Source organism: Pseudophryne corroboree, chromosome 9 (assembly GCF_028390025.1).
Source record: "Pseudophryne corroboree isolate aPseCor3 chromosome 9, aPseCor3.hap2, whole genome shotgun sequence".
In the NCBI taxonomy this organism is placed as follows: Eukaryota; Metazoa; Chordata; class Amphibia; order Anura; family Myobatrachidae; genus Pseudophryne; species Pseudophryne corroboree.
The window spans coordinates 130,406,826-130,551,004 of NC_086452.1; positions in this window are offsets into that span (position 1 = coordinate 130,406,826).

Genomic DNA, 144,179 nt, shown 5'->3' on the forward strand with positions numbered 1-144,179 from the left:
CACGTATTTTACACGGGTCCGAGGCAGCCTTGGATCTTCCCGCCTTGCACGGTTAACCCGAACGAGGCCGAACGTCATCATCCCATTGTCGGATTCTTGCGAGATTCGCATTCCATATAAAGAGCCGCGCGTCGCCGTAATTTTCACTCGTGCATTGGAAATTGAACAGAGAGGACATGGTTATGTTCTCTCCCTGAAAAGCTCCATATCTGTGCTCAGTGTGCTGCATTGTGGGGACCGCCAGTATATTATATTAGTACAGTACAGTAGGCCATTGCTGTATCTTGCAGCTCCGTGTCAGACTCAGTTCTAGACAGTATCCTGATCATCAGTGCTCAATATCTGCTGCATTGTTGTTTGACCAGTATATACTATATATATATATATATATATATATATAGTAGTACAGTGCAGCATTTTGGTGACCAACAGTATATAGTTGTACAGTACAGTAGGCCATTGCTGTATCTTGCAGCTCCGCGGTGTCACTTCAAGTATGTATATCTGTGCTGCATTGTTGAGAGCAGTATATAGTAGTACAGTGCAGCATTTTGGTGACCAACAGTATATAGTTGTACAGTACAGTAGGCCATTGCTGTATCTTTCTGCTCTGTGTCACTTCAAGTATCCATATCTGTGCTGCATTGTTGTGAGCAGTATTTATATATATATAGTAGTACAGTGCAGCATTTTGGTGACCAACAGTATATAGTTGTACAGTACAGTAGGCCATTGCTGTATCTTGCAGCTCCGTGTCACTTCAAGTATCCATATCTGTGCTGCATTGTTGTGAGCAATATATAGTAGCACAGTGCAGCATTGTGGTGACCAGTATACTACAGTACAATAGTCCAGTGCTGTTCTCGCTGCTCAGTGTCAGTTCTCTGTAGTATCATCAGTGCTCAGTAAAATCAGTGCTCGGCACAAACACCTGGCCCATCTAGGAGTGGCACTGCAGTGTCAGACAGGATGGCACTTAGAAAAATTGGCCTCAATCACATGATGCAAAGATAAATAAAAAAAGAGGTGCAAGATGGAATTGTCCTTGGGCCCTCCCACCCACCCTTATGTTGTATAAACAGGACATGCACACTTTAACAAAGCAATCATTTTAGCGACAGGGTCTGCCACACGACTGTGGCTGAAATGACTGGTTGGTTTGGGACCCCACCAAAAAAGAAGCAATCAATCTCTCCTTAAACAAACTGGCTCTACAGAGGCAGAATGTTCACCTCCTCCTCATCGTCCGATTCCTAACCCCTTTCACTGTGTACATCCCCCTCCTCAAAGAGTATTAATTCGTCCCCACTGGAATCCACCATCACAGGTCCCTGCGTACTTTCTGGGGGCAATTGCTGGTGAATGTCTCCACGGAGGAATTGATTATAATTCATTTTGATGACCATAATCTTCCCCACATTTTTTGGAAGTAACCTCCTACGCTGATCGCTGACAAGGTGACCTGCTGCACTAAACACTCTTTTGGAGTACACACTGGAGGGGGGGCAACTTAGGTAAAATAAAGCCAGTTTATGCAAGGGCCTCCAAATTGCCTCTTTTTCCTGCAGTATATGTACGGACTGTCTGACATGCCTACTTGGATGCTGTCACTCATATAATCCTCCACCATTCATTCAATGGTGACAGAATCATATGCAGTGACAGTAGATGACATGTCAGTAATCGTTGGCAGGTCCTTCAGTCCGGACCAGATGTCTGCTATACTCCTGAATGCCCTGCATCACCGCCAGCGGGTGGTTTTGGAAATTTTATCCTTTTCCTGGCAGCTCCAGTGGCGGGACAAAATGAAGGAGGAGCTGTTGGTGGGTCACGTTCCACTTGACTTAACAATTGTCTCACCAGCAATAGCAACTTTATAGTTACACAAGTTGTGTTTCTTTTGTTTTCAGCATGTTGCTGTAAATGGTTCATGCCTGTCGGGGTGTGTCATGTTGAATGCCATGTTGTACGGCATGGTTGAGGTGTGAGCTGGTATGAATCTCACTATTAGTATAAAAGTAAATCCTTTCCTCGAAATGTCGGTCTCCCTGAACACAGTTCCTATAACTGAGGTCTGGAGGAGGGGAATAGAGGGAGGAGCCAGTTCACACCCTTGAAAAGACTTAAAGTGCCCATGGCTCCTGCGGAACCATCTATACCCCATGGTACTGAAGTGGTCCTCAGCATCCTCTACGGACTAGGAGAAAAGGATTTACCGGTAGGTATTAAAATCCTATTATTATTAACAAGGATTAGAAAATTTGTGTCATTACATCAGCACACAACATTGGTACATATTTACAAATACATTTCAGTTCAACAGAAAAAAAAAATACCATTGCTAAATGAATTTCCAATTACATTAATTTGATTCAGAAATATTTAAAAAGAAACAAACAATATTTATCAAAATATTCATAAAAATTTAGGTTCACTGCATTTAATTATGAATTCTCTAGACCTTTGAGAATCATAACCAAAGAAGTTTGTCCTGGCTCACCATTGAAAAGGAGATGTTTATTTTCCCTCCACTTATTAACCTCATATTCCTAAAGCAAATGTATTATTCTTATACCATTTTGTGACTTTTAATAATAATCACTAATTATATAACTTTTATTAATGTATTTGCAAGGTTACCTCTAAAATCATCAGGATAATTATATTCAATAAAGATTTGCACACATGATTTAGAAAGAATGTATTTTAATTACAACTGATGCTCAATATGGTTCACATACAGTATATCATAAAACAGTATTTGCACATTGAAAATCACCATACAATATTTGCACAAGTTTAAACTATATAAGAAATAAATAGTATGAAAGAGTATGAAAGAAGTGTGTGTGTGTGTGTGTGTGTGTGTGTGTGTGTGTGTGTGTGTGTGTGTGTGTGTGAGAGAGAGAGAGAGAGAGAGGGAGTGAGGTAAGGTACATATTGTATGCATTACATAACTACTACAGTAGGGAAAATACTAGAGATGAGCGCCGGAAATTTTTCGGGTTTTGTGTTTTGGTTTTGGGTTCGGTTCCGCGGCCGTGTTTTGGGTTCGACCGCGTTTTGGCAAAACCTCACCGAATTTTTTTTGTCGGATTCGGGTGTGTTTTGGATTCGGGTGTTTTTTTCAAAAAACCCTAAAAAACAGCTTAAATCATAGAATTTGGGGGTAATTTTGATCCCAAAGTATTATTAACCTCAAAAAACATAATTTACACTCATTTTCAGCCTATTCTGAACACATCACACCTCACAATATTATTTTTAGTCCTAAAATTTGCACCGAGGTCGCTGTGTGAGTAAGATAAGCGACCCTAGTGGCCGACACAAACACCGGGCCCATCTAGGAGTGGCACTGCAGTGTCACGCAGGATGGCCCTTCCAAAAAACCCTCCCCAAACAGCACATGACGCAAAGAAAAAAAGAGGCGCAATGAGGTAGCTGACTGTGTGAGTAAGATTAGCGACCCTAGTGGCCGACACAAACACCGGGCACATCTAGGAGTGGCACTGCAGTGTCACGCAGGATGTCCCTTCCAAAAAACCCTCCCCAAACAGCACATGACGCAAAGAAAAAAAGAGGCGCAATGAGGTAGCTGACTGTGTGAGTAAGATTAGCGACCCTAGTGGCCGACACAAACACCGGGCCCATCTAGGAGTGGCACTGCAGTGTCACGCAGGATGTCCCTTCCAAAAAACCCTCCCCAATCAGCACATGATGCAAAGAAAAAGAAAAGAAAAAAGAGGTGCAAGATGGAATTATCCTTGGGCCCTCCCACCCACCCTTATGTTGTATAAACAAAACAGGACATGCACACTTTAACCAACCCATCATTTCAGTGACAGGGTCTGCCACACGACTGTGACTGATATGACGGGTTGGTTTGGACCCCCCCCAAAAAAGAAGCAATTAATCTCTCCTTGCACAAACTGGCTCTACAGAGGCAAGATGTCCACCTCATCTTCACCCTCCGATATATCACCGTGTACATCCCCCTCCTCACAGATTATCAATTCGTCCCCACTGGAATCCACCATCTCAGCTCCCTGTGTACTTTGTGGAGGCAATTGCTGCTGGTCAATGTCTCCGCGGAGGAATTGATTATAATTCATTTTAATGAACATCATCTTCTCCACATTTTCTGGATGTAACCTCGTACGCCGATTGCTGACAAGGTGAGCGGCGGCACTAAACACTCTTTCGGAGTACACACTTGTGGGAGGGCAACTTAGGTAGAATAAAGCCAGTTTGTGCAAGGGCCTCCAAATTGCCTCTTTTTCCTGCCAGTATAAGTACGGACTGTGTGACGTGCCTACTTGGATGCGGTCACTCATATAATCCTCCACCATTCTATCAATGTTGAGAGAATCATATGCAGTGACAGTAGACGACATGTCCGTAATCGTTGTCAGGTCCTTCAGTCCGGACCAGATGTCAGCATCAGCAGTCGCTCCAGACTGCCCTGCATCACCGCCAGCGGGTGGGCTCGGAATTCTGAGCCTTTTCCTCGCACCCCCAGTTGCGGGAGAATGTGAAGGAGGAGATGTTGACAGGTCGCGTTCCGCTTGACTTGACAATTTTGTCACCAGCAGGTCTTTCAACCCCAGCAGACCTGTGTCTGCCGGAAAGAGAGATCCAAGGTAGGCTTTAAATCTAGGATCGAGCACGGTGGCCAAAATGTAGTGCTCTGATTTCAACAGATTGACCACCCGTGAATCCTTGTTAAGCGAATTAAGGGCTGCATCCACAAGTCCCACATGCCTAGCGGAATCGCTCCGTGTTAGCTCCTCCTTCAATGCCTCCAGCTTCTTCTGCAAAAGCCTGATGAGGGGAATGACCTGACTCAGGCTGGCAGTGTCTGAACTGACTTCACGTGTGGCAAGTTCAAAGGGCATCAGAACCTTGCACAACGTTGAAATCATTCTCCACTGCACTTGAGACAGGTGCATTCCACCTACTATATCGTGCTCAATTGTATAGGCTTGAATGGCCTTTTGCTGCTCCTCCAACCTCTGAAGCATATAGAGGGTTGAATTCCACCTCGTTACCACTTCTTGCTTCAGATGATGGCAGGGCAGGTTCAGTAGTTTTTGGTGGTGCTCCAGTTTTCTGTACGTGGTGCCTGTACGCCGAAAGTGTCCCGCAATTCTTCTGGCCACCGACAGCATCTCTTGCACGCCCCTGTCGTTTTTTAAAAAATTCTGCACCACCAAATTCAAGGTATGTGCAAAACATGGGACGTGCTGGAATTGGCCCAGATTTAATGCACACACAATATTGCTGGCGTTGTCCGATGCCACAAATCCACAGGAGAGTCCAATTGGGGTAAGCCATTCCGCGATGATCTTCCTCAGTTGCCGTAAGAGGTTTTCAGCTGTGTGCGTATTCTGGAAAGCGGTGATACAAAGCGTAGCCTGCCTAGGAAAGAGTTGGCGTTTGCGAGATGCTGCTACTGGTGCCGCCGCTGCTGTTCTTGCGGCGGGAGTCCATACATCTACCCAGTGGGCTGTCACAGTCATATAGTCCTGACCCTGCCCTGCTCCACTTGTCCACATGTCCGTGGTTAAGTGGACATTGGGTACAGCTGCATTTTTTAGGACACTGGTGACTCTTTTTCTGAGGTCTGTGTACATTTTCGGTATCGCCTGCCTAGAGAAATGGAACCTAGATGGTATTTGGTACCGGGGACACAGTACCTCCAACAAGTCTCTAGTTGGCTCTGCAGTAATGATGGATACCGGAACCACGTTTCTCACCACCCAGGATGCCAAGGCCTCAGTTATCCGCTTTGCAGTAGGATGACTGCTGTGATATTTCATCTTCCTCGCAAAGGACTGTTGAACAGTCAATTGCTTACTGGAAGTAGTACAAGTGGGCTTACGACTTCCCCTCTGGGATGACCATCGACTCCCAGCGGCAACAACAGCAGCGCCAGCAGCAGTAGGCGTTACACGCAAGGATGCATCGGAGGAATCCCAGGCAGGAGAGGACTCGTCAGACTTGCCAGTGACATGGCCTGCAGGACTATTGGCATTCCTGGGGAAGGAGGAAATTGACACTGAGGGAGTTGGTGGGGTGGTTTGCGTGAGCTTGGTTACAAGAGGAAGGGATTTACTGGTCAGTGGACTGCTTCCGCTGTCACCCAAAGTTTTTGAACTTGTCACTGACTTATTATGAATGCGCTGCAGGTGACGTATAAGGGAGGATGTTCCGAGGTGGTTAACGTCCTTACCCCTACTTATTACAGCTTGACAAAGGGAACACACGGCTTGACACCTGTTGTCCGCATTTCTGGTGAAATACCTCCACACCGAAGAGCTGATTTTTTTGGTATTTTCACCTGGCATGTCAACGGCCATATTCCTCCCACGGACAACAGGTGTCTCCCCGGGTGCCTGACTTAAACAAACCACCTCACCATCAGAATCCTCCTGGTCAATTTCCTCCCCAGCGCCAGCAACACCCATATCCTCCTCATCCTGGTGTACTTCAACACTGACATCTTCAATCTGACTATCAGGAACTGGACTGCGGGTGCTCCTTCCAGCACTTGCAGGGGGCATGCAAATAGTGGAAGGCGCATGCTCTTCACGTCCAGTGTTGGGAAGGTCAGGCATCGCAAACGACACAATTGGACTCTCCTTGTGGATTTGGGATTTCAAAGAACGCACAGTTCTTTGCGGTGCTTTTGCCAGCTTGAGTCTTTTCAGTTTTCTAGCGAGAGGCTGAGTGCTTCCATCCTCATGTGAAGCTGAACCACTAGCCATGAACATAGGCCAGGGCCTCAGCCGTTCCTTGCCACTCCGTGTGGTAAATGGCATATTGGCAAGTTTACGCTTCTCCTCCGACAATTTTATTTTAGGTTTTGGAGTCCTTTTTTTTCTGATATTTGGTGTTTTGGATTTGACATGCTCTGTACTATGACATTGGGCATCGGCCTTGGCAGACGACGTTGCTGGCATTTCATCGTCTCGGCCATGACTAGTGGCAGCAGCTTCAGCACGAGGTGGAAGTGGATCTTGATCTTTCCCTAATTTTGGAACCTCAACTTTTTTGTTCTCCATATTTTATAGGCAGAACTAAAAGGCACCTCAGGTAAACAATGGAGATGGATGGATTGGATACTAGTATACAATTATGGACGGACTGCCACGGTTAGGTGGTATAAAAAAACCACGGTTAGGTGGTATATATTATAATAATAATACAATTATGGATGGACGGACTGCCTGCCGACTGCCGACACAGAGGTAGCCACAGCCGTGAACTACCGCACTGTACACTGGTTGATAAAGAGATAGTAGTATACTCGTAACAATTAGGATGACACTATGACGGTATAAAGAATGAAAAAAAAACCACGGTTAGGTGGTAGGTATATAATAATAAATAATACAATTCTGGTCGGACGGACTGCCTGCCGTGTGCCGACACAGAGGTAGCCACAGCCGTGAACTACCGCACTGTACACTGGTTGATAAAGAGATAGTAGTATACTCGTAACAATTAGGATGACACTATGACGGTATAAAGAATGAAAAAAAAACCACGGTTAGGTGGTAGGTATATAATAATAAATAATACAATTCTGGTCGGACGGACTGCCTGCCGTGTGCCGACACAGAGGTAGCCACAGCCGTGAACTACCGCACTGTACACTGGTTGATAAAGAGATAGTAGTATACTCGTAACAATTAGGATGACACTATGACGGTATAAAGAATGAAAAAAAAACCACGGTTAGGTGGTAGGTATATAATAATAAATAATACAATTCTGGTCGGACGGACTGCCTGCCGTGTGCCGACACAGAGGTAGCCACAGCCGTGAACTACCGCACTGTACACTGGTTGATAAAGAGATAGTAGTATACTCGTAACAATTAGGATGACACTATGACGGTATAAAGAATGAAAAAAAAACCACGGTTAGGTGGTAGGTATATAATAATAAATAATACAATTCTGGTCGGACGGACTGCCTGCCGTGTGCCGACACAGAGGTAGCCACAGCCGTGAACTACCGCACTGTACACTGGTTGATAAAGAGATAGTAGTATACTCGTAACAATTAGGATGACACTGTGACGGTATAAAGAATGAAAAAAAAACCACGGTTAGGTGGTAGGTATATAATAATAAATAATACAATTCTGGTCGGACGGACTGCCTGCCGTGTGCCGACACAGAGGTAGCCACAGCCGTGAACTACCGCACTGTACACTGGTTGATAAAGAGATAGTAGTATACTCGTAACAATTAGGATGACACTATGACGGTATAAAGAATGAAAAAAAAACCACGGTTAGGTGGTAGGTATATAATAATAAATAATACAATTCTGGTCGGACGGACTGCCTGCCGTGTGCCGACACAGAGGTAGCCACAGCCGTGAACTACCGCACTGTACACTGGTTGATAAAGAGATAGTAGTATACTCGTAACAATTAGGATGACACTATGACGGTATAAAGAATGAAAAAAAAACCACGGTTAGGTGGTAGGTATATAATAATAAATAATACAATTCTGGTCGGACGGACTGCCTGCCGTGTGCCGACACAGAGGTAGCCACAGCCGTGAACTACCGCACTGTACTGTGTCTGCTGCTAATATAGACTGGTTGATATTTAAAGAGATATTAGTAGTATACAACAATACTATACTGGTGGTCAGGCACTGGTCACCACTCCTGCAGCAAAAGTGTGCACTGTTAATTAATATAATTGTACTCCTGGCTCCTGCTAACAACCTGCAGTGCTCCCCAGTCTCCCCCACAATTAATTATAAGCTTTTAATTTATACATTGATGACTGTGCAGCACACTGGGCTGAGCTGAGTGCACACAGACTGAGTCACACTGTGTGACTGACTGTGCTGTGTATCGTTTTTTTTTTCAGGCAGAGAACGGATATAGCAGAGAGAAGTGAACGGATATATTATATTAAATAAAAGTTAACTAGCAACTGCACTGGTCACTGACTGTGGTAAACTAACTCTGTCTGCGACTCTGCACAATCTCTCTCTATCTAATCTATCTATCTCTATTCTAATGGAGAGGACGCCAGACACGTCCTCTCCCTATCAATCTCAATGCACGAGTGAAAATGGCGGCGACGCGCGGCTCCTTATATAGAATCCGAGTCTCGCGATAGAATCCGAGCCTCGCGAGAATCCGACAGCGTCATGATGACGTTCGGGCGCGCTCGGGTTAACCGAGCAAGGCGGGAAGATCCGAGTCGCTCGGACCCGTGAAAAAAAACATGAAGTTCGGGCGGGTTCGGATTCCGAGGAACCGAACCCGCTCATCTCTAGAAAATACACCATATTGTTGAAACATATGATACATATCTACCACCAAAACAGGGTTTGACGTTGAATAGAGAAGAGTTATCTGTAACAATTAGTCTTTTCTTGATAGATAATTGCTTTTGGGCAGTGGTATCTCAAATGGCTGGGAAAGAAAACCCCACAGTACCACTCCATGTCCCTCCCCCACTGAAAATATCACCAGAGTTAGGTCTCATTCCTATATACTGTCTTTATACCTTGAACTGAAATAACCCTATACCAATTTAATCCCATATAAAAGTTTTCTCTATTTAAAGTACAAAGTGGCTTATATGGCAACATCCTAAAATAATGACTATATATATATATATATATATATATATATACATACATATAGTGTGAAGATATGGCGGCGGCACTCAACCGGACTTAGCAACTGCAGTTAATAGATATATTATGGCATAATAAATCTATTAACATCTATCAACTGCAGTTGCTAAGTCTGGTTGAGTGCCGCCGCCATATCTTCACACTACATAGTGGAAAGGAGCTTCCACCAGGAGGGCACCGCAGCAAATACATTACCTATAAGGGGAGTGCCGGGACTATTTGCAATTTATATATACATATATATATATATACATGCTCCAAACAGAAACTAAATATCTTTTAGGAAAGGTACACAATATATGTAGCCTAACTTAGCATTATGCAATGTGCATATATTTACCCCTTTTGAGCTACCTTTACTCCTTTTAGACTTATTGCAGTCTGTAGTAAGAGGATAATTTCACCCAATTAATACATTTGTCCCATTTTGTTAAAACGGTTATACCATCCTTTATCAGATATTTAATTCTGTTTGAGGTATCCAGGGCCAAGATCCCAGGAGGAATTCTTAAAGGCACAGATACAGACTCAAACTTTTGTTTGTCAACTTCAGAGAGTGCTACCAGCTCTGTACCGCTCCAAGATGGATCGTCTGAACATACGGATTCTGTCTATAAAGACTCAAGTATCAATGGACATTACCCGGTTCCAGCCGTCGGTCCAAAGACTCCACTTGTTCCAGCCAGCCCGAGTAGCTCCATTTCCAACAAGGAGCTACCTCCTTCGGTTCCAGCCAATTCCAGCATCTTCGGATCAAATCCGGTCATATCCGTCAGTCCAAAGACTCCTCTGGTTTCAGCTGGTTCAAGCTTTTCTGGACCCAATCCGGTCCCATCCATCTGTCCAGATCAGCCTTCTTCAGTTCAAGACAATTCAAGTAGTCCTGGACAAATCCCGGTTCCATCCGTTTGTCCAAAGTCGCCATCGGTTCCTGCCGATTCCAGTTCCTCTGAACCTGGTGTGGTTCTCTCCAGTATTTCAAGTATGGAACTCCAGTCAATATGTCCAGAGTCCACAGTTCTTGCAGATATTGCATTTGACTCAACCCAGATGGAGGCTCTAAGCATCTCACCCCAAGATAAAGCTTCTAGTGTTCAGTCAACCTCAGCTGAGAATTCCCGTCAGTCAATCCTGGAGATGACATCCTCTCTCCACCACCTTAGAGCATTTCAAGTTGATTCTACTCCTGCTTCTGAATGCTTATTCCAGTCCTCTACTCTCAAGTGTCCTACATTGTCTTCTGAGACTTCAATTGACATTCAGCCTTTCAAGTGTCCACTTGATACACAAGCTCCAATCTAATTTGATGGTGACTATGCTCAGTTCCGTGCATTAGCGAGCCAATATCTCGCTTTTACTAACTCGGGATCTTCAGTGAGTATTACTCCAGTCAATGCAATCAAATATTTCCTCCTGTTCTTCAAAGGTAAAGCACTGGTTTGGGCGAATAATCTCATAGAATCTAAAGATCCGCTACTGAATTATCTTCCCGCTTTCCTTGAAGCAGTAAAACAGGAGTTTGCTCCAAAGTTAGGCCATTCGAAGCCATCTGGGCATTCTGCCCAATTTGTCAACAGTTTTCCTACTGCTAAATCCGCCCCAGAATCACTTTCTGTGCAAAAGCAGGTTTTCTTGAATCAATGTACCAGAGATTTTAAGAATTACAGGAATTGGAGAACTTCAAAACCAGTTCAAAGTCTACCATCTGATGGTGAAAGAGTTGGCTACGCTTCCGTTAACTCAATTCCTGGTGTCTCACATAGTTTCAAACTCATTGGACAACAGGTTGACTCAGATATTGTTCCTAAACAAAAGACTCCCGTGACTACACTAGACCTGGACTCTGACTCTGAAAGTGAGTTTGTTAATGACGACTCAAGTTACGTTATGGGAGGTTCTATCCTTCCTAGCTATGTCTTCTCCCAGGAAGTAAATTCTGTCTCAAATGACCATGAATGGTCTACTTGTTCTGATGACAAAAGTCTTTCTTCTGAAGATTAAAGTTGGGAAGACTTTTGAGGTCCTCTGCTTTCCTAAGTTCTTTTTCAAGGATCCTCCAAGTTCCAGCGTGGGTGTTCGGTGCCCACACATAAAAGGGGGGGAGGGTAATATCAGGAATATGCATTCTCCATTGCATCACTTCCTGTGAACAGGCATCTCCTGGCTTCAGTCCTCTGTCTTCAGAGTATCCCCTGTGAATTGGACCTGTGGAACTACAGGTCCCAGCAGTTCCAGTTCCGTTCCAGTTCCAGTCTTCAGTCTCCTGCAGCCTAGAATACACAGTGCTTCTAGTTAACAGCATTTACTTCCGGTGCACTACTGAGCCCAGCCAGCAATCAGCAGTGCATTGCAGAATTACTCTCCTGATGAATCATTAGCTTCAGCTAACTCACAGCTGATCTGAACACCCAATCCAGCAGGGTGTGTTCTCACAGAAATGCCACATCTAATCATCACAGACCAAGGGGTATAAACCCCAGTTCCTGGCTCAGTCTCATCACCTTGGACAACAAGTCACACTCTGTGTACTAGTGCTCCTGGTTCCCATGTTCCTGTCTCCAAGTGGATCCCATGTTGTACCTTTCATCGTTCAAGTTTTCAGTCTTCATTCCTTCAGCCTGCTTCAGATTCCAGCCTGCTTAAGACTCCAGCCGCAGATCACTACTTCCATCTGCAGTAAAAGACTTTCCTCAGGTGTTTACTCTCTGCTAAACCTGTGCACCTAATTTACAGCATTTCATCCTGTGCATGATATCCAGCATTTAACACTCTTGCTGAGTAGGACTGTCTCCTGCCAGGGCTGTTCAAGGCCAAAGTATTTTTATGTTATAAAGACTGTGTGCTTTTACAAAATACCAGAGTTCTGCTTTTCTTCAATTATTACTACTGTACTGTTTTACATCTAGCTATTCAAGTTATTATTATTACCTATTTCTGTTACCAGTGACTTTTGAATATACATTTCCTTTGGACTCAGTTACTGTTCATTATTGTTATTATTCATGCTTCAGTTTCTGTTATTATTGGCTTCCAAGTAACTATCCATTGTATATCATCCCATCTGTTTCCAACTACTCTGTGACCTCTGTGACACAATAAACACCAGTGCTTATGCGCAGGACTTTTATCAAGCCTTCTTGTTTTATACACCGCACCAGCCCTGACCCCCTAGTGACCCCTCTTGGAACAGATAAAACTAGAAACCTGACACATCCCTAAAAAAGGACAATTTTGTCCTCTGTTCCAACTGCGACTTTGGAAAATTCATGATCCAGCCATGTTGTTGGAGTATTGACAGGGAAAGTGCGATGTTCTGCACCAACTGTTCCCTGGATCTCGATTTTATCAGGAGATCGACCAGATAAGGAATTATATTGACTCCTTTTTGACGAAGGAGGACCATCATCTCTGGCATCACCTTGGTGAATACCCTCGGTGCCGTGGAGAGTCCGAACGGCAACGTCTGGAACTGGTAATGGTAATCCTGTACTGCGAATCTCAGATAAGCTTGGTGAGGAGGATAAATAGGAATATGCAAGTAAGCATCCTTTATGTCTACTGACACCATGAAGCCCCCCTCCTCCAGACTGGAAATCACTACCCTCAGGGATTCCATTTTGAACTTGAACCTTTTAAGGTAGAGATTCAGATTTTTCAGGTTTAAAATCGGTCTGACCAAGCTGTCCAGCTTCGGAACTATGAAGAGACTTGAATAAAAACCTTCTCCTTGCTGTGACAAGGGTACCAGGACAATGACCTGATCCTGACAATTTTTTAATTGCTGTTCTTACTGCGTCTCTTTCTGGAAGAGACGCTGGCAAGGTCGATTTGAAAAATCGGCATGGGGCTTGTCTTGAAACTCTAGTTTGTACCCATGGGACACTATTTGTAAGACCCATGGGTCCAGGGCAGATTGAATCCAGATTTAACTGAAAAGTTTTAGACGTTCTCCCACCCGAACTCCCACAAGGGAACCCCAGCGTCATGCTGCAGATTTGGCAGAAGCAGGTGTGGACTTTTGCTTCTGCGATCCAGGAGATGCTGTGGATTTCTTTCCTTTTCCCCTACCTGCAAAAAAGGGGGAACCTTTGGCCTTTTTGTATTTGTTGGGCCGAAAGGACTGCATGTGAGAGTTATGTGTCTTTTTCGCCGGTGTAGGAGCATAAGGCTAGAATGTCGACTTACCTGAGGTAGCCGCCGAGACTAACACATCCAGCCCATCACCAAACAAGGCCTCACCTTTATACGGGAGAGCCTCCATATTTCTTTTGGAATCTGCATCAGCATTCCACTGGCGAATCCACAATGCCCTCCGAGCCTATACTGCCATGGTAGCGGTTCTTGATCCGAAGAGACCAATCTATTTCATGGTTTCTAGTACGTACGCAGCAGCAGCAATTCCATCTTGCACCTCTTTTTTTTATTTACCTTTGCATCATGTGCTGTTTGGTGACTGTTTTTTGAAGTGCCATCCTGTCTGACACTGCAGTGCCACTCCTAAATGGGCCAGGTGTTTGTGCCGCTCACTTGGATAGCTTAGCTTAGTCATCCAGCGACCTCGGTGCAAATTTTAGGACTAAAAATAATATTGTGAGGTGTGAGGTGTTCAGAATAGACTGGAAATGAGTGGAAATTATGGTTATTGAAGTTAATAATACTTTAGGATCAAAATTAGCCCCAAATTCTATGATCTAAGCTGTTTTTGAGGGGTTTTTGAACAAAAAAACACCCAAATCCAAAATGCACCCGAATCCGACAAAAATTCTTATGGGAGGTTTTGCCAAAACGCGTCCGAATCCAAAACGAAAACACAAAACCCGAAAAATGCCCGAAGCACATCTCTACTTTAAACACATATACGCATCTACTACAGTGTACATTGTATCACCACAACTATAGAGAATTGTTTTTGTATGTACCTTTATGCACATACCTTTACATATTGCATATTGTAAAAATATACCTTGTAAACATGTTACACGTATGCTTCCTTTGTAAGGGCTTCAAACAGAATTAAATATCTGATAAAAGATGGTATAACCGTTTTAACAAAATGGGACAAATTTATTAATTGGGTGAAACTATCCTATTACTGCAGACTGCAACAAGTCTAAAAGAAGGTAGCTCAAAAAGGGTAAATATATGCACATTGCATAATGCTAAGTTAGGCTACATATATTGTATACCTTTTATTCAAGATATTTAGTATCTGTTTGGAGCATATATATATATATATATATATATATAAAAATTATTTTTTTGATAGGATGTTGCCATATAAGCCACTTTGTACTTTACATAGAGAAAACTTTAATATATGGGTGATATCAGTTCAAGGTATAAAGACAGTATATACGAATGAGACCTAACTGTGGTGATATATTCAGTGGGGGGAGGGACATGGAGTGGTACTTTTGGGGTTTTCTTTCCCAGACATTTGAGATACCACTGCCCAAAAGCAATTATCTGTCAAGAAAAGACTAATTGTTACAGATAACTCTTCTCTATTCAACGTCAAACCCTGTTTTTGGACTAAACAGAAAGATGGATTTAAAGAAATGGACACTTGTCATGACAGTTACGTTGGATAAATGTCAAGGATTCACAGTGCACAACTGCAAAAGACTGTATAACTGAGGTTGATAACAGAGGTACCAAGATCTAGCATTGATGAAAAAATAACAATGAAATGCAGAAATAAATGCGACTCATTCCTCTTCTAACCCGCCTCTCTTTTGGCAAACGGCCAAATCAGTCCTTCGAGGTGAACTGATAGCCTTTGTTTCAAATACCAAACGACAACATAAACAAGAGTATTTACAGTTGCAAGAGAAACTCTCTACTGCCTTCCAAATGTTTAAGACACACCCTTCACCTGCACCTGCACACAAAACTGCTTACCTAGAAACTAAATTAATTTATAACGAGTTTCTCCAAAATTCAGGAGACAAATACCTTTTTAATGTGCCCTCCAAATTTTATAAATTTGGGAATAAAGTTGGGAGGCTCCTAACGAATCTGCTACAATGGTCTAGACCACGTACGGTTTTCCACCCTTTGCTACGTCCAGATGGCTCCAAGACTGACTCTGATTCACAGATAGTCGAGACTATGAAATGTTTCTACCAATCTCTGTACTCAGCCCCGGGATTGGTTCCAGAGGACTCATTAGGGAACTCTACCTCCTTAACCCCCTCTCCTCCTTCTCCCTCTTCTTCACCCCCTTCCTCTTCCCTTTCTTCTTCCTATTGGGATTCCCTGACTTTACCGCAAGTACCAGAAACGTTAATGGTAAACCTGTTAAACCCCATTACCCCTGAGGAGATCTCTTGGGCTATCGGAAAGTTGAAACTAGCCTCAGCGCCCGGCCCTGATGGATTCTCAAATGAATTTTATAAAATATTGTCTCCACAGATAGCACGGCCGCTGGCGGACACTTTCAACTTTATAATTGACCAACAATCTCTCCCACTGTACTTTTCTGACGCTATTATAAAAGTCATCCCCAAATCTGGGCGTGACCTCAGCCTCCCTGGTTCATATAGGCCAATCTCTCTGCTAAATGTTGATTACAAAATATTGACAAAGATATTGGCAGAGAGATTGAAGCCTATATTGCCTCTATTGATCAAATCAGACCAGACAGGATTTATCACCGGCAGACATTCTGTAGTGAATGTGCGGAGAGTGTTAGCGGCCATTCAACAAACTTCTTTGTTGTCTGTTACTTCCTCTCCTAACATGGTGATTACTTTAGACGCAAAAAAAGCTTTTGATTTAGTTTTATGGCCCCACTCTACACAATTTTGGTTTCCCCCCTCATTTTATACAGATAATTCGTACATTATATGCCTCCCCCAAATCGCTGGTATCATGCAATGGCCTTTTATCTTCCCCCTTTCTACTTCACAGAGGTACACGCCAAGGATGTCCTCTATCCCCTCTCCTCTTCGCTCTAGCTGTTGAACCTCTTGCTGTTGCTATACGCAGCTCCCCTCTTATACATGGAATTCGCATACATTCACTCGAATTGAAGATAGCTCTATTTGCTGACGATACACTTATCTTCCTCTCCAAACCCTCGCACTCTCTACCGGCCCTGCTTCACCTTCTTGACTCCTTTGGAACTCTCTCAGGGTTCAAAGTCAATTTGACAAAATCTGAAATAATGTTGCTTGGGGGAGCCAGGCCGGACTCCATTGGCAAACATTATATCCCTTTTAAATTGGCTTCCTCTCATTTCCCCTATCTGGGTGTCCAAATTTCTTCGGACCTAACCAAACTATACTCCCTAAATTTTTCCCCCATTATATCTAAAATAGCAACTAAACTGGAATCATGGAAAAACTTGCCGGTCTCTTTGCTAGGCAAACTTGCCATAATCCAGTCGATCATCTTCCCGAAGCTTTACTACTGTATGCAGATGATTCCATTGGCATTACACAAGTCAGATATTGCTAGGGTAGAAAGTTTATTTTCGAAATTTATATGGCAAGGTAAAAGGCCCAGGATTGCTAAGATTAAACTCATCACTCCTCGGGGGAATGGGATACCCGGATTTACATAATTATTCTCTAGCTACCTTTTTTAGATATATTAGTGACTGGATCCTGAACAATTCCACCTATACAGATTCTACCCTGGACCAAGCTATTTTTTACCCATATTCCCCTGGAGCCCTGATTCAGACCAAATTGTCTAATATCCCTACCCACATAAAATCCCATATTTTATTTAGAGACACATACGCTGCCTGGGTCACTTTGAACAAAATTTGTCGTAGAAATCCCTACATTTCTCATTTCCTCCCCTTATGGGGTAATCCTTCCTTTCCCCCGTCCTTGACTAACTCTCTATTCCATTACTGGAAATCTAGAGGGCTGGATACCTCCTACAAGGTTTTTGATCCCGGAGGATCTATTTTCCCATTCTTAGATCTTTCCTAACGCTTTGAACCTGCCTTGCACTCACAGATTTATGTATTTTCAAGTCAGACATTATCTAAATAGTGTTAGAATAGACTGGGCTACTGGGCATCCCACGCCAATTTTCCCCTCACAACTTGAAGCATTGATATTCTACTAGAATTTCTGCTAAATAAAACCTACAAGGTAAAATACATGTATACAATACTTTTGAAAGCCTGTTACAGCACTCACCCTCAATGGCTGACTTTGGTACACAAATGGGCATCAGATATCCCATCTGTTACTCAGATTAGTGATGTTTTATCCCTGCATACTCTTTCACTAAAAACTTTACAGTTTAGTTATCTCCAAGAGGTATATATCCGAACTCTTCATACGGCTTATATAACACCAAATCAAAGGCGCCACATGGTAATCAAGGAAAAAGGCTATTGTCTGAAATGCGGGACTATGATAGCAGATTACTCCCACTGCATGTGGAATTGTTATAAATTGAAACGCTTTTGGTCCAAGTTAATTGTTTATGTCAACTCACTTTTTCACACCAAGTTAACTTTTGATCCGCTTGCATGCATGTGGCTCAACTTTTCTGTTTGGACGGCACAGAAATTGGAGAGATTTGCCTTTCCCCTACTTATTATGATTATAACAGTGACCAGAAAATGTATTTTGGCCCACTGGACTAAAAAATCGGCTCCCCAATTGGGTGCAGTGAAACAGAAACTTCTCCAAATATTGCACTTTGAGCGTAAATATGCTAGATTGGAAGCACAATCCGGTGTTCGTACATTTTATCAAAAATGGTTGCCTTTTATTACTACCCTAGACGTGCACATGAAAAACCATATTATGATGTGTTTTGAACATGTACACCCTATAACTACTGCTTAATGATGCCTTTTTGAACGACAGATTCAACGTCCTATTGTGGTCTTAATACTGTTTGCTCTTTACTGAAAACCAGGGTTTGCCAGTTTGCCAGATTGCTTTCTCTCCTTTCTTCCTTCTCTTTTCTTTCTATTCTTTCTACTCTTTCCCTACATTCCCTTATTGTCTTTTGTGTGCCTAGGTATAGTTCCTTTTTGGGTATTTTATTTTGTAGGTGGCTTTATTGATATGTGTATAACTATTGTACTCTTTAATCTTGATTCCGATACACTAAAATATTGCTGGGACATACTTAGTCCGACCTAGCTCATTTTCTCCTATCGGATAATATTGAAAATATGAAGATTATTGTTTGACTAATATGTTTCCTATCTGATGATGTACACCGCACAGACTGCTAAGTTTATGTCACCTTTATATTAATTTTTGCCTTTTGTCTTTGTCTTTATATTTCTTGAAAATCTTTAATAAAAATTATATTTAAAAAAAAAAAGTATGGTGTTTTGGTTTTTTAAGCATACTATATGTTTGAGTGATTGTATTAGTGGCGCGTCTACTGGGGGCATGCTGCAAGGGACAAACTACTGGGGGCAAATTACTGGAGGCAAGCTACAGTGGGCTAACCACTGGGGCAATCTACTGGGGGCAAACTACAAGGGGGCAAGCTACAAGGGGACAAACTACAAGGGTGGAAGCTACTGGGGGAAAACTACAAGTGGGAAGATACTGGGGGCAAACTACAAGGGGGCTAACTACTGGGGGCAAACTACAAGTGGAGCAAGCTACTGGGGCAAACTACAAGGGGGCTAACTACTGGGGGCAAACCACAGGGTGCATTACTACTGGGGGCATAACTACAGGGGTGCATTATTACTGGGGGCATAATTATAGAGGAGCATTACTAATGGGGGCATTACTACTTGGGGGCAAACTACTGGGGGCATAACTACAGGGGCTAAACTACTGGAGGCATTACTACTTGTGGACTAAACTACAGGCAAGCTAAACTACAGGGGGGCTAAACTACTAGGGAGCAACTACAGGGGGTATTTCTACTGGGGGCTAAACTACAAGGGGGCAAACTACATGGGGGCTAAACTACGGGGGCTAAACAACTGGGGCATTATTACTTGGGGCAAACAACTTGGGGCAAACTACATGGGGCTAACTACTGGGGCTAACTACTGGGGCTAAATACAAGGGGGCAAGCTACTGGGGAGAGCGAAAGTGGCACATTACTACTGGAGGCATAACTACAAGGGCGCATTACTACTGGGGGCATAACTATGGGGGCATTACTACTGGGAGCATAACTACATGGTCATTACAATAAGGGGGCATAACTGCAGGGGCTAAACTACTGGGGGCATTACTACTTGAGGGCATTACTACTTAGGGGATAAACTACAGGGGGGCTAAACTATAAGGGTTAAACTACAAGGGGTATTACTACTGGGGGCTAAACTACTTGGGGATAAACTACTCGGGCATTACTACTAGGGGGAAACTACTTTGGGCAAACTACATGTGGCTAAACTACAGGGGCTAAACTACTGGGGGCATTACTACTGGGGGGCTAAGCTACTGGGGTCATAACTGCAGGGGCATTACCACTGGGGGTATAACTACTGGGGCTAAACTACAGGTGGAAAAACGACTGAGGGCATTACTTCAGGCAACATTACTACTGGGGGCAATACTACACAAGGGCATTACCATTAAGGGCATTATTAATGAGGGCATTGTAAAGGGGGCGCTTCATAAGGGGCATCACTCCTGGGGACATAAGGGGAATTACTACTGGGGCATTGCGTAAGGGGCACCACTACTATGGCCTCTATGTAAGGGGCACTACTACTGTGGGCACTACCAGTACAGTACCATTGCATAAGGAGCACTACTACTGTGGGCATTGTAAAAGTGGTGCTACTGCTGTGGGTATTGTGTATTATGGGGTGCTACTACTGTGGGCATTATGTGTATTAGGGGTGCTACGAATGTGTGCATTATTACTATTGTGTGACCACTCCCCTTTCTTTTTGAGACTATGCCCTTTTTTTGGGGTGCGCGCAATAACTTTATTGAATGGGCACCAGGGGAGGGGGCGTGAGTTCCACCACTTCTCTACTACCACTTTAAGCAATGCTCACAAGGTTCCCAGCCCTCTGCACAACAAATTGGCCGCTTCTACAAGGAATCCAACTGCCTCCATATTGCAAATGTAACGTGTCTCCAACAGCAAAGCACACAGATGACAGTCATACCACAGCAAATTACTGCTAGCACAGTACACAAGATGGACACAGATAAACAACAGTATCACTATAATTTAGCTGTGGTATGGTGTTTCAGATGTCTGGGTGGGGAAGGTCTGTCCTGTTGCTTGGTGCCACTTTTCTCATGAATACAGAACCATAAGTAATGGTCATAATAAATTAACAAAAACATATGCTAAAATGGACAAATATCTATACATATCAGTTAATCTGTCAAATGCCAGATCACGGACAAAGGGGCATTTGTAAGAGGATATTTAATATTGACCATTTTAGGGTCTATGCAATAGCCCTTTTTCCAGGAGGCTGCAGCCCAGTTTTAGCTATACGTTTGTCAGTGGTAATTTGATCAGGCGCCAAGTATATTGTGTTTTTATTTTAGATATAAGACTAAAATATGAAGACTATAATCATAGAGCCTTGATCTAATCTAAATTAGGGTTCCCTGTAGTGACAGGAAACAATAGGGTGATTCAAAAGTTGCAGTACACCCTTTGTTTCAAAAGCTGTGCAGAAAATGGGAAAACTGACTTAGAATCAAGATGGCGCCCATGTTCGGTACATACCCTAAAAGATAGCCCACCTCACCCATACCTTACTAAAGTATTCAGTTTTCCCATTTCCTGCACAGTTTTGGAAACAGAAGGGTGTACTGCGACTTTGAATCACCCTGTCGTTTGGGGTATTTTACAAGGCTGTCAATAGCCAGAGAATACTGGTAATTTCTAGATCTCAACACACTGAGAAAAAGGCAGTTAGATATATACGGTATAGAGCATAAATATTAGGCTGTTCTCTGCAGTTTAGTTACGTGAGTACTGAATGTAGGGTGAAGATGGAGGAGACACACAAGGCTGTGGAGATGAAAGTCAGATGGACTCGCAGGGTAGTAGATATGTATCATATGTTTCCCCTATATGGTATATTTTCCTTACTGTAGTAGTTATGTAATGCATATAATATGTATCTTACCTCTCTCTTTCTAATCTCTCTCCCACTCTCTCTCTCTCACACACACACACACACACACACACGTGATCCAAAATCAATATTTCCAATAGATGTTCCATCAGATAGGTGCTGTCCAACTTTTATTAATAAGTCTAGGGTTTAAAAAAGTCTGTGGATTGCCGAGCGCATGAAGTGATATTTCCCCAGTAATATATATATATATATATATATATATATATATATATAATTCACACACACGCACAAGCACACACACGCGCACACACACACACTTCTTTCATACTCTCTTGTATTTATTTCTTATTTAGTTTAAACTTTTGCAAATATTGTATGGTGATTCACAATGTGCAAATACTGTTTTATGATATATGTGAACTTTTTGAGGTTCAGTTGTAATGAAAAAACATTCTTTCTAAATCATGTGTGCAAATCTTTCTAGAATATAATTATCCTGAAGATTTTAGAAGTAACCTTGCAAATACATTAAAAGTCACAAAATGGTATAAGAATAACACATTTGCTTTAGGAATATGAGGTTAATAAGATGAGTACGAGCCAGGACAAACTGCTGTGGTTATGGTTTTCAAAGACCTAGAGTATTAATAATTAAATGCAGCAAACCTAAATATGAATTAATTTTTAGATAATTTATTTTTCATATTTCTGAAGCAAATTAATGTAATTGAAAATTTATTTAGGTATTTTTTTGAACTGTACTGTATTGTAAATATGTTCCAATGTTGTGTGCTGATGTATGTAACAAATTTTCTAATGCTTGTTAGTAAAATAATGCTTTATATAGGAACTGGTATTTAACACCAATGTGAAACATGCATTGAATTTTTCACCTTCTGTTTTTGTGCTCAATGTTTGAGTACCAACGTAAAGGAGTGGCACTGCAGTGGCAGACAGGATGGCAGATTTAAAAAATAGGCCCCAAACAGCATATGATGCAAAGAAAAAAAAAAAAAAAGGTGCAATGAGGTAGCTGGATGACTAAGCTAAGCGACACAAGTGTGCGGCACAAACACCTGGCCCATCTAGGAGTGGCACTGCAGTTACAGACAGGATGGCACTTAAAAAAAACTAGTCCCCAAACAGCACATGATGCAAAGAAGAAAAAGAGGTGCAAGATGGAATTGTCCTTGAGCCCGCCCTCCCACCCACCCTTACGTTGTATAAACAAGACATGCACACTTTAACAAACCAATCATTTCAGCGACAAGGTCTGCCACACGACTGTGGCTGCAATGACTGGTTTGTTTGGGCCCCCACCAAAAAAGAAGCAATCAATCTCTCCTTGCACAAACTGGCTCTACAGAGGCAAGATGTCAACCTCATCCTCGGATTCCTCACCCCTTTCACTGTGTACATCCTCCTCCTCACAAAGTATTAATTTGTCCCCACTGGAATCCACCATCACAGGTCCCTGTATACTTTCTGGAGGCAATTGCTGGTAAAGGTCTTCCAGGAGGAATTTATAATTCATTTTGATGAACATCATCTTCTCCACATTTAGTGGAAGTAACCTCCTACGCCGTTCGCTGACATGGTTACCAGCTGCACTAAACACTCTTTCGGAGTACACACTGGAGGGGGGCAACTTAGGTAAAATAAAGCCAGTTTGTGCAAGGGCCTCCAAATTGCCTCTTTTTCCTGCAAGTATACGTACGGACTGTCTGACATGCCTACTTGGATGCTGTCACTCATATAATCCTCCACCATTCTTTCAATGGTGACAGAATCATATACAGTGACAGTAGATGACATGTCAGTAATCGGTGGCAGGTCCTTCAGTCCGGACCAAATGTCAGCACTTGCTACTGACTGCCCTGCATCACCGCCAGCGGGTGGTTTTGGAAATTTTATCCTTTTCCTGGCAGCTCCAGTGGCGGGAGAAAATGAAGGAGGAGCTGTTGGTGGGTCACGTTCTGCTTGAGTTGACAATTTTCTCACTAGCAGGTATTTGCACCTCTGCACACTTGTGTCTGCTGGAAAGAGACATACAACGTAGGCTTTAAACATAGGATTGAGCACGGTGGCCAAAATATAGTGCTCTGATTTCAACAGATTGACCATTCTTGAATCTTGGCAAAGCGATTGAAGGGCTCAATCCACAAGTCCCACGTACTTTGCGGAATCGCTCCATCTTAGTGTCACACCAGAGGCGGCGTTCGCCGCGCTTACCCCTGCGTGTCTGCTGGTCGGTGTTGCGGCCTCTGCCTTCGGTGGGTCACGGGCTCCGGCGTCTGGTTGGCGCGGCTACCGGCGGTTCTCCGGGGCATGGGCGCCACCATGACACCCTGGACGGGGGGCAGGTGACGTCATCAGACTGCTCCGCCAATCCAGCGATGGCGGGAGATTTAAAGTCAGACGCCGGACAGAGCTTCAGTGCCTGAGTATCGTCTTTCCCTGACGTAGATGCCAGTGCTCTCGTTCCCGGCAAGGATCCCTGCAGTCGTACTCCAGTGTCCCCGGCATTTCCAGCTGCCAGTTCACTGCTCCAGCTTCAGTGTATTCAGCGGCTGGTAATCTCTCTATGTTCCAGTCATCCGTGCTCCTAGTAATCAGCGTCTCAAGTCTCCGTTCTCAAGTTCTACAATTCAACAGCGTCTCAGTCTCCGTTCACAAGGTCAACAGATCCACAGCATCTAAAACCCCTGCACTTAAATTTGCTCACATCATCAGCGTCTCAGTCTCTTTTCACAAGGTCTACAGATCCACAGCGTATAAAACCCCTGCACTTCAATTCCTCACATCATCAGCGTCTCAGTCTCCGTTCACAAGTTCTACAAATCCACAGTGTCAGAAACCCCTGCACTTCAATTCCTCACATCATCAGCGTCTCAGTCTCCGTTCTCAAGTTCTACAATTCAACAGCGTCTCAGTCTCCGTTCACAAGTTCTACAAGTCTACAGCGTCAGAAACCCCTGCACTTCAAATCCTCACATCATCAGCGTCTCAGTCTCCGTTCTCAAGTTCTACAATTCAACAGCGTCTCAGTCTCCGTTCACAAGTTCTACAAGTCCACAGCGTCTAAAACCCCTGCACTTCAGTTTCTCACATCATTAGCGTCTCTGTCACCATTCACAAGTTCTTCAACCATCTGTGCTAATTATCATCATTCATAAGTTCCACAAGTTATCAGTGACTTTTAAACATCACCCACAGATTCTTCAATTACCAGCATTCCACATACTGCTCACTTAACCCTTCAGTGGGCCTGGACATTCCCTTCAGTTATCCCTTTGCATTTGACTTTAAGTTGTTTTCCTTTGCAATAAAGCTCTTTCATATTTCAACAAACTCCACTGTCAGCATCCAGTATGAGGAGATCCTATATCAAGCCCTCCCTTTTCCAGCTCAGTTGTGGTTCCTCTTCCCAACCATCGGAAGAATCCCCGAGTTCACAACACCCTCAGTCTAGGCCAGTGACAGTATACTCAGGCCCCATGGACCCGGGGAATCGGAACCCAGAGGCAAGCACCATGCAGGACCTAGTTTCCCGAGTACAGAGTCAGGAAGCAGCACAGAATCAGGTGATGCATTATCTACAGGAGTTATCTGGTCGGCTGGATCAAATTCAGACTTCGCTGGCTTCAGTGGTTCCAGATCCAGTACCAGTATCCGCTCCAGTGGTTTTCTCTGGCAATGTTTCCTCCTTGTCAGGAACCAGGTCACGCCTTCAGCTTCCCACTCCTCCTCGTTATAACGGGAATCCAAATAATTGCCGTGGATTCCTCAATCAGTGTGAGGTACATTTCGAACTCCTCTCACACAACTTCCCTACTGATCGGTCTAAAGTGGCATACATTATCTCATTACTTGAAGGTTCAGCGTGGGAGTGGGTCTCACCGTTGTGGGAGCGTTCTGATTCGTTATTTTCCAGTTATACCAACTTCTTGGCCTCATTCCGAAGGATCTTTGATGAGCCTGGTAGGACGACTGCTGCCTCAGCTGACTTGCTCCGAGTTCGACAAGGCTCTCGTACTGTGGGACAGTATGTAATTCACTTTCAAACTATAGCTTCTGAACTGAGCTGGAATAATGATGCCCTTCGGGCTGCTTTTTGGAACGGGCTCTCGGATCGTTTAAAAGACGAATTGATTACTAGAGATTTGCCAGATTCCTTGGAACAGTTGATCTCACTCTGTGTAAAGGTGGATCTTCGTATGCAGGAATGAGCTGGTGAACGTAGTCGGTCTGACCGGTCGAGGCTCCGATCTCTTCCTTCTAAGCAGACAGTCAATTCCGGTCCAGACGAACCCATGCAGATTAATCGGTCTCGGCTGTCTCCAGAAGAGCGTCAGCGTCGGCATGAGGGTAGACTTTGCCTCTACTGTGGAGCCGCAGATCATTTCCTCAAGTTTTGCAAGTCTCTCCCGGGAAACGGGCAGTCCTAGCTTGTTCCGGAGAAGTCAAGCTATAGGCTGTTTCTCAATCTTCTCCGGCAGTGGACTGTCTACTTTCAGTGTCTTTGTTTTCTGAGTCAGAAGTCAAAACCGTTAAGGCTCTGTTGGACTCAGAAGCCGCAGAGAATTTTATTTCCCTTTCCTGCGCCCAGAGTTTGGGCTTGATGTTATAGTCGGTCGAACGACCTATTACGATAACTGCTATTAATGGTATCCAAATTCCTAATGCTTTGATTACAAGTCATACTATGCCAATTAAGCTGCAAGTGGGAGCTTTGCACCAAGAACATCTGGAATTCCTTGTGATTCAGGAGATGTCTCACGATCTCGTCCTTGGTATTCCCTGGCTCAAGCTTCATAACCCTCATGTCGACTGGAGGTCAACACAGATAATTTCTTGGAGTCCTTTCTGTCACTCGAATTGTCTTACTCCTGTTTTCCCACTTCGTGCATCGGCTAAGTCGGACGTAGAGTCTATTCCAGAGGCTTATCGGGAGTTTACAGATGTCTTCTCGGAACAGGTGGCCGATAAATTACTTCCGCATAGACCCTGGGATTGTCCTATCGAGCTTATTCCGGGGGAAATGCCACCTCGAGGCCGTACCTATCCTTTGTCAGTTCCCGAGACTCAAGCCATGTCAGAATATATCAAGTCTAATCTGCAAAAGGGATTCATCCGTCCCTTCACTTCCCCAGTGGGAGCAGGCTTCTTCTTTGTGAAGAAAAAAGATGGAGGCCTGAGGCCATGTATCAATTATCGTGGTCTAAATGAAGTCACCATTAAGAACAAGTATCCTCTGGCGATCATCACAGAGCTTTTCGATAGAGTTCGTGGAGCTCGAGTCTTTACTAAACTCGATTTAAGGGGAGCATATAACCTAATTCATATCCGACAAGGGGACGAATGGAAGACGGCCTTCAATACTAGGGACGGGCATTATGAGTACCTGGTAATGCCGTTTGGCCTCAGCAATGCCCCCGCCGTCTTCCAGGGATTCATTAATGAAGTTTTCCGGGACATGTTGTACCTAAATGTGGTTGTATATTTGGACAACATCCTGATATTTTCGAAGAATCTCTCGGAGCACAGAATTCAAGTTAAGGAAGTACTCCTTCGGTTGCGAGAGAACCATCTTTATGGCAAAATTTCCAAGTGCACCTTTGAGGTCCCATCTATTCCATTTCTGGGCTACATTATTTCAGGAACAGAGTTGCGTATGGATCCGGAGAAACTTTCTGCCATTCGGGACTGGACTCAGCCTCTTTCCCTTAAAGCAGTACAACGATTTCTAGGATTCGCAAATTACTACCGGAAATTTATAAGGGGTTTCTCTACTATTGTGGTGCCTATTACTGCCCTAACCAAGAAAGGGGCTGACCCAAGCCTTTGGTCCTCTGAAGCAGTAGCAGCGTTTGCGCAGTTGAAGGCAGCCTTTATGAACGCTCCGGTACTTCAGCAGCCAGATTTCCTAAAACCATTCTTTCTGGAGGTTGATGCTTCTACGGTAGGCATAGGTGCCGTACTTTCGCAGTACGCTCCAGATGGGAAGTTACATCCGTGTGGTTTCCATTCTCGCAAGTTCTCCCCTGCTGAATTAAATTACACCATTGGAGACAAAGAGCTGCTGGCAATTAAATCTGCCTTAGAAGAATGGAGATATCTTTTGGAGGGTGCTAAACATTTAATTACGATTTTTACTGATCACAAGAATTTACTGTATCTCAAGACGGCCCAGTGCTTGAATCCCCGTCAAGCAAGATGGGCACTCTTCTTTGCTCGATTTTCGTTTATCATTAAGTACCGGGCTGGAACTTTTAACACCAAGGCGGATGCCCTATCCCGTTGCGTAATGGCTTCGGATGAGGAGAATACCGGTGAAAAGGCATTGATCCTTAGTCCCGTCTCTATCTCTGCAGCTCCCACTGCGTTGGGTCCTCCTCCTGCTAGAATGTCTGTGCCAGTTAAATTTCGACCAAGATTGTTGCAGTGGGCTCACATTTCCAAGTTTTCTGGCCATCCGGGAGTTCAAAAGATGTGGGAGTTTCTGCGAAGATCTTACTGGTGGGACACTATGTAGAAGGACGTCCAAGAGTATGTCAACTCGTGTCATCAATGTGCTCAGCACAAAACTCTACGTCTGCCTCCTGCGGGACTGTTGCACCCACTGTCCATTCCTAAGAGGCCTTGGACTCATATCTCTATGGACTTTGTTACTGAACTACCTCTCTCTAAGGGTCATAACACCGTCTGGGTGATTATCGACCGATTCTCTAAGATGGCACATTTTGTTCCGTTGACCGGATTACCATCAGCTTCTAAGTTGGCTTTGTTATTCATTCGGGAACACTTCCGCCTGCACGGGTTACCTCTGGAAATAGTCTCGGATCAAGGGGTACAGTTTACGGCAAGATTCTGGAGAGCCCTCTGCTCGGCTCTACAAATTAAACTCAAGTTTTCATCTGCTTATCATCCACAGACCAATGGGCAAACTGAACGTGTCAATCAAGATTTAGAGACTTTTCTCCGTGTTTACCTCTCTCCCTCACAGGATAATTGGGTGGAGTTGTTGCCTTGGGCCGAATTCGCCCATAACCATCTATATCACTCCTCGACTGGTGAGTCTCCATTTTTTATTAATTACGGATTTCATCCCCAAGTTCCGGAATTACCCATTTGTCCTCCAGAAGAAGTTCCTGCTGCAGCCTCTACCCTCCGACATTTCAGTGAAATCTAAAGTTGAGTTCATGCCAATCTCAAGAGGGTTTCCGGTCGTTATAAGTTCTTTGCGGATAGGAAGCGACGGGCAGCTCCTCAGTACAAGGTTGGTGACAGGGTATGGCTCTCTATCCGCAATCTCCGTTTAAAGGTGCCCACTATGAAGTTCGCTCCAAGGTTCATCGGTCCTTATCCCGTGTTACAAGTCTTGAATCCGGTTGCCTGCAAATTGGGGTTGCCTTCCCATCTCCGGTTACCAAATGCCTTCCATGTCTCTCTTCTTCGCCCTCTTGTTTTGAACCGGTTTCTTTCCAGGTCCCCAAGGTCAACCTCTGCAGAGGCTGAAGAGGGTACGGACTTCGAGATCAAAGCTATTCTTGATTCCCGCTATCTTCACAAGAATCTACAGTATTTGGTGGAATGGAAAGGTTTTGGCCCTGAGGAAAGGAGCTGGGTCAAAGCAACTGAAGTTTCGGCTCCCCGACATCCAACAAAACCTGGAAAGTGTCCAGGGGCCACTCCTGGAGGAGGGGGTACTGTCACACCAGAGGCGGCCGCGCTTACCCCTGCGTGTCTGCTGGTCGGTGTTGCGGCCTCTGCCTTCGGTGGGTCACGGGCTCCGGCATCTGGTTGGCGCGGCTACCGGCGGTTCTCCGGGGCATGGGCGCCACCATGACACCCGGCATCACGTGGACGGTGAATCTCCTGCGATGGCGGGAGATTCAAAGTCAGACCCCGGACAGAGCTTCAGTGCCTGAGTATCGTCTTTCCCTGACATAGATGCCAGTGCTCTCGTTCCCGGCAAGGATCCCTGCAGTCGTACTACAGTGTCCCCGGCATTTCCAGCTGCCAGTTCACTGCTCCAGCTTCAGTGTATTCAGCGGCTGGTAATCTCTCTACGTTCCAGTCATCCGTGCTCCTAGTAATCAGTGTCTCAAGTCTCCGTTCTCAAGTTCTACAATTCAACAGCGTTTCAGTCTCCGTTCACAAGGTCTACAGATCCACAGCGTCTAAAACCCCTGCACTTCAATTCCTCACATCATCAGCGTCTCAGTCTCCGTTCACAAGGTCTACAGATCCACAGCGTCTAAAACCCCTGCACTATAATTCCTCACATCATCAGCGTCTCAGTCTCCGTTCACAAGTTCTACAAATCCACAGCGTCAGAAACCCCTGCACTTCAAATCCTCACGTCATCAGCGTCTCAGTCTCCGTTCTCAAGTTCTACAATTCAACAGCGTCTCAGTCTCCGTTCACAAGTTCTACAAGTCCACAGCGTCTAAAACCCCTGCACTTCAGTTTCTCACATAATTAGCGTCTCTGTCACCATTCACAAGTTCTTTAACCATCTGTGCTAATTATCATCATTCATAAGTTCCACAAGTTATCAGTGACTTAAACATCACCCACAGTTTCTTCAATTACCAGCATTCCCCATACTGCTCACTTAACCCTTCAGTGGGTCTGGACATTCCCTTCAGTTATCCCTTTGCATTTGACTTTAAGTTGTTTTCCTTTGCAATAAAGCTCTTTCATATTTCAACAAACTCCACTGTCAGTGTCCAGTATGAGGAGATCCTATATCAAGCCCTCCCTTTTCCAGCTCAGTTGTGGTTCCTCTTCCCAACCATCGGAAGAATCCCCGAGTACATAACACCCTCAGTCTAGGCCAGTGACACTTAGCTCCTCCTTCAATTTCTCCACCTGCTTTTGCAAAAGCCTGATGAGGGGAATGACCTAACTCAAGCTGGCAGTGTCTGAACTGACTTCACGTGTGGCAAGTTCGAAGGGTTGGAGAACTTTGCACAAGACGGAAATTATTCTCCACTGCGCTTGAGTCAGGTGCATTACCCCTCCTTTGCCTATATCGTAGTTGGATGTATAGGCTTGAATGGCCTTTTGCTGCTCCTCCACCCTCTGAAGCATATAGAGTGTTGAAGTCCGCCTTGTTACCACCTCTTGCTTCAGTTGATGGCAGGGCAGGTTCAGGAGTGTTTGCTGTGGTCCAGTCTTCGGAACGCGGTGGCTGAATGCCGAAAGTGGGCCGCAATTTATTGGGCCACAGACAGCATCTCCTGCACACCCCTGCCATTTTTAAAAAATTTCTGCACCACCAAATTAATTGTATGTGCAAAACTTTGGACGTGCTGGAATTTGCCCAGATGTAATGCACGCACAATATTGGTGGCGTTGTCCGAAATCAGAAAACCCCAGGAGAGTCCTATTGTGGTAAGCCATTCTGCAATAATGTTCCTCAGTTTCCGTAAGAGGTTGTCAGCTGTGTGCCTCTTACAGAAAGCGGTGATACATAGCGTAGCCTGCCTAGGAATGAGTTGGTGTTTGCGAGATGCTGCTACTGGTGCCGCTGCTGTTGTTGGTGCGGGAGGCCATACATCTACCCAATGGGCTGTTACAGTCATATAGTTCTTAGTCTGCCCTGATCCACTTGTGCACATGTCTGTGGTTTAGTGGACACTGGATACAACTGCATTTTATAGGACACTGGTGACTCTTTTTCTGACGTTTGTGTACATTCTTGGTATCACCTGCCTAGAGAAGTGGAACCTAGATGGGATTTGATACTGGGGACACAGTACCCCAAACAATTCTTTAAGTCCCACTGAACTAATGGCGGATACCGGAAGCACGTCTAACACCAACATAGCTGTCAAGGCCTCAGTTATCTGATTTGCAACAGGATGACTGCTGTCATATTTCATCTTCATCACAAAGAACCATTGGACAGTCAATTGCCTACTGGAAGTAGTACAAATGGTCTTCTGACTTCCCCTCTGGGATAACGATCGACTCCCAGCAGCAACAACATCAGCAGCAGCAGCAACGGCAGGCGTACCACTCATGGATCCTCTGGAGGAATCCCGATTAGGAAAGGACTCCTCAGTCTTGATAGTGACATGGCCTGCAGGACTACTGACGATCCTGACAGAGGACGAAGTTGACGTTGAGGGAGTTGGTGGTGTGGCTTGCAGGAGCTTGGGTACAGGAGGAAGAAGGGATTTAGGTGTCAGTGGACTGCTTATGTTCTTACCCAAACTTTCTGAACTTGACAGTGACTTCCGATGAATGCGCAGCAGGTGACGTATAAGGTAGGATGCTCCTAGGTGGTTAACATCCTTACCTCTACTTATTACAGATTGACAGAGGCAACAGATGGCTTGACACCTGTTGTCCAGATTTGTGGAGAAATAATTCCACACCGAAGAGGTGGCTTTTTTGGTAGTTTGCCCAGGCATCACAATGGGCTTCTTCATCCCACGGACAACAGGTGTCTCCCCCGGTGCCTGAATTAAACAAACCACATCACCATCAGAATCCTCATCGTGAACTTCCTCCTCAGTGCCAGCAGCACCCATATCCTCATCCTGGTGTACTTTAACAGTGACATCTTCAATTTCAATATCGGGAACTGGACTGTGGGTGCTCCTTCCAGCACTTGCAGGAAGGAGCACTCACGTGCAAACGGTGGAAGGAGCCACCTCTTCCCATCCAGTGTTGGGAAGGTCAGGCATCACAACCGCCGACACACTTGGACTCTCCTTGGGGATTTGTGATACCATCTCAGAATGCACAGTTCTTTTCTGTGCTTTTTCCAGCATAGGTCTTTTTTAATTTTTCTAGCAGGAGGATGAGGGTTCCCATCGTCATGTAAAGCTGAACCACTAGCCATGAACATAGGCCAGGGCCTCAGCCATTCCTTGACACTTCGTGTCATAAATGGCATATTGGCAAGTTTACGTTTCTCCTCAAACCATTTAAATTTCTTTTTTTGGTGGTCTTTTTACTGAACTTTGTCTTTTTTTTATTTTACATGCCTTCTACTATCACATTGGGCATCGGCATTGGCAGATGACATTGATGGCATTTCATCCTCTATGTCATGGCTAGTGGCAGCATCTTCAGCAGTAGTAGGAAGTGGTTCTTGATCTGTCCCTATTTTATCCTCCAAATTTTTGTTCTCTATTATGTTTCTGGAGCTATATAACACAATATGCAGCACAAGAATGACTGATGGCTGATGGCAAAGACACTACCACTGGTCTGATACAGCACAGCAACACTGTGAGGGACTTTCTGTTGTTGTTATTATTATTATACGGCAGCAGTGGACATATAGCAGCAGCGTATACTAGAGATGTGCACTTGAAATTTTTCGGGTTTTGTGTTTTGGTTTTGGGTTCGGTTCCGCGGCCGTGTTTTGGGTTCGATCGTGTTTTGGCAAAACCTCACCGAATTTTTTTTGTCGGATTCGGGTGTGTTTTGGATTCGGGTGTTTTTTTCAAAAAACACTAAAAAACAGCTTAAATCATAGAATTTGGGGGTCATTTTGATCCCAAAGTATTATTAACCTCAAAAACCATAATTTCCACTCATTTTCAGTCTATTCTGAACACCTCACACCTCACAATATTATTTTTAGTCCTAAAATTTGCACCAAGGTCGCTGGATGACTAAGCTAAGCGACCCTAGTGGCCGACACAAACACCTGGCCCATCTAGGAGTGGCACTGCAGTGTCACGCAGGATGGCCCTTCCAAAAAACACTCCCCAAACAGCACATGACGCAAAGAAGAAAAAAAGAGGCGCAATGAGGTAGCTGTGTGAGTAAGATAAGCGACCCTAGTGGCCGACACAAACACCTGGCCCATCTAGGAGTGGCACTGCAGTGTCACGCAGGATGGCCCTTCCAAAAAACACTCCCCAAACAGCACATGACGCAAAGAAGAAAAAAAGAGGCGCAATGAGGTAGCTGTGTGAGTAAGATAAGCGACCCTAGTGGCCGACACAAACACCTGGCCCATCTAGGAGTGGCACTGCAGTGTCACGCAGGATGGCCCTTCCAAAAAACACTCCCCAAACAGCACATGACGCAAAGAAGAAAAAAAGAGGCGCAATGAGGTAGCTGTGTGAGTAAGATAAGCGACCCTAGTGGCCGACACAAACACCTGGCCCATCTAGGAGTGGCACTGCAGTGTTACGCAGGATGGCCCTTCCAAAAAACACTCCCCAAACAGCACATGACGCAAATAAAAATGAAAGAAAAAAGAGGTGCAAGATGGAATTGTCCTTGGGCCCTCCCACCCACCCTTATGTTGTATAAACAGGACATGCACACTTTAACCAACCCATCATTTCAGTGACAGGGTCTGCCACACGACTGTGACTGAAATGACGGGTTGGTTTGGACCCCCACCGAAAAAGAAGCAATTAATCTCTCCTTGCACAAACTGGCTCTACAGAGGCAAGATGTCCACCTCATCATCATCCTCCGATATATCACCGTGTACATCCCGCTCCTCACAGATTATCAATTCGTCCCCACTGGAATCCACCATCTCAGCTCCCTGTGTACTTTGTGGTGGCAATTGCTGCTGGTCAATGTCTCCACGGAGGAATTGATTATAATTCATTTTAATGAACATCATCTTCTCCACATTTTCTGGAAGTAACCTCGTACGCCGATTGCTGACAAGGTGAGCGGCGGCACTAAACACTCTTTCTGAGTACACACTTGTGGGAGGGCAACTTAGGTAGAATAAAGCCAGTTTGTGCAAGGGCCTCCAAATTGCCTCTTTTTCCTGCCAGTATAAGTACGGACTGTCTGACGTGCCTACTTGGATGCGGTCACTCATATAATCCTCCACCATTCTTTCAATGGGGAGAGAATCATATGCAGTGACAGTAGACGACATGTCCATAATCGTTGTCAGGTCCTTCAGTCCGGACCAGATGTCAGCATCAGCAGTCGCTCCAGACTGCCCTGCATCACCGCCAGCGGGTGGGCTCGGAATTCTGAGCCTTTTCCTCGCACCCCCAGTTGCGGGAGAATGTGAAGGAGGAGATGTTGACAGGTCGCGTTCCGCTTGACTTGACAATTTTCTCACCAGCAGTTCTTTGAATCCCTGCAGACTTGTGTCTGCCGGAAAGAGAGATCCAACGTAGGTTTTAAATCTAGGATCGAGCACGGTGGCCAAAATGTAGTGCTCTGATTTCAACAGATTGACCACCCGTGAATCCTTGTTAAGCGAATTAAGGGCTCCATCCACAAGTCCCACATGCCTAGCGGAATCGCTCCCTTTTAGCTCCTCCTTCAATGCCTCCAGCTTCTTCTGCAAAAGCCTGATGAGGGGAATGACCTGACTCAGGCTGGCAGTGTCTGAACTGACTTCACGTGTGGCAAGTTCAAAAGGTTGCAGAACCTTGCACAACGTTGAAATCATTCTCCACTGCGCTTGAGACAGGTACATTCCACCTCCTATATCGTGCTCAATTGTATAGGCTTGAATGGCCTTTTGCTGCTCCTCCAACCTCTGAAGCATATATAGGGTTGAATTCCACCTCGTTACCACTTCTTGCTTCAGATGATGGCAGGGCAGATTCAGGCGTTTTTGGTGGTGCTCCAGTCTTCTGTACGTGGTGCCTGTACGCCGAAAGTGTCCCGCAATTCTTCTGGCCACCGACAGCATCTCTTGCACGCCCCTGTCGTTTTTTAAAAAATTCTGCACCACCAAATTCAAGGTATGTGCAAAACATGGGACGTGCTGGAATTTGCCCATATTTAATGCACACACAATATTGCTGGCGTTGTCCGATGCCACAAATCCACAGGAGAGTCCAATTGGGGTAAGCCATTCCGCGATTATCTTCCTCAGTTGCCGTAAGAGGTTTTCAGCTGTGTGCGTATTCTGGAAACCGGTGATACAAAGCGTAGCCTGCCTAGGAAAGAGTTGGCGTTTGCGAGATGCTGCTACTGGTGCCGCCGCTGCTGTTCTTGCGGCGGGAGTCCATACATCTACCCAGTGGGCTGTCACAGTCATATAGTCCTGACCCTGCCCTGCTCCACTTGTCCACATGTCCGTGGTTAAGTGGACATTGGGTACAACTGCATTTTTTAGGACACTGGTGAGTCTTTTTCTGACGTCCGTGTACATTCTCGGTATCGCCTGCCTAGAGAAGTGGAACCTAGATGGTATTTGGTAACGGGGGCACACTACCTCAAGAAATTGTCTAGTTCCCTGTGAACTAACGGCGGATACCAGACGCACGTCTAACACCAACATAGTTGTCAAGGCCTCAGTTATCCGCTTTGCAACAGGATGACTGCTGTGATATTTCATCTTCCTCGCAAAGGACTGTTGGACAGTCAATTGCTTGGTGGAAGTAGTAAAAGTGGGCTTACGACTTCCCCTCTGGGATGACCATCGACTCCCAGCAGCAACAACAGCAGCGCCAGCAGCAGTAGGCGTTACACGCAAGGATGCATCGGAGGAATCCCAGGCAGGAGAGGACTCGTCAGAATCTACAAGACCCATTTCTGATTTTATGTCAAACATAACCAAAAAGACATACATTATTAAAGAAAGAATAACATGTGATTCAGAAGGGGTCATTTATCTCCTCTATTGTCCCTGTGGATTCCAATACATCGGACAAACTAAGAGAAAGCTTCGCATACGTATTTCTGAACATATATACAATATAAGTAAAGGACTGGAAACACATAGTGTCTCTAAACATTACAAAGACTGCCATAATAGTGATCCTTCAAGTCTAAAATTTATAGGAATACAAAAAATATTTAAAAACTGGAGAGGAGGAGACATATCCCTCGAATTAAGAAAAAAAGAAACCAAGTGGATTTATCTCATGAAGACTTTACAACCAGAAGGACGAAATGTGGAAATAGACATAAATGCTTTTTTATTAGACGATTAATTCATTATAATTTATTCACACTTATTATTTGAACGCCATACCTGTAATTTTAAGGTAAAAATTATTTTTACCCTATTGATAACATAGGGGCACATGGTTACCGCTTTTTATCAACAACTTCCTTTTGGGACATTTCCTGTTTTTAATCAAATCCTAATAAAGTTTTTATAGTATATAAAGGAAGTTAAATCAACAAATGACATCCTAGTTAAAGGGTTCTTTGACCCGAAACGCGTTGGACATTGAGGTGCAGGAACAGAGGACATCAATCAGTGAACGCAAACACTGATATGCTGAGACGCTTGTCACGCCGCAAGAGGACTACGGAGGTGAAGTAGCCGATACAGCGGGAGAGACGGGACAAAAGCTACCCACGGCGTATGCCGATGCACGCCGTAGCAACAAGCTACAAGCCACAAAAAAGGTATTAGGGATAGCAGGGATAGCATTACCCGTTGAAAGAACTGTCCGGCAATTTTGACTGATTGAGAAACAATATCAATCACCTCTGCCCCACCACCTTTTCAAAAAAGAGCTTAAACATTTATTATTAACCATTTTATTTGCAGGTATGTGCGTTCATTACACATATTAATTAAGCGCTCCATTTTTCTTGTTTTAGACTCGTCAGAATTGCCAGTGACATGGCCTGCAGGACTATTGGCATTCCTGGGGAAGGAGGAAATTGACACTGAGGGAGTTGGTGGGGTGGTTTGCGTGAGCTTGGTTACAAGAGGAAGGGATTTACTGGTCAGTGGACTGCTTCCGCTGTCGCCCAAAGTTTTTGAACTTGTCACTGACTTATTATGAATGCGCTGCAGGTGTCGTATAAGGGAGGATGTTCCGAGGTGGTTAACGTCCTTACCCCTACTTATTACAGCTTGTCAAAGGCAACACACGGCTTGACAAATGTTGTCCGCATTTCTGGTGAAATACTTCCACACCGAAGAGCTGATTTTTTTGGTATTTTCACCAGGCATGTCAACGGCCCTATTCCTCCCACGGACAACAGGTGTCTCCCCGGGTGCCTGACTTAAACAAACCACCTCACCATCAGAATCCTCCTTGTCAATTTCCTCCCCAGCGCCAGCAACACCCATATCCTCCTCATCCTGGTGTACTTCAACACTGACATCTTCAATCTGACTATCAGGAACTGGACTGCGGGTGCTCCTTCCAGCACTTGCAGGGGGCGTGCAAATGGTGGAAGGCGCATGCTCTTCACGTCCAGTGTTGGGAAGGTCAGGCATCGCAACCGACACAATTGGACTCTCCTTGTGGATTTGGGATTTGGAAGAACGCACAGTTCTTTGCGGTGCTTTTGCCAGCTTGAGTCTTTTCATTTTTCTAGCGAGAGGCTGAGTGCTTCCATCCTCATGTGAAGCTGAACCACTAGCCATGAACATAGGCCAGGGCCTCAGCCGTTCCTTGCCACTCCGTGTGGTAAATGGCATATTGGCAAGTTTACGCTTCTCCTCCGACAATTTTATTTTAGATTTTGGAGTCCTTTTTTTACTGATATTTGGTGTTTTGGATTTTACATGCTCTGTACTATGACATTGGGCATCGGCCTTGGTAGACGACGTTGCTGGCATTTCATCGTCTCGGCCATGACTAGTGGCAGCAGCTTCAGCACGAGGTGGAAGTGGATCTTGATCTTTCCCTAATTTTGGAACCTCAACATTTTTGTTCTCCATATTTTAATAGGCACAACTAAAAGGCACCTCAGGTAAACAATGGAGATGGATGGATACTAGTATACTTATGGATGGACCAGCGACTGCCGACACAGAGGTAGCTACAGCCGTGGACTACCGTACTGTGTCTGCTGCTAATATAGACTGGATGATAATGAGATGAAATTAATATATATATATAATATCACTAGTACTGCATCCGCACAGGTATATATATTTATTATGTAATGACTGATGACGGACCTGCTGGACACTGTCAGCTCAGCAGCACCGCAGACTGCTACAGTAAGCTACTATAGTAGTATGTATCAAGAAGAAAGAGAAAAAAAAAACCACGGGTAGGTGGTATACAATTATGGATGGACCAGTGACTGCCGACACAGAGGTAGCTACAGCCGTGGACTACCGTACTGTGTCTGCTGCTAATACAGACTGGATGATAATGAGATGAAATTAATATATAAATATATATAATATCACTAGTACTGCAGCCGGACAGGTATATATATTTATTATGTAATGACTGATGACGGACCTGCTGGACACTGTCAGCTCAGCAGCACCGCAGACTGCTACAGTAAGCTACTATAGTAGTATGTATCAAGAAGAAAGAGAAAAAAAAAACCACGGGTAGGTGGTATACAATTATGGATGGACCAGCGACTGCCGACACAGAGGTAGCTACAGCCGTGGACTACCGTACTGTGACTGCTGCTAATATAGACTGGATAATAATGAGATGAAATTAATATATATATATATATATAATATCACTAGTACTGCAGCCGGACAGGTATATATATTTATTATATAATGACTGATGACGGACCTGCTGGACACTGTCAGCTCAGCAGCACCGCAGACTGCTACAGTAAGCTACTATAGTAGTATGTATCAAGAAGAAAGAGAAAAAAAAACCACGGGTAGGTGGTATACAATTATGGATGGACCAGCGACTGCCGACACAGAGGTAGCTACAGCCGTGGACTACCGTACTGTGTCTGCTGCTAATATAGACTGGATGATAATGAGATTAAATTAATATATATATATATATATATATATAATATCACTAGTACTGCAGCCGGACAGGTATATATATTTATTATGTAATGACTGATGACGGACCTGCTGGACACTGTCAGCTCAGCAGCACCGCAGACTGCTACAGTAAGCTACTATAGTAGTATGTATCAAGAAGAAAGAGAAAAAAAAACCCACGGGTAGGTGGTATACAATTATGGATGGACCAGCGACTGCCGACACAGAGGTAGCAACAGCCGTGGACTACCGTACTGTGTCTGCTGCTAATATAGACTGGATGATAATGAGATAAAATTAATATATATATATATATATAATATCACTAGTACTGCAGCCGCACAGGTATATATATTTATTATGTAATGACTGATGACGGACCTGCTGGACACTGTCAGCTCAGCAGCACCGCAGACTGCTACAGGAAGCTACTATAGTAGTATGTATCAAGAAGAAAGAGAAAAAAAAAACCACGGGTAGGTGGTATACAATTATGGATGGACCAGCGACTGCCGACACAGAGGTAGCTACAGCCGTGGACTACCGTACTGTGTCTGCTGCTAATATAGACTGGATGATAATGAGATGAAATTAATATATATATATATATATATATAATATCACTAGTACTGCAGCCGGACAGGTATATATATTTATGATGTAATGACTGATGACGGACCTGCTGGACACTGTCAGCTCCGCAGCACCGCAGACTGCTACAGTAAGCTACTATAGTAGTATGTATCAAGAAGAAAGAGAAAAAAAAAACACGGGTAGGTGGTATACAATTATGGATGGACCAGCGACTGCCGACACAGAGGTAGCTACAGCCGTGGACTACCGTACTGTGTCTGCTGCTAATATAGACTGGATGATAATGAGATGAAATTAATATATATATATATATATATATAATATCACTAGTACTGCAGCCGGACAGGTATATATATTTATTATGTAATGACTGATGACGGACCTGCTGGACACTGTCAGCTCAGCAGCACCGCAGACTGCTACAGTAAGCTACTATAGTAGTATGTATCAAGAAGAAAGAGAAAAAAAAAACCACGGGTAGGTGGTATACAATTATGGATGGACCAGCGACTGCCGACACAGAGGTAGCTACAGCCGTGGACTACCGTACTGTGTCTGCTGCTAATATAGACTGGATGATAATGAGATGAAATTAATATATATATATATATAATATCACTAGTACTGCAGCCGCACAGGTATATATATTTATTATGTAATGACTGATGACGGACCTGCTGGACACTGTCAGCTCAGCAGCACCGCAGACTGCTACAGTAAGCTACTATAGTAGTATGTATCAAGAAGAAAGAGAAAAAAAAACTACGGGTAGGTGGTATACAATTATGGATGGACCAGCGACTGCCGACACAGAGGTAGCTACAGCCGTGGACTACCGTACTGTGTCTGCTGCTAATATAGACTGGATGATAATGAGATGAAATTAATATATATATATATATATATATATAATATCACTAGTACTGCAGCCGGACAGGTATATATATTTATTATGTAATGACTGATGACGGACCTGCTGGACACTGTCAGCTCAGCAGCACCGCAGACTGCTACAGTAAGCTACTATAGTAGTATGTATCAAGAAGAAAGAGAAAAAAAAAACCACGGGTAGGTGGTATACAATTATGGATGGACCAGCGACTGCCGACACAGAGGTAGCTACAGCCGTGGACTACCGTACTGTGTCTGCTGCTAATATAGACTGGATGATAATGAGATGAAATTAATATATATATATATATATATATATATATAATATCACTAGTACTGCAGCCGGACAGGTATATATATTTATTATGTAATGACTGATGACAGACCTGCTGGACACTGTCAGCTCAGCAGCACCGCAGACTGCTACAGTAAGCTACTATAGTAGTATGTATCAAGAAGAAAGAGAAAAAAAAACCACGGGTAGGTGGTATACAATTATGGATGGACCAGCGACTGCCGACACAGAGGTAGCTACAGCCGTGGACTACCGTACTGTGTCTGCTGCTAATATAGACTGGATGATAATGAGATGAAATTAATATATATATATATATATATATATAATATCACTAGTACTGCAGCCGGACAGGTATATATATTTATTATGTAATGACTGATGACGGACCTGCTGGACACTGTCAGCTCAGCAGCACCGCAGACTGCTACAGTAAGCTACTATAGTAGTATGTATCAAGAAGAAAGAGAAAAAAAAAACCACGGGTAGGTGGTATACAATTATGGATGGACCAGCGACTGCCGACACAGAGGTAGCTACAGCCGTGGACTACCGTACTGTGTCTGCTGCTAATATAGACTGGATGATAATGAGATGAAATTAATATATATATATATATATAATATCACTAGTACTGCAGCCGGACAGGTATATATATTTATTATGTAATGACTGATGACGGACCTGCTGGACACTGTCAGCTCAGCAGCACCGCAGACTGCTACAGTAAGCTACTATAGTAGTATGTATCAAGAAGAAAGAAAAAAAAAACCACGGGTAGGTGGTATACAATTATGGATGAACCAGCGACTGCCGACACAGAGGTAGCTACAGCCGTGGACTACCGTACTGTGTCTGCTGCTAATATAGACTGGATGATAATGAGATGAAATTAATATATATATATAATATCACTAGTACTGCAGCCAGACAGGTATATATATTTATTATGTAATGACTGATGACGGACCTGCTGGACACTGTCAGCTCAGCAGCACCGCAGACTGCTACAGTAAGCTACTATAGTAGTATGTATCAAGAAGAAAGAGAAAGAAAAAAAACACGTGTAGGTGGTATACATATACAATTATATATATATTATATACAATTTTATATATATATATATATATATATATATATATATTAAACTGGTGGTGATTAATTAAACTGGTGGTCAAGTCACTGGTCACACTATCAGCAACTTGCAAGTAGTACTCCTAAGCAGACAATCACAATATATACTGGTGGTCAGTGTGGTCACAATGGCAGTGTGGCACTCTGGCAGCAGAGTGCCAGCAAAAGTGTGCACTGTACGTTAAAATATGTACTCCTGCTCTCAGACTCTAACTACTCCCCACTGTCTCCCCCACAAGTCAGATATACAGTCACACTATCACTTCAGCAAGTAGTAGTACTCCTCCTAATGCTCCCCAAAATTACTAAAGTAAATAATACTGTGTCTCTCTCTACTCTAGTAGTCTCACTCTCTATAAACGGAGAGGACGCCAGCCACGTCCTCTTCCTATCAATCTCAATGCACGTGTGAAAATGGCGGCGACGCGCGGCTCCTTATATAGAATCCGAGTCTCGCGATAGAATCCGAGCCTCGCGAGAATCCGACAGCGGGATGATGACGTTCGGGCGCGCTCGGGTTAACCGAGCAAGGCCGGAAGATCCGAGTCGCTCGGACCCGTGTAAAAAAACCTGAAGTTCGGGCGGGTTCGGATTCCGAGGAACCGAACCCGCTCATCTCTAGCGTATACCACCGTGACTTCCTGGTTACTGGAATGACTGATGGCCAGGACTTGTTGTTGTTGTTGTTGTTGTTATTATTATTATATGGTAGCAGTGGATATATAACAGCAGCTTATAGCACTGTGACTGCCTGGTCACTGGAATGACTGATGGCCAGGATACTACCACTGGTCTGATGCAGAACAACACAGCAACACTGTGAGTGACTTGTGGTTGTTGTTATTTTTATTATTATTATTATTATTATTATTACTATACGGCAGCAGTGCATATATAGCAGCAGCATATACCACTGTGACTGCCTGGTCACTGCAATGACTGATGGCCAGGACACTACCACTGGTCTGATGCAGCACAACACAGCAACACTGTGAGGGACGTGTTGTTGTTATTATTATATGGCAGCAGTGGACAAATAGCAGCAGCGTATACCACTGTGACTGCCTGGTCACTGGAATGACTGATGGCCAGGACACTACCACTGGTCTGATGCAGCACAACACAACAACACTGTGAGGGACTTGTTGTTGTTATTGTTATGATTATTATACAGCAGCAGTGGACATATAGCAGCAGCGTATACTACTGTGACTGCCTGGTCACTGGAATGACTGATGGCCAGGACACTACTACTGGTCTGGTGCAGCACAACACAGCAATACTGTGGGCACTTGTTTTTGTTATTATTATACGGCAGCAGTCGACATATAGCAGCAGCATATACCACTGTGACTGCCTGGTCACTGGAATGATATATGGCCAGGACACTACCACTGGTCTGATGCAGCACAACACAGCTACACTGTGAGGGACTTGTTGTTGTTGTTGTTGTTGTTATTATTATTATATGGTAGCAGTGGACATATAGCAGCAGCGTATACCACTGTGACTGCCTGGTCACTGGAATGACTGATGGCCAGGACACTACCACTGGTCTGATACAGCACAACAAAGCATACTTACCGACTTTTTTGCTGCTCTCTCTGGGAGAGAGCAGCCGGTCAGCTCAGCAGGGCAGGCGGGCAGTGTGGTGACGTGCTGAGGGGGATGGGCCAGAGGCGGAATGGGGGTGGGCCAGAGGCGGAACAGGGGCATGGCTGCTGGACACTTCATGTAAGCCACGCCCCTCCCCCTCGCTGTGTAATGCCGCTTTTACTGGCATTATACAGCAGGAGGCGTGGCTATGATGAAGCGATTTAACAAGAATCGCGTCATCACCTGCCCAGACTGCCCACTTTACTTGCTAAGTGGACAGCCGGGCAGGGGGTGACCTCTGAAATCGGGAGACTTGCCTGCTCTTCCGGGGGGCTGGGATGGTCACCCGAATTTCGGGAGCCTCCCGCCCACTCCGGGAGGGTAGGCAAGTATGCAACACAGCAAGACTGTGAGGGACTTGTGGTTGTTGTTATTATTACAATACTGTAGCAGTGGACATATAGCAGCAGCGTATACCACTGTGACTGTCTGGTCACTGGAATGACTGATGGCCAGGACACTACCACTGGTCTGATGCAGGATAACTCCATGCAGGACAACACAGCACCACTGAAAGGGACTTATACAGCTACACCGGATATATGGCAGCAGAGGACACCACCACTGTGACTGGTCACTGGACTGATGCTGCACAAAACACTTTCCCTGGTCTAATGCAGGACAACACAGCACCACTAAAAGGGACTTATACAGCTACACTGGATGTATGGCAGCAGAGAACACCACCACTGTGACTGGTCACTGGACTGATGCTGCACAAAACACTACCCCTGGTCTGATGCAAGACAACACAGCAAAAATGCAAGGGACTAATACAGCAGCCAGCAGCACTGGGGACATATAGCAGCAGAGGACTCCAACACTGTGACTGGCTGGACTGATGCAGCACAATATACTGACTACACTGGACTGGACAGGACAACACAGCACAAGACTCGCCACCCCACTTTCCCACCCCCACACAGACACTGAGGACGGAGACACGTCCTCTCACTATACTCTCTAAGACTGGAGTGAAAATGGCAGCGATGCGCGGCTCCTTATATGGAATCCAAATACGGCGAGAATCCGACAGCGGGATGATGACGTTTTGCCTTGTTCGGGTTTCGGAGTCAAGCGGGGAAAACCTGAGCCGGGCTCAGAACCAGACTCGAATGGTGAAGCTCAGTATGTTTCGGTCCTCTGAGATCTGAACCCGCTCATCTCTAATTTACACATGTATAAATGTATAATACTTGGACAGTATATAACCTGATCGAACAAAGGAATTGCATAAGTTCAGTAGCTCTTATGAAATTCTAGTTGTGATGCATTAGCACTGCAACTGAGATTCCTTGTTTATGGTTGTGGGGTACAGGATGAATTTCATGCCTCTTAAGTACATCTGAGATGTCACAGGTGCATTTTTTTTTTCATTGACAGAAGTAGTGAAATGTCACAAATTGCATTGTTTCCCAACATTTAATAATTATGTACCTCTTCTGGGAATAAGGTTCAGGTGGTTACCATGGAATAGTGGATACTTGATGGTTTTTGTCAAGGGTGTGTGATATGTAAGAATATCACAAAGGCTACTAACACAATCAGTTAACACCGTACTTTCACACCATAAAAAAAATGAATTTAAGCTTATAATCAGGTGATGTTTTGATGCGCAGAGTCTGATTGAGTTGACCATATAGCAAGTTTTGCTGTAATAATCATATTATACAGTATACTGGAAAGCAGAATGTATTTGAAAAAGACTAAAAAGGACATTTACTAAGCAGTGATAAGAGCGGAGAAGTAAGCCAGTGGAGAAGTTGCCCATGGCAACCAATCAGCACTGACGTGACATATATAATTTGCATACTATAAAGTAATACAGAGCTGCTGATTGGTTGATGGGGCAACTTCTCCACTGGCTCACTTCTCCACTCTTATCACTGCTTAGTAAATGTACCACTAAATCACAGAAAAGCGAAGTCTGGGCCTAATACAGATCTGATCACAGCAGCAAGTTTGTTAGCTAATGGACAAAACCATGTGCACTGCAGGTGTGGCAGATATAACATGTGCAGAAAGAGTTAGATTTGGGTATGTTATTTTGATTCTGTGCAGGGTAAATACTGGTTGCTTTATATTTATACTGCAATTTAGATTTCAGTTTGAACACACCACACCCAAATTTAACTCTCTCTGCACATGTTATATCTGCCCCTCCTGCAGTGCACATGGCTTTGTCCATTAGCTAACAAATTTGCTGCTGTGATCAGATCTGAATTAGGCCCAAAGTCAAGAAAGGTTGAAATAGATATTCGTATCATTTAAGATGCAGCAGATGTCAAGATGTCTAAATCTTTCTTTCCTTTGGTAAATAGGTCATATGGTAGCTATATATATATATATATAAATGTCTGCAGGAAACACAAATTTTAAGAAAGCTATATACATGAAACAGGGCTGAAACTAGGATTTTCACCACCTGGGGCAAGGCAGTAATTTGGCGCTCCCCCAACAAAACAAAAAAATAAAACAAACAAACAAAAAATCAAAAACAGCAAAACAAACTCTGTCAGACTAAAATAATAAAAAAAATTGGAAAAAAGGAGATACTTTTGGACAATATTACCCTATGTGCCTCAAATGCCCTAAGCGTCACATGACCCACCACCGTGTTCAACTACATGCTCCTCTGTGTATCCCCATACATTGCATTATATCATAACACTTCATCATTGCACTACATTCCACTATCAACTGCACTACATCACTATACTACATCCCCTACACGCTGAACTACATCACTATACTACATTCCCCTATGCACTGCACTACATACCCTATATGCTACACTACATCCCTTATATACTACACCACATCAGTGCACTACATGCCCCTATATACTGCAATACATTACTATACTACATACACTATATGGTACAGTACATCACTACACTACACCCCCTATAAGCTACATCAAATCCCCCCACCTGGCAGGCAAAGCGGAGGTTGATACTGCTAACTAGGAGCACAGTGTGTTTCTATAGTTTGTACAGTGCACCGCACGCTAGTCCCAGCACTGTATGGCAAAGAAGAGAGTTTAAGACAGTAGCTGACATAGGAGAGATCCCAGGTACTGGAGCTCACCTGCACAGCATGAGAGCCAGCTGTGGGAAGACAGGTGGGTCAGAGACACTGCCCCGGGAGCTGCCTGCTGTCTCACTGGAGCAGCACAGCACTGCCGGAAATAAAAAAAACCCTGCTCCTCTGTAACTCTTTTGCACACACACACAGACACATACACACACACATCCTGCACCCAGGGCGCATGTCCCCTTAGGCCGCCCTAGTTATTGCCCTGCATTAAACAGTGTTTAAAATATACTATATGTACTGTAATTGTTCTTAAAACTGAGTGGTTCCGGTATGAATGGTCGACCATGTTATGGTCGACAGTCATTAGGTCGACCACTATTGGTCGACATTGACATGGTCGACATGGACACATGGTCGACACATGAAAATGGTCGACACATGAAAAGGTCAACATGAGTTTTTTTACTTTTTTTGGTGTCGTTTTTTGCGTAAAGTGACTGGGAACCCCAATTAGTGCACCGCGTCCCCTCGCATGGCTCGCTTCGCTCGCCATGCTGTGGACATGGTGCCTTCGCTCCGCTACCGCTTCGCCCGACACAGATTACTGTTCCAATCGTAGTCCACGCGGATCGTAAAGTATGGAAAAGTTCCCCAAAAGAAAAAAAAAGTTAAAAAACTCATGTCGACATGTTCATGTGTCGACCTTTCCTTTGTCGACAATTCTCATGTGTCGACAATGTGTCCATGTCGACCATGTCAATGTCGACCAATAGTGGTCGACCTAATGACTGTCGACCATAACATGGTCGACCATGTGAACGGATACCAACTGAGTATAGCAATATAAGGTAAAACAAATAGGGAGATGTTATTCAAATCCTGCTTACTATAAAATCCCAGCTATATACAAGTAATTATAAGGGTATATGTATGTATATTGGAGTAGAATAATCTATAACCCTGATGTTTGAGGTTTCATTCACCAGAACAGGGGGATGACCATAGGTTATAGAAATGTGAGCATTCTGATGATTGAAACAACAAGAATGTACATTTTTCTAAAAAACACCTATGGTCATTTTTACAGTAGGGGCTCTCACATGCCTTAGTGGTGGATATACACATCCACTACCCAGCAGAGGTAGTAATGCCTGCAATTTCTAAGGGTTTAAATGAAAAAATAAACAGCTGGAAATGTTTTCTGATGCCCTAACCATTCTCAGACAGACCTACAAAAGCTATTTTGCCTAGTTTAACATGTTTCTCTCCCCACAAGAATATTTAGCAGGTTCTCAAGATTCTTCAAGGCTAAGGAATAGCACTAAACGTCAAGCTCCACAGCTGAAGTAACCCACCGACCTAAACATTTTACCACGGAGTATAATCACACAAATTAAGGCAAACAGTAGTAATGTTCCCTTTACTTGTTAAGATCAGACTATGCAGATATCATTAATGGGGATTGAAACCGGATTGCACCATAGACCACCCACGTGATCCTGATATTGGGGCATTTCTACAGAGGAGGGTACCCCTGTGCACCTCTGCAGGGGCCCTCTCCTCTGCACGGCACTGTAGAATCCGGCATTTTGCCAGAGTCTACTGCTCAGGCCTCCAGAAACATGGCACCCGCCATGATTTTGAGACCAATTTTGGTACCACGTATGTGCATATCCATTTTGGCAATGATTTCCGCTGCGACCACAGTGCCCAACCACACATTGAACCCAATTTAGAAATGCCAGTGCCTGATATCTAAAACTTGCTTTGTATCTGCAGTACACCTTGGCCCTCATTCCAAGTTGTTCGCTCGCAAGCTGCTTTTAGCAGCATTGCACACGCTAAGCCGCCGCCTACTGGGAGTGAATCTTAGCTTAGCAAAATTGCGAACGAAAGATTCGCAATATTGCGAAAAGACTTCTCTGTGCAGTTTATGAGTAGCTCGAGACTTACTCTTCCAGTGCGATCAGTTCAGTGCTTGTCGTTCCTGGTTTGACGTCACAAACACACCCAGCGTTCGCCCAGACACTCCTACGTTTCTCCAGCCACAACCGCGTTTTTCCCAGAAACGGTAGCGTTTTTTCACACACACCCATAAAACGGATAGTTTCCGCACAGAAACACCCACTTCCTGTCAATCACACTACGATCAGCAGAACGAAGAAAAAACCTCGTAATGCCGTGAGTAAAATACCTAACTGCATAGCAAATTTACTTGGCGCAGTCGCAGTGCGAACATTGCGCATGCACAGTTAGAGGAAAATCGCTGCGATGCGAAGAAAATTACCGAGCGAACAACTCGGAATGACCACCCTTGTGTAGACAGTGGGACACAAGATTACAATTAAAGAATAGTCTGGCATAGACCAGAGTTTTTGATCTTTAAAGATAAATAACCAAAAATGTATACCTTGCACAGCATGCTAAAGTCAGGACAAAATGGATAGCAAGCAATGTTTGTAAATGGCTTTGATATTCAGTGTATTTCTTTTTGTTTGAATTTCAGGTTAGAAGTACAGCTTGCACCACATAGTACATTATGCAAGTGATTGTCAACATAGCAAAATCCACAGCATCTTAAATACTGACACATGGACATTTAAAAAGAAGTTTCCAGTTCACAAGAAAGGGAAACGCTTCTATTAACCTTTTAATCACTACAATTATGAGATATATGTTTGTCTTTGTGAAGATACTTTAAACACATATACTTACATGCATCTTCTACAGTGTACAGTACATTGTATCACCACAACTATAGAGAATTGTTTTTGTATGTACCGTTATACACATACCTTTACATATTGCATATTATGAAAATATACCTTGTAAACATTTTACATGTATGCTTCCTTTGTAGGGGCTTCAAACAGAATTAAATATCTGATAAATGATGGTATAACCCATTTTATTAAAATGGGACAAAATTATTAATTGGGTGAAATGACCCTCTTACTACAGACTGCAACAAGTCTAAGAGGAGTAATTGTAGCACAAAAGGGATAATTATATGCACATTGCATAATGCTAAGTTAGGCTACATATATTTTATACCATTCCTAAACTATATTTAGTATCTGTATGGAGCATATACATATTCATTATTTTATATTTAGGCTTTTTTATTGAGAATGATCAATAACCAAAACAATTTTGTACAGAGACATGTACAGGTAGAAAAGTTGAACGAGCAGATAAAAATAAAATGAAAAATTGTCCGCATAGTGTCATGGAGTTACAACATAAGAAAATTTTCGGACAAAATGGGTTTTCCTTCCAGGCAATTTGAGATACCACTGCCCAAAAGCAATTATCTATCAAGAAAAGACTAATTGTTACAGATAACTCTTCTCTGTTCAACTCAAACCCTGTTTTGAGACTAAACAAAGAAAGGGATTTAAAGATATGGACACTTGTCATGACAGTAGCATTGGATAAATGTCAAGGATGCCCACTGCACAACTGCGAAATACTATATAACTAAGGGTGATAATAGAGGTACCAAGATCCAGCATTGATGGAAAAATGGATGATAACCAAAGCACTCACAAGTTTCCCAGCCCTCTGCACAGCAAATTGGCAACTTCTACAAGGAATCCAACTGCCTCCATATTGCAAATGTAACTTGTATCTAACAGGGGAGCATGCAGATGACAGTCCTACTGCAGCAAATTACTGCTGGCACAGTACAGAAGATGGACACAGATAAAGGACAGTATAACTATAATACAGCTGTGGTATAGTGTTTCGGATGGCTGGATGGGGAAGGTCTGTGGTGTTGCTCGGTGACACTTTTCTCATGAATAGAAAACAATAAGTAATGGTCATAATAAAGTAACATAAACATAAGCTACAATGGACAAATACATATACATGTCAGTTAACCTGTCAAATGCTAGACCACGGTTTGTGGATATTTATCATATGTTTCCCCTATATGATATAGTTTGCTTACTGTAGTAGTTATGTAATGCATGTGGTATATATCTATCCTCTCTCTCTCTCTCACACACACACACACACACACACACACACACTCACACACACACACACACACACACACACACACACACACACAAATACATAATCCAAAATCTGTATTTCACATAGATGTTCCATCAGATAGGTGCTGTCAGGCATTTATTACTAAGTCTACGGTTTGAAAAAGTCTGTGTTTGCCAAGCACATAAAGTGATATTTCCCCAGTAATATATGTATTATACACACAGACAGACACACACAGACACACACAGACACACACACACACACACACATACACTTCTTTCATACCCACTTGTATTTATTTCTTATTTAGTTTAAACTTGTGGAAATATTGTAAGGTGATTTACAATGTGCAAATACTGTTTTATGATATATGTGAACTTTTTGAGCATCAGTTGTAATGAAAATACATTCTTTCTAAATCGTGTGTGCAAATCTTTCTTGAATATAATTATCCTGATGATTTTAGAGGTAACCTTGTATAATTAGAGATTATTATAAAAAGCCTCAAAATGGTATAAGAATAATACATTTGCTTTAGGAATATGAGGTTAATAAGAGGAAGGAAAATAAACTCCCCTTAATCATAGATAAACAATAAAAAATGAATAATAAACTTGCAGTTACAAATCATGTGTTATTCCTATTACATACTTACCTGCCCCCTGAGAGAGGGTTACACCAACCAGCATAAACACTGTGATGAGCATCATGTTGTACACCTGAGATCAGCACACAGTGTATGTGGCAGCCAGTATAAGGCTCCTGCTTTATACTATTAAAAGCCGGTAACATCTAAAACATGAGCATGTCATCATCTGCTGGAATGTGTCCAACCAATGGTGTACGTAATGTACAGAAATACTGTTCTAAACCTTGCTGGCAGTAAATAAACTGTCTTTGTGGGCCCACATTTCTCCATTCAGGGATAAATATAAACATTAATAAGATAAGGCTTTTTTTTTTTTTTAAATCCCTTACATACACATTACCCTTACTCGTGTTACTTGTTTAACCAAAAGTGCCAGCATGCCTGGACATCGTGCACTCGACCTGTAAAAAAAATGAAAGAAAAGACACTACACATCCACTGAATGTTTAAGTATATTACTAAATATAAGCACCACAAAATGTCAACATACAGTATTGCTCAGTGAGTCCCCATACATTCCTATGGAGATTGTCCCCTTGTGTACTGTACATTTGCTATGGAGAACAGAAATGTAATTTTTATGTTATACCAGGATTCTGGGATGCTACAGGGAGAGAAGAGAATGTCATCTCTGATATTTTGTAACTAATAAATGTCATGGGTTGTGTGTGTATGGGGGAGGTGAGACTTAATAAAATACTAAAATACTTCATGTGTGTGTACTGCATTTGCTTACTTTCTTTTATAGGTGGAGTACTGGTTCCAGTGGGCTCCTAATATCTGGTCAGTCTTGCTTGGACCCAGTAGCGGATCTTGCCATGGGCAAGCAGGACTTTTGCCCGTGCTGCCACCTTCCGGAGGGCGCCGCACCATGGCAAGATCCCTTACTGTGCCCCACGCCGCTGTGCCCCATGCTGGTTCCCCACTGTGAAGGGAAACAGACGCTACGCATCTAGTTTCCCTTCGTGGAGGTGTCCTTTGCCATGCGGTGCGCAATGACATCATCGCGCACCACACAGCATTGTGGCACATACACTAGGGGTCATAATTGACCTCTAGTGTGTATTCTGATCCGAGGAGAGGAGCAGCGCTGGTGGAGGTCTGCAGCGGTCTGGAATCAGGAGCAGGGATAGTTAGGATACATTTTTTTTTCTCTTTTAGCAGCACTACAGGGGGCACAAATGGGGGCGTAACTGACCGTGCCCTCCGTATGCAGCCACACCCCTATTGTTTTGCCCGGGGCGCCACAAGGGCAAGAACCGACCCTGCTTGGACCTGTAGTCCACCTGTAAAGAACAATATTATTTATCCATCTAATTTTAATATTTCCTCTGCATTTAAAGCCCAGGGGGTGTGGAAAAGAGCACGGCTGATTGTCCTTGAGGTGGGGGGACCCCATTTTTAGGGGTTTCTACTTCCCTAGGTATTCCACCCCTGGATTAACCTTTGGGGTTGGTCGTCATTATGGCAGGCGGGCCCCATGCTGTGATGTCCTCTGCTAGAGCATCAGCTGTCCCAGCTCACTCTACCTAGTGCTGGATATTAGAATGTAGTTGGTACTCTATGACAATTTTCACCCTATGTTCCAATACCAGCCTGGTCTTAGATGCCCAGTGACTGGTTATTGATTTATATGCCGCCATACAGACTTTATTTTTTTATTTTACAAATTGTAAACTTTATTAATAAAACAAAAGCCTGCTTAGGTCATTGTAGTCTGTGCAGTGCTTTAAATCTGATGCAGATAGATGGCGGATTCCATCAGAAATGTTTAATCCAACTGGTTTTTTTTAACAGAAAATAGACAATGGACATCGCCATCAGACTTCTATTGATTCTCAAATCAAATGGTTAGTAAATACAGGATTTTTAGATAGTGATTCAATCGCAGTATCCAATAGACAGCAAAACAGATCTCTAGTAAATTTATGCATAAAAGTGTTTAAAATGTCCTCCAATATATCAAATGAGACCCCAACATCAGGTACAAAAATTAAATTAATGTGTCATAGTTCATAAAAGTAGTAAAGTATATTCCAATGCTGCCTACTTAAAAACTATTAACCCACTTCAGATAAAAAAAAAAAAAATCCTACAAAGGGCAAACCAAACTGTGTAACTTAATTAAAAAGAACTTTGTAATGAAAAAAAAGTAACAGAAAAAAATGTATTTTCAGGTATAGATACTGTATTATGCAATCTTCTTTCTGTTTGTTGCAGAATATATATTTTTTTCAATGTAATATTACACCTATCCTGATATCCAGTACATTATATATATTCACACCTTTTATTTTAACAAATATTGCATTAGACTGAATTTAGGCGTTATTCATTGCTGATTAATTTCTGCACTTCTAAATTTTAATGGACAGACATTTCCATTAATGTTTCGTGCCATGCGGCATTGTTGAGGGTTTTTTTTAAACACATTTTATTGATAGGATCACAGAAATAGGATAATAGACAAAACATGCAAAGAAACCTTGCCAGTTAAGATTACAGAAAATGTTTCAATAAATCATAACAGCAGCAAGTCAGATTCAATTTTTTAAAATAAAATGTCAAGAAAGAATTCTCTTGGCAATCGTGTGTCAATCCGTTGTTAATGTCATGCTCCCCATTTCTGGAGTGTATGGAAAAGCAGGTTTCCGCGACTTCATTTTGTGATGATATTCAGCATAAAGAATTTATTATCAAAGAGGGAACCACGCCCAATATTCTTGCAGAGGAGCGTGGACCAAGACAGAGTTCATCAATGAGCCCCGTGCCTTCAGAGCATGGAACATACATATTTATACCTTCACAATATACAATTATTCATAACTGATTTACAAACAAGGTGTACATAAAGATAAAATAATAGAGATACATTGGTTGATGAATAAAAAGGGGAAATGCCAAATATGTTTAGATTAGCTAGTTGTAGAGAGTTGTTTTATCCAAAAGATTGCAGACTTGTCCACGAATCTAAACTCTCCTATACATAACAATTAGGTACTCCAATAGGCTTCTTTGTGATAAAGGTTATTCTTGTTCATAATAACGTCTTGCTGTCCAAAGTAGAGGTACATCAGATATTCCATAATATGTCCTTCTTGTTCTGCCACAAAGTCTCGTACAATATCATTGAGCCATAGTTATCTACATAAAGGCCTTGCTACACAAAGCATAAACACCTAATAGAAATGATATTCAAGGGTTGAGGGAGAATACTACCCTGTGCATATTAACTCTATACTAGAATATAATAATGGTTAAGGGAACATAGAATATCACTAATCATCGCACAATTAATACAGGATATTTGATTATACTTCAACACCGTCAAAAAGAGCTAATAATAGAGAATGGAAGAAAGAAGAAGAGTTGGAAAAAGGAAAGAGAAAAGCAAAGAGAAGATGGAGAGAATAAGTCAGACAGAAGGAATATAATAAGGGAGAGAAAAGCAAAGGGGTGGCTTCTAGGCTCAAATATTTGAAAGACATTATCTTTAGTTTATCAGACAACAAATGGTGAGAACGCATTTTGGGATGCTAGCCAGGGAGACCAAACTTTATCAAATCATTTAGAGGAGTTACAAATAACAGCAGTCATATATTCCATTTTGTACACATACCATATTTGGTAGATTATAACTGGCATAGGGGAAGGAATTAAGGTTTTCCAGTCCACTGTTATTTGACATGTCATGGCAGAAAATACATGCTAAATTAGTTTATTTTGGTGTCGGGTGAGGTTAGGGAGAGTCAAGGGGAGCAGAAAATACTTGGGGTCAGGAGACATGGAGGTCTCAAATAGATGCGAGAGTAAAGTAACGATCTCCCACCAAATATGAGAAATTTGTAGACAGGACCAGCAGATGTCCAAAAAGATCCTTTATCTGCACACCCCCTCTAGCACCTATCCGAAGTATCAGGGAACATGTTCTTTAAATGGGTAGGAACATAGTACCAGTGGTATAGCAATTTATAAACATTTTCTTTGATCTTAACAAAGATTGAACTGGAAGCAGCATTATCCCAAATGTCAGCCCAATCTTAAGTATCTATAGTGTCCTAGATCATTTTGTGAGGATCCTGGGCCATTCTAGAGTATTCACTTAGCAGGGCATAGATGTTGGAGATTAAGCCCTTAGTGTTGGAGTGTTTCCAGCAAATATATTCAAAAGAAGATACATTCCCATTAAAGAGAGTTGAGGTGATTGTGGAGTGGAAGCATCTAATTTGAAGATAGCAAAATAATTCCGTGGTTGGAATTGCTGTTCCATCAAGAATATCTGCAAACTAGGGAAAGGTAGCCTCAGTAGTAATGTCATTAATGTACTGCATGATATGTTTCCCAAGTGCAAGTTGGCAAAAGAGGACCTACACATACCAGGGGGGAAGGCCGGATTACGAAATAATGAAATCATTGGTGATGGATGTAAAGACAAATTAAACTATCTGTTTTCCAAGTCATAAGTAGCTAGCGAGCGATACACTACAGGATGAGAGAGGACCTCTCAAGGGCACAGGTTCCTATAAAGCCACATTATAGAGGACATTGTAGCTAGACCCACCTTTTTAGTCTCAATCTCCACTCGTACTTTCCCTGCTCCAACCTCATTACACCATTGTATACTTTGAGAGACTTGCACAGCATAGAAGTATTTTCTAAAGTATAGGATACCCAGACCACCCCCTCTAGAGGGACACCGGAGTAACTTAAGTCTAATACGAGGGCATTTACGATTCCAGATAAAGTGAGACTTTTGGCATTGCAAGGTTTTAAAACATAGGAAGGGATACATATCAGAAGGCTTTGAAACAGACATAAAGGTCAAGGAATCACACTCATTTTAACAGAAATTATTCTGCCTATCCCACAGATATAATAATTAGACCACTCCAATAAATCACCTTTGATATTTTCTAATAAACGAGGATAAATTGCCTTAAACAGTTGATGGTGATGGTGAGTCAGGTAGATACCAAGGTATTTGATTTTATTTTTATGCCAGTTACAGGGATGCATAATTTCTAAATCATGTTTAAGCACTGTTGAAATATTAAAATCAAAAACCTCCATTTTTTCAACATTAATTTTATAGCCTGAATTCTGAGACAACAAGTGGATCTCGGATAAAAGAGATGGGAGAGATCGGGCTGGATCTGTAAGGGAAATCAGGACTTCATCAGCATATAACGCAATTTGGTGCACAGATGAGCCCACATTTACTCCACTAATAGCTGTAATACTAGAAATCTTTGCTGCCAGAGGCTCCAGTACTAATGCAAATATTAGAGGTGAGAGTGGACAACCTTGCCTGGTACCATTGAAAATCCCAAAACTAGTCATTGTAACACCGTTGACCAAAACCTGGGCTAACAGGGAGAAGTAAAGTGCTTTTACTTCATCTAAAATTCCATTTTATCAAGAACAGCAAAAGGAAATGACCATGAGAGCCAAAATAAAGGCAGGAAGCTTCCGCTTTAGAATGGAATAAATTAAATCAATGCTCTTCTAGTATTATCTGACACCTGGCATCCCAGAATGAATCCAACCTGATCCGGGTGGATCAAGCCAGGCAACACGGCGGTCAGTCGATTAGCTAAGATTTTCACATAGACAATTAGGTGCACATTCAGTAACGAAATTGGCCTATAATTGGAGCATCTAGTGGGGTTTCTATCAGGTTTTGGGATTACCACTATATCAGCCTAGGGTCATCTCTGGCAGAAAATAAGCTCCTTCCAGGATATTATTGAATAATGAGGAAAGATGTGGGGCCAGCTCCTTTACAAACAATTTATAGTATTGGTCAGTAAATCCTTTGGGACCTGGGGCAGCAGATGGGTGCATAGAATGATTAGCAGCTATTGTCTCTTCATCTGAGATCCGACTGTTAAGTGCATCTAACTGGATGTTTGAAAGAGTAGGTAGGGGGATATTGGACAAGTATAAATATACAGATAGAGCCACGCTAGACGTGGTTCTGTCTGTGCCTAGGTGCACCCGCCCAGGTGCACCTCTGGACTAGCGTGCCTCTTTCTGGGTGGGCATGCGTTCCTGTTATGGAGACATGCCCCATTCACTATGGGAGAGCATCTCTGTCCGGGCGGGTGCATGCGTCTGGACAGAGACGCTCTCCCATTCATAGAATGGGGACTGTTTCTGTGCACTCCTGTCATGACTAGGCGGACAGATCTCCTAGTCACGCCAGGAGTGCACGGCTGCGATGGAGCCACCTCAGTTGAGCATGGCTCCATCTGTATGCCCTCGACCCCAGCAGAAGACAGAGAGGGAAGATCCAGTAGATTATAAAGAAAACTGTAAAAAGACCTGACTTATTCGGTCACCACTTTGGGGTCATACGTATAAGAACTAGCACCTGTTTAAGGCACAATTTTTTGACCAGCAAGGCGTCAATTTCATCTATCATAAAAGCGTTTCCGAATTTTCTATAGAATTATCACTGCACAATAAGAAAGGAGGGTATTAAGTTGATCTCGTAAGGATTCTATTTGAGAGAGCAGTGAAGCGCTGGGGGATGTTTAATGTAAAGATACTGTAATAAGGTGGCAATTTGAGATTCAAGCAACTGGAGCTGTAGTGCGGCTTTTTTCCTGATTGCTGATGATTTGGCTAGAAGGGCACCTCGTATGTTGGCCTTATGCACCTCCCAGAGAACAGTAAAGGAGATGCCGGGAGATGAATTTTTTTTGTGAAGTAGCGGGTTATTGCCAAACTTATTTTAGCTAATGCAGAAGGATGTGCAAGAGAGAGTCGTTCAGACACCGTTTATACCTTCTAGGGGGTGAGCGGTATAATTATCTAAAGATATAGACACCTGCATGATCTGTCCATGTCAATGGAGTAATGCCTGTATCAGTAATCAGTGGAATAAGAGTAGAGGAAACATGAATCATATCGATCCTGGAAAAGTGTTGGTGTGGGGTAAAAAAGTAGGTAAAGTCTTTAGTGTGAGGATGTTGAAACCACCAGGTATAATAAAGGCCATCTTCCCTCTCTCTTGGCACCAATGGGCATTTCAAGGAAGCAACAAGAGTACAAGAGGCTCTAGGGAGGGACATCGTAGAAGCATGAGGAGGAGGACTGGTTCTGTCTAACAATGGGTCGATGATTGTATTAAAATTGCCACCCCTTTAAAATATGACCTTTCACCTCTTTCTCCAAGCGCTTAGACAGGGAATCAAAGAAAAGGGATTGGTCTTGGTTGGGAGCATAAATTGAGACTAAAGTGAGGTTTAATGAGTGTAGGGTGCATATTACCATAAGAAACCGCCCATCAGGTTCTATCACAGTTTTGGTGTAGACAAACGGAAAGTTACGGTTTATTAAAATGGCTATGCCATATTTTTTACAAGCCGCTGAGGCAAAGAAAGACTTAGAAAACCACTTACCCCTAAGTTGGGTATGTAGACCAGTGAGGTGCATTTCTTTGAGAAAGGCAATGTCAGCTTTTTCTCTCCTACAGGCTCCTAAGGACACAGTATGCTTCCTAGGGGAGTTCAAACCATTAACATTGACAGATAATAAAATAAGAGGCATGACAGTGTGTGCTACATATTATATATAATGACCTGATGAGTTACAATTAGAGCCTGGAGGAGGCCACCCCAAAAGAAGGAAGAGAAAAAGGAGTGAAGAGATCAAGAAACAGACGCAATAAAAAAAAGGGGTAGAGAAGAGAGCAGGAAAAGAAAGAACCCATATGGCAAAAATCCATGAAGTCGTGGGTCCCAATCAAGGACCTCTACAAGAAAAAGCAACATAATAAACAATTTCAACATTGAAATGGGAATGCTGGGTGGTAACTGTCATGAACCACTGCTGTGGCTCATTCCTGTTTATGTTTTTATGTTGTGAGTTTGTTGTATTCTGTTAGCATTCCAGGTTTTCCTATGTACTTTTTTGGGGTACTGTTGCCGGCTGCCTTTGGTGATTATGTGTAACTGCAGCCTATCTCTTGTATGTGTGGTCTGTGCAGTCTCACCTGTCAGATAATTAGGCCATTACCTTGTGTCCGGCTTCCAGCCATCCTGATTGGGGCTTGATTCCTTTATTACCCAGCCTGCCCCTCATCTGAGGCCAGTTATAGCTTCAAGCTCCCAGTTCCTGTTTGTACCTGTGTCCGGTCCCTGTCCTATGGTGGTTTCTAGTACCTGTGCAGTTGGTGCTATTACACTGCTTGTCATACCCAGTCCAGTTAGAATCCTGTGTACTCTGTCCTGTCAGAATCCTGAGTTCATTAACTGTCACCTGAGTTCCTACTTGTGCATATGAGATCCAGCCTGGAAGTACTTTCAGACAGCTACAGCCCAACCTTGCTTTATCTTGCTTTGTCATGCCTTGCCTGGAATCCAGGGGTCTCCTGCAGCTAAGTAATCTTGTTATCTGTATCTTGCCTTGCATTGCCAAGCTCCTTTAGGAACTCACTGCTAATTATTTATTATTCATATCATCCTGTGCATTGTTGCATGTACTGTATATATGGTCTTGTTGCTAATAACACCCTGTGCATTATTACATGTATATACGGTCTTGTTGCTAATAGCATCCAGTGCATTTTAACATATACATATTGATTGTGTTAAGTTTATACTCCAACCTGTGCATTTTTGCACTCATGTGCATTCGGTTATTTCTCTCTGCATGTGTGTAGCACAATGCTTACTGATTATGTAAACTTTGTATTCCAACCTGTGCACAGTCACACTCATGTGCATTCGGTTATTTCTCTCTGTCCATGCATAGTACAGCGGTATCTAGTCAGGGTTCAGTTTACGTCTCACCGTACTGCAACTTCTGTTGCCCAGCCTCCAATAGCCACCTTGTCTATACATAAAACCTGAGGGCATCTGAGTATGGGGTAGACCTAATTTGCCCTGAAAAGGCAGCTGCTATAGGCAAAGTCTTTGGCTGCAGAAGGCTAAAAGACTGCAGGGCAATGGTAATTGCGTGAGCATCACAAAGAACCATCAGATAGCCCATAGCACACTGTAGTCCGCATAACACAGCATCTGGCCAGATGGATTAGAATGGTGACTGCACAAGCATATATCCAAACTGACTTGTCGGTACCAGCTTTGATTTCAGACTATTCTACTCTGTCTGTTGGACCTTCATAGGTGGCACTCAATGGTGCGTCCCCAAAACAATTGTGCAAGGCAGCTATGTGGTATTCCATTCACATGTTTACAAGGTTGTATGCCTTTGATACTTCCACCTCCCAGGCTGCTTCCTTTGGATGCTGGATTCTCATACCCTCTCAAGCACACCCCCTCCCTTTGAATACTGCTTTGGGAGATCCCAAGATTTCCCTGTGAAACCCTATGAACTCTGATGAAGAAAGTAAGAGTTATGGTAGACTTACCATTGTTAACTCTTTTTCTTCAAAGTTCATAGGGTACACAGCGCACCCATCCTGATGCACCTGGCCTTGATGGGTTTGTATGGCATTAGCTGCTGGTTCTCTCTTCCTGTCAGTGAGAGAGTGTTTCTAGTGTGCTTAACCTGTTTGTGCTTCTCTCTTTCTGTGCTTCCTGGTATGGGCTTGTTAACAAACAGAAGTGCTATAGCTTGGAGGCAGGGTTATATGGAGAGGAGTCAAGCATCCTGGGATACTGCAAAGCTTTGCTGTTTGTGACCAGACTCCACCTATTACCTATAATCCAAGGTTTCCCTGTGGACACTATGAACTTCAAAGAAAGAGAGTTAACAATGGTAAGTCTACCATAACTCTTACTATTGTCAATTGGTTTTATATTATTTCTTTTTACAAAACAATATTTATTTCATAGTGATGCCAAAGGAAATGGCTACACAGAGTACCTCAACAAGTATACAGACGGAAAGTGATTAACTAATGTGGCAACGGAGCTTGGAAGCATGAATAGACAAGATAGTCTAGAATCAGTAAAGCAAGTATTGCAAGAAAGCAAATATCAAGTGTTGGCTCGCGCAATGAGTGAAATTGGAGACATCCAAAGGCTGCAATCCCAGTCTATGAGACGTTTGTTATCATGCCACCAAGAAATACTGTAGCTACAACTTTGGAGAAGATATGGATAACTTTGCACCAATCTTCTGCAGACAACTTGACCACAGGGACAGCTCTTCAACTGATACATGATGAGCTTAGAAGAGGAAGAGTCTCTGCACAGGCCGAGCCAAAGTCAGTACCTCTGGAGGAAGAGACACTGAGTTGCAGTAGCTCCATTTTCACAAAAAATAGGATTTTAATACCTACCGGTAAATCCTTTTCTCCTAGTCCGTAGAGGATGCTGGGGTCCACTTCAGTACCATGGGGTATAGACGGTTCCGCAGGAGTCAAGGGCACTTTAAGACTTTTCAAGGGTGTAAACTGGCTCCTCCCTCTATGCCCCTCCTCCGGACCTCAGTTATAAGAACTGTGCCCAGGGAGACGGACACACATTGGTGGAGGCTCCACTCTCCTGGATGGAGATCGTGTCTGCTGAGGAAGTCTGCTTCCCAGTTGTCTACTACCGGAATGAAATTGCTGACAGAGTTCTAACATATCTTTCTGCCCAGAGGAGAATCCTTGTCACCTCTGCCATTGCCGCTCTGCTTTTCATTCCGCCTTGCCTGTTTAGGTACGCGACTGCTGTTACATTGTCCGACTGGATCTGCACGGGATCTTGAAGAAGATGTACCGCTTGTAGAAGGCCGTTGTAAATGGCTCTCAATTCCAGAACATTTATGTGAAGACAGGCTTCCTGACTTGACCATTTTCCTTGGAAGCTTTCCCCCTGTGTGACAGCTCCCCAGCCTTGGAGACTTGCATCCGTGGTTATTAGGACCCAGTCGTGAATCCCAAACCTGCATCCCTATAGTAGGTGAGAACTGTGTAGCCACCACAGGAGCGAAATCCTGGCTTTGGGGGACAGGATTATTTTCCGGTGCATGTGTAGGTGGGATCCGGACCACTTGTCCAACAGGTCCCACTGGAATACTCTGGCATGAAATCAGCCAAACCGTATGGCCTCGTAGGCCGCTACCATTTTCCCCAACAACCGAATGCATTGATGGATCGACACGCTTGTTAGTTTGAATATTTGTTTGACCATTTTCTGGATTTCCAGAGCCTTTTCCACTGGAAGAAATACTCTCCGTACTTCTGTGTCCAGAATCATCCCTAAAAAGGACAATCTTGTCTCAGTTCCAACTGCGACTTTGGAAAATTCATGATCCAACCGTGTTGTTGGAGTATTGACAGGGAGAGTGCGTTGTTCTGCACCAACTGTTCCCTGGATCTTGCTTTTATCAGGAGATCGTCCAGATAAGGAATTATATTGACTCCTTTTTAACGAAGGAGGTCCATCATCTCTGCCATCACCTTGGTGAATACCCTTGGTGCCGTGGAGTCTGAACGGCAACGTCTGGAACTGGTAATGGCAATCCTGTACTGCGAATCTCAGATAAGTTTGGTGAGGAGGATAAATGGGAACATGCAAGTAAGCCTCTTTTATGTCTACTGACACCATGAAGTCTCCCTCTTCCAGACTGGAAATAACTACCCTCAGGGATTCCATCTTGAACTTGAACCTTTTCAGGTAGAGATTCAGATTTTTCAGGTTTAAAATCGGTCTGACCGAGCCGTCCGGCTTCGGAACTACGAAGATGCTTGAACACCTTCTCTATACTGTGCAAAGGGTACCAGGACAATGACCTGATCCTGACATAATTTTTGAATTGCCGTTGTTACTGCCTATCTTCCCGGAAGAGAAGCTGGCAAGGTCAATTTGAAAAATCGGCATGGGGGACATCTTGAAACTCTAGTTTGTACCCATGGGACACTATTTGTAAGACCCATTGGTCCAGGCCAGATTGAATCCAGATTTGGCTGAAAAGTTTCAGACGTGCTCCCACCCGAGTGGACTCCCGCAAGGGAGCCCCAACGTTATGCTGCAGATTGGCAGAAGCAGGGGTGGAATTCTGCTCCTGCAAGCCGGGAGACGCTGCAGATTTCTTTCCTTTTCCCTTTCCCCTACCTGAAAAGAAGTTTGGCCTTTTTGTATTTGTTGGGCCGAATGGACTGTATGTGAGAGTGATGTGTCTTTTTCGCTGGTGTAGGAGCATAAGGCAATAATGTCGACTTACCTGCACTAGCCGCCGAGACTAACGCATCCAGCCCATCACCAAACAAGGCCTCACCTTTATACCGGAGAGCCTCCATATTTCTTTTGGAATCTGCATCAGCATTCCACTGGCGAATTCACAACGCCCTCCGAGCCGATACTGCCATGGTAGCGGTTCTTGATCCCAAGAGACCAATATATTTTATGGTTTCTAGTACGTACGCAGCAGCGTCTTTGATATGATCTAACATTAGGAGTATCTCGTCTCCATCTATTGTGTCAATGTCTAATGACAAGTTTTCTGACCACTTTTCAATAGCACTACTCACCCACGCACACACAATGGTAGGCCTGAGTAGTGTCCCATTGGCCACATCAATAGATCACCTCACTCACTTGCGGTCTGTCGGCTCCTTAAGTGAAGACATTCCAGGTGCAGGGAGAAACACCTTTTCTCTTTTATGACAGGGCCCTGTCTAAAATGTGGGGTGACTCCCACCTTTTGGAAAAAGGTAAGCTGCCTGAATTCCTTTTGAGAATCTGAAATTTCTTTTCAGGTTAAATCAGACTCCCTCCAAGAGACTGTTCAACTACTGAGGTGGAGGGAAAATTACATTACTTCTTTACTAAAGTAAACCCTCTCCTTGTGGTAAAAGAGGGGGCTTCGTGACTTCTAACACCACCTTTATAGCTAAAACATGTTTTGAATGCTTTTTGCTAACTTAGGACCTATTCCCCTGGAATCACTAGTGTCGACACAGGAATCAGAGTCCGTGACAGTATCAGTTTGTACTACTTGTGCAAATTTGTATGTGATCCAGAGGTGTCCCTGTGGATGAAAGGCAGGACTATTAAAAATCACATCTTCAACAGATTATATTCAGTTTTCTGTATGATATTCAGTCCAACCTCTTACTGAAATGATTCACACTATCATGGTTCCTTTCACGCAGTCAGGCTCTTGGTGTCATATTACACCTCTGTGTCTCCTTCATGTCTCTTACAGAGGAAGAATTCCCTGCCACAGACATGTCACACACGTGCACAACCACACCACAGACACTCTGGGACTTATAGGGGACAGACCCACAGTAAAATCTGTCAGAGGGACACAGATAGGATTTGCCAGTTCACAACCCAGCACCAGTAACACAATGTCTGTGAACACAAAATGCCCACTGACATGCAGCGCTTTTACAATGCTAATCACACAATTATATAGCACCAAATTCACTGTGGCTCCCCCTGTTTTGCACCCTGATACTTGTTCAGTAGTGGAGGAGGACCAGCGTTGTCTCTGCAGCCTGAGGAGAGAGAGAAAATGGCGCTGATCAGTGTGCTGGCTGACTGAGGAGGAAGCTCCACTTCAATGGTGTGTTTCTCCTCAGCTTTTATGAGGTAATTTTTTATACTGGCGGGGGTAGTACTGTGCCTCAGCAACTTATGCCCCTTATTTATGCCAGTTTCCAATAGGTTTCATGCTGCCCAGGGCGACCCCCCGTGCCCTGCCCCCTGCAGTGCCTGTGTATGTGTGGGCAACATGGCGCGCTGCGCTCCCACCAGCCGTGCGGTATCTTTAGCCGTCACTTTCTTAATTGAAGTTCTGTCTTCTAACACTCACCTGTCTTCTGACTTCTAGCTCTGTGAGGGGGGTGACGGCGTGCTGTGGGAGTGAGCATCTAGGCCCGGCTAGCGTTCAGTTCCCTTCAGGAGCTAATGGTGTCCTGTAGCCAGAAGCAGAGCCATGAAACTCTTTAGGAAGTTGGTTTCTACTTCTGCCCACTCAGTCCCACGAAGCAGGGAGTCTGTTGCCAGCAGTTCTCCCTGGAAATAAAAAACCTAACATAAGTCTTTTCAGAAAAATTCAGTAGAGCTCCTCTGGAGTACATCCATTCTGCCTGGGCACATTTCTAAAACTGAGGTCTGGAGGAGGGACATAGAGGGAGGAGCCAGTTCACACCCTTGAATAGTCTTAAAGTGCCCATGGGTCCTGCGGAAGCGTCTATACCCCATGGTACTGAAGTGGAACCCAGCATCCTCTAGGATGTATGAGAAAAGGTGAATACCACACACTCAGTGACACTGACTGTCCCCAATGCAGACACAAGCACACCTATGTCACATGCAGTACAGTGCTTAATGTTATCTTTCACTCTGTTTCAGCTACTGTAGCAAGTTGCCATAAACTTTCCTGTTTCCAGGACACATTTACTGTACCAAGTTGCCATAAACATTCATGTTTCTAGAACACAGTTACTGTACCAAGTTACCATAAACATTCCTGTTTCTAGAACACAGTTAGTGTACCAAGTTGCAATAAACATTCCTGTTTCTAGAACACAGTTACTGTACCAAGTTGCCATAGACTTTCCTGTTTCCAGAATACAGTTACTGTACCAAGTTGCCATAGACTTTCCTGTTTCCAAAACACACTTACTGTACCAAGTTGCCATAAACTTTCTTGTGTACAGAACACAGGTGAGTACCACACACCCTCAGTGACACTTCCTGACACTGACTTTCCCTAATGCCTGACTGGTCTTTTCCAAAAGCCCAGAGGCAGGACAAGTATGCAGTACAGTAAGTGTCTCTCTGCTGCTTTCACCACCTCTGACATGGACTGCAGACACAAGCACACTGATGTCACTTGCAGCAAAGTGCTTAATGTTTTCTTTCACTCTGTTTCAGCTACAGTATAGTATAAAGTTGGTTAGTCAACTGAAGCTAAGTGGATTGATTGTCCAGCCCCATTGTCATAAAATACTGTATTTTACTACTGTATGCTATAGTTATTCCTGATACAGAACTATTATAATATTTGCATACTACAGTATATATTGTATAAATAGAATGTTCTCTTCATGCAATAAACACTCTGATCTTGATTTATTGTACAGTATGTATTGTATTTAATAATTATAGTACTTTACATTATAACATTTTACATGAGTAGACTATATACAGTAGTTTACTATACATCCAGACTGAGGTGATCCTGACGGCCAGAATATTGGTGCTAGGATCTTGATAGAATACTGACAAATTCTCTGATTCAGGGTGCAGGAGGGTATGGTTAGGGTTCTGGTGAAAATATTAGGATGCAGGGGGAGAGTTGTGGTGTGGGAAGGGAGATATTTGTATATTATAACACAAGACATTTCAATTACATGCAACTGGCATTTCCATTTCTTTCTATTATCAATCACAGCACAGAAAATAAATGGGCAATATAATTATTACAGGTCTCCAATGTAACAACATTCTGCCAAACTTGTGAAGCCATCAATCAATTGCTCTTTTGTCTTTGGCTTACTTTGAGAATGAATATACCTTTTCATTTGAGACCATACTAGCTTAAAAGGATTTATGTCCGGTGATCTGTGAAAGATGTAAATAAAGGAAAAATAAAATTGAAAATAGAACATTTGACATTTCAACCTTTACAGCAGTCATTCCCAACCTCTGTCCTCAAGGTACACTAACAGTGCAGGTATTAGTGATATCCAAGCTTCAGCACAGATGGCTAAATCAAAAAAAATGTAGGTATTAATTAAGTCACCTGTGCTTAAAAATGGCTATCACTAAAACCTGGACTGTATACAAGATTGCTTAGAAATTAAGCACACATCGCTCCATGTGTAGGGGTGCTGGCAACATTGATGTGTGCGTTGCTACTACCAGCTCTAGATTTGGCAGCATGTGTGCCAGATCTAGTCAGATCACTCACATCACTGCTGGACGAAGTGAACATTTCCCCCCTGCTAATCTATAGGACAATATTTTATTGTACTTACTCTGGTGGTGTGCATTGCCAATTGATACCTTTTTCCTCTATGAATTTGACTGAAGCTGCATGTTTCGGATTATTGTCCTGGTACATTCGATGTCCAGATGATCAATACTCTGGGCCTTCTTTTCGTATGAACTCAATGGGCACTTGCACAAGGGCCACAGGAGTAGAAAGGTCTTTGGATGATAGCTGAGAGTCCCCTCTTTCCAGGGATACCAGATTTTTGAAAATCGGCCTTGGGGAAGTGGAGATATCCAATGTCAAAGCAGTGGTCCCCATCCAAGCCTGTTACTTGCTATTCCCAGCCAGACAACTCAGGTTCTGTCTGACTTAGAGTTTTTCTGAGGGGATACTCCAAAAGTTGGGACTCTCCCCTTTCGGTGGACAATGGTAGCTTGTCTCTACTATGCCCAGACCCAGAGATATCCACCTTCCAGCAGCTGCTCCCTGCTCCAGCTCCATACGCATGGTATACAGTTTAATACTTTCGTCGGTGGATTGCTCTGGCTCCTGAAATCTGATCCCCAAGTCCTCAGTACCTCCTGAAAGGTGTGACTCTCTAATTGTTTATTCCATTGGAAGCTAGGAAATCTATTTCCAGGAACTGTAGATATTTGCAGTCAAGCATGTTGCCCTCCCACCGGAAAATGATGAATATTAAGCATACTTCACTATCCACCCCTCCCCTGCATAATAAACATCCCCTACCACCCCGGAAGTCATGTATCGGGGACCCTTCTTTCAGCACAATGCCTCTTCTACAGTTTAGTGTTCTCCCTCGTGCCCCATCTGTGCAGTAAATGAACAATTAGCAAAAATTACATGCTGAGCGAAAGATAGAACACCCCCTACTGCCCGTGGGACTTTAAAGCTGCCACTGAGAGCACCCCCCCACCCTTACTGTTGGGGGAAGGGTAGGGGCCCCAGTGCATTGCTGTGCCCAGGGGCCTACACTGCTGTTAAGACAGCCCTGCCAATACTTTCTTACATACAGTATGACAGGAAGTGACCAAGCCCGGACGCGGGTGAAACGCGTCTTCCGTCCCGTACTCGCAGCTGTCTGGATCACGGATCCGCCTGCCTCGTCGTGTGGAGCTTCGCACCCTCACCTGCCTCCTGACACCATTCCAGCCGTCAGCGGCTTTTCAGCGCAGCATTACCAGGAGCCTCATTGCGCTTGTCATAGCAGCACACTGATCACGGGTAATATCTGTTTTATTACCCACTACCTAAAAGACTTATTATTTAGGTATATCTGACAACAGTCCACATTTATCCCACTACCTCCATGGTATGTGGCACTTATTAGCTGTGCATATGTGATTAATCACTATTCAGCATTTTTCTGATACTTATCTTTGTGGCATTTATCTGTTTGATCTTTGTGACATTCATTGTTTATCTTATCAGTTTTCTTCTGGATTATTACTAAATTGTTTGCTCTCTCTGGGGTTTCTACTCTCAAGTTAGTTTATAATAACAAAGTACTTATTGAGCAACCACTTTGTTTCCTTATTTCTACATGCATTTATACATTTAGGATATATTGTAACCTTTTGGTTGAACTCTATTAAAAGAACCATCACTGGGATATTATCCTATATTCTTTCTGTTCTTTTCTATTTTACCATGATTATCTGATTATTTAAGTCCCTATATTACATGTAGAATTATATATAAAAATAGTTTTTCCTAAAGTCTCAATACTTTACTATCATTCTGGACTCTCACCAGCGATTCAGAGTATTTCTCTGTCTAACGCTGGCAGCAGATCCACTCAGTTATTTTCTTCCCTATCTCACTATCGTTACTCCTATTTCTTTTCTGTGAGTTCGTGAACTATCATCAGTGATCCCAGAGCAACAAAAGATCATACATCCCTAACTCTACGTTCATACCGCACTGGAAACGCCCAAACCCATTCGATCTTGGAAGCTAATCAGTGTTGGGCAGAGCCAGTACTCAGGTGGGAAACTCCTGAGGAAGACCCAGTTTAGTGGAGTATCTTTTTGATCACCATGCTCAGTGCCTAACACTGAAAGCAGATTCACCTTTTCTATATTTCTTCCATTTCTTCACTTAACTAATATCAGTGGCAGCTGCTATTTTCATGCTTTGACAAACGTATATATATAATTGTATGATTAGGCACAGAGGCGAACTCCAAAGAACTGATCCAAGTTATATCCACGCATATGGCAGTGACAAATCTGTGAATTCATTGTATCCCTGATAGTCAGGAAAATCTTTATCTCTATCCTAGACAGCCGATATCAGACCATTAATGCCAATTATTGATACTATTGTTTTCAGCTTACACCAAACTACTTATATTTTATTGTGATGTTAATAAAATGTAATTGATTTTATATTGCCTCCATTATTTAATATTAACTTTATTTACTTTTCTACATACTAAGAGTGCACCCACACAAGAGTCTTCTTTTCTCTCCCCCTTTTTTTGATACAGTATGACACTAAAGTATCATTAATGATCATAGACTGGAAAAATGTTTTATCCATGATACCTGACATAGAACAAAAAAACAATGCATTTTGGTAAATAGAGTACAGTGAAATATAATACCTTACAGCATGATTATTGTGATGTACAGTACAGTAAACAACAGTACAGCTGGAGCCAATATGCAGATCCAAGTCTTTCATTGAGCCATTGTAGAGCAGTCCTAAACAGAAAAATAAAAAAGCACAGTAATGTACTGTAGGTACTATACATACCTTCAAAAATTAGAATTTGTCCTGGGACCCTGCTGGAGATACTACCCAAGGCCCACGCATGTACTTATAATGGGTGCTTTGGACAGGCTTTCAATGATGAAATGCCCACGTTTGCGGAAGGATCTCCTTGCAAATCTCTTTTAAAGGCTACAGAAGTTTCATCTGTAAATATGACATTGGCAAACTTTTTTCCAATAGCAATCCATTGACGAGCCTGTTGAACTTTTTTTTCCTTGTTGACATCCCTAATCATGGGAGTCATCCTGTGAAAGAAATAAGATAATGTTAAAAAAATCAAATCATGCAGATTTGAGAACTATACAGTAAATACAATAGTCTATCACACGATGCGGTTATGTTACCGCTTGTTGGGATGTCGGGAGACAAAATACTGGGTCATAAATCCAGACACTCTATGGAACCCTGACAATGGAATCCCATCAGGCATCAGGATATGGATGTTGTTATCCCGACACCAGGAATCTCGATAGTTCACCCTCTGGGGAAGGTATTATGCTGGGGATGAAGGGTGGTAGGTTTATGCCCTGGAGAAGTTACCACAGAGGGGGGATTATGGTTAGGAATTTACAGGGGAGGGTCAGGTTTAGGCACCACCGGAAGGGGGGTTAGGGTTATGCTGTTACGTGGAGGGTTATGGTTAGGAACCTACAAGGGGGGTTAGGGTAGGGAGAGGGGAGGGTTATCATACTTATCACTCCACTGCTGGGATTCTCACTGTCAGGGCTATGGTGTCAGTGTACTGAATGCCAGCTTCCCAACTGCCGTCCAAACATAGTGATTCCATTTATCTATAGTACTGTATACAAATTGTATTATAATATTGTGCAATGTACTGTACAAATGTAGCCATGCTCATCTTTGCTGCCATGCAGAATACTGTAACACATGTTACTGCAAGGTGCACCAGGCTGTGACTATCCAAAGACTGTGATCAGTCCATTGATTCCTAATGGAAGTAAAGGAGCTAAAGTTGTGATTGTAGCAGCAAATAGTCACAGCCTGGTGCACCATGCATTAAGATGGGATATAGTTGGGATCCCGGTGCTCTGAACATCGATGCTGGGATCCTGACCACCAAAATGCTGCCACATATTCTCCCTCTGTGGGTGTCCACTACACCCCTAGAGGGAAAATAAAAGCATTGCGTGTACAGTGAGCCACCGAGCCCGTAGTGTGGAGAGCACAGCAAACCTACAAGGGGCTTGTTAGTGCTTGCCACACTGCCAGTATTCTGGCAGCTGGCATCCCACAGTCGCTATTCTGACCATCAGGATGCTGGCCACTAGGATCCCGTACTCAACCCAGTAAGATGTGTTGCAGCATTCTGCAATGCAGCAAAGATGAGCATAGCTACATCAGTATTTTAAAATACTATTGTAATTTCAATTGTAATTGCATATTACAGTACCTAGCAGCAGAATAGGTGCAACCAAGTTGTCTACGTATTCTTTTTATGCTACTGCAGGAGATGTCAAGTCCATACTCAGCTTGAAGAATATACCGTAGTTCTGTAGCAGTACGCTCATTATTCTCAGGAGTCAGCTTATCCACTATATTCTTGACTCTCCTACAGTAAACTGAATTAAAATTGAGATTATAATATCAGTGTATGGTAGTGTTAGTGCTATAATATAGGTCACTCTAGGGTCAGTTGACAAATAAGATTGTGTTGTTTTGGGGCTAAGGGAGGGGCAAAAATGACAAGTGTCTGAATACACAGAAGACAACATTGAGGAGAGGGTCAGAGTGTGCTGCAAGGGGGACAGTGGGCTACTGTATGAGGGGGTATAGTGAGCTACAGTATAAGGTGGAAGTGAGCTACAGTAAGGATTCTGGAGATAACAAAGTGTATGTGAAGTAGGCCTGGCAGCTCACTGAGCTCGTCACATGATGGGCTCCTTTCAGAGCCCATGTCCCCTTAGGTAATTATAACTAGGAATTTAATACCTACTGGTAATTCCTTTTCTCATAGTCCATAGTGGATACTGGGGAACTGTACTTTAGTACAATGGGGTATAGATCGGGTCCACTAGAGCCTGGCAATTTAAAAACCTTTAGTGTGTGTATGTGTGTGCTGGCTCCTCTCCTCTATGCCCCTCCTACCAGACTCAGTCTAGGAAACTATGCCAGAGGAGACAGACATACCACAAGAGAAGAAAACAGGTACAACAGCGGTGAGGCACTAAGCCAACACACAACCAGAACAAAAAATAGCAACACCGACCTAACCAGGATAGCAAAGCTATCCAAACAACATAAGGGGACCGCAACGGCGAGCAAACTAAACACTTACTCAGGTAAGCTGGAATCGAAGCACTAAGGCGTGCACCCAGTATCCACTATGGACTATGAGAAAATTAATTACCGTTAGGTATTAAATTCCTATTTTCTCTTACATCCTAGTGGATACTGGGGAGCTGTACTTTAGTATCATGGGGAAGTCTCAAAGCTCCAAAATGGGTGGGAGAGTGCTGAGACCCCTATAACACTGCCTGACCAAACTGAAGGTCATCCTTGACCAAGGTGTCGAACCGATAGAACTTAACAAAAGTGTTCAAACCAGACCAAGTAGCAGCTCAGCACAACTGTAAGGCTGAGATACCCCGGGCAGCCACCCAGGAAGAGCCCACAGATCTCGTTGAGTGGGCATGAATAGATGTCAGCAAAGGCAGAGCCCCTGAAGCATAGGCTTGTTGAATGGTCAACCTGAGCCAACGAGCAATTGATTGCTTATAAGCTGGACTACCAATCTTGGTGGCATCATAAAGGACAAACAGTGAATCAGATTTCCGATGACGAGCAGTCCGTTTGGCATAAACCTTCAGAGACCTCACCATATCCAAGGACTCTGGATCAATGGAAGTGTAAGACAACACCGGAACCACAATAGGTTGATTCAAACGAAAAAATTAAACCACCTTTGGCAAAAACTGAGGTTGGGTCCTAAGTTCCACCCTGTCTACATGAAAAATCAAATAAGGGCTCTTATAGAATAAGGCCCCCAATCTAGAGACACGTCTGGCAGACGCCAATGCTTATAATATCACCGTCTTTCAGGTAAGAAATTTCAACTCCACCCTATGTAAGGGTTCAAACCAGTGAAATTGAAGAAAGGATAGAACCACGTTGAGATCCCATGGAGCTGTGGGAGGTATGAAGGGTGGATGCATATGAAGAACTTCTTTTAGGAAAGTTTATACTTCCAGCAACATAGCAAGTTGTTTCTGGAAGAAAATAGAGAGTTCCAAAATCTGCACTATTATTGAGCATAAACGTAGGCCCATATCCATTTCTGCTTGCAGTAAAAGTAGAAAACAAACAATTCCAAATTCCACGGGAGAAACCTTTCTACTTTCACACCAGGAAACATACTTTTTCCAGATACAATGAAAATGTTTAGACGTAACCATCTTCCTGGCCTTGACCATGGTGAAAATAACCCTGGAGGGAAGACTTTTTCTTGCTAGAATCTCCCACTCAACTTCTAAGCCATCAAACGTAGCCACTGTAAGTCTGGATAGACGAATGGACCTTGCTAAAGAAGAACCTTTTGAAGCGGCAAAGGCTAGTGATCCTCCAGAGCAGAGCCGGCCCTTACCAATATGATGCCCTAGGCAAGATTTTGGCAGGTGCCCCCTTGCACAGACGCTAGTTCCGCCTCTGACCCTCCATATTCAATGTGTACACCCGCAGATACGGGTTTAGAGACTTCAGGCTTAAGATGGGTCGCACCGAACCGTCTGGTTTTGGAATAACAAAAAGACTGGAGTAAAAACCCCTGTTGTGTAACAGAGGTGGTACCGGAACCACCACCCCTGTCTGCAAAAGTTTTTGAATAGGCTCTTGCAAAGTAACTCTTGCTGCAGGCAAATCTGGTAAGCCCAATTTGAAAAATCTGGGAGGATGAAGTGCTTGACATTCCAGCCAGTATCCCTGGGAAATGAGGTCCCTCACCCAAGGATCCTGACAGGACTTCACCCACACGTGGGTGAAGTGTTGAAGGTGAGCACTTACCTGAAAGTCACCTTGCTACTTGGGCCAACCGTCACGCAGAAGGCTTAGCAGCAGGGGATCCGGTGGTCTGGTCCAGGGATACAGCAGTTGCAGGTTTATGGGACTTACCATGAAATCCTCTCGGAGTGGTGGAGACCCCTCGGCCACTGCCTCTGAACCTTGCCACACGAAAGGACTGCAAGGAGGGTCCTGTGTAAGAATGTCTAGCAGGTGGCGCAGCCGACGGCAGATAGGTATACTTACCCGCCGTTGCCTGGGAAATCCCAAACAAGGAATCATCTGTTTAGGGAAGATTTTCTACACCCATTTTGGAATCAGCATCCGTTGACCATTGACGTAAACCACAGAGTTCTGCCATAGCAGTAGTGCGGCAATTAATCTTACACAATTCCTTTATAGCCTCGCTCATAAAATTTGCAGCATCCTGTATGTGTTTCAGCAGTGTAATGAACTCATCCTGGAACAGAGTGTCTAATCCATTAATAATACTATCGGACCACTTGACTACTGCCCTATAAATCCACCTATGCCCACTGCTGTATATATTGCCTTGAAAGTGGTCTCAATTTTATGGTCAGCAGGGTCATTAAGGGATATAGCCCCTGGCACCGGCAGTACCAATTTCTAAAACAGTCTGGACACAGACATATCCACTGACAGAGGGGGGTGGGGGTGGGGTTTTCCCATACCTTCTTGTCCTCAGCTAGGAGGGGAAAAGTAGATAAAAACCTCTGAGGAGTTTTAAATTTCTTGTCAGGGTTTACCCTTGCCTCCCTGGCCAGGGAGTTTAATTCTTTAGACACAGGAAAGGTTCATGAAGTCTTGTGTCTAACATTAAAGTACAACTCCTCATCTGGTTCTGCTTCCTGATCTGGTATGTGAAGAACCTCTCTTACATCATAAATGAGGGCCTCCACCCTGGGGGAAAGAGATGCTGTCCTCATTTATATCATCATCATCATCATCATCCACATCAGGCTGATCAGAATCAGACTGGAACACCTGTGGCAGTGAGCATTTATGTGAAACCAGCAGAGGGGGCTGAGAAGCCTTTCTGGTATCTGTTGCTTTGGCCATACAATCAATAGACTGTTTTAGCACCTGTCTCTCCTTTTTAGCTGCAGATAATTCTGAATTCACATTCTGAATCATGCTTTTAAAATTATATAGCCAGTCAGGTGCCTGTGAACTTTGTCCATGTGGAGATAAGGAGCACTGTTCACACATGAAGGACCCCACTGAAGAAGGGGTAGAGTTTCAAGCAGCACATATAACCATGTCAACAGACATACTGCACACAACTGTAATTCAGTGCAACTCACTGATAAAACACCTCCACACAGACCCTAGAGAGCCCTTGGAGTGACACAGAGAAACAGAGACCAGCACACAGAACACAGCAGCGCAGTGTGTGAACATTTGTGTATCACCTTATAGATGTGCAGCAGCGCTACAGCTGATGTGCTCCCTCCCTGCTATGACCCGCTGGTACCAGTACAGAGTCTGCAACAGTCTGTGTCCATGGAGGAGCAGCGTGCATGCAGCCTTGATGATCCACAGTAACAGGAAATGGCACCTTCCTGCCTCTGGTCCAGCTCTCCGGGATGCCCAGCCCCTGTAGTGGTGCATGGTCCCACAAATGCTTAAACTAGCTGAATTAGTAGAAACAGTACTAACAAAGCCTAATGACAGTGAGCACTGAGGAGCATAAGCCCGCTGAGCCAGTGTAGTCCACGGTGGGCACCGCAGCTCGTGGCCCATGACTGCCACGTGACATGCCGCCAAACCGCATTGTGGATCCACTAACCAGGACCCCGGTGTTAACACTCACGACACCTTATGATCTTCGGCATCTGTTAGAGGGTTGCGACTAGCTGCTGGCATGGACACACACAGTATGGTGTGTGACACAGCACCGCAGGAGCTCAGTGTCCTGTCAGCTGGGATTACGAACCATTAATCCTCAGGAGGTTGGTTTGGTCCCCCCTCTAAGTCCCACAAAGCAGGTAGACTGGTTGACAACCAGTACTACCTGAAAATACAGATCTAAAATAAAAAATAAAGGAAACTCTCTGGAGCTCCAGGGAAATGTACCCGGCACCTTGGGCACATTTTTCTAAACTAAGTCTGGTAGGAGAGGCATAGAGGTGAGGAGCCAACACACACATACACACACTAAAGGTTTTTAAAGTGCCAGGCTCCAGTGGACCTGATCTATACCCCATGGTTCTAAAGTACAGTTCCACAGTATCCACTAGGACGTAAGAGAAAATACATTTATCTGATGTGATTTCATATTGCAATGTGATCCAGGGCACTAATATTGTGAACAGATTGCATTGAGGCCCTCATTTAGCTTGGTTCACATATAAGCTCATACCTCCCAACTTTAAGAGCTCCATTCTGGACCCCTCACGTGACTTTGTCGCAAGCACCCAAAAAGGATGTGTGGCCTCGGGCAAAGGGGTGTGGCTTTGCATGGGTGATGCTGATGCAAGCCAACCTACCTGTTTTTGCCACTGTGGAGGCATGCCCAGTGCTCTGTGAGCTGCTGGCCATGCCCCCAGCCCCTCCCTCCTGGCTAATAGACTGCTATGCACATGTGCACAGTGTCTATTCACCACTGCTCTGCTAAGCAGGTCAGCAGTGGAGAGAGAGACACCTAACTGCCCCCCCCCCCCCCCCCCACAGGACACTGTGATCCAGGAAAATGGGACTGTCCCACTAACATCAGGACAGGTGGGAGGTATGTAAGCTGCTTGCAGCAGCATATCATGTTCAATCGTTTAGCAATGCAAATGCAGGAGGAGGTGCATACCACCTTACTGCATTTGCAATTGCTAAAACTGCGATGAACATGGGGACCATCGGTCGACATGTTCATCTGTGGCAGTAATTTGCATAATCTGTGAAAGCAATCCTGCACCTGTGCAGTTTCCAAAACATAGGTGATGTTATTGTGACCCTTACTGAATAGTGTCCTGAATATGCAATCATTCATAATCAATGATAAATGGGCCCAAAAGTACAGAAGGAAAACAGCAGTTATAGAAATTATACATACCATGTGCATTTGTTAGGCGTTTTTATTCTTGGTAAAGTCCTCTCAAAAGCATGATACCGAATGGTGGTTAAACTGACCACAGTACCACTGTCTCGCAGCCACGGTTGTATCTCTGTGATTTCTTTATTCGCCTTCTTCGTATTAGCAATGATATTGCTCACATTCTTGCGTATTTTGTATGTCATCTTGCAGTGCGTAAAAACTTGCAATGCGTGCTGCAGCTAGCCCCAGTCCCCACCTCTTTAAATACAGTACTTTAAGCCTCCCAGCCATTTTATGGCTTTGCTTGAAGCTAGAAACTTATATCCTCATACCCTCCAACTGTACATTTTTAGCAGGTACAGTACCTTTTTTATGGTCTGTACCGACTTTTGGCTCTCCAAACTTTCATTGAAAGTATAGGAAAAGGGGCATGGCACGCCCCCTTTACCCGTGGCCATGCCCCTTTTTTGAATTTGTACCGATTTTTATGTGTAAAATGTTGGAGAGTATGTATCCTGGGTAAACAAACTGTAGTTCTGATATACAACAGGACAGGAAGAAGGCCTCATACTTGAATAGACTTCCCTCAACTGCAGGCTTAAACACTGCTGAGATCATAGGTGTTAAACAGTACATCATACTTGCCTCTGCTCTGTTCCTAGACTTTCCTGGTAATGTATGATTGCCATCAGCTGTGGTGAAACACCTTTCTTATCAATTAACTAGCTCACCACAGGTGATGTCAATCATACATTACCAGGAAAGTCCAGGAACAGAGCATTTTATCCCTCATGGAGAGGGTCAGGAAGGCAAGTATGCAGTACATACAGTTTGTGAACCTGCATACCCTCCAACTGTACCTTTTTGGCAGGTACAGTAAAAAAGAATTATAACCTGTACCGAATTTTTGGGGCTCCAAACTTATTTGTAAGTATAGGAAAAAGGGCGTGGCCACGCCCCCTTTCCCCATGGCTATGGCCCCTTCTTTGAATTTTTACCAATTTTTATGTGTAAAATGTTGGAGGGTATGAATTAGAGATGAGTGGGTTCGGTTCGTTGAGATCTGAACCCCCCCGAACTTCACCTATTTTACACGGGTCCGAGGCAGCCTCGGATCTTACCGCCTTGCTCAGTTAACCAGAACGAGGCCAAACGTCATCATCCCGCTGTCGGATTCTAGCGAGATTCGTATTCCATATAAAGAGCTGCGCATCGCCACCATTTTCACTCGTGCATTGGAGATTGAATGGAGAGAACGTGGCTACGTTCTCTCCCTGGAAAGCTCCATATCTGTGCTCAGTGTGCTGCAAATATCTACGTTCTCTGCCTGAAGAGCTCCATATCTGTGCTCAGTGTGCTGCAAATATCTACGTTCTCTGCCTGAAAAGCTCCATATCTGTGCTTAGTGTGCTGTAAATATCTGTGCTCAGTGTGCTGCATTGTGGGGACCACCAGTATATAATTATGGTAGTACAGTACAGTAGGCCATTGCTGTATCTTGCAGCTCCGTTTCAGACTCAGTTCTAGACAGTATCCTGATCATCAGTGCTCAATATCTGCTGCATTGTTGTGTGACCAGTATATACTATATATATATATATATATATATAATTTATATAGTAGTACAGTGCAGCCTTTTGGTGACCACCAGCATAGTAGTACAGTACAGTAGTCCATTGCTGTATCTTGCAGCTCCGTGTCACTGCAAGTATCCATATCTGTGCTGCATTGTTGTGAGCAGTATATATAGTAGTACAGTGCAGCATTTTGGTGACCACCAGTATACAGTTGTACAGTACAGTAGGCCATTGCTGTATCTTGCAGCTCCGTGTCACTTCAAGTATCCATATCTGTGCTGCATTGTTGTGAGCAGTATATATAGTAGTACAGTACAGCATTTTGGTGACCACCAGTATATAGTTGTACAGTACAATAGGCCATTGCTGTATCTTGTAGCTCTGTGTCACTTCAAGTATCCATATCTGTGCTGCATTGTTGTGAGCAATATATATATATATATATATATATATATATATATAGTAGTACAGTGCAGCATTTTGGTGACAACCAGTATAGTAGTACAGTAGTCCATTGCTGTATCTTGCAGCGTCGTGTCACCGCAAGTATCCATATCAGTGCTGCATTGTTGTGAGCAGTATATATAGTAGTACAGTGCAGCATTTTGGTGACCAACAGTATATAGTTGTACAGTACAGTAGTCCATTGCTGTATTTTGCAGCTCCATGTCACTTCAAGTATCCATATCTGTGCTGCATTGTTGTGAGCAGTATATTAGTAGTACAGTGCAGCATTTTGACCAACAGTATATAGTTGTACAGTACAGTAGTCCATTGCTGTATCTTGCAGCTCCGTGTCACTGCAAGTATCCATATCTGTGCTGCATTGTTGTGAGCAGTTTATATAGTAGTACAGTGCAGCATTTTGGTGACCACCAGTTTATAGTTGTACAGTACAGTAGTCCATTGCTGTATCTTGCAGCTCCATGTCACTTCAAGTATCCATATCTGTGCTGCATTGTTGTGAGCAGTATATTAGTAGTACAGTGCAGCATTTTGACCAACAGTATATAGTTGTACAGTACAGTAGTCCATTGCTGTATCTTGCAGCTTCGTGTCACCGCAAGTATCCATATCTGTGCTGCATTGTTGTGAGCAGTATATATAGTAGTACAGTGCAGAATTTTGGTGGCCAACAGTATACAGTTGAATAGTACAGTAGGCCATTGCAGTATCTTGCAGCTCCGTGTCACTTCAAGTATCCATATCTGTGCTGCATTGTGAGCAGTATATAGTAGTACAGTGCAGTAAGCCATTGCTATTGATATAATAATATTACTGGGTTGTAATTCCACACATTAAAAAATGGAGAACAAAACTGTGGAGGGTAAAATAGGGAAAGATCAAGATCCACTTCCACCTAGTGCTGAAGCTGCTGCCACTAGTCACAGAGACAATGAAATGCCATCAACGTCGTCTGCCAAGGCCGATGCCCAATGTCATAGTAGAGAGCGTGTAAAATCCAGAAAGCAAAAGTTCAGTAAAATGACCCAAAAATCTAAATGAAAAGCGTCTGAGGAGAAGCGTAAACTTGCCAATGTACCATTTACGACACGGAGTGGCAAGGAACGGCTGAGGCCCTGGCCTGTGTTCATGGCTAGTGGTTCAGCTTCACATGAGGATGGAAGCACTCATCCTCCCACTAAAAAAATGAAAAGAGTTAAGCTGGCAAAAGCACCACAAAGAACTGTTCGTTCTTCTAAATCACAGTTGTGTGGGTTGCGATGCCTAACCTTCCCAACACTGGACGGGTAGAGGTGGCTCCTTCCACCATTTGCACACCCCCTGCAAGTGCTGGAAGGAGCACCCATAGTCCAGTTCCTGATAGTCAAATTGAAGATGTCACTGTTGAAGTGCACCAGTATGAGGAGTTGCTGGCACTGAGGAGGAAATTGACCAGGAGGAATCTGATGGTGAGGTGGTTTGTTTAAGTCAGGCATGTAGGGAGTCACCTGTTGTCCGTGGGCTGAATAAGGCCATTGACATGCCTGGTCAAAATACAAAAAAAAAATCACCTCTTCGGTGTGTAATTATTTCAACAGAAATGCGAACAACTGGTGTCAAGCCATGTATTACATTTGTCAAGCTGTAATAAGTAGAGGTAAGGACGTTAACCACCTATGAACATCCTCCCTTATACGTCACCTGGAGCGCATTCATCAGAAGTCATTGACAAGTTCAAATACTTTGGGAGACAGCGGAAGCAGTCCACTGACAACTAAATCCCTTCCTCTTGTACCCAAGCTCCCAGTGCAAACCACACCACCAACTCCCTCAGTGTCAATTTCCTCCTTAGACAGGAAAGCCAATAGTCCTGCGGGCCATGTCACTATCAAGTCTGACGAATCCTCTCCTGCCTGGGATTCCTCCGATGCATCCTTGAGTGTAACGCCTACTGCTGCTGGCGCTGCTGTTGTTGCTGCTGGGAGTCAATCGTCATCCCAGAGGGGAAGTCGGAAGACCACTTGTACTACTTCCAGTAAGCAATTGACTGTCCAACAGTCCTTTGCGAGGAAGATTAAATATCACAGCAGTCATCCTGTTGCAAAGCGGATAACTCAGGTCTTGGCAGCTGAGTTGGTGTTAGACGTGCATCTGGTTTACGGTGTTAGGTCACAGGGACTTAGAGAATTTCTTGAGGTAGTGTGTCCCCGGTATCAAATACCATCTAGGTTCCACTTCTCTAGGCAGGCAATACCAAGAATGTACACAGACGTCAGAAAAAGAGTCACCAGTGTCCTAAATAATGCAGTTGTACCCAATGTCCACTTAACTACGGACATGTGGACAAGTGGAGCTGGGCAGACTCAGGACTATATGACTGTGGACAGCCCACTGGTAAATGTATTGCCACCCGCAGCAACAACAGCAGCAGCGGCACAAGTAGCAGCATCTCACAAACGCCAACTCATTCCTAGGCAGGCTACGCTTTGTATCACTGCTTTCCATAAAAGGCACACAGCTGACAACCTCTTACGGAAACTGAGGAACATCATCGCAGATTGGTTTACCCCAATTGGACTCTCATGGGGACTTGTGACATCGGACAACGCCACCTATATTGTGTGTGCATTACATGTAGGCAAATTCCAGCAGGTCCCATGTTTTGAACATACGTTGAATTTGGTGGTGCAGAATTAAAAAAAAAACTACAGGGGCATGCAAGAGATACTGTCGGTGGCCAGATGAATTGCGGGCCACTTTCGGCATTCAGCCACCGCATGCCGAAGACTGAAACACCAGCAAACACTCCTGAACCTGCCCCCGCCATCAGCTGAAGCAAGAGGTGGTAACGAGGTGGAATTCAACCCTCTATATGCTTCAGAGGATGGAGGAGCAGCAAAAGGCCATTCAAGCCTATACATCTGCCTACGATATAGGCAAAGAAGGGTGAATGCACCTGACTCAAGCGCAGTGGAGAATGATTTCAATGTTCTGCAAGGTTCTGCAACCCTTTGAACTTGCCACACGTGAAGTCAGTTCAGACACTGCCAGCCTGAGTCAGGTTATTCCCCTCATCAGTCTTTTGCAGAATCAGCTGGAGAGATTGAAGGAGGAGCTAAAACGGAGCGATTCCGCTAGGCATGTGGGACTTGTGGATGGAGCCCTTCATTCGCTTAACCAGGATTCACGGGTGGTCAATCTGTTGAAATCAGAGCACTACGCTTTGGCCACCGTGCTTGATCCTAGGTTTAAAGCCTACGTTGTATCTCTCTTTTCGGCAGACACAAGTCTGCACATGTTCAAAGACCTGCTGGTGAGACACTTGTCAAGTCAAGCGGAACGTGACCCACCAACAGCTCCTCCTTCATTTTCTACCGCCACTGGAGCTGCCAGGAAAGTATCAGATTTCCAAAACCACCCGCTGGCGGTGATGCAGGGCAGTCAGGTGCGAAAACTGACATCTGGTCCAGACTGAAAGACCTGCCAACGATTATTGACATGTCGTCTACTGTCACTGCATATGATTCTGTCACCATTGAAAGAATGGTGGAGGATTATATTAGAGACAGCATCCAAGTAGGCATGTCAGTCAGTTCGTACGTACGTACGTATACTGGCAGGAAAAAGAGGCAATTTGGAGGCCCTTGCACAAACTGGCTTTATTTTACCTAAGTTGCTCTGAAAGAGTGTTTAGTGCAGCCGGTCACCTTATCAGCGATCGGCGTACGAGGTTACTTCCACAAAATATGGAGAAGATGATGTTCATCAAAATGAATTTTAATCAATTCCTCCGTGGAGACATTCACCAGCAATTGCCTCCAGAAAGTACACAGGGACCTGAGATGGTGGATTCCAGTGGGGACAAATTAATACTCTGTGAGGAGGGGGATGTACACAATGAAAGGGGTGAGGAATCAGAGGATGATGAGGTCGACATCTTGCCTCTGTAGAGCCAGTTTGTGCAAGGAGAGATTGATTGCTTCTTTTTTTGGTGGGTGCCCAAACCAACCAGTCATTTCAGCCACAGTCGTGTGGCAGACCCTGTGGCTGAAATGATGGGTTTGTTAAAGTCTGCATGTCCTGTTTATACAACATAAGGGTGGGTGGGAGGGCCCAAGGACAATTCCATCTTGCACCTCTTTTTTATTTATTTGTCTTTGCATCATGTGATGTATGGGGCCAATTTTTATAAGTGCCATCCTGTCTGACACTACAGTGCCACTCCTAGATGGGCCAGGTGTTTGTGCCGCCCTCTTGGGTCGCTTAGCTTAGTCATCCAGCGACCTCGGTGGAAATTTTAGGACTAAAAATAGTATTGTGAGGGGTGAAGTGTTCAGCGTAGACTGGAAATGAGTGGAAATTATGGTTATTGAGGTTAATAATACTATGGGATCAAAATGACTACCACATTCTAAGATTTAAGCTGTTTTTGAGGGGTTTTTGAAAAAAAAACACCCAAATCCAAAACACACCTGAATCCTACAAAAAATTTAACGGAGGTTTTGCCAAAATGTGTCCGAATCCAAAACACGGCAGCGGAACCGAATCCAAAACTAAAACACGAAACCCGAAAAATTTCCGGTGCACATCTCTAGTATGAACCTGTGACATGACATAAAGCTGACCAATTATTTGAATGAACATTTTGGATAACCTATTGGTAATTTGAGATTAGATTGTGTATAAGTTAGTTTACACTATAAATAATGAGCTCATACTCCAGTTGTATTTCGCACAACCTACTGTGTTTTCTGTGAATAAATACCTACAGAATCAATAAGAGGACATTCATAATCATCAATGGTTTATGGCCGATGTCAAATGCTGAGTGAGAGAATGCCATAACACAGCATAGTACCACAATGAAAAAGACAGAAGCTCAAAATCCCATTCAAAGCTTCGCGGCTTGCTTGCTTGCTTTAAAAAAAAATACATACCCTCCAACATTTTGTACAGAAAAATCGGTACAAATGAGAAAAGTGGGTGTGGCCACAGGTAAAGTGGGCATGGCCACGGGTAAAGTGGGTGTGACAACGCCCCTCTTCCTATACTTTAAATGGAAGTTTGAAAAGCCAAAAATCAGTACAGACCATAAAAAAAGATACTGTACCTGCTAAAAAGGTACAGTTGGAGTGTATGCCATTATGATGTGCCATTGATGGGGGAGAACCATCTGGTTCTCCCCTATTGATGGCAACAGCATTTGACATCGGCCATAAACCATCTATGATCATGAATTGTCAATGGCCATCCCTAACACACACTAATTCCTCACCGTCTAACCCCTATTCACATTCTGCACTCAAACTGACCCCAACACACACACACACACACACACACACACACACACACACACTAGGGATAGCCATTGGTGCAGTCAACATTGATAGTTAATGGGAGAAAATAGAAGCGCTCAACACTTTCTGACACTGTATTCCTGGATCAGTTCACAACCAAAGGGTCAAAAAATGTTTTTTGATATTAAAAATAATTTATTATGATACAGTATAAAATACACTATACACAAGATATATATCTAACATAAAAACCCTATCCTCACTGAATTGCTACATAAGTAATGTTTTGAACTCACATCAATTGCATATGTGTATCAACAGACATTGATAGTTACCATCGATTAAATTATAGCAAGTAGACATCGTTGGAAACCACATATGCAAATGAATAACCATCGATGGGTTTACTGACCGATGGCCATACCTGTTCTTTGAATGAATGGCCCATTTGACAATCAGAAGCTGGGGGCAGGGCTTTGTGGCTTGCTTGCTTGCTGGAAAAAAAAATAACAACACCGTTATGGTGTGCCATCAATGGGGGAGAACCAGATTGTTTTTTCCAGCAAGCAATGGGGGAGAACCAGCGCAGCAAACAATGACCAAGTTCATGGAATCTGTCTGTGCCACCACAGACCTTATTGCAAGTATTTCTAATTTGGCATAATTAGTTGGACGGCAAATAGAAGACGAAACCAGCAGTTCAGGTGGTACAACACCTCAGAGCATGCCTATGACCTCACCTCAAAGGTGATCCACAAGTTCCCACTCATCAAGTGCATCCACATCCAAAGGGCACACCAAATCCAGAAGGTGGGAGGGAAGGCAGTCTATGTGACCACCTGGGAGTCATTGGTTATGGATCAATGAGTCTACAGTCAATATGTCAACCACTAATGGTTGACCTGGAAATGGCCGACATGGGAAAAAGGTTGATACAGTGACATGGTTGACACAGGACATGTCAATATATGAAAAGGTCGACATGAGATTTTTTGTGTCATTTTTTGCATAACATATCCAGGAACCCCAATTAGTGCACCACGTCCCCATGCATGGCTCACTTCACTTGCTATACTTCAGGCAAGGTGCCTCGATCAGCCACCACTGCGCTCAGCACAGGTTACTATTTCCAATCATAGTCAACATGGATAGTAAAGTATGGAAAAGTAAAAAATAAGTTGTAAAACAGTCATGTTTACCTTTTCACGTGTCAACCTGTCCCGTGTCGACGATTTTAATGTGTCAACCTTTTACCCATGCCAACTTTGTCCATGTCGACTAACAGTGGTCGAACTAAGTACTGTCAACCTAAGTACTGTCGACCTACCATCCAGATACCGAGAAATACTGTTAATATTTATATAATTTGTTGTTTTTGTATGTTTGTGCAAGTGAACACCATTTTCATTTCTTCAAAAATATAAGAAATGTTTACCTTTATTTTGAAAAACTACAGTACAGCTACAAAAATGGCTAAAATATTATGTCTGCCAACATAATGTACATTGGGGGTCATTCCGAGTTGATCGTAGCTGTGCTACGATCAGGTACTCAGACATGCGGGGGGACGCCCAGCACAGGGCTAGTCCGCACCCCATGTCAGTGAAGCCCCCAACCCCGCAGAAGTGCAAAAGCATCGCACAGCGGCGATGCTTTTGCATTTCAGGAGCAACTCCCAGCCAGCTCAGTCACGCAGCCACCATGGCCCTCCCCCCACCAATGGTCCAGCCACGCCTGCGTTGGCCGTCCATCCCCCTCCCGCCCAGCGACCGCCTCTGCCTGAGGCCGTCTGGCATGCGCCGGCACACTGCAGTGCCAGCGCATGCGCAGTATTGACCTGATCGCACCGCTGCGATAAACTGCAGCATGCGATCGGGTCAGAATGACCCCCCTTGCGTCACACACTCAAAAACTACAAAAAATGTGTCTTGTGTTTAGTAGTAACTTAAATGTCTAATTTTTATATTTTAGATGGTATTTTACCCCAAAACACATACAAGGTACCTACACATATATCATAATTTGGCTACATATGTTGAGAAGTGGACCAAAACAAAGATATTTACTAGAGATGAGCAGGTTCGGTTCATCGAGATCCGAACCCCCCCCCCAAACTTAACGTGTTTTTCATGGGTCCGAGGCAGCCTCGGATCTTCCCGCCTTGCTCGGTTAACCCAAACGAGGACGAACGTCATCATCCCGCTGTCGGGTTCTCACAAGATTCGTATTCCATATAAAGAGCCGTGCGTCGCTGCCATTTTCACTTGTACATTGGAGATTGAGCGGAGAGGACGTGGCTACATTCTCTGCCTGAAAAGCTCAATATCTGTGCTCTGTGTGCTGCAAATATCTGTGCTCAGTGTGCTGCATTGTGGTGACCACCACTATATTATAGTAGTACAGTACAGTAGGCCATTGCTGTATCTTGCAGCTCTGTGTCAGACTCAGTTCTAGACAGTATCCTGATCATCAGTGCTCAATATCTGCTGCATTGTTGTGTGACCAGTATATACTATATAGTAGTACAGTGCAGCATTTTGGTGACCACCAGTATATATAGTAGCACAGTACAGTAGGCCATTGCTGTATCTTGCAGCTCCGTGTCACTTCAAGTATCCATATCTGTGCTGCATTGTTGTGAGCAGTATAGTAGTATAGTGCAGCATTTTGGTGAACACCAGTATATATATAGTAGTACAGTACAGTAGGCCATTGCTATACCTTGCAGCTCTGTGTCACTTCAGGTATCCATATCTGTGCTGCATTGTTGTGAGCAGTATAGTAGTACAGTGCAGAATTTTGGTGACCACCAGTATATATATAGTAGTACAGTACAGTAGGCCATTGCTGTACCTTGCAGCTGTGTCACTTCAAGTATCCATATCTGTGCTGCATTGTTGTGAGCAGTATATAGTAGTAGAGTGCAGCATTTTGGTGACCACCAGTATATATAGTAGTACAGTACAGTAGGCCATTGCTGTACCTTGCAGCTCCGTGTCACTTTATGTATCCATATCTGTGCTGCATTGTTGTGAGCAGTATATAGTAGTACAGTGCAGCATTTTGGTGACCACCAGTATATATAGTAGTACAGAAGGCCATTGCTGTTCCTTGCAGCTGTATCACTTCAAGTATCCATATCTGTGCTGCATTGTTGTGGGCAGTATATAGCAGTACAATGCAGCATTGTGGTGACCACCAGTATATATAGTAGTACAGTACAGTAGGCTATTGCTGTACCTTGCAGCTCCGTTTCACTTTATGTATCCATATCTGTGCTGTATTGTTGTGAGCAGTATATAGTAGTACAGTGCAGCATTTTGGTGACCACCAGTATATATAGTAGTACAGTATAGTAGGCAATTGCTGTACTTTGCAGCTCCGTGTCACTTCAAGTATCCATATCTGTGCTGCATTGTTGTGAGCAGTATATAGTAGTAGAGTGCAGCATTTTGGTGACCACCAGTATATATAGTAGTACAGTATAGTAGGCTATTGCTGTACTTTGCAGCTCCGTGTCACTTCAAGTATCCATATCTGTGCTGCATTGTTGTGAGCAGTATATAGCAGTACAGTGCAGCATTTTGGTGACCACCAGTATATATAGTAGTACAGTACAGTAGGCCATTGCTGTACCTTGCAGCTCCGTGTCACTTCAAGTATCCATATCTGTGCTGCATTGTTTTGAGCAGTATATATTAGTACTGTGCAGCATTTTGGTGACCACCAGTATATATAGTAGTACAGAACAGTAAGTCATTGCTGTACCTTGCAGCTCTGTGTCACTGCAAATATCCATATCTGTGCTGCATTGTTGTGAGCATTATATAGTAGTACAGTGCAGCATTTTGGTGACCACCAGTATATAGTTGTACAGTACAGTAGGCCATTGCTATTGATAAATTACTGGCATATAACTCCACACATTAAAAAATGGAGAACAAAAATTTGGAGGGTAAAATAGGGAAAGATCAAGATCCACTTCCACCTAGTGCTGAAACTACTGCCACTAGTCATGGCAGAGATGATTCAATGCCATCAACGTCGTCTGCCAAGGCTGATGCCCGATGTCATAGTAGAGAGCGTGTAAAATCCAAAAAACAAAAGTTCAGTAAAATGTAAAGTGTAAAATGTAAATTAAAAGCATCTGAGGAGAAGCGTAAACTTGCCAATATGCCATTTACGACACGGAGTGGCAAGGAACGGCTGAGGCCCTAGCCTATGTTCATAGCTATTGGTTCAGCTTCACATGAGGATGGAAGCACTCATCCTCCTGCTAGAAAAATGAAAAGAGTTAAGCTGGCAAATCACAGCAAAGAACTGTGCATTCTTCTTAATCACAAATCCCCAAGGAGAGTCCAATTGTGTCGGTTGCGATGCCTGAACTTCCCAACACTGGACGGGAAGAGGTGACTCCTTCGACCATTTGCACGCCCCCTGCAAGTGCTGGAAGGAGCATCCACATCCAGTTCCTGATAGTCAAATTGAAGATGTCACTGTTGAAGTACACCAAGATGAGGATATGGGTGTTGCTGGCGCTGAGGAGAAAATTGACAAGGAGGATTCTGATGGTGAGGTGGTTTGTTTAAATCAGGCACCCGGGGAGACACCTGTTGTCTGTGGGATGAATGTCAAGCCGTGTGTTGCCTTTGTCAAGCTGTAATTAGTAGGGGTAAGGATGTTTTCCACCTAGGAACATCCTCCCTTATACGTCACCTGGAGCGCGTTCATCAGAAGTCATTGACAAGTTTAAAAACTTTGGGAGACAGCGGAAGCAGTCCACTGACAACTAAATCACTTCTTCCTCTTGTACCCAAGCTCCCAGTGCAAACCACACCACCAACTCCCTCAGTGTCAATTTCCTCCTTAGACAGGAACGCCAATAGTCCTGCAGGCCATGTCACTGGCAAGTCGGACGACTCCTTTCCTGACAGGGATTCCTCCGATGGATCCTTGAGTGTAACGCCTACTGCTGCTGGCACTTGTGTTGTTGCTGCTGGGAGTCAATCGTCATCCCAGAGGGGAAGTCGGAAGACCACTTGTACTACTTCCAGTAAGCAATTGACTGTCCAACATTCCTTTGCGAGGAAGATGAAATAACACAGCAGTCATCCTGTTGCAAAGCGGATAACTCAGGCCTTGGCAGCTGTGTTTGTGTTAGACGTGCGTCCGGTATCCGCCGTTAGTTCACAGGGACTTCGAGAATTTCTTGAGGTAGTGTGTCCCGGGTACCAAATGCCATCTAGGTGCCACTTCTCTAGGTAGGCGATACCAAGACAGTACACAGACATTAGAAAAAGACTCACCAGTTTCCCAAAAAATGCAGTTGCACCCAATGTCTACTTAACTACGGACATGTGCACAAGTGGAGCAGGGCAGACTCAGGACTTTATGACTGTGTCAGCCCACTGGGTAGATGTATTGCCTCCCGCAGCAACAACAGCAGCGGCGGCACCAGTAGCAGCATCTCGCAAACGCCAACTCGTTCCTAGGCAGGCTACGCTTTGTATCACCGCTTTCCATAAGAGGCACACAGCTGACAACCTCTTACGGAAACTGAGGAACATCATCGCCGATTGGCTTACCCCAATTGGACTCTCTTAGGGATTTGTGACATCGGACAACGCTACCAATATTGTGCGTGCATTACATGTGGGCAAATTCCTGCATGTCCCATGTTTTGCACATACAATGAATTTAGTGGTGCAGAATTTTTTAAAAAATGACAGGGGTGTGCAAGAGATGGTGTCGGTGGCCCGAAAAATTGCGGGCCACTTTCGGCATTCAGCCACCACATGCCGAAGACTGGAGCACCAGCAAACACTCCTGAACATGCCCCACCATCAGCATAAGCAAGAGGTGGTAACAAGGTGGAATTCAACCCTCTATATGCTTCAGAAGATGGAGGAGCAGCAAAAGGCCATTCAAGCCTATACATCTGCCTACGATATAGGCAAAGGAGGGGAAATGCACCTGACTCAAGCGCAGTGGAGAATGATTTCAACGTTGTGCAAGGTTCTGCAACCCTTTGAACTTACCACACGTGAAGTCAGTTCAGACACTGCCAGCCTGAGTCAGGTCATTCCCCTCATCAGTCTTTTGCAGAAGCAGCTGGAGAGATTGAAGGATGAATTAAAATGTAGCGATTCTGCTAGGCATGTGGGACTTGTGGATGGAGCCCTTCATTCGCTTAACCAGGATTCACGGGTGGTCAATCTGTTGAAATCAGAGCACTACATTTTTGCAACCGTGCTCGATCCTAGGTTTAAAGCCTACATTGTATCTCTCTTTCTGTCAGACACAAGTCTGCACATGTTCAAAGACCTGCTGGTGAGACACTTGTCAAGTGAAGCGGAATGTGACCCGTCAAAAGCTCCTCTTTAATTTTCTACCACCTCTGGAGCTGACAGGAAAAGGATCAGATTTCCAAAACCACCCACTGACAGTGAAGCAGGGCAGTCAGGTGCGAAAACTGACATCTGGTCCGGACTGAAGGACCTGCCAACGATTACTGACATGTCATCTACTGTCACTGCATATGATTCTGTCACCATTGAAAGAATGGTGGAGGATTATATGAGTGACAGCATCCAAGTAGGCACATCAGACAGTCCGTACGTATACTGGCAGGAAAAAGAGGCAATTTGGAGGCCCTTGCACAAACTTTCTTTATTTTACCTAACTTGCCCCCCCTCCAGTGTGTACTCCGAAACAGTGTTTAGTGCAGCCGGTCACCTTGTCAGCGATCGGCGTACGAGGTTACTTCCACAAAATGTGGAGAAGATAATGTTCATTAAAATGAAATATAATCAATACCTCGTGGAGACATTTACCACCAATTGCCTTCAGAAAGTACACAGGGTCCTGTGATGGTGGATTCCAGTGGGGACGAATTATTACTCTGTGAGGAGGGGAATGTACACAGTGAAAGGGGTGATGAATCAGAGGATGATGATGAGGTCAACATCTTGCCTCTGTAGAGCCAGTTTGTGCAAGGAGAGATTGATTGCTTCTTTTTTTGGTGGGGGCCCAAACCAACTAGTCATTTCAGCCACAGTCGTGTGGCAGACCCTGTCGCTGAAATGATGGGTTTGTTAAAGTGTGCATGTCCTGTTTATACAGCATAAGGGTGGGTGGGAGAGCCCAAGAAGAATTCCATCTTGCACCTCTTTTTTTTTTATTTATCTTTGCATCATGTGATGTTTGGGGCCAATTTTTTTTAAATGCCTTCCTTTCTGACACTGCAGTGCCACTCCTAGATGGGCCAGGTGTTTGTGCCAGCCACTTGGGTTGCTTAGCTTAGTCATCCAGCGACCTCTGTGTAAATTTTAGGTCTAAAAATAATATTGTGAGGTGTTCAGAATAGACTGGAAATGAGTGGAAATTATGGTTATTGAGGTTAATAATACTATGGGATCAAAATTACCCGCAAATTCTATGATTTAAGCTGTTTTTGAGGGGGTTTTGAAAAAAAACACCCAAATCCAAAACACACCCGAATCCGTCAAAAATTTTTAAGGGAGGTTTGCCAAAATGCGTACGAATCCAAAACACGGCTGCGGAACCGAATCCAAAACCAAAATACAAAACCTAAAATATTTCCGGTGCACATCTCTAATATTTACATAACCACAATACACATACTGTAAACATTATATATTAAAACTTAATACATTTAAAAAAAGTTGTTTATTATGGACATCTCAAAAATGTATAATGCACACTTGGAAGTGTATGCAAAACGTTAGTCATTTTAAAATACAATTTTTGAGGAAAACAAACTTACCACATACAGTATGTAAGAGAATAGTCTATGGACTGGAAATAATATTTGGGTAATAAACAACTAACATTATGAAGCAGTGAAAAGAGTGTAGAAGTGAGCCAGTGGAGAAGTTGCCCACAGCAACCAATCAGCTGCTCCGTACAATTGTATAGTACGCAAATTATAAATGTTACTTCAATGCTGATTGGTTGCCATGGGCAACTTCTCCACTGGCTCACTTCTCCACACTTTTCACTGCTTCATGAACAGACCCCAGTGTCATTGTAAACACACATTTTCACAAACTGAAGGCTATGGGTGATTTTGAGATATGAAGAAAATTATTGTTTGGTATGCAGACAACACTTTTAACAACACAATTCCATTTTTATAGCACCAATTTTTGGTTATGAGCACATTGATTTAGAATACATTTGATGTTTTTAAAGAGAATAGTTATAGGCATATATCTACTGCTGAAGTGTTCATAAATTAATTGTTGTCTTACCTGCCTCCCTAATTTTGTGCTCAAATTGTCACCAGATAGAATTTAGGGGGTAACTCAGACCTGATTGTAGCAGCAAATTTGTTAGCAGTTGGGCAAAACCATGTGCACTTCAGGTGTGGAATTTAGATTTCAGTTAGAACAGACCCCACCCAAATCTAACTCTCTCTGCACATGTTATATCTGCCCCCCCCACCTGCAGAGCACATGGGGGTCATTCTGAGTTGATCGCACGTAGCAACTTTTTGCTGCCCATGTGATCAACTAGACGCCGCCTATGGGGGAGTGTTTTTTTGCATAGCAAAGCTGCGATCGCTTGTGCAGCCCTGCTTGCAAAAAAAGCTTTGTGTAAAACAAGACCAGAGTAAGACTTACTTACCCCGTGCGATGAATCCAGCGTTGCAGGTCCCGGAATTGACGTCAGACAACCGCCCGCCAAATGCCTCGACACGCCTGCGTTCGGATCTTCACGCCCAGAAAACGGTGAGTTTATGCCCCAGAACACCTTCCTCCTGTCAATCTTCTTGCGGTTGCAGCTGCGACCGCTTTCTTCGCTAGCGGCCGCAGTGCATTGCCCAGCTCCGACCCGATCACATGGCTGCGACGAAGCACAGCGTGCGATCAGGTTGAAATGACCCCCCCTGGTTTTTCCCAACTGCTAACAAATTTGCTGCTACGATCAGGTCTGAATTACCCCCTTTCTCCACTATTTTCTTACTATAGTTTTCATAATAATCTGGCAGATGTTGTTGCAAAAATATGTTATGAAGAAAACAGCAGCCTAACACAATTTTAGTCACCTTTAAGGGACTATACAACAAAAGGCCAGCCAATACATCCAGACAGCAAAACTGAGATTTCAGCACTCCAAAGCATCTTTCTTTCACTGACCGAATGACCTTATGTGCATGATTATATTTGTGATCAGCAGGGTAATTAATAAGTGACGATGGAATGCTATGAGAAATAGCAATACCCCGCATCAACTGAAATAAACAGGATAGAGGGAGACATTTAGGAATTTAGGGACTAATTCAGCTTCTAACGCTGAAGTGTTTCTGCACTTCTGTGCATGCGTGCATGCGCGAGGACGTAGATTGCATTTGCATGCTATCGCCGGCGGGGAGGCAGTGTTGCAGCATTTTATGGGTGGCAGTGTGGTGTTGGACAGGCATGGTCTGAACAATGGAGGTGTGTCTGGACCATTTGTGGGGCAGGCCACGGTGGCTGCGTCATGTCATATGCAGCTGCTGCGACCCAAAACATGGTGGCCCAGGGACTGCCTTCACAGCTAGGCTGCAAAGGCAGGGGGCTACCCTAAAGATGTGAGTGCCTCACAGTTTTGTGAAGTGCTCATATTTTAGTGGGTTGAGTAAGGACCCAGCATGTGGGGCAGCCTTGTCCTGTGCTGGGCGGCCCCCCGCATGTTAGTGGAAGGAGTTGTACTTTTTAGATTTTTCGCAAAACTACAACTCATGCTAAATTAGGCATAATAAATTTAGACAAAACGGTTGAAGCTCCTGTTCAAAAATCATTCTCCAAAATAAACTTCTGTCACCTTAGTGATACATTTTGGGATGGTACCTAAAGTTTAAAGCAGAAATTGGGACACTTTTGAAATTTTCATTTTTGACCAAAATTGATGGGTCCGGGGCTTAGGGAATTTCACAGGCACCACAAAACGGTTGAAGCTCCTTTTTAAAAATCTTGCTCCGAAAACAACTTCTGTCACCTTAGTGATACATTTTGGGATGGTACCTAAAGTTTAAAGCAGAAATTGGGGCACTTTTTAAATTTTCATTTTTGACCATAATCGATGGGTCCGGGGCTTAGGGAATTTCTCAGACTCCACAAAACGGTTGAAGCTCCTGTTCAAAAATCATGCTCCGAAATCAACTTCTGTCACCTTAGTGATACATTTTGTGATGGTAACTGAAGTTTAAAGCAGAAATTGGTGCACTTTTGAAACTTTTATTTTTGACCAAAATTGATGGGTCCGGAGCTTAGGGAATTTCTCAGGCACCACAAAACGGTTGAAGCTCCTGTTGAAAAATCATGCTCCAAAATAAACTATCACCTACATTTTAGGATGGTACATAAAGTTTAAAGCAGAAATTGGGGCACTTTTGAAATTTTCATTTTTAACCAAAATCGATTGTTCCAAGGCTTAGGAAATTTCTCAGATTCCACAAAATGGTTGAAGATCCTCTTCAAAAATCATGCTCCAAAATCAACTTCTGTCACCTTAGTGATACATTTTGTGATGGTACCTAAAGTTTAAAGCAGAAATTGGGGCACTTTTGAATTTTCCATTTTTGACCAAAATATATGGGTCCGGGGCTCAAGGAATTTTTCAAAATCCACAAAACGGTTGAAGCTCCTGGTCAAAAATCATTCTCTAAAATAAACTTCTGTCACCTTAGTGATACATTTTGGGATGGTACCTAAAGTTTAAAGAAGAAATTGGGGCACTTTTGCAATTTTCATTTTTGACCAAAATCGATGGGTCCGAGGCTTAAGGAATTTCTCAGGCACCACAAAACGGTTGAAGCTCCTGTTCAAAAATCTTGCTCCGAAAACAACTTCTGTCACCTTAGTGATACATTTTGGGATGGTACCTAAAGTTTAAAGCAGAAATTGGGGCACTTTTTAAATTTTCATTTTTGACCATAATCGATGGGTCCGGGGCTTAGGGAATTTCTCAGACTCCACAAAACGGTTGAAGCTCCTGTTCAAAAATCATGCTCCGAAATCAACTTCTGTCACCTTAGTGATACATTTTGTGATGGTAACTGAAGTTTAAAGCAGAAATTGGTGCACTTTTGAAACTTTTATTTTTGACCAAAATTGATGGGTCCGGAGCTTAGGGAATTTCTCAGGCACCACAAAACGGTTGAAGCTCCTGTTGAAAAATCATGCTCCAAAATAAACTATCACCTACATTTTAGGATGGTACTTAAAGTTTAAAGCAGAAATTGGGGCACTTTTGAAATTTTCATTTTTAACCAAAATCGATTGTTCCAAGGCTTAGGAAATTTCTCAGATTCCACAAAATGGTTGAAGATCCTCTTCAAAAATCATGCTCCAAAATCAACTTCTGTCACCTTAGTGATACATTTTGTGATGGTACCTAAAGTTTAAAGCAGAAATTGGGGCTCTTTTGAATTTTCCATTTTTGACCAAAATATATGGGTCCGGGGCTCAAGGAATTTTTCAAAATCCACAAAACGGTTGAAGCTCCTGGTCAAAAATCATTCTCTAAAATAAACTTCTGTCACCTTAGTGATACATTTTGGGATGGTACCTAAAGTTTAAAGAAGAAATTGGGGCACTTTTGCAATTTTCATTTTTGACCAAAATCGATGGGTCCGAGGCTTAAGGAATTTCTCAGGCACCACAAAACGGTTGAAGCTCCTGTTCAAAAATCTTGCTCCGAAATCAACTTCTGTCACCTTAGTGATACATTTTGGGATGGTACCTAAAGTTTAAAGCAGAAACTGGGACTCTTTTGATATGTTAATTTTTGACCAAAATCAATGGGTTCGGGGCTTAGGGAATTTATCAGGCACCACAAAACTGTTGAAGCTCCTGTCCAAAAATCATGCTCCGAAATCAACATCTGTCACCTTAGTGATACATTTTGGGATGGTACCTAAAGTTTAAAGCAGAAATTGGGGCATTTTTGAAATTTTCATTTTTGACCAAAAATTATTGGTCCGGGTCTTAGGAAATTTCTCAGATGCCACAAAATGGTTGAAGCTCCTGTTCAAAAATCATGCTCAGAAATCAACTTCTGTCACCTTAGTGATACATTATGGGATGGTACCTTAAGTTTAAACCGGAAATTGGGGATTTTTTGAAATTTTAATTTTTGACCAAAATCGATGGGTCCAGGTCTTAGGGAATTTCTCAGATGCCACAAAACGGTTGAAGCTCCTGTTCAAAAATCATGCTCCGAAATCAACTTTTGTCACCTTAGTGATGCATTTTGGGATGGTGCCTAAAGTTTAAAGCAGAAATTGGGACACTTTTGAAATTTTCATTTTTGACCAAAATCGATGGCTTAGGGAATTTCTCAGGCACCACAAAACGGTTGAAGCTCCTTTTCAAAAATCATGCTCCAAAATCAACTTCTGTTGAGTGATACATTATGGAATGGTACCTTAAGTTTAAAGCAGAAATTGGGGAATTTTTGAAGTTTTTATTTTTGACCAAAATTGATGGGTCCGGGGCTTAGGGAATTTCTCAGACGCCACAAAACGGTTGAAGCTCCTGTTCAAATTCATGCTCCAAAATCAACTTCTGTCACCCTTGTGATACATTTTGGGATGGTACCTAAAGTTTAAAGCAGAAAATAAGGTACTTTTGAAATTTTTATTTTTGACCAAAATCGCTGGATGGGGCTTAGGGAATTTCTGAGGCACCACAAAACGGTTGAAGCTCCTGTTCAATAATCTTGCTCCGAAATCCACTTCTGTCACCTTAGTGATACATTTTGGGATGGTACCTAAAGTTTAAAGCAGAAATTGGTGTACTTTTGCAATTTTCATTTTTGACCAACATTGATGGGTCCGGAGCTTAGGGAATTTCTCAGGCACCACAAAACGGTTGAAGCTCCTGTTGAAAAATCATGCTCCAAAATAAACTATCACCTTAGTGATACATTTTGGGATGGTACTTAAAGTTTAAAGCAGAAATTGGGGCACTTTTGAAATTTTCATTTTTGACCAAAATCGATTGTTCCAAGGCTTAGGAAATTTCTCAGATTCCACAAAATGGTTGAAGATCCTGTGCAAAAATCATGCTCCAAAATCAACTTCTGTAACCTTAGTGATACATTTTGTGATGGTACCTAAAGTTTAAAGCAGAAATTGGGGAACATTTGAATTTTCCATTTTTGACCAAAATACAGATGTAGCCACCTTTATCTTGAGTGGCTGAGGCGTTTGTCCCATTCGAGCATACGCAGCGTACTGGGGCGTATCGAGGCGCGCCTAGTCACAGAGAGGCTATCTAATCGCACGAAGACAGATGTTTGACATTTGGCATTAACTGTTCGTGTAATACCTGCGATCATCCACCAGATGTCGCTTTTTACAATCACCACTGTGCATGCATGTGGGCTCCCGTAAAATATAATACTGAAATACTGTATACTGTATAGTAAGGACTACTTTAGTAGTGCGTCTCGTATAACCAGTAGTGTACAATGACGCAAATGGATGTGTTAGAAGTTCATTATTGCCTAATGATATTAGGAATATTGTACAGTATGTTAGCATCCTAATCCCGTAGCCATTTGTCTTAATCAAAACTAATGGATTTATTCATCTGTCTGCGGCGAAGTGGTGAAGTGTTCCGCTTCCTATACTCAGAGTCCCGTGTTCGATTCCTAAAGTACAGTACGAACGCATGTTAGTTTTTTCCAGACACTTTATATTTTTTTTAATCACATAAACCAGGGCAAAGCTGCAGCAGATGTACTGTTAAGGTTCTATGCACCATACGGTACACATACTATTCTGTAGCAGGGCAGACTCAATTGAAATGGCTACTGCCTGTGACTCCATGGAGGCTCTCAGCTATGGAGCGAGTGATGACATAGATTTTGCAGACAACGGGGCAGTGCTGAAGGTGCGTCACAATCCCCTCGCTAAAATACATAGGGGCGATAGGAATAAGTGAGGTATATGCACATTACGGTACACCGGACTTGATCGGATAGCACACTGTTAAAATGGTCGTCGCCCCTGAACCCCCACTACGTGGCAGCCAGCGCTCGGAGATGGAGTGAGAGATAGTAGTGGAGTGAGAGATAGCAGTAGTCTTGAAGGCTACGGGGCAATGCTGAAGAAGCGTCACAATCCCCTCGCCAAAGCGATAGGGATAAGCGAGGTCTATCATTATGGTACACCGGACTTGATCGCATAGCACACTGTCAAAATGGCTGTTGCCCCTGAACCCCCACTACGTGGCAGCCAGCGCTCGGAGATGGAGTGAGAGATAGTAGTGTAGTGAGAGATAGCAGTAGTCTTGAAGGCTACGGGGCAATGCTGAAGAAGCGTCACAATCCCCTCGCCAAAGCGAAAGGGATAAGCGAGGTTTATCATTATGTTACACCGGACTTGATCGCATAGCACACCGTCAAAATGGCCGTCGCCCCTGAACCCCCACTACGTGGCAGCCAGTGCTCAGAGATGGAGTGAGAGATAGTAGTGGAGTGAGAGATAGCAGTAGTCTTGAAGGCTACGGGGCAATGCTGAAGAAGCATCACAATTCCCTCGCCAAAGCGATAGGGATAAGCGAGGTCTATCATTATGGTACACCGGACTTGATCGCATAGCACACTGTCAAAATGGCCGTCGCCCCTGAACCCCCACTACGTGGCAGCCAGCGCTCGGAGATGGAGTGAGAGATAGTAGTGGAGTGAGAGATAGCAGTAGTCTTGAAGGCTACGGGGCAATGCTGAAGAAGCGTCACAATCCCCTCGCCAAAGCGATAGGGATAAGCGAGGTCTATCATTACGGTACACCGGACTCGATCCACTGTCAAAATGGCCGTCGCCCCTGAACTCCCACCACGTGGCATGCGGTCGAATTCCCGAAAGTGTCGAAAAACGGGGAAAAATTCGACAAAGCAATTCAGTAATTTTCCGTCAAAAAAACGGACTTTCCACATTCGACTTTTTGAAATTCGACATTTGACAAATTCGACATTTCTGCAATGGTACAAATGCGGCATTTTGACAAAAGTATATTCAATTGAAGATTGTAAATTCGCAACAGTGCTTTTAGAAAGTAAATTCGTCAGTTTCAATCCGCCTCACTTTGCTGGCGGAATCTAATAACATTTTTTAAAAACATGTTTTGTGTGTTTTTTTTTTTATTGGTAATAGCATATCTATTTATATTAGAAGGGATTAGGTACTTGGTTTGTCTATTTAGGAGGCACAAGTATTTTTTATATATTTTTTAAAATATATATATATTTTTTTTTTATGGAATGGGTTAAAAATCAGAAAAAAAATGTGTGGGGTCCCCCCTCCTAAGCATAATCAGCCTCAGGCTCTTTGAGCCGATTTTGGTTGCCAAAATATGGGGAAAAAAATGACAGGGGATCCCCCGTATTTTTAGAACCAGCACCGGGCTCTGCGTCCGGTCCTGGTGCCAAAAATACCTTTCTGCCGTCCAAAAAGTCGAATCCAGGACGCACATATCCGTCAATTGGTCCGTTTTTCGACAGCGGGACTGTCGAATCCATTTTTTATGTCATATGTCGAATTCTGGCCCCGGGGGCCGGAATTCGACTGTCGAATTCCGTCGAATTTAAAAACGGTGGAATTCGACCGCAATTGCATATACCATGTGACATAAGCTTGTGTACAGTATCTGTCATGAGGTGTTTTTTTCACTGACACTATTATTTTTTTCTATTGTAATATACAGAGGCGGCAAACTAGCCAAACGGGAATAATCAGCTTCTGCTGAATAAAATGAGATGCTACAGTACATGCCTATATTCTGTGTGTGACTGCGGCTCTATGAAATTAAATCTGAAAATTTAAATATGAAATGCATTACTAATGTGCAGCATTATGTGTATAAGGTGTGCTACAATATTTTCTGGCGTAACATAAGGAAAGGGCACTACTGCATGGTCTAATGCAGTGGTTCTCAAACTCGGTCCTCAAGCTCGGTCCTCAGGACCCCACACAGTGCATGTTTTGCAGGTAAACCAGCAAGTGCACAGGTGTACTGTATTAATTACTCACTGACACATTTTAAAAGGTCCATACATTAGGTGAAGCTAATTATTTCACTTGTGATTCTGTGAGACCTGCAAAACATGCACTGAGGACTGAGTTTGAGAACCTGTGGTCTAATGTAAATAAAGATCAATGTGGTGGGGTGTAATGTGAATAAGGGGCAATACTGTTAGGAGTAATGTGGTACTATCATATGATGTAACAAGAATAAGAGACACTACTGCATGATATAATGTGAATAAAGTTGCAGTACTGTGTTGTGTCATTTCATCTGGGGGTATTATTGTGTTACCATGCCCCTTCCCAGCAAGAACATGCACTGTTTTGGGCTGGCACTAAATGTGCACATTTTTCCTACAGTATTTAAATTATAGGGGGTAGGAGCGCCAAAATGGGTGATGGTGCTGGGAAAGGGGTGCAGGGTTAGAGACGGAACTAGCATCTGTGCAAGAGGGCATCAGCCAAAATGTAGCCTAGGGCATCATGTTGGTTAGGGACGGCTCTGGTAATACTGTACTTTGCATTCAATAGAGATACTGTTTGCACACAGGTTTTACATGAATCATTGGCAATGCTGCAGGAGTGTCTCATTAGGCAATCTAAAATATACCAGGACTATGGGTGGGGATATAGAAGGTAAGTTCTGTCACCATAAGCTGTCTGCTGTGTATAGCAGATTTCCATCTGGGATGCATTTGTGTTTTTGTAATAAAAAAATAAAAAAATTACTGTACATTTAGTGGATATAGTATTTCTCCCCCATAACGGCACATCATACTGTACAGTTACCCCCATGTACTGTACCGTACCATACTGTATAAGGTAATATTTATTGGAAAAAAATCAATATTAATGTAAAAAAGTATTTATTACAACATCCGATTGCATGTACTGTACTGATCAAAATGTACAGTACTCTTATTCATGACTTATAAAACAGAAAATAACTGTTCATACACATCAATAACATTACTACTGTATAATATTCAACATTAGTTTATGCAATAATCAGACAAAGGCAATTTTATAAACATTTTTAATAATGCACCAATTAAAAATTTTAAACAGAAAATACAGTACAGAACTACATATTTGTGGCTTGACCATTTCTTTCGACTATAACAGGTACTACTTTATACAGGTGATTTATATTATTATTACAACGCTCAGGTGTGAGTACTTCTAGCCAAAATTTCTTTATCCCATCCAACAGCTACTGTTTTGTTGTTGGCTTCGCAACACTCCTAATGTACCTCTTCAATTGAGCCCACACTAATTCAATTGGATTCATGTCTGATGATCTATAAAAAAATAAAATAAAAAGAGTATAGAAAAAAAGTTAGTCAATTAATGACATTAAATAGAGAAAATTAAACATACGGTATTGTACTGTTTATTAAACCAAAAAATATATTTACAGTACTAGAGTGCTACCCAAAATTTTACTTGTACACTGTTGAAAGAATACTCACTCTGGTGGTGTGCGTTCCCAATTCATACCTTTCTCTTCCGTAAATTTGGCTGAGGCGGAGTGTTTAGGATCATTGTCTTGGAATATCCTATGGTGAGTTGGGTAATATTTATTCACAAATGGCACCATACATCCCTCTACTATTGTTTATTGGAAAAATTTCTTATCCATGATCCCTACAGAAATAAAAAAATGTTGTTCATTAATAAGCAACTCATTTTATTGTGCAGTTACATGTACTCTACAGTACAGCATGTATTTTTACAGAACACAGGCACAGAATAAAGTATAGTACTGTACCTTCGAAAAATAATAGGGGACCAGCTCCTAATCGTGTTATGCCTCCCCATACATGGACTTTCAATGGATGCTTTGGGCGTGGTTTTAATGAGATATGGTTACGTTTCCGGAATGACATTCTGGAGAACCGCTCAAGGGCAACAGACGATTCATCTGTGAAAATGACATCATGAAATGTTTCACCACTCTCAATCCATCGCCGTGCCTGTTCCACTCTCTTTTCTTTATTCACATCTCTTATCATGGGAGATATCCTGTGAAGAGCCAAAAATAATGAAATCAGATACAGTAATGAAATTACTGATTTACAGTATATACAGTAGACTGTATGTGCAGTATACTGTATTATATACCTACTGTATACATTAAACTGTACATACATTACAGTATATACAGAGTAATATATATATATATATATATATATGAAAAAGCAAAAGAAAGGAAGGCGCACAAATGAGCAAAATTTGAAATCTTTACTAATAAAAAGATAAAAGCTCACATACATCGAGGTAAATAAGTACCGGCTCCCTCCTCCAAAACCCCACAGGAAACGTCTCCGGATCGTGCCCAGCAGTGATTCAGACTGGGAGCTTTAAATAGTTTGCATTCGGCTGTGTTTTCATCCACGCACTCGTCACAGAGCATGCGGCCGCTCGTTCAGTACTTGGTGTAGACGTCCCGACCGGTTTCGTCGTAATAGACTTCGTCAGGGGGCGTGTGGCCAAACAGAGTTCCCGTGCAGCATTTATAGCACATCCCTCACAATCAATTCTTTAAAAAACTTTACATTTTTGCATTCTAATATACTTATTTCTTTATAAATTCAGTAAACATCATTACAATCAATCAATTAAATAACAATTCATATTTTTATTTATAAGACCAGAGGATAATCCATAGCCCGTCAGACAGCATTATATATCTTAATCATTAATTAACTTAATCAGCTGTTCTCAATTTTTTATCAGGAAATCTCCAGCTATTTGTGATTATACACACATGTCAGTTAACAATTTCAAGTGCTATTTTCACCATTCATTATAAGACATAAAGATGTTTTAAATTTGCGTCTGTCAGTTTTATGTTCTATCCTTTGTTTTATTACTGTATAAAATCAGATATATAAATATACCATTATACTGATCATTAATATGATCATCATTTTTTAGTCACAGGTTTTTATAATTTATCAAAAACGATTTTCTTTACTAGTTTATTTTCTTTCATTATCTATATTTTACAATACCTATATTTTATTTTTATTTTCTATTTATCATATATGTATATATAAAATATCTATAATGTTCTTCACAGCGTACAGTACAGGGAGAAACGATTCTTAAATGAATGATGAAGTATATATGTGCAATAACAGATATATCCATATATATCTGTATATATATTTATTTAATTTATTATTAAACATGGGAATAGATATAATTTGACATTGAATATTGCACCATGTTATGTATCCAACCATACACACTATCGATACCATTAAGGGGTTAAACACCCTACCAACAAAATGACATCAGTGTGCATGATTATCTGCATTCCATTAGTGCAAAAAAGGGACAATGTCAAAGTTCTCATTAAGACCATTAGGGCTCAGTGTTTTCAGTTTATGGATCCAGTATGTTTCTCTCCTTCCTAGTTTTTTTAGTAAATCACCACCTCTATCATCTAAAGTGACGTGTTCTATGGGTTTAAAAGAAAAATTATTTAAATTCCCACCTCCACATTCCACAAAATGACGGGGCACACTATGATTCGTCATATTGTTATTTATACTTCTCATATGTTCAAGGATTCTAGTTTTTAACATCCTTTTTGTTCTCCCTATATAACTAGCCCCACATCTGCATTCCAACTGATATATCACGTGGGTAGTTAAACAATTAGCAAAGCCTTTTATTTTTCAAGATTCTGTCCGTTCCCTATTCCAAATAATCTTTCTGTCTTTGCTCATATATTTGCATACTTTGCAATGGCTACAAGGTGCACATCCATTCAGATCTTTTAACCAATTGTTATCTTCATTTTTTAAATCACTGGGGGCCAGGGCTGCTTTAAGTGTTTTTGCTCTCTTAAATATAACCTTGGGTTTATCAGGAAGTATTCTATTCAAAACAGGGTCTAGCATCAGTACATCCCAATGTTTGAATAGTATACCTTCAATTTGCTTATTCTTAGTGTTAAAATTAGTCACAAAAGGAACCATTTCTTTATTTTTTGCAATATTTGTATCTTTCTTTCTATATTTCAAGAGATCTTTTCTATCCAGCATATCTGCCTTGTGTTTACACTTCTTAATTGTCTCTGTGGGGTATTTTTTTTCCATAAATCTATCTATATATGTTTCTGCTTGTTTTTCATACATATATTCATCTCCACAGTTTCTTTTTAGTCTTAGAAACTGTGAGTACGGAATATTCCGCAGCCAGTTTTTTGAATGGCAGCTATCAAAGTGTATGTAGCTGTTGCTGTCAACTTTTTTGATATGAGTATACGTATTAATTTTCTTACCAGGAGTCCATTCACTTACATCCACAACCAAATCTAGAAACTCAATTTTTTTATCTTGATAATTATATGTAAATTTAAGATTATTCTCATTGGTATTAATGTATAACATAAATTTTTCAAAGTGTGCTTTATCACCTCTCCATACTATCAATATGTCATCTATATACCTATGAAAACTAACAATTTTCTCAGTAAATTCATTTTCAATAAAAATATTTTCCTCTTCCCATCGACCTAAATACAGATTAGCTAGGCTCGGTGCATATGGGGTCCCCATCGCACACCCACACGATTGATTGTAAAATTCACCCTGGAACTTAAAATAATTATTTTTGAGAATATACTCAACACATTCTACCAAAAAGTATCTCATCTCTTTAGTAACATTTTCATCCTTAGAAAGGAAATAGTGAATGGCTTCCAAACCTTTGTCATGTGGTATGCTGGTGTACAGAGATTCGACATCTACTGTACACCAGCTATACCCTTCTTGCCATTCCATTTGATCTATTATATTAAGTATCTGTGTTGAATCTTTCACAAACGATCTGAGTGTAAATACATACTTCTTTAGAAAAAAATCCACATATTCAGATAATTTACATGTAGCAGAATCTATTCCCGCAATTATAAGGCGTCCAGGGGGTTTATCTAAGCTTTTATGTATCTTAGGCATATAATAAAATATAGCTATCTTGGGGAACTCGTTGAACACATAATCACTTTCTTGTTTGCTGATACAACCATTATCATGGCCCTTTTTGAGTAATTCTCTAATATCAGATAATATTCTTTTACTAGGATCACCAGATAGTTTGTCATATGTTTTTTCATCATTAAGCAGACGGAATGCTTCATCCAAATAATCTTGTTTATCTAAAATAACAATCCCCCCTCCCTTATCTGCCATTTTTATGACAATATTGGCATTTTTCTCTAATTCCTTAATAGCCTTCCTTTCACTCTGACCTAAATTATCTTTAGATCTTTTTTCCTTTCTACAGAGTTCCTCTAGATCTCTAATAATTAACTGTGAATATGTTTCTTTATTCCCCCCACGAGACTCAATGGGGTAATAAGAAGAATATTTCTTTAAACCTGTAACATTAGTTTCTTCTTCTTTATTTACTAGTGTGGATGTGTCTTCATTATTTTTGGCAAAATGCCTTTTCAGAGTTAATGATCTGGTAAATTTATTAGCGTCTATAAATAGATCAAAATCATTAGGTCCTACATTCGGTGCATATGATATCCCCCGTGTAAGTAATTTTTCCTCATTTGGTTTCAATATATAGCTAGATAGATTAAAGATACATACACTACTTTCTATATCCCTCTTCTTGTTTTTGACCCTCTTGCCTCCTCTCTTTACTCTTTTTGTTCCTCCTGTTTTTTCCTTTTTATTCCCATCTTTGGGCTGTTCTGATTCGTTCTTTCTAAAAAATCTTTTTTCTCTTTCCATCTCTGACTTTGTTGAGAAAAACCCTGGTTTTCCTCCCTTCTAGGTGTGTGTAGAGCATTAAACCTATTAGACAAGGGCATTTTCCATTGTTCTTTTTCCTCATATTTCTTTCTGTTCTTATAAGGTACATGTTGCCAGTTGTTATATCTTAATCCTTCATCTCTCCTATATTGATCTCCCCCTTCCCTCATACTTTCTCTTGCAGGATTCCAGTTCCTCACTTTCCCTTCTTTGTAATCATTTATATCCCTCTGGAATTTACGTACCTTTGTCTCTATAATCTCTTTTTCTAATTTTTTCACCTTCATATCACTTTCCCTTTTTATCTCTTTATATTCTTTTATGTCTTTAATAGGTTCTATTTTCTTTTCTAATTCACACATTTCTTGATCTACTTCACCAGCTTCCCTTTTTCTTTCTTTAATAATTAGTTTGATCAATTCATGAGAGCACGCATCCAAAATTGTATGCCATGCATCAACAAAATCCTCTCTATCACTCCCAAATGTAGGTGTTTTTAACAATCGTAAACCACGTGGGATACGTCCAGCTTCTATATAGTTCTCTAAAGTAGTTATCTCCCAGCTTAGCCTCATTTCACGAATACATAGTTTCTCCACCTGTGCACAGAGAGTGTCTATATCAGCAAACGAATCTTTCTCAGTATCCTCCACATAATTTTTTCCACCTAATTGATCAGAAAAAATCCTGTGACATTCATCTAAACGTCTCTGACGCTTTTCCATAATGATCAGCTCAGTATAACAAATGTATAAAAAATGGCCACACTTAAAAATTATACCAGTACAAACAAGACAGATACAAGCAGTGACAATTATTTAAAATATCATCTTAAACCAGGAGCATAATCCACTGCTGCAATTAGATTAGATCATACAATTTGATATAGCTAGATAGATTAAAGATACATACACTACTTTCTATATCCCTCTTCTTGTTTTTGACCCTCTTGCCTCCTCTCTTTCCTCTTTTTGTTCCTCCTGTTTTTTCCTTTTTATTCCCATCTTTGGGCTGTTCTGATTCGTTCTTTCTAAAAAATCTTTTTTCTCTTTCCATCTCTGACTTTGTTGAGAAAAACCCTGGTTTTCCTCCCTTCTAGGTGTGTGTAGAGCATTAAACCTATTAGACAAGGGCATTTTCCATTGTTCTTTTTCCTCATATTTCTTTCTGTTCTTATAAGGTACATGTTGCCAGTTGTTATATCTTAATCCTTCATCTCTCCTATATTGATCTCCCCCTTCCCTCATTCTTTCTCTTGCAGGATTCCAGTTCCTCACTTTCCCTTCTTTGTAATCATTTATATCCCTCTGGAATTTACGTACCTTTGTCTCTATAATCTCTTTTTCTAATTTTTTCACCTTCATATCACTTTCCCTTTTTATCTCTTTATATTCTTTTATGTCTTTAATAGGTTCTATTTTCTTTTCTAATTCACACATTTCTTGATCTACTTCACCAGCTTCCCTTTTTCTTTCTTTAATAATTAGTTTGATAAATTCATGAGAGCACGCATCCAAAATTTTATGCCATGCATCAACAAAATCCTCTCTATCACTCCCAAATGTAGGTGTTTTTAACAATCGTAAACCACGTGGGATACGTCCAGCTTCTATATAGTTCTCTAAAGTAGTTATCTCCCAGCTTAGCCTCATTTCACGAATACATAGTTTCTCCACCTGTGCACAGAGAGTGTCTATATCAGCAAACGAATCTTTCTCAGTATCCTCCACATAATTTTTTCCACCTAATTGATCAGAAAAAATCCTGTGACATTCATCTAAACGTCTCTGACGCTTTTCCATAATGATCAGCTCAGTATAACAAATGTATAAAAAATGGCCACACTTAAAAATTATACCAGTACAAACAAGACAGATACAAGCAGTGACAATTATTTAAAATATCATCTTAAACCAGGAGCATAATCCACTGCTGCAATTAGATTAGATCATACAATTACCACAGTATTAGTAAAGATTTCAAATTTTGCTCATTTGTGCGCCTTCCTTTCTTTTGCTTTTTCACATGTACCGAGCCGGTGGATCGGCTTTTCAGGAATTGGCAGCACGTACACCGATAATAAGAAAAGAACTGATTATTTGAATTTGGACTGAGAGCAATATCCCATGCGCAGTTAACAACTGTGGTAATATATATATATATATATATATATATACATACATACACACACACAAACACAGTATACAATATGTAATCATCACAATAAGCCGGCAATGCTTCATTGCTGTCTCTGAGTGCCTATACAGTAGGTATCTCTTTTGGGATATATATATATATATATATATATACATACACACACACACACACACATACTGTATATAGTATAAAGTACACACTCTGTATAATGATTTATGGCATTGTTATATCACTTATCAAGGGATTATTAACAGTGAATAAGTGTGCATCTACTGTATGGTTTATACTGCTTTCAGTTTACCTTGTTGCGCCAAAGGTCCATCCCATTTTCCGTCGCATCCTTCTGATGCTGGTGGCTGATATGTCCAGGTCATACTTGGAATGGAGAATTCGTTTTATTTACAAAGCAGTACGCTCATCATCCTCACGAGTTAGTTCCTCCACAATTTGTTGCACTCTCCTACAGTACAATACAGTATGAAAAATATGAATTAATGAACAGCACAATCACAGTTAGATTACTTTTTTTTTTTCAAAAAATTGTCTATTGTATACAGCAAGTCATTTAAACATTACAGTAGTGTACAGTACGTACCATGTGCATTTTGTAGGAAATACAAATCTGGGCGTTGTTCTCTCGAAAGCATGATAGCGCACCGTTTCTAAAGTGACTATAATGCCACTTTACTTGAACCATGCATGGATCTCTTTGATGGTTTTATTTTATTTTTTCATGTTGGCGATTATCTTGCTCATCGTTTTGTTGATAGTTACTGGCATGTTGTCCAACTGTAATTCCTGTATGGAGAAAAAACATTTGTGAATACTGTAGTCTTTACACATCTGAAAATTTGTAAGAGTGTTATGATAAAAGTTAATACTGTACATGTTTACTATATAGTACCTGATGTTCAAATTTTAGTACTGTATATTGTACAGTACTTAAAAATAACACATCAGTGTTATGGACTGCAATTAGTTTCCTGTATAAAACAGATACAGTAAACAACCCTCCTTGGAAGTTCATGGGCCATGTGAGACTTGCAGTAGTGTACAGCATAAGGGGCGACTGAAATGATGTACAAGCATTACATACAGTACATGTCAGTACTGTATGTAAATTCAATTATTACCTAACAACAATGCTGCTTACTGTATATTAAATACTGTAGGCCTAGAAATGTGCATCTCAATATGGTAGTTAAAAAACACAGGGGCCTATGGTGATAAGCGAGTTCTATGCATATTAAAAATGGCCGCCGACCGTGAACCCCCAGCACGTGGCAGCGCTCGGATATGGAGTGAGAGATGGCATAAATTTTACAGGCCAAGGGGCAATGCTGAAGGAGCGTCACAATCCCCTAGCTAAAATACACCGGGATAAGCGAGGTCTATGCACATTACGTTACACCGAGCTCGATCGCTTAGCAACCTGACAAAATGGCAGCCGACCGTGAACCCCCAGCACGTGGCAGCGCTCGGATATGGAGTGAGAGATGGCATATATTTTACAGGCCAAGGGGCAATGCTGACGGAGCGTCACAATCCCCTAGTTAAAATACACCGGGATAAGCGAGGTCTATGCACATTACGTTACACCGAGCTCGATCGCTTAGCAACCTGACAAAATGGCCACCGACCATGAACCCCCAGCACGTGGCAGCGCTCGGATATGGAGTGAGAGATGGCATAAATTTTAAAGGCCAGGGGGCAATGCTGAAGGAACGTCACAATCTTCTAGTTAAAATACACCAGGATAAGCGAGGTCTATGCACATTACGTTACACCGAGCTCGACCGCTTAGCAACCTGACAAAATGGCCGCCGACCGTGAACCCCCAGCACGTGGCAGCGCTCGGATATGGAGTGAGAGATGGCATACATTTTACAGGCCAGGGGGCAATGCTGAAGGAGCGTCACAATCCCCTAGTTAAAATACACCGGGATAAGCGAGGTCTATGCACATTACGTTACACCGAGCTCGATCGCTTAGCAACCTGATAAAATGGCCGCCGACCATGAACCCCCAGCACGTGGCAGCGCTCGGATATGGAGTGAATATACGTTTTACAGGCCAAGGGGCAATATGTGTGAGGTTACATGTTCCTACTGCCTTTGTCATATGTCCAGGCTGTAAATAAAGTGTTTCAATCCCCAAGCGTCTGAGTTCATTGTGCTGTGTCCATCCAGGGGCTGCTGTTGTCTGTTTCCGTTCTCCATTCTGGTGTCTGTATGCGACCGTGTTAAAAATCAAAAGACAAAAACTAAAAATAATACAAAAAAGCAAAACCTAAAAATAATTTAAACAAAAAACAAAAAAACAAAAAAATACAAAAACCATTACCCCGAACCCCACCACCACAAAAAAACAAAAAAAAGTTAAAGTTGATATTGTTACTGTATTTGTGCTGTTACCTTTTGATTAAAGTACCGTACAGTATGTGTGATGTTGGCTTTCTTATTACAATATGTGTGATGTTACATGTTCCTACTGATTTTGTCCCACATTCATGCTGTAAATAAGGTGTTTCAATCCCCAAGCGTCTGAGTCCATTGTGCTGTGTCCATCCAGGGGCTGCTGTTGTCTGTTTCCGTTCTCCGTTCTGGTGTCCGTATGCGCCCGTGTTAAAAAATCAAAAGACAAAAACTAAAAATAATACAAAAAAGAAAAACTAAAAATAATACAAAAAAACAAAAACAAAAAAATTACAAAAAAAAATTACCCCGCACCCCCACACCACAAAAAAAAATAAAAAATGTTAAAGTTGATATTGTTACTGTATTTGTGTTGTTACCTTTTGATTAAAGTACAGTACAGTATGTGTGATGTTGGCTTTCTTATTACAATATGTGTGAGGTTAAATGTTCCTACTGATTTTGTCCGTAAATAAAGTGTTTCTTAAAATAAACATGACGTGGTTTCCAATTTTTGTATTCCCAACTTTCTCATATACTGTACTGTATAAATTAGTACTACTGTATGATGGGAATTCAAGAGAAGGGGTTGTACTGTATGCACTGTACAAGCTTGCTGAGGGGCAGAATCCTTGGGCATTTCAGGGCATGGTAGAAGTGTCCCCCATTTTATCCCCCTGTTACTGGGCATGAGTCTATGGCTTCTGATGGCTTCATCCAGGCTCTCATCCATTACCATAATTTCATTCCAAACAGCCAGATCTGGCAGATTATCTGCTAGATAATTGTATGGTGTACAGTATGACTAGCTTATACAGTAGAAAAAGATACTATACAATGGAGTGCAATATAACAAAAATATTTATTAAACAAAAATTAAATTAAATTAACCTTAATAAAAAATTAAAAAAGTGGTCAACTAACAGATGGACCACCACACGCAGGAGCAGGAGAGCACGCTGCAACTGTTCTGTGGGAAAAAAGGACAGTATTACAACACAAATACGGAATACTCTACAGTGTAGTAATGGCAATACAGTACTGTACTCTATATTAGACAATCTTGTTATTTACAATGTACAGTACTGTATTGTCAGTACAGTAAATAGAACACTACTGTATGCTGTCGAGGTAATTTAAACATTGCTCTAGTTTACCTGTTGTATAAGTGGGCTGCTGCCTGCCCGCTTCTGGGCCAGCCCACCTTTCATGGCCCTGTCTAGGGCCCCCATAAATCATTGGCTCTGTATTGGAGAAAAAAAAACATTAGTCACATTCCAATACTATACAATTACTACTGTATACTGTAGGTACAGTATTATACTGTATTGCTGGTATTCAAAATATAAAGTACTGTACAAGAGTTTAGCTTCAACAGGTCATAAACAAATTGACAAAGGAATAAAACACCACAGTACAAATGCTGTAGACATTTATGCATTAGCAGTCATGACATTTCATGACAGCTTCAGTGTGACAAAAAAAGAGGGTTACAGTACTGTAGGTGGTGCTGTAGGGAGTACTATCAATAATAGTGGACTTTAGACTTGGAGAATTCCAGAGATACAGTACTGTACAGTACTGTAGAGAGCAGCTTCTGCAAAATATTGGAGGTGGCAGTTTAAGGAAGAAATCAGTAGTCAGGAAACGCATCATGCATTTGTGGAGTGAAGAGGGTGAAAAAGGAGAGAATGTACAGTATGTACTGTAAGGTTATGTCAGAGATGATCAGCTCAGTGTTATACATGTTACAGTAAGTTAGAGTACAGTACAGTGCATTATGTATTTCTCTCCTATTACCTGGTGTCTCCTCCACTGGTTGGCGACGGACTGTAAAAAGATAAAATACAGTTAGTCATATCAGTTTGACTTAAAATAATGTTGAAGAAAAAAATACTGTAATTACAGTACCAACTATTGCTACTGTACAGTGTATTTACCAAAAATGTATTCAGGCTCGTCGTCTGTGGGTAAAAGAGAAGAATATTATAAGATACAGTATACAGTAAAAAGTATAGTAATAGAACACTAGTGTCCAGGCCCGGTGACAGGTGGGTAAAAAAAGGGATGCTTGTGACAGGTATGGTGATTCCAAGGGGCCCCACCGAGACCATCAGAAATTTTGTGAGTGGCCCGTATGCCGGTGATTATGACTAGACTAAGGTAGCAACTTTTTTTTGTTTTGAATTATGTATACTGTACAGTACTGTACTGTATGTGCTACCTATTTACACTCCATGCAATGATGGCATATTGTACAGTACATTTAAAATATTTAGCAGTTAGTGTAGTTGTAATTTTTAGGATGACAGTATCAGCATACTGTAAACATCCAACTGCGGACCTCAAACAGATGCCGCCCCTAGATACAGTACGTGCCTCTCGTGCCTAATGGGAAATTCATCACTGACAGTAGCTAGAGAGAGAGATGAATGGAGAGACAGTGACAAGGGGGGAGAGAGAGAGAGAGAGAGAGAGAGAGAGAGAGAGAGACAGGTAAATATAGTAAGATGGGAGTTTTTTTAGAACAGGTGATGTTGTCCATACAGTAGCAACCAAATACAGTATTACCTACTGTACTGCATTATCGTCTGTAAGTGTACTGTAGCTAGATAAATGTTAATGTGGAATGTGATCGGTTGCTACTGTATGGGCAACATCACCAGTTCAAACAAAAACACTCATCTAAAGTCCTCCATCCACTATTCTGATTTGTGCAATTTTCATCCAATTTATACGCTTTTGCCAGAAAAATCTGATGAAAAGTGCTACTCTGATGGCATCAGATCAATATCAGTAATAATTTTTACCACTAAATGGCGCGTCATCATCATCCTCCTCCTCTTCGGCGGCCTGTTCCAGTGTAGGGCCTGTGAAAAAAAACATTAATGAAAAAAAAAAAAGGTTCATTCCAGGAAATACACTACTGTACTATTTTAAACACAATGTTGTACATACAGCACATCCTCCAACACGACCCGCCCCACTAGGTACAAAATGCTCTGTTTCTGGACTTCCCTCTTAATTTATTATTGCCATCACCTGTGAAGAAACAGCTTTCTTATCATTTAACTAGTTCAACACAGGTGATGGAAATCATAAATTAAGAGGGAAGTCCAGAAACAGAGCATTTTGTACCTAGTGGGGCTGGTCATGTTGGAGGGTCTGCATACAGAAACATAGAATTTAACGACAAATACTGTAAGAACCATTTTGCCCATCTAATCAGCCTCTTTTTTTTTACCTTTTTTTTTACATCAAACCTTATTTGATCCTTATTTCTTTGTAAGGATATCCTTATGTCTCTTTCATGCTTGTTTAAATACTGTAGCTCTACTGTTTTAGGCTCTACCACCTCTGATGGGAGGCTATTCCACTTGTCCACTGCACTTTCTGTGAAGTAATTCCCCCTGAACCTCCCCCCCTCCAGTCTCAGTGCACATCCTCGTGTCCTATTGCTTGCAGTATCTTCATTAGGAGAATGTTTCCCTCCTGGACTTTATTAAAACTAGAGATGTGCAGCGGAAATTTTTTCGGGTTTTGTGTTTTGGTTTTGGATTCGGACGTGTTTTGGCAAAACCACCCTTTCAGATTTTTGTCGGATTCAGATGCGTTTTGGATTTGGGTGTTTTTTAAAAAAGAACACTCAAAAACAGCTTCAATCATAGAATTTGGGGGAAATTTTGATCCTATAGTATTACTAACCGCAATAACCATAATTTCCACTCATTTCCAGTCTATTCTGAACACCTCACAATATTATTTTTAGTCCTAAAATGTGCAACGAGGTCGCTGGATGACTAAGCTAAGCGACCCAAGTGGCCGGCACAAACACCTGGCCCATCTAGGAGTGGCACTGCAGTGTCAGACAGGACTTACTTGATGGGTACAGTGTGGTGGGGGACAGAGGGTACTGGTCCTCCTCCTCCTCCTCCGCCACGGCCTGTGACAGTGTAGGGCCTGTGAAAACAAAAATTCCATTAAATATACTTTTGTATTCTGTGTTGAATACAGTATAACAAAAATTCAGTCAGGTTGGAGGAGAGTAGATTTTACACACAGAGACGAGAATGTCGAGGCCAGAATCAGGGGGTAGTGGAGGAGGGTTAGGATACCGTACCTCACCCTGTTGGGATTGCTGCAGTCAGGATGCCACTGTCGGTCACCTGACCGCTGGAATCCTGACTGCTGGTCACATAAACCCAACCCATTGGTTTAACACAATGTACAGTACAGTACAATACTGCAGTTTACTTACCAAGTTGGGGAGAGGGCTTCTCCTCTTCCTCTTCCTCCTCTTCCTCCTGACTGTCAATAATTACTGAGTGGAAAATGAAAAAAAAATTATAAACAAAATACAGTAGAGTACAGTTACTAAAAAATTGAACAGTAGTCTACAGTAGTACAGTGCTACAGGAGGCAGAGAGATATTCATAATACAGTAGGAGCAGAATGATTATCCAGTGGTAGGGGAAATACAGTACTGTACCTGTATTTAAAACACCTGCTGTCTGGATCCCGACATTCAGAATGCCGAGTCCAAAATCAGAGTATGATTGGAGGGTTAGGCTAGTGGAGGGTGGGTAGGATGCACAATTTTGGGCACCATACTACAAAATGGATATTGTGAAACTCGAAAAGGTTCAGAGGCGGGCGACCAAAGTGATCAAGTGGATTGAGAAGCTGGAATACGAGGAAAGGCTTGCTAGGCTAGGCATGTTTACATTGGAAAAGAGGAGATTAAGAGGGGACATGATTAACATTTACAAAAATGTAAGAGGACAATACACGGAGCTTGCGGAGGATCTGTTTTTTATAAGATCCGCTCAGGTTGGAGGAGATGAGATTTCCCACACAGAGGCAAAAAAGGGTTCTTCACAGTGAGGACAATACTGTAAATGTTTGGAATTTCCTGCCTGAGAGAGAGTAGTAAAGGCGGACTTGGTCAATACGTTTAAAAATGTGCGAGATAAATTCCTACTGTACTTACTACACTGTGTCTCCTCCTCCTCCGGCTCCATGAAAATAATGTCTGTGTTGAATATAAAACAAATATATATATATATATTTTATATAATAAAAAATATATAAATATATATTAAAAAGCAAAAATGAAAATTATAAACAAAATACAGTAGAGTACAGTTACTACAAAATTGAACAGTAGTCTACAGTAGTACAGTGCTACAGGAGGCAGAGAGATATTCATAATACAGAGGGAGCAGAATGATTATCCAGTGGTAGGGGAAATACAGTACTGTACTGTACCTGTATTTAAAACACCTGCTGTCTGGATCCCGACATTCAGAATGCCGAGTCCAAAATCAGAGTATGACTGGAGGGTTAGGCTAGTGGAGGGTGGGTAGGATGCACAATTTGGGCACCATACTACAAAATGAATATCGTGGAACTAGAAAAGGTTTAGAGGAGGGCGACCAAAGTGATCAAGTGGATTGAGAAGCTGGAATATGAGGAAAGGCTTGCTAGGCTAGGCATGTTTACATTGGAAAAGAGGAGATTAAGAAGGGACATGATTAACCTTTACAAATATATACAGTAAGGGGACAATACACAGGAACTGTTTTTGATAAGATCGACACAGAGGACACGTGCACAGTCACTCATGTTGGAGGAGAGGAGATTTCGCATACAGAGGCGAAAAGGGGTCTTCACAGTGAGGGACATACTGTACGTTTGGAATTCCCTGCCTGAAAAGTAATAAAAGTGGACTCGGTCAATACTTTTAAGAATGGGCTTGAAAAAATCCTACTGTACTTACTATACTGTGGCTCCTCCTCCCCCGAGTCCACGTAAGTGACATCTGTGTTGAATATAAAAAAACAATAAGAAAAGTCAAATTTGCCATTGTTATTTCCAATACTACTGTACTAAAGTATTATCCAATACTTTACAGTAGTACAGTGCTACAGAAAGTAGAGAGGCAGAAAGACATTCTTAGCCGGAGTGTGCAATGACCATCCATTTGTTGGGGACGTACTGTACCTGCATCTAAAATACCAGCTGTCCGGACCCCGGCATTCAAAATGAAGAGGCCGGAATCAGAGTATAAATGGAGGGTTAGGGGTTAGTGGAGTAGGGTTCCGATACCATACCTCAACCTGATGGGATTTCTGCAATCAGGATACCGCTGTCGGTCACTTGACTGCTGGAATCCTGACCACTGGTCACGCGAACCCAAGCCATTGGTACTGTTAATAAATCAATAAATAATAAATGTACAATACAGTACAGTAGAGTACTATACAGTAGATTACAATTCTTACCAGGCTGGCCTGAGGGCTCCCCCATTTCCTCCTCCTCCTCCGTATCAATAACGAGGCGGTCTGTGTGTAAAAGATAACAAGTATTGTAAAATAAAAAAATTACAGTAATACTGTAGGAAACTAGTGTGTCTGTAACAAAAATAATGATTACCACTTCCGGAGCTCTGCTGGTCAGGTGGGGGCTCCTGTGTGGGTGGGGCATGTGCTGCTGTGGAAAAATCACACTGTAACATAAGCTGCTGTACAGTACAATGAAATACAGTACAGTAAATAATGGATAAAAATAAATCATAAAATATCATAAGATAAAGTATGCCGGCGCTCAGTATTACCGACGATGGCATCCCGAATGCAAAAATACCGAATTGGAAAATCCCCACAGGGGGTTGATAAGTATATCCCCCCCCCCTAACCAAAAACCTACCCTCAAGCAGCCTAAACCTCCCACTTGGTGCTTAACCCTAAGTCCCCCCTGGTGTTGCCTAAACCTAACCACCCATGGCCGCAGCACAACCCTAACCCTACTCGCTCCTTCAGTATCGCTCAGTATCCTGATGATGGCACCCCAAATGCAAAAATTCCAAATGCGAAAATCCAAACAATGGTTCATTAAGTACTGTATAGTACTGTACCCAGTTGTGAAAGAACAGTAGGTTGGTATGGAGTACCATTAAGAAATTTGGTGGTGGTACACAGTACCATCAGCCCTCCACTGGTGCATAATTTATAAGGGGAAATTTTGTGTGTGGTACTGTACATAAAATGGTGTCAGTGGCATACTGTAACTGGTGGTACTGTGAGAAAAAAAATAACAGTGCTGTAAGTGAAGCTGTCAATTTGTAACATGTACTGTTCAGTATCCAGGACACATGTACAGTGGTGTAACGATGACAGTCGTACCAGAATTCTCGTTACACAATACCATTGGGAAGCAAAGCACTAATCAGAGAGTACTGTAGTGTGCTTACCGGCTGCACTGGTGCCTGGCGGCGCAGGTGGTGGTGGTGGTGGTGGTGGTGGTACTGTGAGAAAAAAACTAACAGTGCTGTAAGTGAAGCTGTCAATTTGTAACATGTACTATTCAGTATCCAGGACACATGTACAGTAGTGCAACGATGACAGTCGCACCAGAATTCTCGTTACACAATACCATTGGAGAGCAGAGCACTAATCAGAGAGTACTGTAGTGTGCTTACCGGCTGCACTGGTGCCTGGCGGCGCAGGTGGTGGTGGTGGTGGTACTGTGAGAAAAAAAATAACAGTGCTGTAAGTGAAGCTGTCAAACGTAAATTAACAAACAACTATCACTGTAATTTACCATCCTCATCCCGTAGCAAAGCACGGGTATTCAGATATCTACAATGTTATTTATACTGTGTGTTTAATATTTACATTTAGTTTTGTAAACAGACATTCTTAACATCACGGGCAACCAGATCTCACAGGAAGTGTCCCACCCTCCCTCCCATCTGGATTGCAGTGAGTTATCTGTGCTGGTCAGAACAGGGGGGTGGGACTGTATAAATCACTACAGTATGTACACTACTGTATTTGACAATACTTACCAGCTTGGCGGCGCCTGGCCCGCCTCCTGTGCCGTCGTGCTCCCAGCCCTGTAAAAGTATATGTACAGTATAATGGCAGCATACTTTACAGCCAATGAAGTTCAAAATTGACAGCATCTTTATGACATCACTATCAATGGAATTGTTCATTCTAGTACCCTGCACCTAATCACTCAGGCGGGCATAGTGTACTGTACTGTCTTCAAAACTTAAGGGGCACATTTCTAAATGTGACCTACAGTACACTTACAGTATTGCTACAGTACAGTAGGTCCAGGGTATTAGACAGAACACTACCTTTATAGACATTGTAACACACATTAGCATTGCCCTTATAAACATTATGACACACATCAGCATGCAGCCCTCCCACCCTTAACCATCTCAGTACTGTTCATTACAGTATAAATTGATTTCATGACAGATGATGCAGCACTCACCTGAATTCATCTTATTCACGTCATGTCACAGTATTGCAGTTTATTCACGTCACAGTACTGTCCTTGATTTAAGTTGTGTCACACAGTAGAGCACCTTATTCACGTTACTGTACTGTACGTCACAGTAGTGCAGTAGTATATCCACATTACGTCACAAAGTAGAGATCTGCCACAGTCATGAACCTTATAACACATTATGCAAGAGTAATGCACGTCAGAACACATTAGGCCACTGTAACATCCCTTTGTATAATTTCTGCCACAGTAACGTCTCTTAGAACACTGTACTATCTGAAACACAAATCTCCCTTATAACCGAAAAACATTGACTGGAACTTTGGGAATAAAACCTGGGACTCTCAGCGTGGGAGGCACTGCACAATACGACAAACTGCACATTACACTGCACAATACGCTGCAGGTACACTGCACGACACTGCATACTGTATGCACTGCACTGCGTAATACAACAAACTGCACATTACACTGCACGATACACTGCACTTTTCCCTGAAAAACATGATACAATGTACACTGCACAAAACACTGCAATTACCACATGTGTATACAGTACACTGCACGATGTGATTAACTATGCATTACACTCACTGCACAATACCATATACTGAATGTACACTGCATGACACGCTGCAATTACACAGCATGATACACTGTGATACACTGCATATACTGTACACTGCATGATACACTGCACAATCGTAGACCACATGGATTGTAAAGAACTATATATACACACAAGTTAAAAAATTAATAATTGTTTTTGTAAAACTCATGTCGATCTTTTTCCATGTCAACTTAACGGCCATGTCAACCTAAAATATAACTGTTGTCAACCAATTTCAAAAGCCACACCATCTAGGTCGACACCAGATATAGGTCGACATGGTGTCGACCTAGATGGTGTCCCTTTTGACATGGATAGTAAATGTAAGAAAAATTTAAAAAGTGTAAAAAAATACAAATTTACCTTTTGACCCTGGTTAATGTTTGGGCCTTGTTTAACCATTTGTTTACCACAGATACAGTGCTGTATAGACCGGATACCTGCTGCTACAGCAGCCACCTGCTATAATGTACTGTACCTGTAACTACAATAACTTAAAGTACAGTAATCTACAGTGATGTACTGTACTTACAATCCCTTATGGCCTGCAGGCGCCTTGGAGTCCGGCGGACGAGGTCGCTCCACCTCCTCTGCAGCGACCTCACGGATCTCCTCCTGTTATATTTCCGGAGGATATCCCTGCTGGCCCTCCTGTAGGCCAGCACTTTCTCCTCGTTGCTGGCGAGACTTCTGTCCCGCCAGCGCACGAGGAGACGCAGATAACCGAGCGCATAAGGACGGTCTCTTGCATCAGCCATGACTCCGTCCTTATGCGCACTGTACGTCTCAGACGTCGTGCGTCTCAGACGTTGTGCGTCTCAGACGTCGTGCGTTCAACGCATTCAGTGACGCCGATGAGGATTCCCAATTTCATGTGTGAAAGTACAGCAAACAGCGCCCTGCCCCCTCCCCATTGGTGTTGGTTTATGCCTTAGGGGACTCGGACGCTTGCATTTGTAAAGCATGGTATTTCCCATCGTCTCCCCCTACCCCCATCGCCCTTCCCCCTGGGAGCCTGCACAGATCATGCAGTGGACAGGGAGGGAATTCAGGTCCTGTGCAATACACAAACGCCGAAGATCTACAGTACTGTTTTACTCACTCAGAATACACTAATTTCTACTCATTGCCGCTGGGTAGTGGCATTTAGCGTAAAGAATCGCTCCTGCAGATCTACTCTGATTTATGTGAAACTTGTGTGCATCCTTCTATTGGATGTACAGTATTAGAGAGAAAAAAAAATATTAAAGTGAATGTCACGGGAACACATAAAATAAAAAAAAAGGTTGGCACTTCCTTCCCATTGGTGATGGTATATGCCGTAGGGGACTCGGACGCTCATATAATTGCATTTCAAAGCCACGGTATTTCCCATCGTCTCCCCCTACCCCCATCACCCTTCCCCCCTGGGAGCCTGCACAGATCATGCAGTGGACAGGTAGGGAAATCAGGTCCGGTGCAATACACAAACGCTGAAGATCTACAGTACTGTTTTGCTCACTCAGAATACACTCATTTCTACTCATTGCCGCTGGGTAGTGGCATTTAGCGTAAAGAATCACTCCTGCAGATCTACTCTGATTTATGTGAAACTTGTGTGCATCCTTCCATTGGATGTACAGTATTAGAGAGAAAAAAAAATATTAAAGTGAATGTCACGGGAACACATAAAATAAAAAAAAGGTTGGCACTTCCTTCCCATTGGTGATGGTTTATGCCGTAGGGGACTCGGATGCTCATATAATTGCTTTTCAAAGCCACGGTATTTCCCATCGTCTCCCCCTACCCCCATGGCCCTTCTCCCCTGGGAGCCTCCACAGATCATGCAGTGGACAGGGAGGGAAATCAGGTCCTGTGCAATACACAAATGCTGAAGATCTACATTACTGTTTTGCTCAACTCATTGCCGCTGTGTAGTTGCATTTAGCGTAAAGAATCGCTCCTGCAGATGTACTCTGATTTATATGTAACGTGTGTGCACCCTTCCATTGACTGTCTTACAATGAAAATAACATAATACAGTATATTATTACAATATATAAAAAAAACATCCGGTCTCGAACCCTGGACCCCCAGCGTGGGAGGTGGGAGCCTTCATTGCTAGCCCACGATGCCCGATGAGGATTCCCAATTTCATGTGTGAAAGTACAGCAAACAGCGCCCTGCCCCCTCCCCATTGGTGTTGGTTTATGCCTTAGGGGACTCGGACGCTCGCATTTGTAAAGCACGGTATTTCCCATCATCTCCCACTAGCCCATACCCATTATGCCTTAGGGAACTCAGACGCTCATTTACTGTACATGTATTTTAAAAGCACGGTGTTTATACATTGTATTGTGTGTTTATACATTGTATTGTACATTCTTCCTTTTACACAATTACTGTAGTTGCGTCTCCATACAGTAGGTCACCATCTTTTTACACCGCCTCCCGTTATGCCTACAGTATTGACATTACAGTCGTCACTGACCAATTGCCAGAGCTGTAGATCAATCCGCCGCTATACTGTACGATCGAAAGTACTGGATTAGTGGAGCATTAGCCACCCAGTGGTGGAGATGTGTAATGCATGCTGAGTATCTAGATCGCTCCAATGCGTCTGCCTGCGATTAAACTCTGCTATAGCCCTAGCGTGACTAAACGGCCGTCTAGGTGGAGAATCGGTCAAGATGAAGGTGGCTACATCTGTATATGGGTCCGGGGCTTAAGGAATTTTTCATAATCCACAAAACGGTTGAAGCTCCTGTTCAAAAATCATTCTCCGAAATCAACTTCTGTCTCCTTAGTGATACATTTTGTGATGGTACCTAATGTTTAAAGCAGAAATTGGTGCACTTTTGAAATTTTCATTTTTGACCAAAATCGATTGTTCCAAGGCTTAGGAAATTTCACAGATTCCACAAAATGGTTAAAGATCCTGTTCAAAAATCTTGCTCCAAAATCCACTTCTGTCACCTTAGTGATACATATTGTGGTGGTACCTAATGTTTAAAGCAGAAATTGGGGCACTTTTGAAATTTCCATTTTTGACCAAAATATATGGGTCCGGGGTTTAAGGAATTTTTCATAATCCACAAAACGGTTGAAGCTCCTGTTCAAAAATCATTCTCCAAAATAAACTTCTGTCACCTTAGTGATACATTTTGGGATGGTACCTAAAGTTTAAAGCAGAAATTGGGGCACTTTTGAAATTTTCATTTTTGACCAAAATCGATGGGTCCGAGGCTTAAGGAATTTCTCAGGCACCACAAAACGGTTGAAGCTCCTGTTCAAAAATCTTGCTCCGAAATCAACTTCTGTCACCTTAGTGATACATTTTGGGATGGTACCTAATGTTTAAAGCAGAAATTGGGACACTTTTGACATTTTCATTTTTGACCAAAATCGATGGGTCCGGGGCTTAGGGAATTTCTCATAATCCACAAAACGGTTGAAGCTCCTGTTCAAAAATCATGCTCCGAAATTACCTTCTGCCACCTTAGTGATACATTTTGGGATGGTACCTAAAGTTTAAAGCAAAAATTGGGGCACTTTTGAAATTTTCATTTCTGACCAAAATCGATGGGTTTCGGGGCTTAGGGAATTTCTCAGGCACCACAAAATGGTTGAAGCTCATGTTTAAAAATCTTTCTCCGAAATCAACTTCTGTCACCTTAGTGATGCATTTTGGGATGGTACCTAAAGTTTAAAGCAAAAATTGGGGCACTTTTGAAATTTTCATTTTTGACCAAAATCAATGGGTTTCGGGGCTTAGGGAATTTCTCAGGCACCACAAAACGGTTGAAGCTCCTGTTCAAAAATCATGCTCCAAAATCAACTTCTGTCACCTTAGTGATACATTATGGGATGGTACCTAAAGTTTAAAGCAGAAATTGGGGCACTTTTGAAATTTTCATTTTTGACCAAAATCGATGGGTCAGGGGCTTAGGGAATTTCTCAGGCACCACAAAACGTTTGAAGCTCCTGTTCAAAAATTATGCTCCGAAATCAACTTCTGTCACCTTAGTGATTGTTACGCACACCAGTGCTAACAGGAGTATACCGGTGTATGAACAGAGAGGGAAGTGAAGCAAACGAACTCACAGACAGTATAACATAACATACACAGGAGGAGATGGAATAACTAATAAACACAAAGTGAACGGAGAAGCCCAAAGGCTCAGGAATTGGGTGTCTCCCTAGTGTCAGGAATGCTCAGATGGAATAGAGCGGACAATGAAGCGAGGTGTAGTGATTTAACATGTGGAGCACCTAAAATGATGTTGCTAAGAGCAACAGAAAAAACCCCAAAGGGTTACCAACGGGTGTGGGAATAAACTCCTTGGTCAGAGATAGAAATATAGACACAAGGAGAGTATCCACAATCCTAACCCCCACTTGCAGGGCACAGGTTCAGCTTACTGCCACTAAACTGACACCTGGACGCCCTGCACAGTGAGGGAGGATTAAGCAAGCAGGTCTGAGAGTACAGCCACAAACCTGCTGGGTTCACAGAATAGCAAAAGAACCCCAGCAGGTCAAACAACTGACTCCAGTCTTACTGCTAGGTCCGGATTGGCAGAATGAAGTACCGAATCCCAAGACCTATTCGCAGTAAGCAACAAGTAAATACAAAGTCACACAGTACTAGCTAACTCTCTGGAACTGACTAACAAACAAAGATTCAGCAGCATTTGCCTAGCCTGAGAGGATGGTTTATATAGCAGGTGCTGTCCACGCCCCACTCAGACCTCACAGACTGTGAGCACAAAACCAGCGCCGGATTCCCTGCCGTGCACAGAGCCTGTAACCACTACACAGTAAAAACCCGGACCGGAGTATCAGCTGCGCTCAGGTTACTTCGCTAACACTTGCCTCCCGGTTGCCATGGCGACGTGGCAGCACAGAGCAGGAGATCCTAACAGTACCCCCCCTCTGACGAGGGGTCAAAGAACCCCTACCACCGGGTTTATCAGGAAACTGCGAGAAGAAAGAACGTATCTGTCTGGGGGCATGAAGATCACAACTGCGCACCCACGACCGCTCCTCCGGGCCATACCCCTTCCAGTGCATCAAAAATGACAGCCGACCCCGAACCATCTTGGAGTCAAGAACCCTTTCAACCACAAACTCCCTCTGACCCCGTATCAGAAGAGGAGAAGGTCTTCCACTGGAAGAAGGATTACTAACCGCCAGTTTTAAAAGGGAACAATGAAATGTTTTATTAATACCCAATGAACGGGGCAGATCTAACTGAAATGCCACCGGATTGATAACCCTGGTGATCTTATAAGGGCCGATGAACCGGGGGCCTAACTTATGAGATGGCTGTCTCAACTTCAAATTCTTGGTTGACAACCAGACGAAGTCTCCTAATTTGAAGCTGCAGGGTCTTCTCCGCTTATCAAAAACCCTTTTGGTCACTAATGACACAGACACAAGGGCTTTCTTCACTTTCCTCCAAATACCCCTAAGGACCGAAACAACAGAGGAACCACCAGGCGTGGAATCCAGGGGGTCAAAAGAATTGGCCTTAGGATGATGCCCATACACACAAAGGAAGGGAGAGATCCCTGTAGCAGAGTGAGCCGCGTTGTTATAGGCAAACTCCGCCATGGACAGATGAGCAACCCAGTCAGTATGACACTTGGAGACATAACACCTGAGGAACTGCTCCAAGGACTGGTTCACCCTCACAGTCTGCCCATTAGACTGTGGATGGTAGCCTGACGACAAGCTCACAGAAATCTGGAGATCAGAACAAAATGCCCTCCAGAATTTGGCCACAAACTGGGATCCACGGTCAGAGACCACATCAAGTGGCAACCCGTGGAGGCGCACAACATGCTGCATAAATAACACAGACAGGCGTCTGGCCGATGGCAACCCAACCAGTGGAACGAAATGCCCCATCTTCGAAAACCTGTCTACGACAACCCAAATGGCTGTCATCCCCGAGGATTTGGGCAAGTCCACCACAAAATCCATGGAAATGTGGGTCCATGGCTTAGACGGAATAGAGAGTGGATGTAATGGGCCGACAGGAACCCCTCTAGGAGTTTTATTTTGGGCACAAACGTCACATGCCCGAACCCACTGATCCACATCCCTAGCCACCGAGGGCCACCACACCGCCCTAGACAGCAACTCCCGAGTTCTGGCAATACCCGGATGCCCTGCCGACCTCTTGGCATGGAATTCCAGGAACACTCGCTGTCTTAACCTAGGAGGCACAAACAAGAGACCTACCGGAAGGTCTGGAGGAGCCTGCTACTGTGCTCTAAGGACTAATGACAAGAGGTCCTGGGTAATGCCCACTTTAATACATGATGGGGACACAATGGGCAATGGCTCCTCGGTGGTCTCTTGAACTGGAGCAAAACTCTGCGAGAGCGCATCAGCCTTGATGTTTTTTGACCCAGGGCGATATGTTATAAAAAAATTAAAGCGAGCAAAAAACAAAGCCCATCGTGCATGCCTGGCATTGAGCCGCTTCGCTGACTCTAAATATGCCAGATTCTTATGGTCGGTGAGAATTGAGACCACAAACTTAGCCCCCTCAAGCCAGTGTCTCCACTCCCCGAGTGCATCCTTTATAGCCAACAATTCCCGGTTACCCACATCATAATTCATCTCGGCAGACGAAAATTTACGGGAAAAGTAAGCACAGGGATGAAGGCGATTATCAGACACCCCCATCTGAGAGAGCACTGCCCCAATACCTATCTCAGAGGCATCCACTTCTACCACAAAAGGACGCTCTGGATCTGGGTGTCGCAGCACCTTGGCCGAGACAAATGCCCTTTTGAGATGGGCAAAGGCCGCTTTGGCCTGACAAGACCAGTGAGCAACATCCGCCCCTTTCTTAGTGAGTGCCACCAAGGGGGCCACTATAGACGAAAATCCAGCGATAAACCGTCTATAAAAATTCGCAAAGCCCAGAAAACGCTGAAGCGCCTTCAAACTAGTGGGCTGAACCCAATCCAGGACTGCATGTACCTTAGAACCCTCCATTTGGAAACCTTCTGAGGAGATAATATACCCTAGAAATGCGATTTGCTGGACTTCAAACTCGCACTTCTCCAGCTTCGCCCCAAGCTGGTGGTCTCTGAGTTTCTGGAGGACTAAGCGTACATGCTTCCGATGTTCCTCCAGGGAATGAGAGAAGATTAGGATGTCATCTAGATAAACAACTAAGAATCTATCCAAATATTCCCTGAGCACATCGTTCATGAATTCCTGGAAGACTGCCGGGGCATTAGAGAGCCCAAAAGGCATCACCAAATATTCATAATGCCCTGAGTGGGTATTAAAGGCAGTCTTCCATTCATCCCCCTCTCTTATTCGGATTAGATTGTAAGCACCGCGTAGGTCAATCTTAGAAAAAATGGTGGCAGTACGAAGCTGGTCAAACAAAACCGAAATGAGAGGCAGTGGGTACGAGTTTTTAATCGTGATACGGTTCAATTCCCTGAAGTCGATGCAGGGTCGCAATGAACCGTCCTTTTTACCCACGAAGTAGAACCCCGACCCAACTGGGGACTGTGAGGGTCTGATAAATCCCTTAGCCAAGTTCTCCTGAATGTACTCTGCCATAGCCTGAGTCTCAGGACGTGACAGGGAGTACAACCTGCTCTTGGGAAGCTTAGCATCCGGCAACAAATCAATGGCACAGTCATAGGGGCGATGGGGAGGTAGTACCTCCGCAACTTTTTTGGAGAATACATCCGCAAAATCTGCATAACATCCTGGCAATCCTGGCAAACTTAGCTGCGAGAGCCTGACTGGAAGGCTCAAGCAACTCCTGAAACAATCACTACCCCAACTAAGAATCGCCCCAGAGACCTAGTCAAATTGAGGGTTATGGGCCCTTAACCAGGGTAACCCCAAAACCAATGGGGCAAAAGAACAGACAGTCACATAAAAAGACAATTTTTCAGAGTGTGTGGCTCCAATAAACAAAGGAATTTGGCTGGTGTAGGAGGTAATTGTTCCCCGTTTAACCCACAGATCTCAATCTCTGATGCCAAAGGTACTGAGGGAACAGAGTGTTCCAGGGCGAATTGACGGTCCATGAAAACCCCATCGGCCCCACTGTCAACAAAGGTCTCAGTTTTGACAGTTTGACCGAGGATCTCCAAAGTCACCGGAATGAGAAAAGTCTTTTTGGGAAATTCTGACTTCTGGCCTGACAGGATATTTCCCATCACCCTCAGGCCCTGAAGTTTTCCGGTTTTTCTGGGCATGATACTACAACATGACCTTTATTCCCACAGTACAAACACAAACCCTGCTGTCTCCTCCGCGTCTTCTCACGCGAGGAGAGGCGGGTAGCCCCAATCTGCATAGGCTCCTCGGAATATTCCTCAGAGTCTGAGGTTCCCTTGGGAAAAAAGGAAACTGCGGTCTCCCTTTCAAGCCTACGCTCTCTCAGCCGTCTATCCACCCGGACGGATAACTGCATGAGCTGATCTAAGCTATCAGGCGAGGGATATTGTACCAGTTGGTTCTTTATCTGGTCAGAAAGGCCCCTTCGGTACTGGTTTCTCAGGGCTGGGTCATTCCACTGGGTATCATGAGCCAACCTCCGAAACTCCGTACTATAAACCTCAGCTGGCCGTCACCCTTGCTTAAGAACCGTAATCTGAGCCTCGGCTGAAGCCATCTTGTCAGGGTCATCATACAAAATGCCCAGTGCCGTAAAAAAAGCATCAACACTTTTAAGCGACGGACAGTCAGGCTGTAACCCATATGCCCAGACCTGTGGGTCTCCTTGTAGCAAGGAAATCACCATGCCCACCCGCTGAATCTCCGACCCAGAAGACTGGGGCCTAAGCCTGAAATATAGCTTACAGCTCTCCTTGAAACAAAAGAACTGCGAGCGATCTCCAGAAAAACGATCCGGGAGATTTACTTTCGGCTCCTTAACCCCTGAACTTGCCGCTGCTGCGGGAGCTCCGCTAGCGGCCTGCGGGGTGTTCATTTTAATGGACATCTCATTAAATTGTCGAGTCAGGATCTGCACCTGATCGACCACCTGTTGCAAAGTATTTTGAGGGGTATGCTCCATATTCCCACAAAATTTCAACAGGAGTAAGGCTGCTGAATATGTTACGCACACCAGTGCTAACAGGAGTATACCGGTGTATGAACAGAGAGGGAAGCGAAGCAAACGAACTCACAGACAGTATAACATAACACACACAGGAGGTGATGGAATAACTAATAAACACAAAGTGAACGGAGAAGCCCAAAGGCTCAGGAATTGGGTGTCTCCCTAGTGTCAGGAATGCTCAGATGGAATAGAGCGGACAATGAAGCGAGGTGTAGTGATTTAACATGTGGAGCACCTAAAATGATGTTGCTAAGAGCAACAGAAAAAACCCCAAAGGGTTACCAACGGGTGTGGGAATAAACTCCTTGGTCAGAGATAGAAATATAGACACAAGGAGAGTATCCACAATCCTAACCCCCACTTGCAGGGCACAGGTTCAGCTTACTGCCACTAAACTGACACCTGGACGCCCTGCACAGTGAGGGAGGATTAAGCAAGCAGGTCTGAGAGTACAGCCGCAAACCTGCTGGGTTCACAGAATAGCAAAAGAACCCCAGCAGGTCAAATAACTGACTCCAGTCTTACTGCTAGGTCCGGATTGGCAGAATGAAGTACCGAATCCCAAGACCTATTCGCAGTAAGCAACAAGTAAATACAAAGTCACACAGTACTAGCTAACTATCTGGAACTGACTAACAAACAAAGATTCAGCAGCATTTGCCTAGCCTGAGAGGATGGTTTATATAGCAGGTGCTGTCCACGCCCCACTCAGACCTCACAGACTTTGAGCACAAAACCAGCGCCGGATTCCCTGCCGTGCACAGAGCCTGTAACCACTACACAGTAAAAACCCGGACCGGAGTATCAGCTGCGCTCAGGTTACTTCGCTAACACTTGCCTCCCGGTTGCCATGGCGACGTGGCAGCACAGAGCAGGAGATCCTAACAGTACTACATTTTGGGATGGTACCTAAAGTTTAAAGCAGAAATTGGGACTCTTTTGAAGTTTTCATTTTTGACCAAGATCGATGTATCCGGGGCTTAGGGAATTTCAAAGGCACCACAAAACAGTTGACGCTCCTGTTCAAAAATCATGCTTCGAAATCAACTTCTGTCACCTTAGTGATACATTATGAGATGGTACCTTAAGTTTAAACCAGAAATTGGGGAATTTTTGAAATTTTCATTTTTGACCAAAATCGATGGGTCTGGGGCTTAGGGAATTTCTCAGGCACCACAAAACGTTTGAAGCTCCTGTTCAAAAATCATGCTCCGAAATCAACTTCTGTCACCTTAGTGATACATTTTGGGATGGTACCTACAGTTTAAAGCAGAAATTGGGACACTTTTGACATTTTCATTTTTGACCAAAATTGATGGGGTCGGGGCTTAGGGAATTTCTCATATGCAACAAAATGGTTGAAGCTCCTGTTCAAAAATCTTGCTCCGAAATCAACTTCTGTTACCTTAGTGATACATTTTGGGATGGCACCTAAAATTGAAAGCAAAAATTGGGGCATTTTGAAATTTTCATTTTTGACCAAAATTGATGGGTCCGGGGCTTAGGGATTTTCGCATATGCCAAAAAATGGTTGAAGATCCTGTTCAAAAATCTTGCTCCAAAATCAACTTCTGTCACCTTAGTGATACATTTTGGGATGGTGCTGAAAGTTTAAAGAAGTAATTGGGGCACTTTTGAAATTTTCATTTTTGACCAAAATCGATGGATCAGGCGCTTAGGGAATTTCAAAGGCACCACAAAACAGTTGAAGCTCCTGTTCAAAAATCATGCTCCAAAATCGACTTCTGTCACCTTAGTGATACATTTTGGGATGGTACCTAAAGTTTAAAGCAGAAATTGGGGCACTTTTGAAATTTTCATTTTTGATCAAAATTGATGGATCAGGGGCTTAGGGAATTTCTCAGATGCCACAAAATGGTTGAAGCTCCTGTTCAAAAATCATGCTCCGAAATCAACTTCTGTCACCTTAGTAATGCATTTTGAGATGGTGCATAAAGTTTAAAGAAGTAATTGGGGCACTTTTGAAATTTTCATTTTTGACCAAAATCGATGGATCAGGGGCTTAGGGAATTTCAAAGGCACCACAAAACAGTTGAAGCTCCTGTTCAAAAATCATGCTCCAAAATCGACTTCTGTCACCTTAGTGATACATTTTGGGATGGTACCTAAAGTTTAAAGCAGAAATTGGGGCACTTTTGAAATTTTCATTTTTGATCAAAATTGATGGATCAGGGGCTTAGGGAATTTCTCAGATGCCACAAAATGGTTGAAGCTCCTGTTCAAAAATCATGCTCCGAAATCAACTTCTGTCACCTTAGTAATGCATTTTGAGATGGTGCATAAAGTTTAAAGCAGAAATTGGGGCACTTTTGAAATTTTCATTTTTGACCAAAATCGATGGGTCTGGGGCTTAGGGAATTTCTCAGGCACCACAAAACGATTGTAGTTCCTGTTCAAAAATCATGCTCCGAAATCAACTTCTGTCACCTTAGTGATACATTTTGGGATGGTACCTAAAGTTTAAAGCAGAAATATGGGCACTTTTGAAATTTTCATTTTTGACCAAAATCGATTGTTCCAAAGCATAGGAAATTTCTCAGATTCCACAAAATGGTTGAAGATCCTGTTCAAAAATCATGCTCCAAAATCAACTTCTGTCACCTTAGTGATACATTTTGGGATGGTACCTAAAGTTTAAAGCAGAAATTGGGGCACTTTTGCAATTTTCATTTTTGACCAAAAACGATGGGTCCGAGGCTTAAGGAATTTCTCAGGCACCATAAAACGGTTGAAGCTTCTGTTCAAAAATCATGCTCCGAAATCAACTTCTGTCACCTTAGTGATACATTTTGGGATGGTACCTGAAGTTTAAAGCAGAAATTGGGGCACTTTTGAAATTTTAATTTTTTAACAAAATTGATGGGTCCGGGGCTTAGGTAATTTCTCAGGCACCACAAAATGGTTGAAGCTCCTGTTCAAAAATCTTGCTCCGAAATCAACTTCTGTCACCTTAGTGATACATTATGGAATGGTACCTAAAGTTTAAAGCAAAAATTGGGGCACTTTTGAAATTTTCATTTTTGACCAAATCGATGAGTCCAGGTCTTAGGGAATTTCTCAGATGCCACAAAACGGTTGAAGCTCCTGTTCAAAAATCATGCTCCGAAATCAACTTCTGTCACCTTAGTGATACATTTTGGGATGGTACTTAAAGTTTAAAGCAGAAATTGGGGCACTTTTGAATTTTTCATTTTTGACCAAAATCGATTGTTCCAAGGCTTAGGAAATTTCTCAGATTCCACAAAATGGTTGAAGATCCTGTTCAAAAATCATGCTCCGAAATCAATTTCTGTCACCTAAGTGATGCATTTTGGGATGGTGCCTAAAGTTTAAAGCAAAAATTGGGGCACTTTTGAAATTTTCATTTTTGACCAAATCGATGAGTCCAGGTCTTAGGGAATTTCTCAGATGCCACAAAACGGTTGAAGCTCCTGTTCAAAAATCATGCTCCGAAATCAACTTCTGTCACCTTAGTGATACATTTTGGGATGGTACTTAAAGTTTAAAGCAGAAATTGGGGCACTTTTGAATTTTTCATTTTTGACCAAAATCGATTGTTCCAAGGCTTAGGAAATTTCTCAGATTCCACAAAATGGTTGAAGATCCTGTTCAAAAATCATGCTCCGAAATCAACTTCTGTCACCTAAGTGATGCATTTTGGGATGGTGCCTAAAGTTTAAAGCAAAAATTGGGGCACTTTTGAAATTTTCATTTTTGACCAAAATTGATGGGTCTGAGGTTAGGGAATTTCTCAGATTCCACAAAATGGTTGAAGATCCTGTTCAAAAATCATGCTCCGAAATCAACTTCTGTCACCTTAGTGATGCATTTTGGGATGGTGCCGAAAGTTTAAAGAAGTAATTGGGGCACTTTTGAAATTTTAATTTTTGACCAAAATCGATGGGTCAGGGGCTTAGGGAATTTCAAAGTCACCACAAAACAGTTAAAGCTCCTGTTCAAAAATCATGCTCCAAAATCGACTTCTGTCACCTTAGTGATACATTTTGGGATGGTACCTAAAGTTTAAAGCAGAAATTGGGGCACTTTTGAAATTTTCTTTTTTGATCAAAATTGATGGATCAGGGGCTTAGGGTATTTCTCAGATGCCACAAAACGGTTGAAGCTCCTGTTCAAAAATCATGCTCCGAAATCAACTTCTGTCACCTTAGTAATGCATTTTGAGATGGTGCATAAAGTTTAAAGCAGAAATTGGGGCACTTTTGAAATTTTAATTTTTGACCAAAATTGATGGGTTCGGGACTTAAGGAATTTCTCAGGCACCATAAAATGGTTGAAGCTTCTGTTCAAAAATCATGCTCCGAAATCAACTTCTGTCACCTTAGTGATACATTTTGGGATGGTACCTAAAGTTTAAAGCAGAAATATGGGCACTTTTGAAAATTTTCATTTTTGACCAAAATCGATTGTTCCAAAGCATAGGAAATTTCTCAGATTCCACAAAATGGTTGAAGATCCTGTTCAAAAATCATGCTCCAAAATCAACTTCTGTCACCTTAGTGATACATTTTGGGATGGTACCTAAAGTTTAAAGCAGAAATTGGGGCACTTTTGCAATTTTCATTTTTGACCAAAAACGATGGGTCCGAGGCTTAAGGAATTTCTCAGGCACCATAAAACGGTTGAAGCTTCTGTTCAAAAATCATGCTCCGAAATCAACTTCTGTCACCTTAGTGATACATTTTGGGATGGTACCTGAAGTTTAAAGCAGAAATTGGGGCACTTTTGAAATTTTAATTTTTTAACAAAATTGATGGGTCCGGGGCTTAGGTAATTTCTCAGGCACCACAAAATGGTTGAAGCTCCTGTTCAAAAATCTTGCTCCGAAATCAACTTCTGTCACCTTAGTGATACATTATGGAATGGTACCTAAAGTTTAAAGCAAAAATTGGGGCACTTTTGAAATTTTCATTTTTGACCAAATCGATGAGTCCAGGTCTTAGGGAATTTCTCAGATGCCACAAAACGGTTGAAGCTCCTGTTCAAAAATCATGCTCCGAAATCAACTTCTGTCACCTTAGTGATACATTTTGGGATGGTACTTAAAGTTTAAAGCAGAAATTGGGGCACTTTTGAATTTTTCATTTTTGACCAAAATCGATTGTTCCAAGGCTTAGGAAATTTCTCAGATTCCACAAAATGGTTGAAGATCCTGTTCAAAAATCATGCTCCGAAATCAACTTCTGTCACCTAAGTGATGCATTTTGGGATGGTGCCTAAAGTTTAAAGCAAAAATTGGGGCACTTTTGAAATTTTCATTTTTGACCAAAATTGATGGGTCTGAGGTTAGGGAATTTCTCAGATTCCACAAAATGGTTGAAGATCCTGTTCAAAAATCATGCTCCGAAATCAACTTCTGTCACCTTAGTGATGCATTTTGGGATGGTGCCGAAAGTTTAAAGAAGTAATTGGGGCACTTTTGAAATTTTAATTTTTGACCAAAATCGATGGGTCAGGGGCTTAGGGAATTTCAAAGTCACCACAAAACAGTTGAAGCTCCTGTTCAAAAATCATGCTCCAAAATCGACTTCTGTCACCTTAGTGATACATTTTGGGATGGTACCTAAAGTTTAAAGCAGAAATTGGGGCACTTTTGAAATTTTCTTTTTTGATCAAAATTGATGGATCAGGGGCTTAGGGTATTTCTCAGATGCCACAAAACGGTTGAAGCTCCTGTTCAAAAATCATGCTCCGAAATCAACTTCTGTCACCTTAGTAATGCATTTTGAGATGGTGCATAAAGTTTAAAGCAGAAATTGGGGCACTTTTGAAATTTTAATTTTTGACCAAAATTGATGGGTTCGGGACTTAAGGAATTTCTCAGGCACCATAAAATGGTTGAAGCTTCTGTTCAAAAATCATGCTCAGAAATCAACTTCTGTCACCTTAGTGATACATTTTGGGATGGTACCTAAAGTTTAAAGCAGAAATTGGGGCACTTTTGAAATTTTAATTTTTGACCAAAATTGATCGTTCCGGGGCTTAGGGAATTTCTCAGGCACCACAAAATGGTTGAAGCTCCTGTTCAAAAATCTTGCTCCGAAATCAACTTCTGTCACCTTAGTGATACATTATGGGATGGTATCTTAAATTTAAACCAGAAATTGGGGATTTTTTGAAATTTTCATTTTTGACCAAAATCGATGAGTCCAGGTCTTAGGGAATTTCTCAGATGCCACAAAACGGTTGAAGCTCCTGTTCAAAAATCATGCTCAGAAATCAACTTCTGTCACCTTAGTGATACATTTTGGGATGGTACTTAAAGTTTAAAGCAGAAATTGGGGCACTTTTGAATTTTTCATTTTTGACCAAAATCGATTGTTCCAAGGCTTAGGAAATTTCTCAGATTCCACAAAATGGTTGAAGATCCTGTTCAAAAATCATGCTCCGAAATCAACTTCTGTCACCTTAGTGATGCATTTTGGGATGGTGCCTAAAGTTTAAAGCAAAAATTGGGGCACTTTTGACATTTTCATTTTTGACCAAAATCGATGGGTCTGAGGTTAGGGAATTTCTCAGATTCATCAAAATGGTTGAAGATCCTGTTCAAAAATCATGCTCCGAAATCAACTTCATTTTTGATCAAAATTGATGGATCAGGGGCTTAGGGTATTTCTCAGATGCCACAAAACGGTTGAAGCTCCTGTTCAAAAATCATGCTCCGAAATCAACTTCTGTCACCTTAGTAATGCATTTTGAGATGGTGCATAAAGTTTAAAGCAGAAATTGGGGCACTTTTGAAATTTTCATTTTTGACCAAAATCGATTGTTTCAAAGCTTAGGAATTTTCTCAGATTCCACAAAATGGTTGAAGATCCTATTCAAAAATCATGCTTCAAAATCAACTTCTGTCACCTTAGTGATACATTTTGTGGTGGTACCTAAAGTTTAAAGCAGAAATTGGGGCACTTTTGAAATTTCAATTTTTGACCAAAATATATGGGTTCGGGACTTAAGGAATTTCTCAGGCACCATAAAATGGTTGAAGCTTCTGTTCAAAAATCATGCTCAGAAATCAACTTCTGTCACCTTAGTGATACATTTTGGGATGGTACCTAAAGTTTAAAGCAGAAATTGGGGCACTTTTGAAATTTTAATTTTTGACCAAAATTGATGGGTCCGGGGCTTAGGGAATTTCTCAGGCACCACAAAATGGTTGAAGCTCCGGTTCAAAAATCTTGCTCCGAAATCAACTTCTGTCACCTTAGTGATACATTATGGGATGGTATCTTAAATTTAAACCAGAAATTGGGGATTTTTTGAAATTTTCATTTTTGACCAAAATCGATGAGTCTAGGTCTTAGGGAATTTCTCAGATGCCACAAAACGGTTGAAGCTCCTGTTCAAAAATCATGCTCCGAAATCAACTTCTGTCACCTTAGTGATGCATTTTGGGATGGTGCTGAAAGTTTAAAGAAGTAATTGGGGCACTTTTGAAATTTTCATTTTTGACCAAAATCGATGGATCAGGGGCTTTGGGAATTTCAAAGGCACCACAAAACAGTTGAAGCTCCTGTTCAAAAATCATGCTCAAAAATCGACTTCTGTCACCTTAGTGATACACTTTGGGATGGTACCTAAAGTTTAAAGCAAAAATTGGGGCACTTTTGAAATTTTCATTTTTGACCAAATCGATGAGTCCAGGTCTTAGGGAATTTCTCAGATGCCACAAAACGGTTGAAGCTCCTGTTCAAAAATCATGCTCCGAAATCAACTTCTGTCACCTTAGTGATACATTTTGGGATGGTACTTAAAGTTTAAAGCAGAAATTGGGGCACTTTTGAATTTTTCATTTTTGACCAAAATCGATTGTTCCAAGGCTTAGGAAATTTCTCAGATTCCACAAAATGGTTGAAGATCCTGTTCAAAAATCATGCTCCGAAATCAACTTCTGTCACCTTAGTGATGCATTTTGGGATGGTGCCTAAAGTTTAAAGCAAAAATTGGGTCACTTTTGAAATTTTCATTTTTGACCAAAATTGATGGGTCTGAGGTTAGGGAATTTCTCAGATTCCACAAAATGGTTGAAGATCCTGTTCAAAAATCATGCTCCGAAATCAACTTCTGTCACCTTAGTGATGCATTTTGGGATGGTGCCGAAAGTTTAAAGAAGTAATTGGGGCACTTTTGAAATTTTAATTTTTGACCAAAATCGATGGGTCAGGGGCTTAGGGAATTTCAAAGTCACCACAAAACAGTTGAAGCTCCTGTTCAAAAATCATGCTCCAAAATCGACTTCTGTCACCTTAGTGATACATTTTGGGATGGTACCTAAAGTTTAAAGCAGAAATTGGGGCACTTTTGAAATTTTCATTTTTGATCAAAATTGATGGATCAGGGGCTTAGGGTATTTCTCAGATGCCACAAAACGGTTGAAGCTCCTGTTCAAAAATCATGCTCCGAAATCAACTTCTGTCACCTTAGTAATGCATTTTGAGATGGTGCATAAAGTTTAAAGCAGAAATTGGGGCACTTTTGAAATTTTCATTTTTTACCAAAATCGATTGTTCCAAAGCTTAGGAATTTTCTCAGATTCCACAAAATGGTTGAAGATCCTGTTCAAAAATCATGCTCCAAAATCAACTTCTGTCACCTTAGTGATGCATTTTAGGATGGTGCTGAAAGTTTAAAGAAGTAATTGGGGCACTTTTGAAATTTTCATTTTTGACCAAAATCTATGGATCAGGGGCTTAGGGAATTTCAAAGGCACCACAAAACAGTTGAAGCTCCTGTTCAAAAATCATGCTCAAAAATCGACTTCTGTCACCTTAGTGATACACTTTGGGATGGTACCTAAAGTTTAAAGCAAAAATTGGGGCACTTTTGAAATTTTCATTTTTGACCAAATCGATGAGTCCAGGTCTTAGGGAATTTCTCAGATGCCACAAAACGGTTGAAGCTCCTGTTCAAAAATCATGCTCCGAAATCAACTTCTGTCACCTTAGTGATACATTTTGGGATGGTACTTAAAGTTTAAAGCAGAAATTGGGGCACTTTTGAAATTTTAATTTTTGACCAAAATTGATGGGTTCGGGGCTTAGGGAATTTCTCAGGCACCACAAAATGGTTGAAGCTCCTGTTCAAAAATCTTGCTCCGAAATCAACTTCTGTCACCTTAGTGATGCATTTGGGATGGTGCCTAAAGTTTAAAGCAAAAATTGGGTCACTTTTGAAATTTTCATTTTTGACCAAAATTGATGGGTCTGAGGTTAGGGAATTTCTCAGATTCCACAAAATGGTTGAAGATCCTGTTCAAAAATCATGCTCCGAAATCAACTTCTGTCACCTTAGTGATGCATTTTGGGATGGTGCCGAAAGTTTAAAGAAGTAATTGGGGCACTTTTGAAATTTTAATTTTTGACCAAAATCGATGGGTCAGGGGCTTAGGGAATTTCAAAGTCACCACAAAACAGTTGAAGCTCCTGTTCAAAAATCATGCTCCAAAATCGACTTCTGTCACCTTAGTGATACATTTTGGGATGGTACCTAAAGTTTAAAGCAGAAATTGGGGCACTTTTGAAATTTTCATTTTTGATCAAAAGTGATGGATCAGGGGCTTAGGGTATTTCTCAGATGCCACAAAACGGTTGAAGCTCCTGTTCAAAAATCTTTCTCCGAAATCAACTTCTGTCACCTTAGTGATACATTATGGGATGGTATCTTAAATTTAAACCAGAAATTGGGGATTTTTTGAAATTTTAATTTTTGACCAAAATCGATGAGTCCAGGTCTTAGGGAATTTCTCAGATGCCACAAAACGGTTGAAGCTCCTGTTCAAAAATCATGCTCCGAAATCAACTTCTGTCAACTTAGTGATACATTTTGGGATGGTACCTAAAGTTTAAAGCAGAAATATGGGCACTTTTGAAATTTTCATTTTTGACCAAAATCGATTGTTCCAAAGCATAGGAAATTTCTCAGATTCCACAAAATGGTTGAAGATCCTGTTCAAAATCCATGCTCCGAAATCAACTTATGTCACCTTAGTGATACATTTTGGGATGGTACCTAAAGTTTAAAGCAGAAATTGGGGCACTTTTGAATTTTTCATTTTTGACCAAAATCGATTGTTCCAAAGCTTAGGAAATTTCTCAGATTCCACAAAATGGTTGAAGATCCTGTTCAAAAATCATGCTCCGAAATCAGCTTCTGTCACCTTAGTGATGCATTTTGGGATGGTGCCGAAAGTTTAAAGAAGTAATTGGGGCACTTTTGAAATTTCAATTTTTGACCAAAATATATGGGTTCGGGACTTAAGGAATTTTTCATAATCCACAAAACGGTTGAAGCTCCTGTTCAAAAATCATTCTCCATAATAAACTTCTGTCACCATAGTGGTACATTTTGGGATGGTACCTAAAGTTTAAAGCAGAAATTGGGGCACTTTTGCAATTTTCATTTTTGACCAAAAACGATGGTTCCGAGGCTTAAGGAATTTCTCAGGCACCATAAAATGGTTGAAGCTTCTGTTCAAAAATCATGCTCAGAAATCAACTTCTGTCACCTTAGTGATAGATTTTGGGATGGTACCTAAAGTTTAAAGCAGAAATTGGGGCACTTTTGAAATTTTAATTTTTGACCAAAATTGATGGGTCCGGGGCTTAGTGAATTTCTCAGGCACCACAAAATGGTTGAAGCTCCTGTTCAAAAATCTTTCTCCGAAATCAACTTCTGTCACCTTAGTGATACATTATGGGATGGTATCTTAAATTTAAACCAGAAATTGGGGATTTTTTGAAATTTTAATTTTTGACCAAAATCGATGAGTCCAGGTCTTAGGGAATTTCTCAGATGCCACAAAACGGTTGAAGCTCCTGTTCAAAAATCATGCTCCGAAATCAACTTCTGTCACCTTAGTGATACATTTTGGGATGGTACTTAAAGTTTAAAGCAGAAATTGGGGCACTTTTGAATTATTCATTTTTGACCAAAATCGATTGTTCCAAAGCTTAGGAAATTTCTCAGATTCCACAAAATGGTTGAAGATCCTGTTCAAAAATCATGCTCCGAAATCAACTTCTGTCACCTTAGTGATGCATTTTGGGATGGTGCCGAAAGTTTAAAGAAGTAATTGGGGCACTTTTGAAATTTTCATTTTTGACCAAAATCGATGGATCAGGGGCTTAGGGAATTTCAAAGGCACCACAAAACAGTTGAAGCTCCTGTTCAAAAATCATGCTCCAAAATCGACTTCTGTCACCTTAGTGATACATTTTGGGATGGTACCTAAAGTTTAAAGCAGAAATTGGGGCACTTTTGAAATTTTCATTTTTGATCAAAATTGATGGATCAGGGGCTTAGGGAATTTCTCAGATGCCACAAAACGGTTGAAGCTCCTGTTCAAAAATCATGCTCCGAAATCAACTTCTGTCAACTTAGTGATACATTTTGGGATGGTACCTAAAGTTTAAAGCAGAAATATGGGCACTTTTGAAATTTTCATTTTTGACCAAAATCGATTGTTCCAAAGCATAGGAAATTTCTCAGATTCCACAAAATGGTTGAAGATCCTGTTCAAAAATCATGCTCCGAAATCAACTTCTGTCACCTTAGTGATGCATTTTGGGATGGTGCCGAAAGTTTAAAGAAGTAATTGGGGCACTTTTGAAATTTTCATTTTTGACCAAAATCGATGGATCAGGGGCTTAGGGAATTTCAAAGGCACCACAAAACAGTTGAAGCTCCTGTTCAAAAATCATGCTCCAAAATCGACTTCTGTCACCTTAGTGATACATTTTGGGATGGTACCTAAAGTTTAAAGCAGAAATTGGGGCACTTTTGAAATTTTTATTTTTGACCAAAATCGATGAGTCCAGGTCTTAGGGAATTTCTGAGATGCCACAAAATGGTTGAAGCTCCTGTTCAAAAATCTTGCTCCGAAATCAACTTCTGTCACCTTAGTGATACATTATGGGATGGTATCTTAAGTTTAAACCAGAAATTGGGGATTTTTTGAAATTTAAATTTTTGACCAAAATCGATGGATCCGGGGCTTAGGGAATTTCTCATATGCCACAAAATAGTTGAAGCTCCTGTTCAAAATCCATGCTCCGAAATCAACTTATGTCACCTTAGTGATACATTTTGGGATGGTACCTAAAGTTTAAAGCAGAAATTGGGGCACTTTTGAAATTTTCATTTTTGACCAAAATCGATGAGTCTGGGGCTTAGGGAATTTCTCAGATTCCACAAAATGGTTGAAGATCCTGTTCAAAAATCATGCTCCGAAATCAACTTCTGTCACCTTAGTGATGCATTTTGGGATGGTGCCGAAAGTTTAAAGAAGTAATTGGGGCACTTTTGAAATTTTAATTTTTGACCAAAATCGATGGGTCAGGGGCTTAGGGAATTTCAAAGTCACCACAAAACAGTTGAAGCTCCTGTTCAAAAATCATGCTCCAAAATCGACTTCTGTCACCTTAGTGATTCATTTTGGGATGGTACCTAAAGTTTAAAGCAGAAATTGGGGCACTTTTGAAATTTTCATTTTTGATCAAAATTGATGGATCTGGGGCTTAGGGAATTTCTCAGATGCCACAAAACGGTTGAAGCTCCTGTTCAAAAACCATGCTCCGAAATCAACTTCTGTCACCTTAGTAATGCATTTTGAGATGGTGCATAAAGTTTAAAGCAGAAATTGGGGCACTTTTGAAATTTTCATTTTTGACCAAAATCGATTGTTCCAAAGCTTAGGAAATTTCTCAGATTCCACAAAATGGTTGAAAATCCTGTTCAAAAATCATGCTCCGAAATCAACTTCTGTCACTTTAGTAATGCATTTTGAGATGGTGCATAAAGTTTAAAGCAGAAATTGGGGCACTTTTGAAATTTTCATTTTTGACCAAAATCGATTGTTCCAAAGCTTAGGAAATTTCTCAGATTCCACAAAATGGTTGAAGATCCTGTTCAAAAATCATGCTCCAAAATCAACTTCTGTCACCTTAGTGATACATTTTGGGATGGTACCTAAAGTTTAAAGCAGAAATTGGGGCACTTTTGAAATTTTAATTTTTGACCAAAATCGATGGGTCTGGGGCTTAGGGAATTTCTCAGGCACCACAAAACAGTTGATGCTCCTGTTCAAAAATCTTTCTCCGAAATCAACTTCTGTCACCTTAGTAATACATTTTGGGATGGTACTTAAAGTTTAAAGCAGAAACTGGGGCACTTTTGAAATTTTAACTTTTGACCAAAATCGATGGATCAGGGGCTTAGGGAATTTCAAAGGCACCACAAAACAGTTGAAGCTCCTGTTCAAAAATCATGCTCCAAAATCGACTTCTGTCACCTTAGTGATACATTTTGGGATGGTACCTAAAGTTTAAAGCAGAAATTGGGGCACTTTTGAAATTTTCATTTTTGATCAAAATTGATGGATCAGGGGCTTAGGGAATTTCTCAGATGCCACAAAACGGTTGAAGCTCCTGTTCAAAAACCATGCTCCGAAATCAACTTCTGTCACCTTAGTAATGCATTTTGAGATGGTGCATAAAATTTAAAGCAGAAATTGGGGCACTTTTGAAATTTTCATTTTTGACCAAAATCGATTGTTCCAAAGCTTAGGAAATTTCTCAGATTCCACAAAATGGTTGAAGATCCTGTTCAAAAAATCATGCTCCAAAATCAACTTCTGTCACCTTAGTGATACATTTTGTGGTGGTACCTAAAGTTTAAAGCAGAAATTGGGGCACTTTTGCAATTTTCATTTTTGACCAAAAACGATGGGTCCGAGGCTTAAGGAATTTCTCAGGCACCATAAAATGGTTGAAGCTTCTGTTCAAAAATCATGCTCAGAAATCAACTTTTGTCACCTTAGTGATACATTTTGTGATGGTACCTAAAGTTTAAAGCAGAAATTGGGTCACTTTTGAAATTTTAATTTTTGACCAAAATCGATGGATTCTGGGCTTAGGGAATTTCTCATATGCCACAAAATAGTTGAAGCTCCTGTTCAAAAACCATGCTCCGAAATCAACTTCTGTCACCTTAGTGATACATTTTGGGATGGTACCTAAAGTTTAAAGCAGAAATTGGGGCACTTTTGAAATTTTAATTTTTGACCAAAATTGATGGGTTCGGGGCTTAGGGAATTTCTCAGGCACCACAAAATGGTTGAAGCTCCTGTTCAAAAATCTTGCTCCGAAATCAACTTCTGTCACCTTAGTGATACATTATGGGATGGTATCTTAAATTTAAACCAGAAATTGGGGATTTTTTGAAATTTTCATTTTTAACCAAAATCGATGAGTCCAGGTCTTAGGGAATTTCTCAGATGCCACAAAACGGTTGAAGCTCCTGTTCAAAGATCATGCTCCGAAATCAACTTCTGTCACCTTAGTGATACATTTTGGGATGGTACTTAAAGTGTAAAGCAGAAATTGGGGCACTTTTGAATTTTTCATTTTTGACCAAAATCGATTGTTCCAAGGCTTAGGAAATTTCTCAGATTCCACAAAATGGTTGAAGATCCTGTTCAAAAATCATGCTCCGAAATCAACTTCTGTCACCTTAGTGATGCATTTTGGGATGGTGCCGAAAGTTTAAAGAAGTAATTGGGGCACTTTTGAAATTTTGATTTTTGACCAAAATCGATGGGTCTGGGGCTTAGGGAATTTCTCAGATTCCACAAAATGGTTGAAGATCCTGTTCAAAAATCATGCTCCGAAATCAACTTCTGTCACCTTAGTGATGCATTTTACGATGGTAACTAAAGTTTAAAGCAGAAATTGGGGCACTTTTGAAATTTTCATTTTTGACCAAAATCGATGTGTCCGTGGCTTAGGGAATTTCTCAGGCACCACAAAATGGTTGAAGCTCCTGTTCAAAAATCATGCTCTGAAAACAAATTCTTTCACCTTATTGATACATTTTTTGTTGGTACCTAAAGTTTAAAGCAGAAATTGGGTCACTTATGAATTTTTCATTTATAACCAAAATCGATGGGTCATGGGCTTAGGGAATTTCACATATGCCAAAAATGGTTGAAGCTCCTGATCAAAAATCATGCTCAGAAATCAACTTCTGTCACCTTAGTGATACATTTTGTGATGGTACCTAAAGTTTAAAGCAGAAATTGGGTCACTTTTGAAATTTTCATTTTAGACCAAAATC